At 39.9% G+C, this 120,000-nt stretch overlaps 6 protein-coding genes across 10 annotated transcripts in view; 1 reads left to right on the top strand and 5 right to left on the bottom strand.

Annotated features, from left to right (window-relative positions):
- Positions 1 to 1,962: 1,962 nt before the first annotated feature.
- Positions 1,963 to 5,975, bottom strand: cldn26 (claudin 26). The gene has a single exon (XM_062049619.1). It carries the CDS (start codon positions 3,044 to 3,046, stop codon positions 2,339 to 2,341), a length of 708 nt encoding a protein of 235 aa, XP_061905603.1. The 5' UTR covers positions 3,047 to 5,975; the 3' UTR covers positions 1,963 to 2,338.
- Positions 5,976 to 9,440: 3,465 nt separating this feature from the next.
- lztr1 (leucine zipper like post translational regulator 1) lies at positions 9,441 to 28,950 on the bottom strand. Of its 2 annotated transcripts, none has more exons than XM_062051226.1 (20): positions 28,772 to 28,950; positions 28,330 to 28,602; positions 26,298 to 26,360; positions 26,168 to 26,224; positions 26,010 to 26,089; positions 25,811 to 25,919; positions 24,237 to 24,320; positions 24,102 to 24,159; positions 23,880 to 24,019; positions 23,607 to 23,808; positions 21,658 to 21,768; positions 21,493 to 21,585; positions 21,307 to 21,402; positions 16,985 to 17,159; positions 16,739 to 16,908; positions 16,355 to 16,638; positions 15,933 to 16,082; positions 10,478 to 10,583; positions 10,291 to 10,371; positions 9,441 to 9,939 (listed from the first exon to the last, which is right to left on the bottom strand). In XM_062051226.1, the coding sequence occupies exons 2-20, from the start codon at positions 28,506 to 28,508 to the stop codon at positions 9,823 to 9,825; spliced, it is 2,355 nt and encodes a 784-aa protein (XP_061907210.1). In that variant the 5' UTR covers positions 28,509 to 28,602; positions 28,772 to 28,950; the 3' UTR covers positions 9,441 to 9,822. The 2 variants fall into 2 exon arrangements, with proteins under 2 accessions (XP_061907210.1, XP_061907211.1); XM_062051227.1 differs by having other exon boundaries at positions 28,907 to 28,925.
- Positions 28,951 to 39,017: 10,067 nt separating this feature from the next.
- On the bottom strand, positions 39,018 to 60,241 carry gal3st1a (galactose-3-O-sulfotransferase 1a). Its single transcript, XM_062051232.1, has 4 exons — positions 60,097 to 60,241; positions 59,944 to 60,001; positions 45,125 to 45,275; positions 39,018 to 42,286 (listed from the first exon to the last, which is right to left on the bottom strand). Exons 3-4 carry the CDS (start codon positions 45,250 to 45,252, stop codon positions 41,164 to 41,166), a joined length of 1,251 nt encoding a protein of 416 aa, XP_061907216.1. The 5' UTR covers positions 45,253 to 45,275; positions 59,944 to 60,001; positions 60,097 to 60,241; the 3' UTR covers positions 39,018 to 41,163.
- A 2,528-nt stretch (positions 60,242 to 62,769) lies between these two features.
- On the bottom strand, positions 62,770 to 75,969 carry pes (pescadillo). Its single transcript, XM_062051225.1, has 15 exons — positions 75,792 to 75,969; positions 75,507 to 75,586; positions 75,240 to 75,393; positions 71,352 to 71,461; positions 69,636 to 69,807; positions 68,473 to 68,562; positions 68,112 to 68,228; positions 67,909 to 67,986; positions 67,736 to 67,825; positions 67,284 to 67,414; positions 64,241 to 64,366; positions 63,854 to 64,038; positions 63,623 to 63,762; positions 63,373 to 63,540; positions 62,770 to 63,116 (listed from the first exon to the last, which is right to left on the bottom strand). Exons 1-15 carry the CDS (start codon positions 75,813 to 75,815, stop codon positions 63,042 to 63,044), a joined length of 1,740 nt encoding a protein of 579 aa, XP_061907209.1. The 5' UTR covers positions 75,816 to 75,969; the 3' UTR covers positions 62,770 to 63,041.
- Positions 75,970 to 80,663: 4,694 nt separating this feature from the next.
- LOC133652462 (uncharacterized) lies at positions 80,664 to 87,425 on the bottom strand. Of its 2 annotated transcripts, XM_062051234.1 has the most exons (11): positions 87,371 to 87,425; positions 84,008 to 84,085; positions 83,844 to 83,918; positions 83,403 to 83,536; positions 83,083 to 83,200; positions 82,838 to 82,929; positions 82,655 to 82,732; positions 82,491 to 82,565; positions 82,251 to 82,391; positions 81,977 to 82,047; positions 80,664 to 81,005 (listed from the first exon to the last, which is right to left on the bottom strand). In XM_062051234.1, exons 3-11 carry the CDS (start codon positions 83,897 to 83,899, stop codon positions 80,997 to 80,999), a joined length of 774 nt encoding a protein of 257 aa, XP_061907218.1. In that variant the 5' UTR covers positions 83,900 to 83,918; positions 84,008 to 84,085; positions 87,371 to 87,425; the 3' UTR covers positions 80,664 to 80,996. The 2 variants fall into 2 exon arrangements, with proteins under 2 accessions (XP_061907218.1, XP_061907217.1); XM_062051233.1 differs by lacking the exon at positions 80,664 to 81,005 and having other exon boundaries at positions 81,875 to 82,047.
- A 1,889-nt stretch (positions 87,426 to 89,314) lies between these two features.
- The window catches only part of LOC133652460 (NADPH oxidase activator 1-like), a 143,120-nt gene continuing 112,434 nt past the window's right edge, over positions 89,315 to 120,000 (top strand). For all 3 annotated transcript variants that reach the window (XM_062051229.1, XM_062051230.1, XM_062051231.1), the window contains exons 1-2: positions 89,315 to 89,418; positions 96,156 to 96,334. In XM_062051229.1, the coding sequence (XP_061907213.1) occupies positions 96,161 to 96,334 (174 nt within the window). In that variant the 5' untranslated portion in view covers positions 89,315 to 89,418; positions 96,156 to 96,160. The remainder of the gene's footprint in view (positions 89,419 to 96,155; positions 96,335 to 120,000) is intronic.

Here is a 120,000-nt window from a genome sequence, read left to right as displayed (position 1 = left end):
CATGATGCTGTCACCACCATGCGTCACTGTAGGGATGGTATTGGCCTGGTGATGAGCGGTGCCTGGTTTCCTCCAAATATGACGCCTGGCATTCATGACAAAGAGTTCAATCTTTGTCTCATCAGACCAGACAATTTAGTTTCTCATGGTCTGAGAGTATTTTAGGTGCATTTTGGTAAACTTTTTACTAAGAAATGGCTTCCGTCTGGTGACTATACCGTACAGGTCTGATTGGTGGGTTGTCCTTCTGGAAGGTTCTCCTCTCACCACAGAGGAATGCTGTAGCTCTGACAAAGTGACCATCGGGTTCTTGGTCACCTCCCTGACTAGACTAGGGAGGTGACCTGGATGAAAACCAACACTTCCCATCCAACCTGATGGAGCTTGAGAGGTGCTGCCAAGAGGAATGAGAGAAACTGCCCAAAGATAGGTGTGCCAAGCTTGTGGCATCGTATTCAAAAAGACTTGAGGCTGTAAATGCTGCCAAATGCGCATCAAAGTATTGAGCAAAGGTTCTGAATACTTAATGTACATGTGATTTTTTATGGCCCTGTGGTAAAAGTGTCCGCCCTGAGATCGGTAGGTCGTGCGTTCAAACCCTGGCCGAGTCATACCACAGACTATAAAAATGGGACCCTGCTTGGCACTCAGCATCAAGGGTTGGAATTGGGGTTTAAATCACCAAAATGATTCCCGAGTGCGGCCACCGCTGTTGCTCACTGCTCCCTTCTCCTTCCAGGGGGTGAACAAGGGGATGGGTCAAATGCACCACAAATGCTCCACTTTAACTTTAATTTTTAATAAATTTGTAGAGAAATTCTACATTTCTGTTTTTTTCTGCCAAGATGGGGTGCTGAGTGTACATTAATGAAAATTGAAATTAACTTTTTCGATGTTATTAAATAGCCGCAATGAAACAAAGAATGAACAATTTAAAGAAGTGTGAATACTTTCCCTACCTACTGTGTGTGTGTGTATATATATACACACATACATATATACAGTATATATACATACATATATATACACATACATATATATATATATACACATACATATATATATACACATACATATACATACATACATATATATATACACTGTATATATACACATGTATATACAGTGTATATATATCCATCCATCCATCAATTTTCTACCGCTTGTCCCTTTTGGGGTCGCGGGGGGTGCTGGAGCCTATCTCAGCTGCATTCGGGCGGAAGGCGGAGTACACCCTGGACAAGTCGCCACCTCATCACAGGGCCAACACAGATAGACAGACAACATTCACATACTAGGGCCAATTTAGTGTTGCCAATCAACCTACATGCACTAACCCCTGTGCCACTGTGCTGCCACATATATATATATATATATATATACACACACACACATATATATATAGTGTATATATACATATATATATATAGTGTATATATGCATATATATATATATATATATATATTCATTGCATCTCAATGGTTTAATGGCAGTTTAACTACTGGATGGATGGATATATATATATAAATATATATATAATATATATATATATATATATATATATATATATATATATATATATATATATATATATATATATATATATATATATATATATATATATACATATTCATTGCATCTCAATGGTTTAATGGCAGTTTAACTAATTTACGCTTATCAAAGCTCTGAATTATGCTTAGGATTTTCTGGCACCACCTGGTGTTTAAGGGCCGCAATTAGACCAAAACAATTATTATCCTGTTTTTCAATCGGCAAAAATTATATTCAGTTGGTTTTCATGGATAAAGCATAGTAATATACCAGGACTACAGGCTGTTAAAAAAAAGCAGCTATAATAAGAGTTAATTGGGCCGAAAGAGGTCTTAAGAGAAAGTGTGTATACTTTATTTGTATATCCTATTCTTACAACATTGTAATCAAAAACACAATGAAATTTTAAATCAGCAAAAATGATACCCGGGCGCGGCCACCGCTGCTGCTCACTGCTCCCCTTACCTCCCAGAGGATGATCAAGGGTGATGGGTCAAATGCAGAGAATAATTTCGCCACACCTAGTGGGTACTTTAACATAAGGAACACATGTAATGCCTGTTTTGGGCCCTAGGTGTGCACAAAGCTCTAGTACTACGTCATTTATTTTCACGTCAAGTGGTTAGGAAATCAAACATTTTAATGTGATTGGCTTGCAAATGACCAAAAGCAACACAATTATATGTCTATTTCACATAATTATAGAAACATATGTCATTCAGAAGTCACATTTTGGACTTGACACTAAAATAAGTGACAGGAGGGGAAAAAAATGGCAAAGAAACAATTACAAAACCTCAGTCTTGCGGTAGTGTTGTGTCCTGTGTGTTACGTGAGTGTTGTTGTTAGTCACACAATGTGCGTGCGTGTCGTAGTCCGCCATGCACACCGCTACAAAGAAAAGCGTTCCTCCAGTGATCAGCGCCAAGCCTCCAAACCATCCTGAAAACATGGCCTCTCCGTGCTCCCAGCGCGGCATCACGTCGGGAAAACCTCTGTCCCAGAACTCCACCACGGTGTTGTAAGCCACGATGGACACAGGAACCAGCGTGCTGAACCCTGACACCCAAGCCAGCACCCCGCCCAAGACCAGGAGCCGTCTCCTCTTTCCAGGCTGGTCCAAACACACGTGGACCCCGTCCAGTCCCGGCAGAGCTACCAGCAGCGCCAAAGCCCCGATGCATACTGACACTAACATGAGCACCCTGGCGATCTGCAGGTCCACAGGAAGTCCCAGCAAGGAGTCATAAGCCTTGCACTGGACCCCAACCTCCTCGGTGTAGAGACACATGTGCCACAGTCCAGAGTACCAGTTTTCGACCTCGTTCAGGTCCGAATTCATCGTCTTCCACAACGGGAGGAAGGTTGTGATCAAGGAGGTCACGAGACCCCCGAAGGTGATGAAGACCGCCGTCCTTTGCATGGTTTTAGCTGTGAGGAGAACCATCTCTTCCTTTCCAACCTGCTTCAAAGTGGAGAGATCCACAGGAGCCATAGTCCATCCCACCTGCCCACATTTGGGTCTTTCATTTAAAAAAAAAAAAAAAAAAAAAAAAATCGCAGTATATTGCCTGACAACTACTTTTTTTGTTCCAGTGCCCAATGCAAAGACAGTGAAGTCTGTTTTTTAGATGAAACCTTAGAGGTCTGATGGCATCCTGCACCGAGGACAGCAATGAAACATGAGCTCAAAAATGAAGAACTGGACTAGAATGGATTCTTTCTGTGCTGCCGTGTGGAACTCAGGTCAGCTCGTTCATTTGTTTTCATTAAAATGTGTCATTTGACAAGTGGCACTAATGACAATTTACTTCCTTTTTCTTAAGACATTGACGCTCAACATATTTAATTGCCTTTTGATCTTTTTTTAAATATATGTTTTAATATTTTTCCAAGATTTGAATTTTTTTAACTGATTGCATCATTCAACTGATACAAATATCATATAATAAACAAAGAACTTAAACTTGATACTTTGTAAAGCTGCTGGAAATGTGATTTTCTTTTGAAGAATAATAAAGTATATATTTATCTACGTTCTTTCAGCATTTTCTCCAACACAATTAAACTCAACTCAAGCTCCAATTGCAGTAATACCACATCAGTAGAAGAGGACAAAAAATAGAATACTAGCATCTTTTAGAGTGTGGACTTGTGTTATTACGACATGAATACTGTACCATTGCATTCAAGGGGATCTATGGTGTTTTTATTCTACATTTAAAACATGTCCTTGTGGTCTAGATCAGGGGTTCTTATCCTTTTTTAACTCGGGACCAAACTTTTCCACTGCAGAGGGGCCCCAGGCCCACTCAAAAACTAACACTGAATTGCTAATGTTACTCTTGATTTGAATCATATTCATGAAAATATCTAATAGGGCTGTGAATCTTTGGGTATCATACGATTCGATTCGATTGGGGGTAACGATTCGATTCAAAACGATTCTTGATTCAAGATCAATACTTTTTTTTAATAACATTGGGTGCCAGTTCTATGAATAATACACGCCTCCATAAAATAGATACCGGTAAGCAGCTCTGATGAATTTCTATATTATTTAAAAGAAAACTGATTGTGTTTTATAAAATTCTACCCAAACATTTAATAAAGTCAAACACAAATGAGGCAACTAGAGAAGTATCTAACACTTCCATCCATTTTCTACCGCTTGTCCCTTTTCGGGGTCGCTGGAGCCTATCTCAGCTGCATTCGGGCGGAAGGCGGGGCACACCCTGGACAAGTCGCCACCTCATCGCAGGGCTAACACAGATAGACAACATTCACACACTAGGGCCAATTTAGTGTTGCCAATCAACCTATCCCCAGGTGCATGTCTTTGGAGGTGGGAGGAAGCCGGAGTACCCGGAGGGAACCCACGCAGTCACGGGGAGAACATGCAAACTCCACACAGAAAGATCCCGAGCCCGGGATTGAACTCAGGACCTTCGTATTGTGAGGCAGACGCACTAACCCCTGTACCACCGTGCTGCCCCGTATCTAACACTTCTCTTTTCCAAAGTAAACATGTACAGCAGATATGATCATCTACATTAACAATATGATTTACCTGAATGGCTGGACAGGACTGACTAAAAAAAAAATATAGATTTTTGCCTTTTTTTAATCGATTAAGAATCGTTATAAATAAGAATCGAGATTATTCGAAAATCGATTTTGTTTGTTGTTGACAAACCTAATAACTTAAAAACCTAAAAACATACAGTTTATAACCTTGTCAAATGATTTGAAACCATTTGTTAATCATAAAGATTATTTGTTAATCATAAAGATTATCAAGGCTTAATCAAATACAGTATACTGCAAAAGAAAGGACTCAAAAAAACAGATGAACAATCAATTACTTACATGTACGCAGTGCTAAAATAAATAAATTCTAATTAAATAAATAATAATATATACTGTATGTTTCTGAAATAAACACAATACAATTTTAGACAATTTGATTAAGAAACGATTCTCAATTCAACACGATTCTCAATTCAATCCTCTCGATTTATTACAATAAAATATTTTTTTAAAAGACGTTACCAAAGCCTGTCTTGTTGCTGGTGTTAGGAAAAACAAATTCTTCAAATGAAAATCAATTCATGAAAATTATGAATCTATTCAAAATCTGAATAAATGACAATTTCCATTTGAATATGAATTAATTTTCTCCAGCCCCCCTAAAGTTTATTGTTGCAAAGATTGACCTAAAATATAGTCGATGTAAATTGGTTCCGGGCCTGGCAGTGATACATGTTTTTCCACAAAGTGGGATTATATTCATGACATATTTTTATAGCTAGAGCATAGAAAAACAGTTTACAGCCTTCTAAATAGTTATCATCATTAGAACCCCCTAGACATGAAATAACACTCAAAAAGTCACCTTTACACTCCTTTAATCCAATATATTTGGCATAAAAGAAAATAAGTCATATACTGTACTGACTTTAAAAGCATCACGCTTATGCACCCTTTTAGAAATTTTACACTTGAACATTTTCTCCATATTGTATTTCTTTGCATTGCTATATTGTTTTGTTATAATATATACTGTATTGGGATTACCCTGCCAATAGAGCTAAACATCATTTCAATGCTTCGTGTCCTGAGTTGACGATAAAATATGTCAACTCAATATGATGAAATATGATTTCCAGGATGTGGCGTGTAACATACAGAATATTCCTGGACTTACTATATTTATTAGTTAGTTCCAGAAATATTTGGACCTTGACTAATGAGTTATTTGCCTTTTTTATTATTTGATATTTAAGATATTGTTGTGCTTGTCCTCATTCGGGACATGGGCAAAATCCTAAAAACTCTTGTTACTGTCCAAATACTCCTGGACATAACATACATATGGATGTGTGCATCTAACTTGTATGTGTTCTTTATGGGTTAGTGACGCTACCAACAAATGCCAAATATAGATATATTATACATATATATATATATATATATATATATATATATATATATATATATATATATATATATATATATATATATATATATATATATATATATATATATATATATATATATATATATATATATACACATATATATACTGTGTGTATATATATATATACTGTATATATATATACTGTATATCAGTGGCGTGCGGTGAGGTTCATGTCAGGTGAGGCACTGACTTCATCAGTCAGATTTACAAACATATGAACCCTAAAGAGTATCTTATTCCCCATTTGATTGGCAGCAGTTAACGGGTTATGTTTAAAAGCTCATACCAGCATTCTTCCCTGCTTGGCACTCAGCATCAAGGGTTGGAATAGGGGGTTAAATCACCAAAAATTATTCCCAGGCACGGCGCCGCTGCTGCCCACTGCTCCCCTCACCTCCCAGGGGGTGATCAATCAACAATCAGCCTTTTCATATAAAGCCATAAAGGAATGGAACAACCTCACAACAAACTTGAAAAGTCTAAATATGACTCTTCATTCACAATTGAAGTTAAAAAGTGGCTTTGGAGCAATCAAAGCTGCTCACACGGTCACTAAGGTGGGCATTATGTTTGACACATCAACCTAATGTGTATTATATTTATCAATGAGAGCATTTTTATTGTAAATTGTGAGGTGTGTGTGTTAAAATCATGGTTGTTTTTACAAATGATGAGATGTGAACAAAAGCATGTATTGTCTTTGTGTGATGATGTAAATGAGGTGTGGTTGTATTGTATATTAAGTATGTGTACATGAAAGGGCATTTTATGACTTTTCTTAATTTAAAAACATGCTATAGTATGTTTTTATTGTCGTAACTTTATTGCATGATTTTTGTATCCCTTTAATTTAGGTAGCCAGGGACTGCAGATGGAAATGAACTATATTTAGCTATAATCTGGTACAGAACATATCTGTCTTTGAACTTAATGTTTCTGTGCATTGTCCCTTCAAATAAAGACTAAACTAAACTAAACAAGGGGATGGGTCAAATGCAGAGGACAAATTTCACCACACCTAGAAGTGTGTGTGTGACAATCATTGGTATACTTAACTTTGACTTTACACTTACAAACTGTAGTACACAAAAAAGCACATTTAATAAAAAGAAACGTTATTATGGTCTTACCTTTACTTATAAGTGCGGGAGCAGTGGTGTTCGTGTTGGAAGAGTAGTGAATGAATGAAATATGAAATCCGCGCTGTAGTCTGCAGGTGTACCTAATGTTGTGTCCCTGTTCACGGCTCCTCCGGCGCGCCGCACGAGCATTGTTGTTTTTGCACTTTTTGGCTTCTTGTTAAGTGACTTTTTTTGGGTGGATTCGGTCTTGCACGTGGGGGTTTGGGTGTGGGCTTTGGTTGGTGTGGCGCTCCCGTCGGGCGGTGCATTCTGCGGCGGAGATGCTTGGCACCAGGAGGCGGGGTTATGAGACGAGCCTCCAGTTTTATGATCGCTCAGCACAAGAAATACGTTACACACATACAGTTGTTGACAAAATACACTGTACATTATATACCTCAGCTAACTAAACTATGGACATGTATAATATAATTCATATAGCAATACGGTCTCACTGCACAGCAGGCCAGCAGTTAGCCGAGGCATTGCGCACAATCCATGGTGAGGCACAACGCAGTGACGTGCCTCAACTGGTTGCTGATCACCGCACCGTCTCTTCTCAGTATTTGAACGGCAAATGTGAAAATAAAAATAAAAACAATCTAAAACTGGTGAAGTTAAATGGAAAATAACTTTAGTATAATCACTGGATATGTATAACAATTTAATACATTTTTTTTCTTTTTACTTTTTTTTTCTTTCCATGATGGCAGGTGAGGCCGTGCCTCCCCTGCCTCTAGTGACGGCACGCCACTGCTGTATATATATATATATATATATATATATATATATATATATATATATATATATACTGTATATATATACATACAGTATATATATATATATATATATATATATATATATATATATATATATATATATATATATATATATATATATATAAATATATATATATATATACTGTATATATATACATACAGTATATATATATATATATATATATATATATATATATATATATATATATATATATATATATATATATATATATAAATAAATATATATATATACTGTATATATATACATACAGTGTATATATATATATATATATATATATATATATATATATATATATATATACTGTATGTATATATATATATATATATATATACTGTATGTATATATATATATATATATATATATATATTATATATATATACACATATATATATATATTTATATATATATATATATATATATATATATATATATATATATACATATATACATATATATACATACGGTATATATATATATATATAAATATATATATATATATACATATACATATATATATACATACATATATATACATATACATATATATATACATATATATATATACATATACATATATATATACATACATGTACATATACATATACATACATATATATATATGTAACACACATGGGTAAACACAGATGTGGCTAAATATACATTGCTAAACTGTCAGATAAACATGAATAAAGTATGCAAATGGTGCTTAACATTATTGGTGTCCTGATCCAGCTTTTCACTTCCGATACCGATATTAATCCAGTACAACAGGAATCATTCATACTTTTATTATGTTGTAGTGTGGAATGCTAGAAAAGGTTTGATCTAGTGAAATTACTCCAACAGAGAACAATTATAGGTATGAAAAACACTCACCTATTTTTTATTCACCGTCTGGAATGGACTTATCCATCCATTTTCTACCGCTTGTCCCTTACGGGGTCGCGGGGGGTGCTGGAGCCTATCTCAGCTGCACACGGGCGGAAGGCAGGGATTATGCTGTCTTTAATTTAATTTCACGGAGTGGTAATTGTTTATGGCGACGCCTCGTGGTCACAATAATGAGGTTTAGCACATGACTTATGATGCAGTAAATTGAATGATGCGGACACGCTTGTTTTGGATACTTTCTAATACGCTTCTTCCTTAGACTTTGTATGTGTAATATGGAACTAGATTTATTTAATACTTGTTTATATTGACACATGTGGTGTGTTTGACTGCAATATTGTTCAAATAAAGACACTTATTACAAGTGTATAGCTTGTGTGCTTAGCTGCTGTGTAGCTGCTAGCTTTTAGTAGCCTACAGCCTACCTTTTGTAAATGACTTGAACAAAATACAAGAAAAGACCAACATTGTGCGCTTATTGGAGGACAATTAGATGTTAAGTGGGTGTCCAGTTTTGCTGCAGGACTGCTTGTGTCAGAGATTTTAGATGCAAGTCGGTATTATCCGATGCTTGTTTTGTTTTTTTGGAGGGGGGGGGGGGGGGGGGGTGATATCGGCCCGATAGCTGATTTCAATATCAGATTGGGACACCCCAACCTAATATCCTAAATGTAGTGAGATAAGCATCGTTACTTATGATGTAATGTTTCATGTAAGTAATGATGTAGATCCAGCCAGTAACACCAGTTATGTAGTTTCATGGTAAAAGCAGAAAAGGGACATACGGATGCAAAATGTGCGGACAAAATAAATAACACTGTTATGCGGAATGAGGAACAGAGCGATCAAACGAAGGAGGTGTTAGGGAGTCTGAAACATGCAAATGAAAGAATAAAGGGAGGAATGGCGTGGAGACATTGTAAACAGGTTAAGGGAGAGGAGGGAGAAATTAACAAAAGAGCAGCTCTTGCCATCGTCCTAAATGTCGGAGCTCATCTCGGCACACTGCTTGTCTGATATATGTGACGCTAGAGACTCTATGATGTCCAACAGCAGCAACTGGCTGAGGGATCGCAGGTTGGGGAGCTTGGAAACCTTTGGAAGGGGAGGAGGAAAGCACAAATTAAAAAGGGAAAAAAATAAAATAAAATACAAGTCAAACAAGAGTCAAATAAAGCTGCACTCAATTTGCTCATGCTGAAAAATATGACGCAAGCATAACAAAAACATCAGTGACAAAGGGTTCTTGGGATAACAAACAGGAATACTAAGAGCGGTTATGCGAGGAGGTGCTTGTTCAGCCGGCCGCCCTGTAAACATGGAGGGCGCTCTGCTAGCGGGCCAATAGTGTCAAGTCTCCTGCAAAGATGACGTGACTACAAGGTTAGCTCAGCTGCAGCGAGTGGGCAGCAAAACCCTCAGGGCGCCGCACATGAGCCCACCCACCTTGATGAACTGGTGGACGATAATGTGGAGGCAGTGCTTCTTCATGTCCAGGGCCTGTGTCTTATCGGCCGCCTCCAGGATCTGCAATGAAGGAAAACATTGGGACTAAAAAAAGAAAGGAGACAAGTCTTTTGACCTATCAGGTCGCTGCACAAGGTGTAGACTCCTCCCATTAATACATAAATACCTGTAAGACATTCTCCACAGTCACATTCATCTCCAGGTTCTGTTTGCAGTAAGCCTGCAGCCTGTTGTTTGAAAAGCCATAGTAATACGGTGCAGCAAACAGATAACTGTTCAAAGGTCAAGGAAAACATACAGGAGTAATTCACTTGTGTGTCATTACATTTAAAATTATAATCCTTAGCACCTACCTACCTACCTACCTGTACAACTTTCATATCACATACTGTTTATCAATATATTACATTGAATAAAGGGAGCTATACTGCTGAATCAGCTCTTGTATTAAATCCCATGAGGAGCAGCTTGAGTGTGTTCTACAGTTCCAACAAACACCACTAGATAGCACTGTAGCCTAATTTTAGATCTTACTTCAGAATCCTCTGCTGAAGGTTTTTTTGCAGGCCAAGGACCACTAAACTAATGGAGTTATGAATGTATAAAATTGATGTTTTATATTAAAGTGGTCTTAAAAGTACCTCGTTATTCAAATAATACAGCTAATCGCTAGCTGGCAGGTAGTGCGCTAAAGGGCCCCTCTAATGCTGACTACATTAACACTAATTTAATAGTTCTGGACCTAAAAATTATGTCTACAGGTAAAATTACCCCCAAAATAGACACAGTACAATTTTTTGTGCTTGTTTTCTAACGAGTTTCAGCACATTTTGGAACACACACTTTGGGCTCCAAAAGGTGAGCAGAGCCTGCTGACGTCACCTACAGAAAACTGGAGGCAATTTCATATTGCGTAGTTTGTACTTTGGTAGCATCTTCATGCAGAATGTGAAGGAATTGTCAAATATGTCTGCCAGATGCATTGTTGCAGGTCGTAGCAATAAGACTAAAGAAAGGGTCCGCATGCATTCATTTCCAAATGATGGCAATATTAAAAGATATGAGGAAAGTATGGACCTATCCTGTGAAATTGACTCGGACAAAATGGGAGTGTAATTTGCAGCGAAGAAGGTTTTTGGTCTGAGTTTGGATGGAAAACATGTAAAAGACTCAAGGCAAAGGCGATCCTGAAAATCAGGACCATTCTTGATGGGAGAAAGAGCCTTTGGAGAAACTGAGAAAGAAGAGCAGAAAAAAAACAAGAGAAAATGAAAGTAAGCTACTCGTATTTTATTTTGCGTCCTCTTCTACTGTTGTTTTCTTCAACATGCTTGAGGGAATGCTGAAAGAGCATAAAGAAACACCGGCTTTGGAGTCTATAAAAGAGCAGGAAAGTCTAGGAATGCTGATTCTTTTAGATTTTGTTTTTGTTCATAATGTTAACCAAATCAGTTTAAAAGTACCGTATTTTTCGGACTATAAATCGCTCCGGAGTATAAGTCGCACCGGCCGAAAATGCATAATAAAGAAGGAAAAAACCATATATAAGTCGCACTGGAGTATAAGTCGCATTTCTTGGGGAAATTTATTTGATAAAACCCAACACCAAGAATAGACATTAGAAAGGCAATTTAAAATAAATAAAGAATAGTGAACAACAGGCTGAATAAGTGTACGTTATATGACGCATAAATAACCAACTGAGAACGTGCCTGGTATGTTAACGTAACATATTATGGTAAGAGTCATTCAAATAACTATAACATATAGAACATGCTATACGTTTACCAAACAATCTGTCACTCCTAATCGCTAAATCCCATGAAATCTTATACGTCTAGTCTCTTACGTGAATGAGCTAAATAATATTATTTGATATTTTACGGTAATGTGTTAATAATTTCACACATAAGTCGCTCCTGAGTATAAGTCGCACCCCCGGCCAAACTATGAAAAAAACTGCGACTTATAGTCCAAAAAGTACGGTAATCATTGACCAGGGCGACAAGAACATGCAATTAAGTGATCAAAATAATAAATAATAGATGACTTCACACCAAGAGGGGACAGCATATCGATTCTGAAGATGGAAGGGGTGGGGTGTGTTCCAAATACAGTTAGTTATCAACACAATACTCAAAAACTAATTGATATTGTGGGTAATGACTGCCAGATTCATTATCTATCAGTCATCTAGACAATATGGGTCCTTCTAGGGATGTAATGGTAAACGTTATAATGATAAAACACAGTACAATTTAAGACGGTTAGTAATACCGTTTATAATTTTAATTACAGAAATGTTTTTATTTATTAATGCATTTTAGGCAACACTGCTTACTTCCTGGAAACAGGCCCACAGCAGCGCCGGCGCTTGCGCACTAGCGTCCTTTGGCTTGAAACATGACGGAAAGCAACTACTCCGACTTTGCCCCGTAGAGTTAATCTCAAAGTAAATGGAGCCGAGCGCTTCATTTAACTTCATTTTCCCTCGCTTCATAGTCTCAGCGTGCGGTCAAGAGCGCACTGCTGCTATTAAATGACGACAGGTGTGGACAATATTGGAAACAAGCGCATTTGTCCCACGCTAAAAGTATACACTGGAGGAGAGAAATATTTGATGTTGCTTTTATTTTCTCAACACACCGTCCTGCTGCTGTGACTGATAGTTAATGAGGTGAGGAAACATGCAGCAGGCGATGTGTCGGGAACGTTGCCACAACTTGTTTATAAAGCCTTGCCGTTTGTTTACTGGGATGCTCACTCGTCCTTTATTTAGCTGCTAACTTTTTCAGTGTTCCGATAACATAAATACTAGCTAAATGTTTTGTAATCTCTTTGAATTAAACACAGGCTGTGAAGTTTGTGTATTAGATGTGAGAGGTATCACTCCTGTTAATTTTTGTTGGCCAAACTGATTTTATATTCATTAGTCAAACTGCTGTGTTTTATATTGATATCAAGAAGTAAACACAATGTTTTTACATTTTGTGGATGTGTTAATTTCACAAAAGTAATACTTTAAAAACCATTCATGTGACAGCATGTTGTAGTATTGTTTTATGGTGTATAGTTAATCCCTATACAACATATTTCTGCTCAAACTCTTAATGGATGTGTCCTGATACAGCATCTAGATGTACATACATTTAGTATATGTACATAACTTCAAAAAATACCTCTCTATCAAAATATAAAAATAGAGACAAAGGCATAATGTAATGAGAAAAAGCTGATATATTGATATTATTAATTAACAAAAAGACAAATATTTGTCTTTAAATAATTGGATACCGTTGATCTGTAGCCTTTTGATTAGACATTGCAAATTACATGATGGTGTCTCACGTTCACACTCCAACACTGTTTTACCTAACATAATGAATTGAATAATCCTGATTAATAATCTTGATTTCACTTTTAATAAAAAAATCATCTTAATTATTATTTAGACCATAATCGTGCAGCCCCATGTATAAGACTAGATCTCATAAATGAACATACTATTTTTGTTTACATGGACAAAAAGTGCAATTACGTCTTATGGCAATCAGGTGCCATCTTGCACAATTTTCACTTGTATTTTTACTTAATAATGTCATTAGTTCAGCGTTCCTCAAAGTGTGGGGCGCGCCCCACTGGTGGGGAATAGAGACATGACAGGTGGGGCGCGAGGAACGGGAGGAAATTTCACTTTGATCTTTTTTATTTTTTTATTATTATATTCTTTGATTTTTTTTTTACTATGCTTTCATTTTCTATACACACTGGAAATCACTTTGTGATTCTGTCTGTGAAATCCGCTATATAGATAAATGTAAATTACTTATTTTTCCTGTATGCTTTACATTTCTAGGTAGGAGCGAAAGTTTGACAGACAGCAACAGTAACTAATGGGGGCGGGGCTAAGCGGAAGCTTTGTGAATGGCGAGTCACTGTGCGAGGATTTGCTGTTTTGCAAATACATAAAAAATAGAGCCACTGCTGATGAGCTGTTCAAGATAATGGACAGTTTCCTCAAAGAACACGACCTTAAATGGGAAAACTGTGTGGGCTTTTGCGCTGATGGCGCGCATGGCAAAGTCAAGAAACGGGATGCAGGCTCTAATAAAGAGGGTTGCGCCAAATGCGCATTGGACACAATGTGTCATTCACCGGGAAGCACTCGCGTCAAGGCAGCTCAGCCCCGAATTCAATGAGGTTTTAACAGTGGCAGTGTCAAGCCTGCAACCCCGATTTGAAAAGCTGTGCAGTGCAAAACAGGCTCATTGCAGCCACTAATGCTGGAGTACTGTAAAACTCATGTTCACTTGCCCTGTCCTCCTTTTTTTGGCAAAGATTGCAAAGTGGCACTTTTATTTTCATTTATTATTGAACTTGATGCAAGTTATTTGATTTATTATTGAACTTGATGCAAGTTATAACACTTTTATTTGATTTATTATTGAACTTGGTGCAAGTTATAACACTTTTTTTGATTTATTATTGAACTTGATGCAAGTTATAACACTTTTGTTTTATTTATTATTGAACTTGATGCAAGTTATAACACTTTTATTTGATTTATTATTGAATTTGATGCAAGTTATAACACTTTTTTTGATTTATTATTGAACTTGATGCAAGTTATAATACTTTTGTTTTATTTATTATTGAACTTGATGCAAGTTATAACACTTTTGTTTGATTTATTATTGAACTTGATGCAAGTTATTTGATTTATTATTGAACTTGATGCAAGTTATAACACTTTTGTTTTATTTATTATTGAATTGATGCAAGTTATTTTATTTGATATTGAACTTGATGCAAGTTATACCACAGCTGCACAGTTATTTTATTTATTATTGAACTTGATTTTATTTTATGTTATTGAGTTTGAATGTATAAAACTTGATGTTACTTGCTGTTCGATAAATTTGAAAATGTTAAGCTTGGCATTAGCGTTCTGTTGGGGCGATAGGGGCAGGTGGGGCTTGAAAACTCCCCCTTGTCCAAAGTGGGGGATGACAAAAAAAGTTTGAGAACCACTGCATTAGTTTGTTTCTGCCATATTACTTTGTTTATAATGCTTGTGTTGTTTTCATATGCACATTCAATTTGTACTTGAGGTACAGTGTTCTTATCTACAATAATGTTTCTTCAAAGGAAATCATTTTGAATGTGTTGTTTTTTTTTAAATAAAACTTGATTAAAAGATTTCAGTACAAGTACTTTTTGAAAACTTTGAGCATATTTAAAAAATACTGTGATATAAATGATAACCGTGATAAATTTGGTCACAATAACTTTGGTAAGAAATTTCCCTACCATGACATCTCTAGGTCCATTAAAGTGTATTTAAAATACATTTAAATTTGTGGAAAAATACAGAGGAAATACAAAGACATTTATTAAAATAAAGTCTAATCAACCAAAAATGTTATGAACACCCTGCAGTACCTCTGCGGACCCCTAGAGATAGCGGTCCCCTGTTAAAGACTTGTGCTCTATGGTTTTAAACTATTAACTACATATGTAACTCATCCATGTGGAGGCTTTCTTCTAAATATGACTCTCTATCTTGACATAAAAGTGAAAGAATTAAAAGCAAACAAAGGGTTTGATTTTGACAAGGATACAGAGAATCCTCAGGAGGCATGTTGACATCTCCGTAGTAGATGTAGCGCAGCATGGATTCGAACGCCTGTTGACTTGGAACCATCTCTCCGATGGAGATGTTTACCTGGCCGTCCTCTGGCATGAAGGAGCGGAACATCGCCTCAAAGTAACTGAGGGGTCAAAGAGTGAGGTTAACAGTTGTGTTGACAAAAATAGACAGGATTAAGATGAATTATTGTCTATATTTAGTGTTCTCGTTTATTCCTTAAACGGACATTTCCAGAGCGAACATGCAGAAGAGACAAGGGTTCGATCAGTTGCCTCTCTAACAACTAGTTAAAATGTCCTATTGTCCACAATGGTATTCGAACAATAACCCATCTAAGACTGTGCTTCTTGTCCACATTAAAAGAACACCAGTGCCCCCTGCTGGGTTCAGTACCTTGAACGAGCTGCCAGGATGGCTTTATGAGCAGGTCTAGGGTGTCCATCTAACAGCAGAATTATGTCACAGAATTCCAAGCCGCCTCCCTCCAGGTAGGCCTTCATGTCCTGCACCAGGGAGGTGCCGATGTCCACCGGTTGGTCAGAGTACAACCTAGGAGGAGGCTGTTGCTTTCGTCGGACAATCTCCACGATTAGCTGCGTGGACAGACGTTCAAACTCCCTCGACATGATCACCTGGTTGAAGTGTGACTCTTTCACTACAAAGTTAAGGCAATGCTCCTGAAAGAAGATATAAGTTGTTGGGAGTGGAAGCAACTTCTTCATTTGCCCTCATTTTTCAATAGATCACCTTTACCACCAGAGGTCAGTAAAACAATACCTTGAGCTGGTCAAGTTGCAGCTTGTTGGCGTTTTCACAAACACTGAGAACGTTCTGCAGGTCGACAGAAGCCTCAATGTACTGCACACACAGCTGCTCCAAGCGGGAGAGCTTAAAACTGAGTGCCAGTTTGTAAACATCCATGATTAGCAGAACATCTTGAACATGACCTGAATACAGTCAGAAGAAACAACAATGACGTGACTGCTTGTGGATTTGGTCAAATATTCTAACTACTTCCGTTACCTCTGCGTGGGTACAGGATCTTGTCTGTGTAGAGGAATTGCATTAAGACTTCAAAAGGCTGGGCTTCTGCTTCCCTGATTGACACCTCCAGTAGTTGCCTTTGGCCACCTGGGACATGGCTTCCTCCTCCTGTGGCCCCCTCATCGTTCTCCACACTGCTCTCCTGTTTGGTCCTCTGAGACACATTTCGAGTGATCCACCCAGGACAGGTGCGGATAGAAAACGTGGATTTTAAGTATGTGCTGAGAATGTACACTCGCTCGCGGGCAACAACATTTGGTAAACCTGCGCAATCTAATAACATGTGAATTGTTCCTGTTTGCGGATGACTCGGCGCTGCTGGTATCCGGCAAGGACAAGTCACAGGTGGAGAAAATCCTCAGTGCTGAACTCTGCAGAATTTGCACCTGGCTCGCTGACAACAAGCTATCCATACACTTGGGTAAAACGGAATCCATCCTATTTGGGTCCAACATCAACCTTAAGAAAGTCAGTGACTTCACTATAAAAGTGGGTGACATTGTTTTCACCAGGAAAGATGATGTCACCTACCTAGGTTCCATTCTAGAGGCTAATCTTTCCTGTGATAAAATGGCAACAAAGGTAATCAAAAAGGTCAACCAACGAACAAGATTTCTCTACAGAATCTCCTCTCTGGTCAACAAAAGCACCATGAAGATTCTAGCGGGAACTCTCATTCAACCCTTTTTCGATTACGCATGCACCTCCTGGTACCCCAGCACCTCCAAAACCCTCAAATCTAGACTCCAAACATCCGAAAACAAGCTAGTCAGATTACTTCTAGACCTCCATCCCATATCACACCTCACTCCTACCCACTTCTCCAAAGTGGGCTGGCTCAGGGTGGAGGACAGAGTAAAACAACTTGCACTGAGCCTAGTCTATAAAATCCGCTACACCTCCCTGATACCGAAGTACATGTCAAACTACTTCCTTAACGTAAATGACCGCCATAACCACAACACCAGGGGGAGCTCCACTAACCACATTAAACCCAGATTCCGATCTAACAAAGGTCTTAACTCATTCTCCTTCTATGCCACATCAATATGGAATGCACTCCCAACAGGTGTAAAAGAAAGGGCATCTCTATCCTCCTTCAAAACTGCACTAAAAGAACACCTCCAGGCAACTTCAACCCTAAACTAACACCCTCCCCCTTCCACCTACCCGGATTGTAAATAATCAAATGTAGATACTTGTTCTTATGCTTTCTGATCTCTCTATGACCACTACTTGCTGTGCATATCGTACCAAGACAGTCCTACACTGTTTCAATGTCCATTTCTCTGATGATGCAATTGTTGATGACTGAAGTGTTGATATCAACCAAACTTAACCCCCCCCTCTCCACATCCCACACCCCAGATTGTAAATACTGTAAATAATTCAATGTATACACTCTGATGATTATCTTGTGTGATGACTGTATTATGATGATAGTATATATCTGTATCATGAATCGACTTAAACAAGTTGAAAAACTTATTCGGGTGTTACCATTTAGTGGTCAATTGTACGGAATATGTACTGCACTGTGCAATCTACTAATAAAAGTTTCAATCAATTAATCAATCCACAACAAGAATTGCTCAAGAAAATCCACCTTTACAAAGATTATAGTGCTAAGTTTTAAGAGGTATTACACTGTTTATTATTGTAATATTTTGCAGTGCTGTACAACTGCACTACAACATAATGTATTAAAGGGGTTTTTAATAAAGTGGTACCTCGAGATACGAGTTAATTGGTTCTGTGACGCAGCTCGTTCTTCAAAAAATTTGTATCGCGAAACAGCGTCGCCAATTAATACGAATTTAAATACATTTAATGTGTGCAAAGCAGCACTATTTTAACATGTAACATGCCTTTTAAAGGGGAACTGCACTTTTTTGGGAATGTTGCTCATCATTCACAATCATTATGAAAGACATGACGGAATGATTTTTTTTTTGTGCATTCTAAATATTAAATAAACATCCACTTACAGGGAAGCCAATGGGAGCTCCACTATTCCGCCCATAAAATCCCAAAAACCATTCAAAAAGCGCCAACGATACTCCATTTACATTTTGTGACTTGAAAATTAACCAAGTATTAGTGATATTTATATTATAAGCGCTAACACTGAAACTATTTAAAGCGGCGACGTAATCTCTTCCGTGTCTCCCTATGTTTACATCATCGAGTGGTCTGCTGTTTCCTCGCTTCCCTGCAAGTTTAATGTAGATCATAAATCATGCTTCTCACCTGTAAATGAGACATCTGAATAGGTAATCCGACAAGTTGGGACACTTTGACATCCATTTAGGACTTGGAATATATGCTTATTATGATCAAAATACGTAAATATTAAATGTTATCATAAATGTGCTCGTTACTACATTACATATACACTAACATCATGTATATAAAACCTCAATGGAGGTGTTTGGATGTTTTTAGGGGCTCTATAGGCAGAATTGAACGGCTCCCACACGCTCCATTGTAAGCAGACTTTTGATCGCATTTTTTTAATATTTAGAATGCATTTAAAAAAAAAACACATCTGTCGTCATGTCTTTCTAAATGATTCTGAACGATAGGCAAAATTTCAAAAATAGTGCAGTTCCCTTTAAAAAGAAAAACTCATTTCCAGATAAGACATTCTGTATAAAAACTATACAATAAAATGAACTACAAACAACAACAGTAGTTTTATAAGGTAATGTAATAATAATGTACAGCATTTACCTTGGAGAGTGGACTTCTGCTGTATTTCCTTCCAGCTGCTTCTTCGTCAAAAGCACCATCAGCAGCTTCTCCATATTTCAATATTAATAAAATCCAACGCTGGCTTTAGAGGGAACTGCACTTTTTTTTGGAATTTTCATTCACAATCCTTTATTTAAGACAAGAACACATATCCATCCATCCATTTCTACCGCTTGTCCCTCTCATGTTTTCCTTTTTTTATGCATTTTAAATAGTAAATAAATGCTATCAAAAGTCTGCTTATAATGGAGCTTATGGGAGTCGCTCAATTCTGCCTATAAACTCTAAAAAAACATCCAAACATCTCCATTAAGGTTTTATATACACTGTAAGTATATATCTAATGTAGTAACAGGCACATTTATAATAATATTTAATATTTACGTATTTTTCTCATTTTAAACATACGGGGCGCATTTATTTCAAAAACGCATCACGAAATGCGTTTTTTTTTTCAACATCACTGATTATTAAAGAATGCCTCATAATTCTTGCATTCTTGAGAGGGTGGGGTGACCAAAACGTCTTTTTGTGTGGTTCCCGCCATTGCTCTAAATTGGCTATCAAAGTGGACCAACATGTCGGATTACAAACTCTTCCTCCTACTATCCAGGTGAGAGGCATTATTTATGATCTACAATTAACTTCCACGAGCAGGGAAGCGAAGAACCAGCTTACCACTCGATGATGTAAACATAGGCACACACGCTAGTGCTCACGTCGACACTATAAATAGTTTGTCTGTGTTAGCGCTTATATTAACAATATCACCAATACTTGGCCCTTTTTAGATGTTTTTTTAATTGGGTTTTATGGGAGAAATAGAGGACCTTCCATTGGCTCCGCTGTAAGCGGACTTTTATTTACGTGTATTTACAAGTTAGAAGGCATTGATAAAATAAATACATTTGTCGTCATGTCTTTCATAATGATTGTGAATAGGCAAAATTCCTAAAAAAGTGCAGTTTCCCTTTAAGACTACCGTAATCCTGCTTCAGTACGGTGCAGACTAACAGTTTTGCCAAATCGGCATCAAGCTCGGACATGTTTTATTATGATTTATTTCTTTAATTTGATAAATATCATTAGCTTCTTTTTCCAAGCACTGCCCCTTCACACCTTCTTCTTTCCAATGGTTGGGAAAAACAAGGTTGTACAGGTCTATAAATTAATGCTAGCGAGTAAGACCAGATGATTTGCTGAAACCTTGTTCGGTCAACTGTGACATTTGTTACACCAACTAGCGGTCGGGAGGCTTGTGAGCCGAATTTTTGCCTGCAACCTAAAGCATAGCAATTAGTTGAGAGACAGCTACTATCCCAAAAACTCATAAGCTGGGGCATTCGTATCGCAAAGTAACAATGTATTAAATCATTAATAGTATATATTTTTAGTAAACAGCAAGTATTTTATAAATGGAAAAGTGTGCTTTCTGGTACAAAGGACACATCACAACCCAATCCTTAGTTACACCAGGCCATTTCATAAATGGTCAGCTCACTATAGCCATGTTGTGATGTGACTAATGTGTTTTCTCTGGTTCTGACCTGTCTTTGTCTATCCCGAGCCTGCAGGATTTTCTTGCGCAGCCACTGGCATCTCGCTGTCACAATGGCAATGTGTCCTAAAACTCTCTCCTCCCGCTGTAAAAAAAAAAAAAAAAGAAAAGAAAAAATAAATTATCACTAATAAATATGTAAACGAGTGCATAACTATTGCAGAGTGAAACCCACCTCTCCTAGGATAAACTCCACATCACAGAACTGACGGTTCTCCCATAGTTTGCCATAATCTTCATGGAGAGTACACTTTGGATAGCAGGAAAACTACCAGAAGAAGAAAGTGATTACCTGTAATATTAGTACTGTCTAATAAAATACAACATCAACAATGCCAACCTGGAATCTGTACATCTCTCCGCTGCGAACATTGTTGTCCACAGTCCCTCCAAAGATGTACATTGCATCCTGGATCACAGCAGCTGCATGGAAGAGCCTCCCACTGGGCATCTGAGGAGGCAGGGCAAATCTGAATTTAAAATTAATAACAAAGTGGACGCTACAAAGTCAAATAACCATAACATTTTCTGGAAAAACATTTCTTCAAAAAGTCAAACTGCTGTCAACCATAAAGACTTCAGCTTAGCAAGCAACTAAAAGATTATATCGCCACATAGGTTATTTTCAGCGTGATGATATCGAATGTCACGCAAGTTAATATTTTCCAGTTTTGTTGTAAAGCAACTCAATTCAATTTAATTTTGAATTGAATTGGCCCAAATGTGTGAATGTTGTCTGTCTGTCTGTGTTGGCCCTGCGATGAGGTGGCAACTTGTCCAGGGTGTACCCCGCCTTCCACCCGAATGCAGCTGGGATAGGCATCAGCCACCCCCGCAACCCCAAGAGGGACAAGCGGTAAAAAATGGATGGATGTATGAATTGAATTGTCAAACAAGTAAATATTTTCCAGTTTTGTTGTACAGCAGTTAAATTCTTTCTACACTTGAATGCCAGCTAAAAATATTGAAATATATTGGCAACGCATCGTCCCTACTTTCCTATAGATCTGTCATTCCTCAACAAAGGTTATTTTAGTGTTTTATTATTCCACTATATTCTTCTACTATATTGGTCTACTTCATTTATATTTTGCCTGTAGTTACAAAAAAGCTTTTACGATGTTGACAGAGTTATTTTTTAAATGATCTTCTATTGAAACTTATTTTTGTAAAAGCAAATACACAGTGGTATCTCTTTTTCTATACACCCCACTTTATCAAAAAATGCTGCCAAAAGTTTGCTTTGGTTTTTGGATGCTATTGTATAGCCAAACTTTGTGCGTAACAAACTACTACTACTGCTACCCAGTTTTCCTGCGTATCAATTCACAGAATCAAATGCCCAAATAAAGAATTCCACGCGCTTGTGAATCCGACTTCAAAAGTTGGGACTTTACAGCCAAGGAATAATTTAATCATCTTTATTATATTTGTGGTTTATTTGTTCATAGAATGCACACGCAACAATGCACAACTCTGTGTCTGTCTCATTTCTTCTTATGGGAGCAGGATCAATCAAGCACTCAATGCAGAGTTCATACGATAAGGCGTTTAAGCGTACTGCGTAATTCTCAGTGTTAGGCAAATATGCTTTTGGACGGTCTCTGTGCTTCTTTTTTTATTGATAATAGCTGCAAATTAATCCACCTTGGGGCCACAGAAATTTAGAAGTGCCAGCACTTTGATAAAGGTGAGAATTACTTTAAATTCAAGAAAAAACTGGCCGCTTATCGTCTGTCTTCATCAAAGAGTCAAAGGTAAAGGTGATGTTAGATTTTCAAGAATTTGTTTTGTCATTTAAACAGGTATGTATTTAACATTGTTTTCTGCATGTAAAAGTATACTTCTTTCCTATATGTGTTTTGTATTAATACTGTGGGTGTTTGAAACAGATTAATTGTAGTTACATTATATCTTATTGGAAAAATGTATTTGGTTTTATGAGAGTTTGGTTTATTTTGCAACCAATTACAGTGGAACCTCGATTTACGAACCACAGGCCGAATTAAAATATGGTTTACTGTGCGAACGTTTCATCCACCCATTGTGTGCCTCACAGCGCAGCCATATTCTGCCCAGCAGCACATCCATTGTGAGCGGGCTAATTGATCTCCGATGTTCATCTAGTCAGCACAGCAATGCTGTCGTTAGCTACTGTGCTAATTGCTACTTTGAGTGTATTTAGCCTTTTTTACAGCATTTTTGTTGTCAATATGAGTCCAAAGAAGGCAACGGACAAGCGATGTGTGGTTTGAAACGTTCAGAAAGTATCCAGAGCGCCTTTTATACCTCGCTGTCCAGGCTAGGATGGATCACCTCCCAGGTCTGAGAGTCCACATCATAGCAATGCAGCTCATTGGGTAGAGTGTTGTCAGCAGCACCTCCAAATACATACAGGTGACGGTCGAAGGCAACCATTGTGTGGCCATAACGCCGCTGGGGAGGCGGTGGAGATCCTCGTAGTAAATGTTCAGTGGGAATGCGGGTCCACCTGCAAGGAATGAGAATCTAGCGTTAGCAGCTCTCAAATAACTCTCACACTGTAGCCTAGCTTTTTCTCACATGTGGCCGTTGAACTCAAATTGGAAGAGGTTGTTGGTGATTTTGGCCCCACTCTGGCCGGAAAATACAAACATCGTGTCCCTGCATACAGCGACGGGGAAGTTGCAGCAAGATGGAGGTATCTCACCGCTCTGGTCGATCTAATTGAGACACAGGATTTTGGGTGTCAGCACATGAAAGTATTTGTGAGGTCGTTACTGTCAATCAAACTGATATACTAGCCTCTTCCCAACACGCATGCTCTCTGTCCTGCAGACTGATGGTCCACATGTCATTCAGCCTAAGTGGGAGGAGAATATACCTTGTGACTTTGCACACATGGCTGTTATCAAACATATTCTGTGTTATCAAACATACCTTGCATTCCCGTCATAACCTGCAAATATCCACAGCTTATCACTGTAAACCGTGGCGCCGTGTGCGGACCGAGCCACTGGCAAGCTATAACAGGAAGAATAGAGCAATAGTAAGTCAAATAACTTATATCAATTGAATGTATTAATACTTACTAAGTAAAATATTATAAAAAGGTAAAATAATATAAATAAGTAAAATATTATAAATAAGTAAAAAGTGGAGTGATACAGTTTGAAAATGGGCTTTAAAATAAGCAAATACTTATTGAAATATTCAGAATTTGGGGTTTTATCTTATTTTTTTCTTAATTACATAATATAGTGGGAAATATACAGTGGCCTTTGACAAGTTAAAAAAATCATATATTTTTTTATATGAATACTTCAGTCTGAAGTTCTGCTAAAAGATTGCCTTGTTTAAATTAGGTAAAACATATTTTATTTTTTTTAGCAATTTAGGGGATTAATAAAGTATTTCTGATTCTGATTTTGCCATTTTTCGTGATTTGGGGTCAAATTTTAAGTGTATTTGAGGGACCTCTTAAAGGAAAACTGTATTTTTGGGGTAATTTTGTCCATCATTCACAATCCCTATGTTAGACAAAATGCACATATATTTTCCCTTTCTGTGCGTTCTGATTAGTGAAAAACTGCTAGTATGAGGCGGCTAAAAATGCGGGTAATTAGGATTAATCAATACCACCTTTAAAAAACAAACAAACATCTAATAACGCCAACAACGCTCTATTTATACTGCGGTGAACTGCATATGGCAACATAGGTATTGTAAGAACTAACACGGAAGAACTACTTTTTTGGCGTAGTGAGACATCGCCTTGCTCACACTGCTCCTCTGACCATTAGCTCTTGGATGTTAGCTACTTGATATTATATGGTTCTCAACTTGGTTCTCAACAAATGGAACTTAGCATAACATCATTGCAACGTTGCTAGGAAGAATTTATTTTTTTAAATAACAGTTCCCCTTTAAAGGGGTTCATATTATGATTTTTCTACATTTAAAACACTTCCTTGTGGTTTACATAACATGTAATGGTGGTCCTTTGGTCAAAATGTTGCATATATAATGTTTTACAGACCATTTTCAAGCCACTGTCTGACCGTCTCCTCAGGATGCTCTGTTTTATATGGTATAAATTTACCCAAGGTGCTTTGCGTGAGTCTGCCATTGTAGTTTGCGCTGTAATCAATTAGCTCCTTCTTTTTCACTATCCTCTTGTTGTGAGGCAGACTGGCTCGTACATGGATGTGCAACCTCCACTGTTGCCATTTCTAATACAAATTAGTTTATAGTTTGAACTTAATCTGTCAGTAGACTCGCTAAAAACTACAACAAAGATGGTGGGGAGAAGACGCTGGTGAATTGGAGCCATGCAAATAAGAACGCCACCAAAATGGTGCATCCTGAAGAGACAGACAGAAAGCAGTTTGAAAAGATTTTGACAAACACACCACCATTACATGTTATGTAGACCACACGGAAGTGTTTTAAATGTAGAAAAACATCATAATATGACCCCTTTAAGGGTTTTAAACATAATCACAATATATTACCTCCCATCCACTTTCCATTCAGTCCACTGCCCCGTGGCAAACTTGTACTCAAAAAGATCATTTTTGTTTTTAAGGTTGGAATTGGAGTATATATCTCCAGTGTAGCCCCCTGGAATACATTTAGAAGATATGCATCAAATCTGCATATATTTAAAATGTGAAAGTATTAGATGTAATTAGAAAGAGCGATAAGAGGTACCAAAAACAAACATGCTGCTGCTGTAAACAACAGCTGAATGGTGGTAGCGGGGAGCAGGTGGAGTTCCTGTGGTGAAGGCTCTGTAGAAGATAATATATTTAAGTACACAACCACAGCATACATTCATACTGTACATTATATATTTTTTAAATTATTACCGACACCATGAGCAGTCCTTCACGTCAAAGCGGAGCAAATCATTCAACATATTCTTTCTGGTGGGTGATGATAGACAATTTTAACATAATTTATGTTGCAAAAAAATAACAATTTAATAACAGTACTTACCCATTGTCTCCCCCAAACACGTATATAGCATCTCTGTATGCCACAACTGTGTGTTTGCTGCGCCTGTGAGAAGGTCAAAGTGAATTACATACACATTTGTATGGAGGTTAATTCGTGTCTTTATTAGAAATATTTTTTTGGACACTAAATTTATGTAAATGAATTAGTTTTGTTTAAATTCTGTGAACTGTTTTTATAATTTATTTTTTACATCAAATTATGCAGACAATTTCATTGAATAAATAATTGTGAGCAGATGTTTTGTTTAAATATTCATGCAGTCAAAATACAGTGTTTTAAAAGCCTACTGAAACTCACTACTACCGACCACGCAGTCTGATAGTTTACATATCAATGATGAAATCTTAACATTGCAACACATGCCAATACGGCCGGGTTAACTTATAAAGTGCAATTTTAAATTTCCCGCTAAACTTCCGGTTGGAAACGTCTTTGGATGATGCGTATGCGCGTGACGTCACGACGGCAACGGAAGTATTCGTACCCAATGCGTCACCGTACAAACTGCTCTGTTTTCATCTAACAATTCCACAGTATTCTGGACATCTGTGTTGGTGAATCTTTTGCAATTTGTTTAATGAACAATGAAGACTGCAAAGAAGAAAGTTGTAGGTGGGATCGGTGTATTAGCGGCTGGCTGTAGCAACACAACCAGGAGGACTTTGACTTGGATAGCAGACGCGCTAGCTGACGCTAGCCGCCGACCGCACGGATGATCGGGTGAAGTCCTTCGTCCTTCCATCGATCGCTGGAACGCAGGTGAGCACGGGTGTTGATGAGCAGATGAGGGCTGGCGGGCGTAGGTGGAGCGCTAAGGTTTTTATCATAGCTCTGTGAGGTCCCGTTGCTAAGTTAGCTTCAATGGCGTCGTTAGCAACAGCATTGTTAAGCTTCGCCAAGCTGGTAATTATTAACCGTGTATTTACATGTCCATGGTTTAATAGTATTATTGATCTTCTGTCTATCCTTCCAGTCAGGGATTTATTTATTTTGTTTCTATCTGCATTTAAGCCCGATGCTATCACGTTAGCTCAGTAGCTAAAGAGCTTCGCCGATGTATTGCCGTGGAGATAAAAGTCACTGTGAATGTCCATTTCGCGTTCTCGAGTCTCATTTTCAAGAGGATATAGTATACGAGGTGGTTTAAAATACAAATCCGTGATCCACAATAGAAAAAGGAGAAAGTGTAGAATCCAATGAACCCTTGTACCTAAGTTACGGTCAGAGCGAAAAAAAGATACGTCCTGCACTGCACTGTAGTCCTTCACTCTCACTTTCCTCATCCACAAATATTTCATCCTCGCTCAAATTAATGGGGTAATCGTCCCTTCCTCGGTCCGAATCTCTCTCGCTGCATTGTAAACAATGGGAAAATGTGAGGAGTCCTTCCTCCGGTGACGTCACGCTACTTCCGGTATAGGCAAGGCTTTTTTTTTATCAGCGACCAAAAGTTGCGACCTTTATCGTCATTGTTCTCTACTAAATCCTTTCAGCAAAAATATGCCAATATCGCGAAATGATCAAGTATGACACATAGAATGGATCTGCTATCCCCGTTTAAATAAAAAAAAATCATTTCAGTAGGCCTTTAAAATTCAGTGTAAAAAAAATATCTGCGGAAAAATTCAGTGCAGAAAAATTTTGTGCATATGTTTTTCAGTGTAAAAAAAATTCAGTGCAGAAATATTTGTTTCTTCAAAACTCCAGTAAGTTAAGATTTTTTTTTAACGGGAAGCGAGTGTTGAATTTCGAAATAGCGACTATTTCTGCACTGAATTTTTATACAATAGTTTTTTTACCACTAAATTTAAAACACTGTATTTTAAAAAGTGAATATATAAACACACATGTTGCCCACATATTTTCATTCAATTAAACTGTCAGCATAATTTTATGTAAAAAATTAAAATTCTGTTACATATATTCAGTGTCAAAAAAGATTTTATAATAAAGACACAAATTAACCTCCATGCGTTTGACCATTTTCAATCTGATGCTCTCAACAAGTTACCTTGCTCCAACAAACTCATCACACGGAGGGAGTCTTCTCCAACGGTGAACAGTTTCATAAGGACCAAAATTAAGCGTCAGGTATTCCACGCTGTCCGAACAACTGTGGTCGAAGTCAACACTGGGGGCCACTTTGGTTGATTTACACGACATTTTGCCCCAATCATCAAAACTGAGCATGTGTGATTATCAGGGCCACTCATCTGCTGCTAATGTCATCGTTGATGTCAAATCTCCAGTCAAAACTCCTTTTCAGCTGTCAGGCATTATATTGCTGGCAAAGAAACAGTAAATACTAAAAATAGTTTAAAAAAAAGACTAAAACTAAAGGGTCTAAAACTAGCTTCCGGTTAGCTACTGGCAATGCTAAAAACAACAGCTAGCTACAGAGCTAATGCTAATATGCATAACAGCGGCGAAACACTACAGAAATGTCAAAATACCTTGACGGAAACCACTCGATAATATTGGAATTTTTTTAGCTCTATCAGTTGGTGGACTTAAACGAGCGCACACTTATTCTACTAAAGATAAAAGTAGGACGAGAGCGCTGTCATAGAAGCACACAGTCTTCTTACTCCGAGATGACGTCACAGCTCATGACTGCCTGTCGACTCGAGGCGGGAATACTTCCGGTGTTGCAGAGAGACAGTGGAGAGGGTGAGACAGCACTTTTTACTATTATTAGTACATCACTACTGTATTTTGTTTGTTTATTTGATAATATTGATTGGACTAGTAAATTTAATTATTTAAAAATATTTTTTTACATATAGTTTCACTTATAATAACTATTATTTTTTACATTAAACATTAACATACTTGTTGATACAACCAGGAGACAACTACAGCATATATATTGTAACGACCTGCTGAAGTTGATGTTGTGTTCTTGAGTGAGTGAGATTTAGAATTCCCATTGTTGTGAACGTAGCACGCCTGTAAGATGATTGGCGAAGAAGGAAGAAGGTTGTTGTTGTGGAAATGAGGAAGAGGATAGACGTGTGTGTGGGAGGAACAAGATAAGTTGAGCTGTGTTATTATATGTTGCTCAATAAAAGATAAAAAGAGCGTCAGGCTTGGTGTACACTTCTTCTGGACGCTACAATTGGTGTCAGAAGTAAAACTTTGCGCATACTGAGCTGCTTGTGTGCTCAGCCTGCTACGTCATCAGGAGGTACGTGCCACGATGTTTCCTGGCGACTTTGTCAAGATGGAACGGGAGGGGAAGGACATTGAGTGGGGGCTTAAGGTGCCGGCAGCTACTGCAGATGTATGTGTGAATCCCGGACGTGAGGAGCTTGCCACAAAGAGAGAGAGAGAGGGAGGAATGAGAGCGGCAGCATCTGCAGGTGCGGCGCATGCTGTTTGGCATGGGGGAATTCCGCCCTCAATGAAGACTCCCAGGTTTGATGGCAAGGCGAGCTGGGAGGCATTTCATGCCCAATTTGAACTGTTAGCACAGGCTGGAAGATGGTCTTCAGAAGAAATGTCCCTCCAGCTTGCAATGTGCCTCACTGGTGATGCCTTGTCAAGCCTGCTGCTACTGAGCCCAGCAGAGAGAAGTGATTATGGAGCTCTTGTTGGGGCCCTGAAGAGGAGATTTGGACTGTGCTCAGCAGATAGCCTATTACGCTCAGAGCTCTGCAGTCGTCAGCGGCGGCCAGGAGAGTCACTAAGGGACCTGGCTAACGACATCGAGGGACTGGTCCACCGCACCTATGCTCACATGCCTGCAGCCATCCAGGGGGAGCTAGCCTGCGATCACTTCCTCCAGGCCCTTCTACCAGCTGACTTGCATGTTCAGACACTCCTGGCCCACCCCACTTCCCTCCAGGCAGCCCTTGAGCTGGCTACAGAGAGAGAGATGCTGTGCACCAGTGCTCAAAGGGTTGTGCTTGGTGATACACCTCGGGTGAAAGAACAAAAGGGACCAGACCTGGTGCCGGGGGACCCAGCGTGGATGGAGTCGCTGACCCAGTTGGTTCGGGCAGCCACCCTACGTGACGACCGACGCTCAAGACAGCGTGTTAAGACATGTTGGAGCTGTGGGGAGGCTGGACACTTTGTCCGTGATTGCCCACATACCCCAGTCAATAAGGGAAACGGGGCAGGGGCCGTATAGATGGGACAATACTGGCCCCTAAGAATATGTCCCAACGTCACCCCAAGGAGGACACAGTACAGGTTGTTCAAGAGAGGGGGGTACAGGCAGTGGGCGGAAAAGATCGCCAGCCAGAACACCTCGTGGTAATTGGACAAACCTGGGTAGGGAACTGTTGGTACGCTCCTATGACTGTGGGGGGGATGCGTTGCACGGCATTAGTGGACACAGGGTCCTCAGCAACAATAATAAAGCCAGGGGTGGTGCCAAGAGGGGTTGCCATTTTGCCCACCTTAGTAAAGCTTCAGACAGTCACCGGAGAGAAGACTCCAATGGTCGGGGAAGTTGCGGTGACTCTGGGGGTGGGGAACACATCTGTTCAGCACCCGGTGTGGGTTGCTAATCTAGAAGACTGCATTCTTGGGGTGGATCTGCTTGGAGCACTGGACTGTGTCATCGACGCCAAGAGGGGTACCCTCACCTTCCCAGATGGGCATGTTATCCAGATGTGCAGACAGCCCCCTCATTCAAGCTGTTCTGTTAGCCACAGCGTCACATTAGCGGCCAAAAAGACAGTTAACCCGGTTGTCGATCCTGCTACTTTTCCACAGATGGCTATGCTGCAGACCCCCGTTATGGATGCTGTACCACCCGACAATGGGGAAAGAATTGCGGTTGTGAGAGAGGTCTGGAGGAAAAACTGTGATGGATTGACTCCGAGTGAACAACAACAGCTGTGGCAACTCTTGCTAGATTACAAGCACTGTTTTTCGCTCTCTGAAGATGATGTCGGCCAGATGGACCTCATCCATCACAATATCGACACAGGGGACGCCCACCCAATCAGGATGAGACCTAGACGGCTTCCACTGGCCCGTCAGGCCACAGCTGATAAGGTCCTACAAGAGATGCAACGTGCTGGACTTATTGAGCCCTCTACGAGTCCCTGGGCATCGCCGGTTGTAATGGTCCCAAAGAAGGGGGTGAATGAGTGGCGCTTCTGTGTCGACTTCAGACCCTTGAACAAGGTGACGAAAAAAGACTCCTACCCCCTTCCTCGTATCGACGAGGCCTTGGATGTGGTGGCCGAGTCCTCCTGGTTTTCATCCCTCGACCTGCGCAGTGGCTATTGGCAAGTCCCCCTTACCCTCGACGCCAGACCCAAGACAGCTTTCATTACCACGACGGGCCTGTGGCAGTTTAGGGTGCTTCCGTTTGGTCTTTGCAACGCACCTGCCACGTTCGAGAGACTTATGGACAAGGTACTCGCTGGCATTTCCCGCAAGAGTGTGTTGTGTACCTTGATGACATCTTGGTTCATGGTGGGTCCTTTAAAGCAGCCATGACAGGTCTCAAGCGTGTGCTGGAGCGGATGAAGGCAGCAGGCTTAAAACTACACCCCCATAAGTGCTGCTTTTTGAGACGGGAGGTCACGTTCCTGGGACACAGAGTTGGAGGAGGCGGGGTGGGCACCGTACCTGAGAAGGTGCGCGCTGTGGAGGAGTGGCCCACTCCGAGGTCGGTGCATGAGCTGAAGAGTTTACTGGGCTTGGCGTCATATTACAGGCGGTTTGTGAAAGGGTTCTCCTGCATCGCTGCTAGCCTGTTCCGGTTGCTACAAAAGGGCAAATCGTTTACCTGGACTGAAGAGTGTCAGACAGCATTCAGCTCGCTGCAGCGAGCTCTTGTGGAGGCTCCCATCCTCTCCCCACCTAACTCCAGTCTCCCCTTTGTATTGGACACTGATGCCAGCAATGTTGGCTCCGGAGCGGTGCTATCACAGGTGACACCTGAAGGCGAGAAGGTGATCGCCTACCATAGCAGGACATTTAACAAGGCCGAACGACGCTATTGTGTGACCCGGCGGGAGCTACTTGCGGTAGTCACTGCTGTCCGCCACTTCAAATATTACCTGGGCGGACTTAATTTTACAGTCAGAACTGACCACACTGCTTTACAGTGGCTTATGTCCTTCAAAGAGCCTGAAGGCCAGCTGGCGCGCTGGATTGAAGAGCTACAGGCATACGACTTCACCGTGGCCCATAGGCCAGGAGCACAACATGGCAATGCTGATGCACTCTCTCGCCGGCCCTGCTACGTAACTAACTGCCAATATTGTGAGAAAAAGGACACACTGGAGGGGCTCCATCCAAATGTGTTGTGTGCGGTGGTGGATGCAAGGGGGCCAACTGGTGGACAGCTGCAGCCACCCATCACGGCAGTGGAGTGGGAACTTGGACAAGAGGAGGACAGTGACATTAGGCCCCTTCGCGCATGGGTGGCTAGTGAGCGGCGACCACAGTGGGAGGAGATTGCCATGCTCTCACACGCTACAAAAGGCCTCTGGTCAATGTTTGACACCCTGCGTCTGTCAGATGGTGTGCTACAAAGAGGCTGGAGAGAACCAGCCACAGGGGAGACCCGCTGGCAAGTGGTGGTGCCAAAAACTTTGAGAGAGTCGGTCCTACAAGCGGTGCACGGGGCCCCGGGATCTGGGCACTTTGGTATCTCCAAGACCCTAAGCCGCCTCCGCCAAGCCTTTTATTGGGGTCAACACAGAAGAGATGTGGTTGACTATTGCGAGCATTGTGACAGCTGTGTGGCAAAGAAGGGCCCTGCTGGTAGATCACATGCACAGCTACAGCAATTCCCTGCGGGCTGTCCTATGGAGAGGGTGGGGATAGATGTCCTCGGGCCCTTCCCTCGCACAGAAAGAGGAAACCGCTACATCCTCACAGTAATGGACTACTTTACAAAGTGGCCTGAAGCATACAGCCTGCCCGACCAAGAAGCTGAAACTATTGCAGACGCGCTGTTGGAGGGGATGTTCAGCAGGTTCGGTGCTCCAGAGATCATCCACACCGATCAAGGCAGAAATTTTGAGTCAAGGCTTTTTGTAACGTTGTGCGAGAAACTTGGCTCTCGGAAGACCCGGACCACACCCCTGCACCCACAGAGTGACGGGCTTGTGGAGAGGTTTAACCGCACCTTGGGACAACAGTTAGCAATTGTCACGGCTAAACATCAGCGGGACTGGGATTGCCATGTTCCCCTTGTGTTAATGGCATACAGGTCAGTAGTTCAAGACTCCACTTCTTGCTCCCCGGCCCTTTTAATGCTGGGCCGAGAGATCCGCACGCCTGCCGAAATGATGATGGGTAGACCTCCGGATGCGCCGGTTGGTACACCAGGAGTGGAGTACGCTAAGAGACTACAAGACCGGCTGGATTCAGCTCATGAGTTTGCCAGGAACCAGCTGCGTAATGCTGGCCGTAGACAAAAGAGGAATTACGACGTGCACGAAAAAGGGCGACATTTTGCCGCTGATGAGTTGGTGTGGGTGTACAACCCCCAACGGAAAAAGGGAAGATGCCCGAAGCTGGACAACGACTGGATGGGGCCTTGTAGAGTGTTGGAAAGACTCGGGGAAGTTGTGTACCGGGTCCAACTCCCACCCCGTGGCAGAAAAGTTGTCCTGCACCGTGACCGGCTAGCACCGTACCGGGGCACGGGCACTCCTGCAGGACTAGGAGTGGAGTTACCGGGGAGAATGGGCCTTAGCCCAGGGGCTGGAGAGTCTTGTTCTTCCGTTCCGTGGACCTCGTCCTGGCCTTCACAAGATGTAACACTTCCTGTGACTTCCTCCCCACGAAGGGGGAACACTGTTACTCCGACAAGACCCCGGAGGCTGAGGCGGCGACCAGCCCACTTGAGAGATTTTGTTGAGTGAGATTTAGAATTCTCATTGTTGTGAACGTAGCACGCCTGTAAGATGATTGGCGAAGAAGGAGGAAGGTTGTTGTTGCGGAAATGAGGAAGAGGATAGACGTGTGTGTGGGAGGAACAAGATAAGTTGAGCTGTGTTATTATATGTTGCTCAATAAAAGATAAAAAAGAGCGTCAGACTTGGTGTACACTTCTTCTGGACGCTACAATATGTATGTGTATATATATATATATATATATATATATATATATATATATATATATATATATATATATATATATATATATATATATATATATATATATAGAAGCACATTAATATCCATCCATCCATCCATGAATTGATTAACGTGGACCCCGACTTAAACAAGTTGAAAAACTTATTCGAGTGTTACCATTTAGTGGTCAATTGTACGGAATATGTACTGTGCAATCTACTAATAAAAGTTTCAATCAATCAATCCATTTTCTACCGCTTGTCCCTTTCGGGGTCGAGGGGGTGCTGGAGCCTTTCTCAGCTGCATTTGGGCGGTAGGCGGGGTACACCCTGGACAAGTCGCCACCTCATCGCAGGGCCAACACAGATAGACATCTGTCTATCTGTGTTGGTGTGAATGTTGTCTAGACAACATTCACACTCATAATGTATATTATATTATACATTATATATTACATTTCAGTTCCTCCTGCGTTGAAAGCACAGCAGTTTACTGTGAGGTGGATAAATCATTGTGCAATGCTTGCATTACACAATGCAAGCATTTTTTAGTTGATTAAGATGAATCCATATCCTTTCTGGGCTTTAAATATTCTAACAGTGACTGGAATGATTTAAATATCAAGGATATATATGCACTGTAAACTCAGTATTTGCCTGATTTGCATACATATATAATTTCTGGTATTTTACATATCCTCTGAATCGGACCTGCATTGTTGTTTCACCTTGTCCCGTAATATGTACTGTAAGTAACAAATAAAAACAATCTCATTTATAGTCGTAGTGGAAGTTATTTTTATTAAGCCTGTATTTATGTATACAACTTATTTCATTCATCCAAAATTAGGAACAAGGAGTATAAAAGACAAAAAAAAGTTATAGTTATACAATATTCAACCCTCATTGTACAATTGACCTTTTTGCAAAGTTACAGTAAACGTGCAGTAGATTGCAAAAAACATTTGTCACATTTTACCTGACACATGAAACATGACAAATTGGAGGGGTACACTATTCACTTTAGCTGGAAGTTGAATGTTGAATATATTGAAATGTGTTTTTTTGGGCAATTCTAACTTTGACCACAGCATCAGTTGCTATATAGAATGGAGCTTTCCATCATTTTCAGCAGAGTGCATTGCAATATGATTAACCACCACTCTTCCTCTCATGTGAGGTCCACCCAGGAATGAGGTCATATGATTCCCTTTCCTACTGTGCCCACATAACAAAATTGTATCAAATATCTCAACACATCCCATATAGTGCTTGTCAGGGGTGTCACCACCTCCAAAGTTATGATACTTCCATATACTAAAGTAATGTCCGATCATTACCTTATAAAATTTGAAGTTTTGACTCATTGTCAACAAGCTAATAATAATAATAACTGCTATAGCGGCCGCAACTTTAATGCTGCCACAACGATGACTCTTGCTGACCTACTGCCTTCGGTAATGGCACCATTCCCAAATTATGTCGGCTCTATTGATAACCTCACTAACAACTTTGACGATGCCCTGCGCGAAACCATTGATAGTATAGCACCGCTAAAGCAGAAAAGGGCCCCTAAAAGGCGCACCCCATGGTTTACAGAAGAAATTAGAGCTCATAAATTATCATGTAGAAAGCTGGAACGCAAATGGCGCTGGACTAAACTTGAGGTTTTCCATCAAGCATGGAGTGATAGTTTAATAACTTATAAACGCATGCTTACCTTAGCTAAAGCTAAATATTACTCAAATCTCATGCGCCTCAACAAAAACAATCCTAAATTTCTGTTTAGTACAGTAGCATCGCTAACACAACAAGGGACTCCTCCCAGTAGCTCCACCCACTCGGCAGATGACTTTATGAATTTCTTTAATAAGAAAATTGAACTCATTAGAAAGGAGATTAAAGACAACGCATCCCAGCTACAACTGGGTTCTATTAACACAAATACGACTGTATATACGACGGATACCGCCCTCCAAAATAGTCTCTCTATTTTTGATGAAATAACATTAGAGGAATTATTACGGCGTGTAAGTGGGATAAAACAAACAACATGTTTACTTGACCCACTTCCTGGGAAACTTATCAAGGAACTGTTTGTATTATTAGGTCCATCAGTGTTAAATATTATAAACTTATCACTTTCCTGTGGCACTGTTCCCCTAGCATTCAAAAAAGCGGTTATTCATCCTCTGCTCAAAAGACCTAACCTCGATCCTGACCTCATGGTAAACTACAGACCGGTCTCCCACCTTCCGTTTATTTCGAAAATTCTCGAAAAAAAATTGTTGCACAGCAGCTAAATGAACACTTAGTGACTAACAATCTCTGTGAACCTTTTCAATCCGGTTTCAGGGCAAATCACTCTACGGAGACAGCCCTCACAAAAATGACTAATGATCTATTGCTAACGATGGATTCTGATGCGTCATCTATGTTGCTGCTTCTTGATCTTAGCTCCGCTTTCGATACCGTCGATCATAATATTTTATTAGAGCGTATCAAAACACGTGTTGGTATGTCAGACTTAGCCTTGTCTTGGTTTAACTCTTATCTTACTGACAGGATGCAGTGTGTCTCCCATAACAATGTGACCTCGGACTATGTCAAGGTAACGTGCGGAGTTCCCCTGGGTTCGGTTCTTGGCCCTGCACTCTTTAGTATTTACATGCTGCCGCTAGGTGACATCATACGCAAATACGGTGTTAGCTTTCACTGTTATGCTGATGACACCCAACTCTACATGCCCCTAAAGCTGACCAACACACCGGATTGTAGTCAGCTGGAGGCGTGTCTTAATGAAATTAAACAATGGATGTCCGCTAACTTTTTGCAACTCAATGCTAAGAAAACGGAAATGCTGATTATCGGTCCTGCTAGACACCGACATCTATTTAATAATACCACCTTAACATTTGACAACCAAACAATTACACAAGGCGACTCGGTAAATAATCTGGGTATTATCTTCGACCCAACTCTCTCGTTTGAGTCACACATTAAGTGTGTTACTAAAACGGCCTTCTTTCATCTCCGTAATATCGCTAAAATTCGTTCCATCTTGTCCACTAGCGACGCTGAGATCATTATTCATGCGTTCGTTACGTCTCGTCTCGATTACTGTAACGTATTATTTTCGTGTCTCCCTATGTCTAGCATTAAAAGATTACAGTTGGTACAAAATGCGGCTGCTAAACTTTTGACAAAAACAAGAAAGTTTGATCATACTACGCCTATACTGGCTCACCTGCACTGGCTTCCTGTGCACTTTAAGGTTTTACTACTTACGTACAAAATACTACACGGTCTAGCTCCAGCCTATCTTGCCGATTGTATTGTACCATATGTCCCGGCAAGAAATCTGCGTTCAAAGAACTCCGGCTTATTAGTGATTCCCAGAGCCCAAAAAAAGTCTGCAGGCTATAGAGTGTTTTCTATTCGGGCTCCAGTACTATGGAATGCCCTCCCGGTAACCGTTAGAGATGCTACCTCAGTAGAAGCATTTAAGTCCCATCTTAAAACTCATTTGTATACTCTAGCCTTTAAATAGACCCCCTTTTTAGACCAGTTGATCTGCCGTTTCTTTTCTTCTCTCCTCTGCTCCCCTCTCCCTTGGGGAGGGGGAGTTGCACAGGTCCGGTGGCCATGGATGAAGAGCTGGCTGTCCAGAGTCGGGACCCCGGGTGGACCACTAGCCTGTGCATCGGTTGGGGACATCTCTGCGCTGCTGACCCGTCTCCACTCGGGATGGGTTCCTGCTGGCCCCACTATGGACTGGACTCTCGCTGATGTGTTGGATCTACTGTGGACTGGACTTTCACAATATTATGTCAGACCCACTCGACATCCATTGCTTTTGGTCTCCCCTAGAGGGGGGGGGGGGGGGGGGTTACCCACATATGCGGTCTTTCCAAGGTTTCTCATAGTCATTCACATCGACGTCCCACTGGGGTGAGTTTTTCCTTGCCCGTATGTGGGCTCTGTACCAAGGATGTCGTTGTGGCTTGTGCAGCCCTTTGAGACACTTGTGATTTAGGGCTATATAAATAAACATTGATTGAAACATTGATTGATATGACATAAGCATTTCACATTCTTTTAATTGGCCATAAATTAAAGGTTGGTACATTTTAAAATTGTAGGTATTGATATGTAGGTGTTGTATAATTTATTGTATAATAAAAAAAAAAAGGTAATGCATGATGAACACTAAGTGTATGTAACACGAGTATATACATAACATATATGAAACATAAGAGCGACAAGCAGTAGAAAATGGATGGATATTTATAACTGTGTGTGGTGGTTAATCCATTTGGTTACTGTCAAGTGGCACATAGCCAGGAAATATAAATTAAATTACACATAAAATATTCACACATTCCTGTGGCAATTATCTATAGTGTATGCAATGTATAATATTTACTTATATTACTTATAGTATTGTTTAATGTGAAAAACATTTTGTCATAACACAAATAAAACACAGTATAATGGAAAAAAAATGACAAGTGAAAACTGTACCCACCTTGAATCATGGCTGTTTTTGCCATCCTTTTGCAAAACTTTTTCATATCCATGTGCTCTCATTTTATCACATTTATACAAACACACAAACGTTTGAAGATAATGTGGTCTTTATTCTGTTATTGATTCCTCCAGAACAATATTATTTTACTATCTGAATTACAGACTGACAAACAGGAACAGTACTACAACTTGTGGAGTATTTGTAGATTGTGAAATATTTATTTAGAGCACCCATTAAGTCATAACAGTGCAACACTAAATGTAAAGCAAGAAGTATCATATTTAAACAATGCAGGTCACTTACTATAATAACCAGTGAAGTGCGGCGGGATTCGAGGCACTTTTGAGTTGAGTTTCATATGCTCTTACTAACGTTAATACAGGCTACTTTTTAAGAGAATAACAAGAAGATAATGAAAAAGTTATCAAATACGCCTTAGTCACATGTGTTTACTTTTATAAAAATTAAAAAAACATTTGTGGTTATACCTTTTTATTTGTATGTGGAAAAGTTTCCACACAATAATTGGATGATAAAAGTTTGATCACATTCCGTTTGGTCTAAAAGTTGACTTTAGAGACGTTTTTCCGCTTGTATATGTAATCCTCCATATTGGTAGTCTCATTCATTCATTCAGCAAAGCATCTAAATACATTTCTTGTATTTTGTTTTGTTAGGTTTTTTTTTGCGAGAAAATATTGTGTGGTACCCAATAAGCGCCTGCTAGCCCACGTACGCCGCCCCAATGTTATGCTGACTCAGTGTATGTGTAGACTAAGGGTACTACAGCACTTTTACATGGAGGACGTTGCTGACAAACAGAAAATTTGATATGTTGTACTTAAATTTTGAAATCAGTGTACACCACATGTAATAAAATGATAAAACAAACTTACAGAAAACTATCAAAGATATTCTGATGACTTCAATTGAGACACTTAGAAATAGTCATTGAAATGAAGATAAAAGGACCATAATGCCACTCTGTATTAACTATCAAAAATAAGACTGGTCGCGCGTATAGCTGGCATGTTTGGACACTGGTGCTCAAATATGTTCAATGCATACACATTGATATAGACCTATGTGACCATTTAATAGAAAATACATATGTAGTAGTGTCTATCAATTGATTTTCAAACTGTCAGCTAGCTGTCACTCTCCAGATTGCATGCACACACAAACACAGTTGTACATGCAAGCTCCACTGATGCCTCAAACCTTTTGTGCCAAACAGAACTCTTAGTATCCCAAATAACCCTCAAGGTAGTTATATTAAGTAATCAAAGTTCCAGCCAGGAAGAAGACGCTGTTGTAGCGTGCATACACACACTATATCACCCCAGCGACACACTTGAGCAAGGCTTGGATTGATACGGCCTTTTATAATTTAAAATTGTTTTCTACATTTACAACACTTTCCTTGTGGTCTACATAACATGTGATGGTGGTTCTTTGGTCAAAATCGTGCAAAGATTACGTTTTACAGATCATCTTCAAGCCACTTTTTGAGACCGTTTTGTGGGTGGTTTTATTTTTAAATGCCTCCACTTCGACTTCCATAGCGAGTCGACTGACAGATATAAGTTGGAACTATACGCTGCTTTGTATTAGAAATTGCAACAGTGGAAGATGCATGTGCATGTGCATGACCTTATTGACACTCGCTTAAAGCTCTTCGGGTAAATTTCTACCATGAATGGAGTTATCCGCTAACATAACACTTGGGAAAAAAGTCACAATTGGGGCAAATTCCAAACGGCTTGTTTGGAGGAAGAAATGGGAAGGCAAGATTGTTTTATAAATATCTACACCAATGTCCATGGTTTGATTTCAAATTTTTAGGATTTAAGCAGATCTCAAATACACAAAAACAGGTACCAATAGGTAAAAACAGTTGATTTTGCATACTAGGTTCCCTTTTAAGTGTTTTCTTTTTCATGTATTACAGTGACATTCAAAGAGTTGATAAAACTCCATAATCTACAATTTTCACAGAACCAAGAAAAAAGGTTCCCACCTAATTTAGAGATTTTTACTTAAGAAAAAGATTCTTAAAAAATAGTAATCATACAGAAAACACATTTAATGAAAAAATATTCATCTGATGAATTATTTGTTTTGAAATCTTTCATCAAAACAAAGTGAAGTTCTGCCTCACCTGCCTACTTTGACCACACCCCCGGTAAATAAGATGTGACAGAACTGTGAAGCCCTTCAGTCACTACCTGTCCCTGCCATTTGTTGTCATGCCCCATCACCAGTTGATGATGGACCTGATGTGTCCCCACAGCTTGGTGACCCACAGGTTGACGCCGAACTCAGTCAAGTACTGAAGCTCTGGCATCAACATCTTACGGCACAGCTTCATCTGGGCCTCTTCTATGTTCTTCTTCAGGTTGTATCCCATGATGGATTTCTCTCCGATAGGCTGCCAGGGCTGCATGTCCGTCTCCTGGATGCTGCCGGCATCGACAGCGTGACCTTCCTCGATGCATGTGTCCGCCATCTCCGCGTTCCTCCGCCTGAGCTCCGCCACATCCTCCGCCATGCGCCCCCGTCCGTACGCGTCTACTTTCTCCCAGAAGGTCTCGTTGAAGTGCTGGTACAATTTCCAGTCGAGAGCGTTCCACTGCAGGGCCCTGGCTCTCAGGTATGGCGTCAGTTTGGACACGGTTGAGCTGTTGCGGGCGTTGAGCTTGAAGAAGAGGAGGTCCTCCATCTCCCAACAGAGCGCGTCTTTGAGAAGAATGAGAGATTCCTCAAAGTGTTCCCTCAACATGACCAACTGGAAACGCTCTGAGATGGATCGGATCCCCTCGTCTACGCGTGGATCATCGAGCTCCAGCATATTTTCCTGTCCAAAGTCAAAGAACAGCAGGTTCTTGAGGTAGAATGCGTTAAAGCCTTCCGGGTGAAAGTAGTAATGGGGGTCACGGAGGAACTCGGCCAGCTTGTCCCCTCCTGGCATCCTCCAAGTGAAGGGCACCACCCGACTGAAGTAGTGGAAGGAGGACTCAAAAAGCTCTGCGGGGTCTCTGAGGATGGTGATGTAGGACGTGTCAACAGGCAACAGCTTGGCCACCTCGTCCGCATTGAAGCGCATGTGGTTACAGATGATGTTGAAGCACATTCCCGGTTTGTAGTCTTTAACGTGGGAACGCTGGAAAAAGGCGGGGTAGAAGAAGTCGTTCCTGCTGTCAGGGAAGGCGAACCTCAGGTGATGTTTCTGTCCAAAGCGGAACAGGATGTTGAGTAAGGTGCTGCTCGCCGCTTTGTGAGTCTTCATGAACATGATGTCCACTTTGGGGGTGCACGTCCTTTCTGATGTGCTGGACGGCTGGGATGGGCGATGGGCACAGGAGTAAGACACTGGAACTCTGCAGGGATCACAGACAATCAAATACACTCTCATACTTACACAACACTCACTCAAATTAAACTATTTTACAGCAAAACTGTCTCAAGGATGAAAAGTGACGTCACTAGGGCACGTTTGCTTATGAGTGATATCGTCCGATAATAATACCGATCACATGTATTAACTCAATTTTTCCATACATTTAAGGTGAATGCTATTGGCAGTGTAACAAGATTGTAGTGGATTGTCCGAAGCTTAAACAGCAACAAAAGTGAGTTTAGTACAAAAAGTTTATTTACCCTTAGTCAAAAGTGCAAGTCGGATTGAGCTGTCCCTGCAGACAAACAAAACGTCCTCCGGAGGACACACAAAAAAGCAATCTCTCTAGAGTCCTGGTCTCCTGGCCATTTTATCTGTTTCTTCGTGCGTCAATCTGTTTTCCTCGTGCGTCACAGTCTTGTGGTTTTCGACATGTTTGTTTTGCAACATCCTTGAATCCCTTAATCATACTTAGACAATCAAAACATTTTGTAGACAGGTTGGCACGACTTCATATTCAACTTTGGCCAGAATAGAAGAGAAATGAAATGAGCGTACATTCTTGACAGACATGAAATATAGTTCAAAGGTCAGAAATTCTACTACAAGATCAACACAATATTTAAACTAGTTTATCATTCTCTTTCAATACCTATAATTCAGTAGTACACATTAAACATTTTGGGAGAAATTGCGTGTAAATGTTGATATGTGCAAGCCGAACTAAAATGCTACCACGTTTTATGACTTCTGAGTCCAAATTATTTTTATTAGCAAAATTGGCTTGAAAAATGTTGGGTTAAAGTTAGGGCTCGACAATTATTCAAATTTTAATTTCAGTTATGGCTTCTCACGATTATGAAAATATAATAATCGAAAAAAAAAAGATTAATGGGCCGCGCAACGTGCAAGCAAAAAACTAAATGTCGAGACGGTCACGTGAAACAGCGACTAAACTACAAAGCTGAAACTAGCAATAACAATCCATACACCCACAACACATCTCATCTGCTTGTGTTGTTGTGAACGACATCATTGATGTAACAATGTACAAACAGTGGTCGCAACTTGGGAGGCGCTCTCCTTTTGTTTGTTTTTTTAACAGCCTCAAGTGAGTCGACTCTTTGCTCATCAAGTTGAGCAACAGCACACTTCCCCTTTCACAATAATAGCTCGGTGCGCCACATCCAGTCTGACTGCTCTAACAAAATAAAGGTTTAAGAAAAAAGTACCTTGTACAAGCATATTGTTCTTAAAAGCACTTATTTATACATTTACAAAATGATTATGTTTTGACCTAAACTACTGGTCAAAATTGTCCAAAGATGTATTGCACCAATAAATGTGAGGATTTTTGTTACACAAAAAGCACACACTCTATGGTGGTAAAATAAATGTAAAAGGTAAAAAAAACTTAATTAAAAACAATTAAAACGGAAAAACTGAAATGTTTTGTTTTTTAGATCGCTATTTTATTTTTATTTTTTATTGTTTCGATATTAATATTTTACTTGTGGTTTATTCGTTATTAATTTATATCCAGGTTTTTGTTCTTTTTTAACTATATTTAAAGTTAAGTTTTGGTGGTAGAATATTGACTCACGTTTTCAAATTAATAAATAATCGTATAATTCAACGTGATTATTATTTTTGCCATAATCGTCCAGCCCTAATTAAAGTATTAACATTTTGACTTTGGAACAGTTGAAATCCGTTGAAAAACATGGAAGTTTTAACACTTTTGAATAGAAAGTAAGTGCTATGGAAAAGTGGAAAACTGGGAACGTGACCCAATTGCCCTGAATGAGCTGCATGAGTTGGTGGTTTAACGACTGAAATTGGTTGAACAATGCAAGGAAAGTAGTCGTAAGAAAAAAGGGAATTGAAACTGAAATGCAGGAATTTTGGTGAAACCGGAAATATTTTTGTATGCGGGGAAAATTGTTGGTTTGAATGTCCATGATAAGTGGAGTGCAATAGTAGACAATAACTAAACAAAAGCAAAAACTACTATCGACTACTCATTTTTTGCCCCAAATCCTCCTGTGTCCAGGGAATTATTGCTGGAGTTTGTAAACATTACCCAAAATAACAAAAATTATTTTGAGAAAGTAAAAATATTGACCTAATCAGTCTGGTATCGTTCATATACTGATACCACCCTTGGTGCCAACACCACCAATTTATAGATGGATCCACCCTCCTTTCACGTGTCGTGTACTGACTGTTTAACATTTGCTGTTAAACTATCCTCTCTCTAAACTCGTATTAATCTACTTATTCATTTCCTGGTAATATCTGCTTACTTTCTGTTGTAACATGGTTCAATCTACACTTCTTAAACTTTACTCTACTTTGTGGTTAGCATAGCTATTAGCATGCCTGCTCCCAACTTGCGCTCGGTGTGTAACATGTGATAATGACACCTGATAATGATAGGCCAACTTAAGATGCTAAAAAATGCAGTTAATTTAAAGTACAAGAGGTTATTAATATTAGCTTAGGGGAGCAGCTCCACACTGTGTATGGAGACACATAATTAGCTGCTAGGGGACTAAAAATATATACAGTGTCAGCCATTAATGGCGATCACGTACTTTTCACAAACATCGGCCGATCGATCGGCACATCCCTGGTGTGCACCCATTTAATTCATTACATATTGACTTTATTGTCTATCAAAGTAGTTGTACAGTAGTGTTAGTTTGGGAAGGTGTACCTAATGAAGTGTACACAAACAAGGATGCAAGAGTGGTGCTATGAAATACAATTGTCCCACATGTATATGCATGCTTATAGGTTGAAGGGAAGTGCATACTCAGGCATGTTCAGAGGCACCTGCAGCATGGACAGAGAGTAAAGCAGCATCATGCAGGAGGTCATTAAAATACCAAGAACCAGACTTTTGCAGATGGACCTCCAGTGCCGTCTTTGCTTGCCTGCCATTGTGCAGCACAGTCAAGGGTTACCTAAAAAAACAAAAACACATTCAGTGTGCATTGAAAAAGGGGCATGCATGCTTTGCAATAAGAGGTGATTAGTTTGCTCCTAAAGTCCAGAATTAGCTCCTTCGTCTTGTCTATGTTCACAACTAAGGCATTGTCCTCTCTGTAGACAGGGACTTTGTGGACCAGCTCCATGTAAAATGTTATTGTCCTGGGGGAAGATGCAGTCATGTGTGTACAGGGAGAAAAGTTTAGGGCTGAGGCAGCGCCCTGTGGGGTTCCTGTGCTGATTGTGAGCTCAGCAGAGGCCTTTGTTCCCATTCTCACCACCTGTGGTCTGTCTTTAAGGAAGTCCAGGTGGGTGTCGGTACTCCAAGGTCTATCAGCTTCCCAAATAGCTTCGTTGGACGAATGGTGTTGAAGGCGGAGCTGTAATCCAAAACTAGTAGGCGTCTGTACGTGTTGTTGATGCCCAGATCTCATTGCATTCAATCGATCGCAACTGGACTGTTTGGTTTGTTTTAAAAGACGTTTCGCCGCTCATCCGAGTAGACTTAGATAGGTCAGATCTAGTTTGATTGACTGCCCCTTTAATGCTCCCTCAAATCCTCTTTTTTATGGGTACAATCTTCTGAAGCTTACAGAGTGCAACAGATTCCACAGTGCTTGTATTACGTATAACGTAGTATATGAATTAAATTCTAGACTGCCAGCTCATCCCAGTGACCACTAATTCTCATAGACAGAACACTAGAAGTAAACCTTTATTAAGAGGGGAAAAAAATGGTCATCTAAAGTGTACAAGCTTTAGTATAGCCTGCAGAGCAGGGGTCCCCAAACTTTTTGACTCGGGGGCCGCATTGGGTTAAAACAATTTGGCCGGGGGCCGGGCTGTATATATATATATATATATATATATATATATATATATATATATATATATATATATATATATATATATATATATATATTGTATATATATACTGTATATATATATATATATATATATATAAAAAAGATATACATAGCGCACTTTCCGCACGCGCGATGATGTCACGTTATCGATGAGAAAATGCATTTTTAGACAATATAATTTGCCTGAGCGGCTAGGAGACACCGTGAGTAGCAAGCGGTACAAAGTGGATAAGAAAAGATAGAAAAAATAATAATAATAATTTTATTTATTTATTTTTTTTATATACTTGGGGACTTCCCGCGGGCCTGATTTTGGACGCTGGCGGGCCGGGTCCGGCCCACGGGCCGTAGTTTGGGGACCCCTGCTGTAGAGGCTCGATGATCTGGAATGAGATTGATAGCTCTATAAAAGAATCACATTCTTTAAACATTTTTAAAAAGCGTTTTAAGCTAAATTTATTGCGACGTTATGCTTAGTACATTTAGCACATCCCTTATGGTTGAGGAATTCACATCAGTCGCATAATTTTGGTCTTGACCTCTGTATATATGATGAGATTATCACAGATCTTCAAGATGCAACATTTTAATCAAATTTGAATAATAGCATATAGAGACTAATTTGGTGGATTTAAAGATTCCTTTTTTATTTATAAATGAAATTGTAAATGGGTATTTGGTGGGTAGATTTAGAAACGTATTGTATAGTATTTTGTATATTATACAATGATGTATATTTTAACTTTGAGTCCCTGTCCATAAGCTGTGTGCTTCTGGGGATGACCTTTTTGCAGAACGGACTCTGATATTAACAAAATAAACAATAATGAAATACAAAACTATGTTTGTCTGTAAATAAATAAATTAATTAATTAATAAAAAATAAATAAATAAATATGTGATGGCCAAGCCAGGTTTTATTGGTGAAATGGAGTCAAACGTCACTAGTGCTTAATGCAGTGGTTCTTAACCTGGGTTCAATCAAACCCTAGGAGTTCGGTGAGTCGGCCTCAGGGGTTCGGCGGAGGTCAAAACACACCCGACTCATCGTGTAAACCAGGGGTCCCCAAACTACGGATCCGGCCCGCCAGCGTCCAAAATCAGGCCCGCGGGAAGTCCCAAGTATTAAAAAAATGTTTTTAATTTTTTTAAATTTTTTTATTATTTTTTTTCTTATCTACTTTGTACCGCTTGCTACTCACGGTGTCTCCTAGCCGCTCAGGCAAATCATATTGTCTAAAAATGCATTTTCTCATCGATAACGTGACATCATCGCGCGCGGAAAGTGTGCTATATATATCTAATATATATATATATATCTATATATATATATATTATATATATATATATCTAATATATATATATGTATATATATATATATATATATATATATATATATATATATATATATATATATATATATATATATATATATATATATGTATATATATATATATTAGATATATATATATATATATAGATATATATATATATTAGATATATACATATACATATACATCTATACATATACATATATATATATATATATATATATATATATATATATATATATATATATATATATATATATATATATATATATATATATATATACAGCTTGGCCCCCGGCCAAATTGTTTTAACCCAATGCGGCCCCCGAGTCAAAAAGTTTGGGGACCCCTGGTGTAAACACAAACTTCTCCCTATCGGCGTATTACGGATACGGCAACAGCTGACTGATTTGCAGGTGTGTAATTTGTTGTGAGTTTATGCACTGTGTTGGTTTTGTTGTTTGAACAAGGTGATGTTCATGCACGGTTCATTTTATGCACCAGTAAAAAAACATGGTAACACTTTAGTATGGGGAACATATTCACCATTAATTACTTGCTTTTTAACATGCAAATTAGTAACATATTGGCTCTTAACTAGTTATTATTAAGTACTTATTAATGCCTTATTCGGCATGGCCTTATTATAACCCTGACCCTAACCCTAACCAAATAACTCTAAATTAAGTCTTTATTACTTAGAATATGTTCTCCTAGTGTCCAAATAACTCTAAATTAAGTATTTGTTACTTAGAATATGTTCCCCATACTAAAGTGTTACCAAAGACATATAACTTTGTCTTGAATTAGAAAAAAAAAATGTTTTTTTATTTTTTACTTAAGAAGGGTTCGGTGAATGCGCATATGAAACTGGTGGGGTTCGGTACCTCCAACAAGGTTAAGAACCACTGGCTTAATGGATTGGTGAAACTGGTGTGGCAGACAATGCCTGCTGGAAAAAGTCTTTAACAAGCCAAAATAAGATGTCTTTGCAAGCAATAGTCAATAGATCAGGGGTCACCAACCTTTTTGAAACCAAGGGCTACTTCTTGGGTACTGATTACTGCGAAGGGCTACCAGTTAGATACACACTTAAATAAATTGCCAGAAGTAGCCAATTTGCTCAATTTACCTTTAACTCTGTTATTATTAATAATTAATGATATTTATCTTTATGGAAACACTGATCATCTTAATGATTTCTCACAATAAATATATATAGAAACAGATAAATATCAATATGCAACACTTTATTTTTATATTTTCTCTAAGTGCACATTTTTCAAATTGAACATTTTCAAATGATCACTTCCAAGACAGTCTTGTGAAATCACAATATCCCATTTTAACTAGCTAGCCACTAACATTTTTTTAACAAATCATGAATTACTTTGCACCATGTTTGTACAAATAATAACTCATGTAAAATACAAAAGTAAACTCTCAAATTTTTAAATCATGTCACACTTTGAACTGGACACCAAATCTGTTATCTGTTTCTTTGTCAGTTAGTGGGAAGCCTGGCATTGCATGCTGTTAACTAGTGTGTTGTACTCTGGTGTGTAACTTGACACTGCAACTCTGAGTGAGTCTTGCAGATGTGCATCAGTGAGGCGTGTTCTGTGTTTGTTCTTGATGAAGTTCATGTCAGAAAAGGCCGATTCACAAAGATAAGATTTTTCCTCATTGTTTGCGGAACCTTCTTAATCTTTTGGACATATTTTCACAGCAATCTGGCCTTAAGCTTAATTATGATAAATGTAAAATGTTAAGGATCGGAAATCTAAAGGGAACGTCCTTTCAAATGGAATGCAAAGTGCCTGTTTTGTGGACAGATGGACCAGTTAACATACTTGGTGTTGTTGTCCCAGAAAATCTGGAAGATCTAGGCTCACTAAATTATGATAATCGACTAAGAAAGCTGGACAAAATTATGCAATTATGGAAAGGGAAATCCCTAACCTTGTATGGTAAAATGTCTATTGCCAACTCGTTAATTATTCCTCAATTTATTTATTTGTTTTTGTCATTACCAGCTCCATCACAAAACTTTTTTAAGATTTATGAGCGGAGGGTCTTCGATTTTGTCTGGAACGGCAAACCAGAAAAGATTAAAAGAAAGGTTTTGTACAAAGAGTATGAATATGGGGGCCTGAAACTTCTCAACCTTGAAGCTATGTGTCTGTCTTTAAAAGCATCAATTGTTTCAAAGATGTATTTAAACATTTAGTGGTACACAAATGTCCTGTTGGACAAAGAACATGTACTGTATCAAAAGAAATTGTATCCTTTTTTACAAGTGATCCCCTCCCAGAGAGTCTGCTGGGAAACATGGCGGGGTTCATAAAGGAAACAATCCACTCATAGTGGTGTTTTCAATTTTATGTGCCAGAAAAAAGAGACAATATTTTGCAGCAGTTAATATGGATGAACTCTAATATTGTAATAGATGGAAAGCCTTTCTTTTGGAAAAATATGTTTGAAAGAGGAATCATTTTTGTCAATGATATTATCAATGAGAATGGTAAAATTATGAAGTATGATGAATTTAGAGCTATGTATGGTGATGCTTGCTCAAGCTTTTCATTTGATCAACTAACTGGAGTAATTGGGAAAAGATGGAAACAAATAATTAATTATGGAACTACTAAATTATTAGTTTGTAAACCTCTAATAAGAAATTCTAGTTGGCAAAAAGGAACTAAAATAAATAGAAAAATATATAATTTTTATTTAATAAAGAAATCTTAGAAGGCTGCCTCATACAACACAAATGGAAAATGGGAGGACTTTTTTGACTGCCCGTTGCCATGGGATGCCATATTCAAACTAATCTATAAAACCACTATCGATGTGCAAAATCGTTATTTTCAAATTAAAATTATTTATAACTTCTTACCCACAGGGAAAATGTTAAAATTATGGAATATGACAGAGTCAGATGATTGCCGATTTTGTTGTCAGGAGCCTGAATCCACCCTGCATTTGTTTTGGTATTGTCATATTGTGTCTTTGTTTTGGGTGGAAGTTGAAAAAATGTGTTTAAGGATTGGTTTGTTTATGAAGCTTAATGTGGTTTCTGTTATTTTAGGAGAGTTCATTGACAATCATGATTTAGTCAATTTAATTATAGTACTCTGTAAAATGTTTATTTTTAAGGCCAAAAACAGATATTCACTTAGTATTACTTTCTTTAAAACATTTATTCAGTATTTTCTAACTTTAGAAAGTTACATGGTTGAAAACGATAATGATGCCAAAAAACATTAAAAAAAAGATGAGAAGTCCTCAAAGGCTTATTTTGAAAGTATAATTATGTTTATAGATTATATGATATCTGTTGTTGTGTTCCCTAATTTGAGTGACCTGGACATAATCTGGACTGTACATAAATGCTTATTTTGAAAATTTAATTTTGTTTATAAATTATATGCAATCTGTTGTGTTCCCTAATTTTTTTCTGTGTACATGAATGAAGGTGTGTGTTGCTGAGTCCGACTTGGACATTATCTGGACTGGGCCTGGTTTAAAAAACCCTTTAAACAAATCTAATTTCATTGACAACCTGGTCTGTTGAAGATAAGGCCCTTTTTTAAAAAATAAAATAAAATAAGATAAATAAATAAAAAACATTTTCTTGGATACAAAAGAAAGTAAAACAATATAAAAATAATTACATAAAAAATAATAATTAATGAAAATGTTAGTGGACCAGCAGCCTATACAATCACGTGTGCTTCAGGGACTGTGTCCCTTGCAGATGTGTTGTCTATGTTGTGGGAACCAGAATATTGGTAGCAGAAAGAAATAACCCCTTTTGTGTGAGTGGGTTTGGATGAGTGTGCAAGGGGGAGGTTGTTTGGGTTGATGCACTGATTGAAAGTGTATCTTGTGTTTTTTTCTATGTAGATTTAATTTAAAAAAAAAAAAAAAAATTAAATTTTTCTTTTTTCTTTTTTTAGAACAGGCCCGCGGGCGACTCATCTGGTCCTTACGGGCGACCTGGTGCCCGCGGGCACCGCGTTGGTGACCCCTGCAATAGATTATGAATAAATATAATAACGATATCAATCAATGAGCAATATAGTATTCTATGTAACGGAGTAAAAGCGTTTCTTCTTCACAAAACACTCGAGTAAAAGTAGAAAGTATATTGCATTAAAAGTACTCTGACAAGTACAATTTAAAAAAGTTACTTAATTAAATGTAACAAAGTAAATGTTGCATATTACTAGCAATAATTTTTTCGATTAGTCGACTAGTCATACGATTATTGCTTATGATCTGCTGTACACATTTGCGCTCGAGTCCCCAACTTGATTTCCACTCATGTTTAAAACCTATTTTAGTCAATTTAATTGTAACAAAATAAACATACATTTCTGACAAACACATGAATTGAATTTATTACGCAAAGGGCCTGATTTAATCAAATCTAAATGCCACGCGGTAAACAGCGTGTGCAATCTAAAAAAATTGCGTGTTGCGTAGAATCTACTAGCACTGCGTGTGCAATTGAAAAGTGGTGCAAATGAGGATTTTGCGTGGACTATACAGGGCTTCACCAAGGAGACACATTCATGTTATGATCCTTTCTACCCGTGGCATTTTGCTATGTTTTCAAACAAGCAGAAGACATGTACCACTGTATGGGCATTTTGAAGCAGTCGTGCAGTGCACCTACATTGACACAACTTTTATTTTTAACCGCTGAAAGTGCATGGGGGGGAGGTTGCACTTACTCCAAGATGCAAAAGAATGCATATTTAAAGAGGTTTTTTTCATATAAGAAATATTTCAGTAATATATTCTGTGAAAAAACAAATGTCATTAAAAAATACTCAAGGACGCCAAAACGCATCAATAATTTGTTTTAATCAGCCCCTTAAGTTCTCGAGCAGCTACAGTGGGTATGAAAAATATTCAGACCCCTTTACATTTTTCACTCTTTGTTTCATTGCAGCCATTTGCAGTCTTTTTTTTCCCATTAATGTACACTAAGCACCCAATCTTGTCAGAAAAAAACAAAAATGTAGAAATGTTTGCTAATTTATTACAAATAAAAGACTCAAAAATTACATTTGCATAATTATACAGACCCTTTGCTCACGGTACATTGCTGCATTTATTTTTCCCTCTATCCTGACTAGTCTCCCAGTTACTGCCGCTGAAAAACAACCCCACAGCATGATGCTGCCACCACCGTGCTTCACTGTAGGGATGGCATTGGCCTGGTGATGAGTGGTGCCTGGTTTCCTCCAAACATGACTGCTGGCATTCACACCAAAGACTTCAATCTTTTTCTCATCAGACAGACAATTTTGTTTCTCATGGTGTGAGAGACTTTTAAGTGGATTTTGGCAAACTTTTTACCAAGAAATGGCTTCTGTCTGGCTACTATAGCAAACAGGCCTGATTGGTAGATTGCTGCAGAGATGGTTGTCCTTCTGGAAGGTTCTCTCTTTAGAGGAATGCTGTAGCTCTGACAGAGTGACAATCTGGTTTTTGGTCACCTCCCTGACTAGACCTAGATGAATGCAGCAAAGACATCCTGGATGAAAACCAACACTTCCCATCCAATCTGATGGAGCTTGAGAGGTGCTGCAAAGAGGAACGGGCAAAACTGCCCAAAGATAGGTGTGCCAAGCTTGTGGCATCATATTCAAAAAGACTTGAGGCTGTAATTGCTGCCAAAGGTCAACAAAGTATTGAGCAAAGGGTCAGAGTACATGTGATTTTTTTTATTTTTAATCCATTTGCAAAAATTTCTACATTTCTTTTTTTTCTTTCTTTCAAGATGGGGTGCTGTGTGTACATTAATGAGAAATAAAATTAAATGTTCTGATTTTAGCAAATGGCTGCAATAAAACAAAGTGATTTGAATACTTTCTGTAACCCCTGTATAAAATTATAAAATGATGTTGCTGAATAGACAATATTTTTTTATTCCTGTCAGTCCAACATGTTGACACGCAGGACAGAGGGTTCTCGTCTTTCCATCACTGATCCCGCAACTGTGTGTGGAACGGTCAGTTTGCACGTCTTTTTGACACGTGCTAAATAAAACGCAAAAACGTGCTAGCAAAACGCTGATGAGTGTTGATAAATTACTTTGCGCATGCTAAATCATTATATTTGCATGTTCTCCTCCCAATATTGTGGGCGTTTTGATGATCAGCATATATCTTGCATGTTCATTAAGACAGACGCAAAATGGATTGCACACCTTATTCTACTTTCCGGTACTTAAAGGCCTACTGAAACCCACTACTACCGACCACACAGTCTGATAGTTTATATATCAATGATGAAATCTTAACATTGCAACACACGCCAATACGGCCGGGTTAACTTATAAAGTGCAATTATAAATTTCCCGGGAAACTTCCGGTTGAAAACGTCTAGGTATGATGACGTTAATGGTTGAAACGGAAGTATTCGGACATATTGTATCCCAATACAAACTAGCTCTGTTTTCATCGCAAAATTCCACAGTATTCTGGACATCTGTGTTGGTGAATCTTTTACAATTTGTTTAATGAACAATGGAGACTGCAAGGAAGAAAGCTGTAGGTGGGATCGGTGTATTAGCGGCGGCTACAGCAACACAACTAGGAAGACTTTGAGTTGGATAGCAGACGCGCTATCCGACGCTAGCCGCCGACCGCATCGATGATCGGGTAAAGTCCTTCGTCGCGCCGTCGATCGCTGGAACGCTGGTGAGCACGGGTGTTGATGAGCAGATGAGGCCTGCGTAGGTGGATAGCTAATGTTTTTAGCATAGCTCTGTGGAGGTCCCGTAGCTAAGTTAGCTTCAATGGCGTCGTTAGCAACAGCATTGCTAGGCTTCGCCAGGCTGGAAAGCATTAACCGTGTCGTTACAGGTCCAGTGTTTGGTAGTATTGTTGCTCTTCTGTCTATCCTTCCAGTCAGGGGCTTATTTCTTTTGTTTCTATCTGCATTTAAGCACGATGCTATCACGTTAGCTCCGTAACTAAAGTGCTTCGCCGATGTATTGTCGTGGAGATAAAAGTCACTGTGAATGTCCATTTTGTGTTCTCGACTCTCATTTTCAAGAGGATATAGTATCCGTAAAAAAGATACGTCCTGCACTGTAGTCTAATCCTTCACTCTCACGTTCCTCATCCACGAATCTTTCATCCTCGTTCAAATTAATGGGGTAATCGTCGCTTTCTCGGTCCGAATCGCTCTCGCTGCTGGTGTAAACAATGGGGAAATGTGAGGAGCCCTTCAACCTGCGACGTCACGCTACTTCCGGTACAGGCAAGGCTTTTTTTATCAGCGACCAAAAGTTGCAAACTTGATCGTCGATGTTCTCTACTAAATCCTTTCAGCAAAAAATATGGCAATATCGCGAAATGATCAAGTATGACACATAGAATGGATCTGCTATCCCCGTTTGAATAAGAAAATGTCATTTCAGTAGGCCTTTAACAGACGCAATACACTTTGTGCATGTTTAGGAGATCAGCTTTGCATCTGCTATCAATTTTGCACGTGTTTTAGTACACGCAAACCTCGAGTAAATCAGGCCCAAATTGTAAAGTATATATAGGAAAGATAAAGAGATTTAAAATGCTGGAAACATGACATTCAGTGCAAAAATTGTTGTAATCGTTGCAGTTTAGACTTCTCTGTACTTCTTTCTCAGTTGTCCCATAAAATAAATAATGCATCCCTGAGAAAAATGATACGTTGTAATTGGAAGCACCTGCAAAATCAGCACCGTGTTTCACTTGAGCCGTGCTGTTTTCCAAACAAGAATGAAAGAAGAATGTTTTCAGCAGATACTGATCTGCGGTCATGTGCTATCAAACGTGTTCTCAGCTGACTTCCAGGAAACAGGAAACACTGCATTACACTCAGTTTTTTCACATGAACTTACACCGTCATTGTTGTTTACGATTGTAAATAAATCATGTAAAACACAACACATAGAGTCAGGATTTATGCAAAAACATGTTAGACAAAGATCCTGTAGTAGATCAGCTTTGTCTGCCGTGCTGGTTTATAAGTGCTGGTTAGGTAAAACATGTCTGATATTATCAGTGGACCAGCAAACCATAAGCTGCACGTGCCATTCCTTCAGTCATTTAATATTCTAGTCCAGGAGCCAGCAATCTTTTATCATCAAAAGAGCCATTTTACCACCACTTTTATGTAACCAAAAAAGTCTAGTGCCACAAAACACAATACACCTTTAAAAGGTGTAATATTGTGTTTACTTTTCAGACAGGAATCAGTCCATGCAGAATTAAATTATACTTTATTGCTATTTTTGTGGGGATTTACAGTGATACCTTAACTTAAGAGTGCCCCAACAAGCGTGTTTTGAGATAAGAGCTGTCTCTCGGCTAATTGTTAGAAAAAAACATTTTAGTTAGAAGCATCCTAGCCATTAGTTTGCTTAGTAAATGTCACAGTGAACCCTGTAAATTCAGACTTAACCATCTAATGTCTTACACGCTAGAAGAAATGGTCATAACTTTGTTTTCCAACCATGGGAAGGAAAAGGTTAGTGTAAAGCAGTGCTGAGAAGAAGAAGTAGATGATATTTATTGAATTAAACAAATTAATCATCAAAAACATGACATAGTGTGTAGCAAACTTGGCGAAGCAATTTGAACGTATCACTGCTGGTCTGCACCATACTGAAGCAGAATGAGTGTAATGCCAGCCAATAATTTTTTTATAATATCCAAATGGCATGAAAATATAGAAAAGCTGCTGATGGTGTGTTTGACCAGATAAAGACACTCTGATAGAAAAACAAATGTGAGAGGTATACTAATTTTGTCACATTCTGTATCCAATTGTCAATATCAGGGGTGCCCAAAGATGGCCAGGGGGCCAAATTTGGCGCGTTGAGGTTTGGAGATCATGATGATAACTTGGTGAAGCAGTTGGAGCATATCACTGCTTATCTACACCACACAAAAGCAGAAAGAGTTTAACACCAGCCAACAATGTTAAAATAACATCTTAACGGCGGACATTTATTCAGTAACATATCAATCAATCAATCAATCAATGTTTATTTATATAGCCCTAAATCACAAGTGTCTCAAAGGGCTGTACAAGCCACAACGACATCCTCGGTATGCTACTGATGGTGTGTTTGACAGAGAAACAGCTGAAGGAGATAACGTAGAAGTCCACTCTCCAAGGTAAATACTGTACATTATTATTAGATTGTCAAAACTACTGTAGTTGATAGTAATTTATATGTATTTATACAATATTTCTTGTTTAAAAGTTTACATTTTTAAAAGGCATGTTACATGTTAAAATGGGTCCGCTAAGCTGAAGACAATCGATCCAGCCATCGAAAAAGCCCAGAAATGATGGTAAGTAACATTTGTCCAGCCCAGGAATTGTGAGAACTTCAAACACGGGTCGACAAATCCCCACTGGTTTAGAGTTATTTGGGCAGGGTCAACGAGCTAAAATGTCTAAAAGTCAACTCATTGTCCAACACAGCTCTTAAGGCGCTGGGAAGTGACGTTTACACAACACAGTGTCGCACAAACACACCAACTGGCATTCGTTACACGTTAACACACACACACACACATACATACGTACGTGCGTGCGTGTATATATATATATATATATATATATATATATATATATATATATATATATATATATATATATATATATACACACACACATACCCCCATACATACTTACATACCACACATAGATACCCACACACACACACGTATATATACATACACACTTCGCTGGTTTTGGGTTTTGTACATATACTGTACGTATATACATAGTATATACGTATACTTGTATACATATACGTATATACATATACAGTATGTATATACAGTATGTATATACACATACTGTATATACAGTATGTATATACACATACTGTATATACATACTGTATATGTATACGTATATGTATACAAGTATACGTATATACTATGTATATACGTACAGTATATGTACAAAACCCAAAACCAGCGAAGTTGGTATGTATATACAGTATGTATATACACATACTGTATATACAGTATGTATATACACATACTGTATATACATACTGTATATGTATATACGTATATGTATACAAGTATACGTATATACTATGTATATACGTACAGTATATGTACAAAACCCAAAACCAGCGAAGTTGGTACGCTGTGTAAATCGTAAATAAAAACAGAATACAATGATTTGCAAATCCTTTTCAACTTACATTGAATTGAATATACTGCAAAGACAAGATATTCAATGTTCGAACTGAGAAACGTATTTTTTTTTTGCAAATAATCATTAACTTGGAATTTAATGGCAGCAAAATATTGCTAAAAAGTTGGCACAGGGGCATTTTTACCACTGTGCTACATGGCCTTTCCTTTTAACAACACTCAGTAAACGTTTGGGAACTGAGGTTACCAATTTTTGAAGCTTTTCAGGTGGAATTATTTCCTATTCTTGCTTGATGTACAGCTTAAGTTGTTCAACAGTCCGTGGTCTCTGTTGTCGTATATTAGGCTTCATATAGCACCACACATTTTCAATGAGAGACAGGTCTGGACTACAGGCAGGCCAGTCTAGTACCCGCACTCTTTTACTATGAAGTCACGCTGTTGTAACACGTGGCTTGGCATTGTCTTGCGGAAATAAGCAGGGGCGTCCATGATAACGTTGCTTGGATGGCAACATATGTTGCTCCAAAACCTGTATGTACCTTTCAGCATTAATGGTGCCTTCACAGATGTGTAAGTTACCCATGGCTTGGGCACTAATACACCCCCATACCATCACAGATGCTGGCTTTTGAACTTTGCACTTATAACAATCCGGATGGTTCTTTTCCTCTTTGTTCTGGAGGACACAGCATCCACAGTTTCCAAAACTAATTTGAAATGTGGACTCGTCAGACCACAGAACACTTTTCCACTTTGCATCAGTCCATCCAGCGAAGCCGGCGGCGTTTCTGGGTGTTGTTGATGAATGGCTTTTGCTTTGCATAGTAGAGTTTTAACTTGCACTTACAGATGTAGCGACAAACTGTAGTTACTGATAGTGGTTTTCTGAAGTGTTTCTGAGCCAATGTGGTGATATCCTTTACACACTGATGTCGCTTTTTGATGCAGTACCACCTGAGGGATAGAAGGTCCGTTATATCATCGCTTACATGCAGTGATTTCTCCAGATTCTCTTAACTTTTTGATATTACCGACCGTAGATGGTGAAATCCCTTGCAACAGCTCGTTGAGAAATATTGTTCTTAAACTGTTTGACAATTTGCTCACGCATTTGTTGACAAAGTGGTGACCCTCGCCCCATCCTTGTTTGTGAATGACTCAACATTTCATGAAAGCTGCTTTTATACCCAATCATGGCACCCACCTGTTCCCAATTATCCTGTTCACCTGTGGGATGTTCCAAATAAGTGTTTGATGAGCATTTCTCAACTTTCTCAATCTTTTTTGTCACCTGTGCCAGCTTTTTTGAAACATGTTGCAGGCATCAAATTCCAAATGAGCTGATATTTGCAAAAAATAAAGTTTTCCAGTTCAAACGTTATATATCTTGTCTTTGCAGTCTATTCAATTGAATATAGGTTGAAAAGGATTTGCAAATCATTGTATTCTGTTTTTATTCATGATTTACACAACGCGCAAACTTCACTGGTTTTGGGTTTTGTATATACGTATATACATGTACGTATATACGTATATACATGTACGTATATACATGTACGTATATACATGTACGTATATAGTAACGGACCTATATACATATATACATGTACGTATATACATGTACCTATATATATGTATATGTGTATATACGTATGTATATATATATATATACATATATGTTAGCAAATAAAACCAGATGTTTCGGGTGGATCTACCTGAGTTCACTGTGACATTTGCTACGCCAACTAATGGCGGGGATGCTTGTAAATCTAATTTCTGATTGCAACTTGAAGCATAATTAGTCGAGAAATAGCTCTTACCTCAAAACACTTAGGTACCACAATACCTTCTGCAACGTAGGGCCACAGACTATAGTTATTTTCATATCTAAATTCATTCAGAATATACTGTATGTGTACCCAATGAATGAAAGTCCAAAATATAAATATTGTGGTTAAAGGAAATGCAATGCTATTATTATTATTGGGCCCATTTAACGTAAACATGCTATACAAACAAAGCATATACACGAGTAGTATTTTTAAGCGCAGTTGTGACAACAAAGGCCCTTATGTAGTCTGTATAACTATAAGAGCTTTTTATGACGGCTCTATTTTAAACCATTCAATTGTTGCTAGAGTAAACAACTGGTATTAACTGATGTTATGCACACTATACTACTAAGCATACTTACTCAGTGTTCATCAACAGCAGTGGAAAAGAGGAAAACAAAGACTGGCGAGTTCTTACCTTCATACATTAGTCCAACTTGGAAAGTCTGGTTGCAGTCTTTCCTTTCGTACTCCACCTGTCAAAAACAAGTTGCTCAGCTCCCACACAAGTTCTTAAATCTGATCGTCACACAGAGATATGAGAGGCAGCAAAGTCCAATGCAGATCTCACCTTATCACATGTCCACATAAGAGATCTCCCACATCTTCTCCAGTTTCAAGCTGCCTATAAAAACACACCTGAGCCCTCAGCCCGCCTCCTGCGCCTAACTTTCTGATGCAAAAGCCATCTCCCTGAACGAAGCATTGCAGGGAGGCTCTGGTCCCTGCTGCATCAGGGACTCTGTCAGGGGATGAGCACTTGTCAGAGAGACAAACAGACACACACACGAGAGAGGGATGGATCGAGGGAGGAGAGGATTGCATAGTCCCTGTTCTGTGTCACCATACAGACGGGCCATTGATTGCACACACTGCAAGCTGATAGGAGGGGCGGAAGGGACGTAAAACAAATTCAGCAAGCTAAAGAACAAAGACATTATTTGTACTACATGATCAAGACTTCTCTATACAGTCTTTGAAATCCTTCACCATACATGCGGAATGTGCATGGAGCAGATAGTTTATATTGCCACAATGCTTGGGCCTTTACAGAGTGGCTTCTATATGCCAACTTTAGGTATAAACTGCACAGCAGTCAGAGATCCACAAGGGCTACATTAAACATTCAACATTTATCAAGGTTGCATTTTGGAATAGATGCCATCAGTTTGCAATGTTCTGGTTCTGTCAGACAACTACCCGTTGTAGTTGTTGTAGGGTAAATTCAATCTGAATATGCATTGATACCAGTGATTGTGACTGGGCTTTGAATAACTGAGGAGAAGAACACAATGTTTTAACAGAGCAACAGGCAGACCAAGGGGGTGGATGTCGATGTCAAAGCGGCACCTGTCAAAATCATTAAGTCTACAAAAAATTAAAATAAAAGGTGGCTTTAATTATTCAGAGAAGCACTCTGAAAAAAATTAAAAGTCTACATCAATGAGCATCGGACAAAACGCAAAAATTGCCAAGAAAGCATGCAAGTTAAAGGAGGAGAAAATGCAAGGCCCTTTGAGCAAAAAACTGTCAAACACTGTATTACTGTAAATGGAGGACGGGAGAAAGCCAAAATCAGACTCATGAAGTTTATCAACAAAAAAATAAGGTGACTTTGTTGATTCAGAGAAGCAATGTGAAAAAAAAAAAGTCTACATTGATTATCTGACAAAACACAAGGCAGGCATTGACAAGCATGTGACTTAAGGAAGCAGGAGAAAAGTTAATGACTGAGTAGAAAACTGTCAAATATGTTCCAATAAAATGGAGGATCAGACAAAGTCGGAGTCAAAGTCATGACATTTATTAATTAAAAAATTAGGTGGCTTTGCAGATTCAGAAAAAACATCTGAAAGGAACTAATAGTCTGCATGAATGAGTGTCTAACAAAACAACAGAGACCTCGCCAAGAATCACGAGAAAATGCAAGTCTCTTTGAGCAGCAAACTGTCAAACATTAAAAGGAGGAAGCCAAAATAATGACTATGATCACGGAAGACACGTTATCAACTCTAACAGTAATATTTGTATTTATTTTGATACCTTAACACGGCACAAACCATGTTCTTTTTTTCTCAAACTCCTATTTGTTTGATATTTTGATCACCTTTCCTTCTTTTTACACAGGAATGACAAAAATGCAAGCAAACAAAAATGTTGTACGTGTTAACGTGTCACGGATCTTCCTTAATAAAATGTATGATGCATGGTTGAAAAAAACCATACCACAGAAAACACATCTCTAATGACATTGAATACTGAACTTTGTAAAGACTTTTTGATATGCTCTTGCTATGGACATCTTATGGTCAAACAGTAGTTACTGCCATAGTTGTTATATTTGGGCCCCTGTGACCAAGTCTGTCCTATTGTGGGTAAACGTTCCAGCCCAAAGACACACAATAACTCTTCTGCACATCTCGGCTTGACACTGTTGCTTTTGTTGAGCACCCATAGTTTGCTCCTTCAGGCACTCCAAGTGCCAGGCTGAGACCCGAACTGGGTGGGCATGCATGGAATGAGGGTCAGGGTGAAAGGGGTGGGCTCCAAATTGAATGAAGTTATTGAGGAAAACCCACCAGGACCACAACAGCCTCTCAATAGGGGAGCGGGGCTTGCAGAGCTCGGGCGTCACGAACATCCTCTGTGAAAGGTTTAGCCAATCAGGTTTGTTGTACCAACTGTAGTACGTTGACCTCCACCCCTGCAGACATGGGCCACATTTTCAAACTTTGAGTCTCTTCTCTTCCAGTCAGCCATGGGTATTAATATATAAGAAAATTGTCAATACCTTTAGTAACCCATAGGTCTGTCATGCTTAACATTAGGTGAACGTTTATCCTCCAAAGGACCCAAAATGGACCTGCTTGCAAAGAGTCAATATTTTAAGAGTAGTTTTAAAGTTAAACGTTAAAGTTAAAGTACCAATGGTTGACCACTTTGGGTAACAAGATGACTTCAAAAAGTTTAGGTTTATGAATGCAGTCATAAGGATAAAAGGTGTTTGAAACTGCCTCCTCCCAGTTAGTAAACAGTGAATATGTTTTGGGTTTTTTGGAATTGGAAGATGAGGTACTTTACTGTTGCTCCCCTGCATGAATAGAGTCAAAGACATGTCAATCTTGCAAAGTGTTAGTTTGTCAAGCTCACCATTGGTAGATTTTTCCTGACAATTGCTGTATAAATCTGCTACAACATTATTGCTCGGAGGTGTGTGACGAAACAAGCAGGACCTGAGCAGCTATCATCTAGAATTACATTTATTAATGGTTGCTTGATCATACGAAACAATTGTTGCAACATTCTAGCAAAGAGAAGGTACAAGAAAACGCAGACAAGCAAGCTACATGTTCGTCAATAATTACACAATCAGCATATATTACCTTGCAGATATTGATGTACCCACAACATCAGTTATGTGACACTCACTAAGAGGACCTTAAATGCACTAAATGGGCTTTAGAACATGTCAGCCAAACTCTTGAAGTTGAATAGTCTTAAAAGAAATATCACAATTCATTTTTTGGCCTTTTTCTTCTTTGCCTTTTCAGCGTCATCATACGCTTTCCTCTTCTGTGTGAGCTTGTTAGCCTGTGAGAGGAACAAAAGAAACTGATAAGCAAAAACTTAACTTGGGTCAAACAGTTTATTCACCAGTCAGTGAAATCATCACATGACCAGCACATTCTTTAGGAGGCACGTATGTCATATTGTTTAACATTCCAAGCCGCGAAAAGAGGGCCAACACTGGGTATAATGAAATCTATGTTAAAAATGTGAAGTCTAACCACTGCAAACAGACTGGACCATTGAAATCCATACCAAACAAACAAGAAAATGGACTGACCTCTCTGACTTTTCTCCTCTTTCCAAACATGATCTTGTCGTAGAGATACTTCTCTTTTTTCTTCATCATCATGACGGCCAGGCGTTTCTCCTCAGCTTTTTCTTCCTGCTCCTGTTTAGCTCGGTTCTCTACCTTCACTTTTCCAGGTGTCACTTTGACCTGTAGAAACTAAAAAAGAAATGAGTGTGAATTAAAAGTTGTATTGCAGCAGCTAAGGGATGGCAAAAAAGATGGATCATGTGTCACTAACTTTGCCCTGGGCTCTTTGCTCCTCCATCTTCTGCAGGTTTTTCTCTTCCTCCTCGTCCTCTTCCTCCTCAGCATTGTCCTCTTCTTCTTCTTCTTCCGCGTCCTCTTCTTCTTCTTCACTCTCCTCTTCCTCATTTTTCGCTGATATTAAATAAATTAAGTGTATTGAGTATAAAATAATTTGCCTCATTTTAAATAGTTTCAAGAACTAAAGCCTAAGCCCAAATCCTACCAGGTTTCTCTCCTCTTAGCAAAGCCAACATCTTTAGTTTCTCTGGAGGCACATAATCTCCATCCTTCTCCTCTACGAAGGGAGACAGGTGGGGTGGAAGAGTGACTCCGAGGAAGTAGTCCTCCACAGGGAGGAGTAGTTTGGCATTGATGCAGTCATATACCCACTGAGGCTGGATGTAGTACCTAAAACAAATGGAATCACAAAAAAAATATTGAGACAACTTTTACAGGTTATGTACAAGTAATACTGGTTGGTATAAATAGGCAGTTATGTGATCCAACAATGAGCCAAAGGGGAAAACAGCAACAATTTCCCAGAACCTCACTTCACACTAACCATAGATTTCAATAATACTAAAAGACAAAACACATGATTTTCCTTTACCGGTTAATATAAGGTTTGTCAATGCTGGGTCTGTCGACAATGTGATGTGTGATTGTCTCATCGGTAACGTCGTATGTGCTCCCAATGCAGACAGACTTCTCCCATGACACCTCGCCACCAAAACACCTGGAAATGTTAACAGCAATTGAGGAAAGTTAGTGTTGCCATTTGGACACTGAGAATGGTCATCAGTTAAAACGGAGGACTTTCACATTTGTGTCAAGTGTTTGGAGTAGCGAAACAATGGTAGGCCAAATGGTCTGTTCTCATTTTGCGATTATAACTCTTCTCCAGTAAACCTTACATTTGCTGTATTGCCACCATTTTAGCGGCATTCCATTAGAACTAGGGCTGTTAATTTTAACGCGTCAACACATGCGATTATTGAAAATAATAAATCGCATTAATCATAAATGAATTAAAATTAATCGCACTATTTGTTTTTATCACACCTTGATCCGAAAGGTGGCACGCATTGTTACACGGGCAGTGATCAGGCCACACGCCAGTGCCAAGATGAGTGAGTAGAGTCCCAGCGGTTCTCTGCGGCAAATTTCGCTTTAAAACGCTCTCAGAGGGAACTATTGATAAAAATAAGGTAGTTTCTACATATTGCAGTGACAAACTTTATCATCGTAGTACATCAAGTTTAAAATATCATCTCAAAGCAAAACACATAATTGAAGATGCTGCTAGCAAGAATGCTAGCACAAATGCTACAAAAAAAGGACGGCAAACAACACTGGCCGGGTGACTCCTCGTACCAACTACCTTCGAGGGGAACAATTACAACAAGGATGAACGAACTGTACTGCACACACAAAAGCAGCAAGTTAATACTATTGGCTGATGTTGAATTTATATCGCTTACCGGAGACCATTGGACCTTGTAAGTAGTCACAGCTACCTTGGAGTAACTGCGCATCTAATAGATAACTAAAATCCTTTGCTTTGGGTGTTTTAAAAACTGAGGAAAGACATTTTGCTGGAGCATGCACAAGTCAGTTCCTTCAAGTTGCTAAGGACTGGAATATTACTGAGAAGGTCAGTACATTAGGGACAGACAACGCTCACAACATGGTTGCTGCTGTAAGAGGTTTACCATGTACAGAGACTTATCACTATGACTTTGTGTGATGGTGGATTTTAATGTGCCTTTAGTGAAATTCCACAAAATTGTGGGACATTTCAAGCACAGCCCTGCTAATACATCGGAGTTGAAAGCACAACAAGTAGCACATGGCATGAAGGAGGATGTGCCTACATGCTACTTTCTACACACTATACACCTACATTTGGTAAAAAAAATACTTATCTGCCCCTGCTTCCTCTGTACCCTGTGAAATACTTGTTTAATTGGCAGGTCACATTGTACAAAAAAAAAGATCAGCACTGTTCATCTGAAAATGTAAATCGGCTTGTTTGTTGAAACAACTGGCTAAAAGAAATGAAAATGCAGATGTAAATGGTGCACTACAGTATGTTGAGTTGTTAATGGGTGTGTTTACTACATTACCTATTAGTGTCCATGTGTACCTTGTTGTTTGCTATATTATTGCAAATTATTGCCAAATGTGCATTTAATTCTTACTCTACCGTCACCAGGTTTTGAGCAAATCAATGACTTGCAGTTAGGCAAAACATTTTAAAATGTTTGTATACAACTTTGAGAATAAAAATTAATTTGTGTCAAAACAGTGTCTTTTAAAAGTCCATTTAAATTCTGCAAGTAAATATTTTCACTGCGATTAATGAAAATTCAAAAGTGTGATTAATCGTGATTAAAAAATGTATCGTTTGACAGCACTAATTATAACATACATCAACTTCTAAACACACAGTGCCACACCATTCAAAATGCATGGTGGGATAAGATGCAAGGGCAAGCAATGATTGTTAGGGATAGACAAATCAACATTTTTGGACTCCGATCCCAATCCAATTTTTTGGCCGCTGATTTAATCTTATTTCGATGCTTTGTTGTTATGATTTACACACAGTGTTTTAGTCTTAGTATCTTATCTGTTTTAATGGCTAAGATTTTGTTTTAAATATTGTTTTGTACTGTAGCTTTTTAAGATTTATTTAAAAATGAAACGTGCATAACAAATAAGTGTATTGTAATTCATTATTATTTCTGACGGGCGTTGTAGTGTCCTATTCTGTTTAGCAGTCCTTGAACGCACTGTAAAAAAAACCTGTTTAGAACAATCACTACGTTCTACATTCGCACAGCTTGTATGTGCACAACTGAATATCTTAGTTCCTCAAACAGCAAAGTGTTTATATCAGTTTATATTGGGGTATCTTTCCTAATAGGGAAAGACATTGTCTCTTGTTTTCAAGTTAGAATTTAAGCTACAGAGCTGGCGCCAGTTAGTCCGGGAGTTTATCAAAGTGCAGTTATCGTTTATGGTTTTTCAATAATATTATTTTAAAACAGTATTACTAACCATCTGGAGTTTTTCCGCGGTTATCCTTAGTACATCCCTAGTATCAACATCAAGATCGATCACTCCTACTTTACATTGAAGCTTTAGCGATTAGCTTTTTGTATCATACTGTTTGGTGCGTGTGTCTAGGATTCTTAGCCGTTCATTTTCCTCTAGTCCTCCAGTGATAACTACAGTTGGGAGAAACTGTTTATTTTCCGCTATGGTGGTGAAGATTAGTAACATATAAGCAGCTTCTATACGATGAGCTCATTACAGCTTGCTCCCAAATTCGACAGTTATGTATGGCAAGACACGCCTTCCTGGAATTCACTCAGACACACCTTCTGCATGTCTGTAAAGCAGATAACAGCCCTGATCCCGGGGTCTAGACATCTCTAGTGGTTGCACACATACTTAGTTTTTCTTTACAAACGATCATCATGAAATACGGGCCAGGCATGCACAGTACAGTGTTTTCGTTGTATTTACAGTTCCATGTAAATTGGATTGTTTTCAAAAACCCAAAAGGACAAGAAAACTTTCTTGCATTTTTACTGGGTTGTCATGAAAAAGACTTTATCATAACCATGGCTGAGTATCTTTCTCACCTAATAACAAAAGCCAGAGACTCTCTGGGAACTTCTCTGTTTAGGAAGAACTTCAAGCCCTCAAATATCTTTGTGTGGGCTTCCTGTTGCTTCTGTTCTTTTTCTCTTGCTTCCATCTTTTCCATGTCCTCCTGAGGGTTAAATTTATAATCACATCCTTTAAAACAATCATACATTTCTGATACAATATTAAAGTTAGGTCACCTTCACACATGATTTAGGTTTTGATTGTTTTGAGTGAAAACACTTCAGTCATGGCAACCAATCACACAACAATATTCCCCAGTTTCACACCTCCAAAAGCTTTGGGGTATTTGACCTCTCTCACCTTTGTCCCCAGAGACCAATTATTTTATTTTTATTCATATCTAAATAGTAGAGATAATGATAGCAATGAGATTTCTCTACACATTAGAAGCAGCAAATCTAGTTTTAGGCTATTTTGTTTGTACCTCATCAACAGGAAAGTGGTCCAGTTGAGTCTCCTCTTCATCCGCAGCAGAAACAGCCCGGGCCAGACTGGCACTCAAAGCAGAAAGTTTCTGCATGCAATATAATCCACAATTAAAAATGTATCTGCCAGCATACAAAATGGTCTAGTGATACGGTTCGCCAAAATGTTCACCTCCAAGTAGCTTTCTGAATTCATGGCATAGTCCTCCTCATCCTTACACTTTGGTTCTTGATCCGTTTTACCGCCAAGCTGCAAAACAAAATACAATAAACAAATAATAGCACAATAAAACATGTTTGGAAAACATTTACGTGAGATTTTACTGTATTTTTTTCATTTTGTAGCCTGAAATAGAGCATTTTACTAATTTATACCTTTGGTGGGTAAACAAGGTTGAGGGAATGGTAGAGTCGGAAGTTGATGAAACCCAAGAGAGTTGTGTACAACTCTGTGAAAGTTGCCATGACTCTGTAGTCAACATCTGTTGGATGCTGTAAGAACAAAACAGTTAATCCATCACATTTTGACTTCATTAAAACAGAACGACACAGGTAAAAGTTATTTTTTGGGGATGACATCAATGAGAGCATTTTATCGCTGAGACGTTCAAATTTCTATAACAGCTTAATCATATGTAGGCAGTTTGCGGAATTACATGCTGACAAAGCTGCAAGAAGGCCTGTCTGCTCACTAATTGCTAAATAGATGTGCTTTCCTTCATCACTGTGTACTTACATCATGGGAGAATTGATAGGGCACCAGCCATGTAATTATCTGCCCCATCACCTCAGCTTGATAATATATTCCCTTGATGGAGATGAAAACCTACAGAGAACAGTTAAATGATGATTGCCTTTGAACAAGAGTCCTTCCTAAAGGGGAACTATGATGATTTTTGTCTTTTTGACTTATAAATGTTGTTGTACAGTAATATTGGATACTCTTGTTAAACAATTTCAAAGTGTCAAATCATAAAGGTCATGCATTTGGATGTGAGCTTGCAGAAGTTTTGGATGCCTCTGAACACTGTTTGAACAGTCAATCAATCAATGTTTATTTATATAGCCCTAAATCACAAGTGTCTCAAAGGGCTGTGGGCCATTGTGATGACGGGACGTACTTATGTGAACATTTCAGTGTATGCTGTCTGCCAACCTCCTCCCCCCTACTCTATCTTGTACCGAGACTGTTGGCTACAGCCTCCCATGTCAAGCCTCCTTGACTCATGCAGACCTGCCAGTAAAATCCATACTTTTGTGTTTGTTGACAATATTTTACACTTGACTGTTTTGCCAACATGGGCCAGTACAAAGTTTGATTAGCTGCTAAACTGATAAAAAAATGGTCGCCATTGCGACATTTCTACTTGGCTTGAGATACCACAAGAGAAGGTAGAATTAAGTAATATTTTCATCTAATCGTGGTATGTGCATAGTAAAACAAACATGCATTGCAAAAATGCAGCTTTTTTAGATGCTGCATTGTGCACCACAAAAGGTATACCTAATGTTGTGACGGGTAAATCTATGAAGTTTTTTTTTCCTGAAAAAAAAAAGAAAAGAAAAAAGAAAAGATAAAAAAGTCGCTTCGATGTTTCTCTTAAAGATACAAATTTAACAGTGCACATTTTCACAAGACAAATTCTAAAACTTTTTGAAAAGGCGGCATGTGTAGCGTTTCATTTGCAATCTAAAAGGATATGCTTAAGAAACAGATAGTATGCTAATAAACTCAAAAAGTGGTTGAAAACGTGACTGTGGAGCAAAAACACCTAAGAATATCCAATACATATTATCTAGACCACAAGGAAGTGTGTTAAATGCTAAATTATTAGAATAATCATAGAACCCCTTTAATAATTGACAATAAGACTTTTTTACTGGTTCGCAAGCTGGTACCTTTCTGAGGGCACGAGAGGCAACCACGTAGTTCATCCACTCTACAGTGAGGCGTCGACACAGCTGTATGGTTTGTACGTGGCATTTTCCTGTTCGAGCAAACGTGGAGAAGAGGAAGCACATGCAGAGTGCATCATCGATATCACGCAGAGCATCAATGAAGGTGGGATACCTGCAATGCAGAGGTAAAATACCATGTTAGATATGATAATTGGTTAGATGTACTTTAATAATCCCATTAGGGCAGACCTGGGCATATACATTTTAAAAAGTATCTATCTCGAGTGTGCAATACAACGGTGCTGCTTTTGTTTTGAAAAGCGTTATTTGTATTACTTCCGTGTGGACGTATGCTCGTGCGCGCAGCGGCAATCACAAATTACAAAATAAATTTAAAAAAATCATCTATGTCGTGCGTGCAATACAACTGTGCTGCTTTTATTTTGAAAAGTGTTATTTATGGGCGTTTGTCCTGTGAGGGAAGGCGCTAAAAAGAGAAATGTTGATGACGAATGGCGTGTTTTAAAAAAGACATGGACTGCCAAGTAAAGGTAAAGCCGTGTGCTTAATTTGTGGTACACATGTTGCAGTGTTTAAAGAATATAGTGTAACGACCTGCTGAAGTTGATGTTGTGTTCTTGAGTTGCGGAAGGAGTGAGGATAGTCGACGTGCGTGTGGAAGGAACGAGATAAGTTGAGCTCTGTTAATATAGGTTGCTCAATAAAAATTTCAAAAGAGCGTCAGACTTGGTGGGCACTTCTTTTGGACGCTACAATTGGTGTCAGAAGTAAATCTTTGTGCATACTGCGCTGCTTAATTGTGTGCTCAGCCTGCTGCGTCACCGAGAGGTACGTGCCACCATGTTTCCTGGCGACTTTGTCAAGATGGAACGGGAGGGAAAGGACATTGAGTGGGGACTTATGGTGCCAGCAGCACTGCAGATGTATGTGTGAATCCAGGACGTGAGGAGCTCGCCGCAAAGAGAGAGAGAAAGGGAGGAAGGACAGAGGCAGCGTCTACAGGTGCAGCGCACGCTGCTTGGCATGGAAGAATTCCGCCCTAAATGAAGACTCCCAGGTTTGATGGCAACTGGGAGGCATTTCATCCCACTTTTGACTCCAATTGTAGCGTCCAGAAGAAGTGCACACCAAGTCTGATGCTCTTTTTAAACTTTTATTGAGCAACCTATACTAACACAGCTCAACTTATCTCGTTCTTTCCACACGCACGTCTATCCTCACTCCTCATTTCCGCAACGCTTCCTCCTTCTTCGCCAATCACCTTGCAGGCGTGCTACGTTCACAACAAAGAGGATGCAGGATAAAGTGACAGAAATTTAAATTTTTGCATGGTATTACACATCAGGAAGCGTTGTGAAAGAAAGTGTTCAAAATAAAACCATCAAAAGCCATCTGCTTTTTAATAAAGATAAGTTAGGTTAAATGAAAATATTATTATTATTATTATTTATCTTACGGTATATCAAAAATAATTTGAGCAAAATTTAATTGAAATATTGTCGGTGTGGCCCTCCAGCAGTGCTCGGGTTGCTCATGCGGCCCCCCGTAAAAATGAATTGCCCACCCCTGCATTAGGGAGTACATTTGTTTTGTTTTTATAAGGATCCATTATAACATGAACCTTAATAAAACAAAAAAGTATTCTACATTTTAATCTACAAACTACAAATTACTAACCTTAACTATGTGCCTTACCTTTCTTTGACAATGTGATCCAATTTATAGGTTGGCTTGTTGTCCTTTAGCCTTTGCACTGCAGAATATTCGGTCTTTCCATAAGCTCTCTTGAGTTTGCGAACAAATACCTTTTCAAATGGGGAAAAATACATTTATTGTTTATGCTATACAAAACTACACAATGATCAACAATGACTTCAAATCACACAAAAATTAATTGCTTGTATTACGACACGTGACTTATTTCCGGAAGTGAAAACCAGTGGTGGTCTACCAAGCTAAGATGGCTGTTGAACAGCAAGCAGCGCGCGAACTATCTGAGTACAGAAAAGGCTTAAATCTTCCTGCAAAAAGTAGATACGAGCAAAAAAAAATTGTAACTTTCCAATGGAAAAGATGCCTTTACTTGATCAAAAAAAGATTTGTCGAGTGATAAAGAACTATATGTCGGTTGCGTTTCCAGAAATATTGAACTATTGCGATCCAGATGCCATTCTACACAACAGATGAAAACTTGGAAAAGCATGGAGGTCTACAACTTCTTTGTGTGGCTGGGTCCAGGAAATTGGTATTAAGGCTGTCCCGAAGAAATATATCGTTTTTGCTTGCGTAAGGTTGCATTTCATGATTTAACTTTGCGTCTACTAATGTTTGTTGCTGTTGCACGCGCTTTTTACGAATAGTGTGTTTTTCCCCAGTCTTTATCAAAATATAACTATAGCTCTTAATGTTTTGTACGTGCTGAAAGCTTCATTTATGATTGCAGTCTTTGGTAAAAACCTAACTATTTAAGGTTTTGCTCAAATGTGCTTACTTTTATTTCGACACGCCAAGCTTTTTCAAAACAATCGTAGCAATCATAGGTTTAAAAAATACAAATAAGATAATACATAAATGGGAAATAACTGTTAAAAGTATTTTAAACTAGGTCTGGGCGATATGGCCTTTTTTTAATATCGCGATATTTTAAGGTCATATCGCGATACACGATATACATCTCGATATTTTGCCTTAACCTTGAATGAACACTTGATGCATATAATCACAGCAGTATGATGATTCTATGTGTCTACATTAAAACATTCTTCTTCATACTGCATTAATATATGCTACTTTTAAACTTTCATGCAGAGAAGGAAATCACAACTAAAAAAATCACTATTTTTTTCATACGGTGTTGATCTGGAAATGTTTGTCTCTGCATTTTGATGGTGTGGACGTGTGGCACCAAATGGAGATGTTGACGTGCGGAGTAAGCACTCTTCATTGTCTAGCGGGTGACTTTTCAAATGATGCCACATATTAGCAGTGTAGCCGAGTGTCCTGGGTTCGCCTATACAGTGTACTTATCTAATAAAATAATAAACGGGAGACAGAGCAGGTTCGGTAGCCACCGCTTCTTTAAATGTCAACATCACACACCTCCTTCCACAACCACACACACCCTACGTCACAGCCCTACGGCAACAACTCTGGAGGGACAAAACTCCTCCTTACCTAACACACTCCGGTAACTTGGGACACCCTGAACTGTTTGTTACAGCAGTAATGCTACTTTTTATAGCAACGCTTTTGCCCCACACTTGACATATTACTGTCTGTTCGACATATTCCCATTTGAAGCCAAACCACCGCCAGACGATGGACCCCCTGCTGTTTTTGGGGGGAATTAATTATTCCTTCATATGTTACCAGATTCGCACCTTCTTTCTCTTGTATTAGCGCTCGCACCACTCTGCTAGCATCACAGCTAACGTTAGCCATGCTGCTACCTCTCTGCTCAAGGAGGGCGTATATGTATGTGACGTATGACGTGACAGTATGTGACGTGTGTAGAAGCTGCGCTTGGTCTGTGAGGAGACCGGAAAGAGCGAGGAGAGCCTGTGGTGTAATGCCCGCAGCTAAAAGCAACTACGTGAGAACGCATACTCGATATCACGAGTCATTTTCTATATCGCACAAAGACAAACCCGCGATATATCGCGTATATCGATATATCGCCCAGCCCTATATCAAACAAACCTTTAACGAAGTGATCATTGTAAACTCATGTATTCTACGACTCTGCTCACTTGGACTAGAGTGTGACTTGCATTTCTCGTCGTCGTTTTGTAAAATCTTGCACTCTTCCGCCCTTATTGATTACCTCTCGGGGAACTCTGGAGAAATGTTTATCCTTTTCGCAATTTAAACGATTCGTAGAGCCAAAAACAACACAAGCCTAGGGCATTTTGTCTTCGAGAAAAGCTAAATGGCGTCTCGTACCCACTGAGAACATCACTAGCTTGACCATCACACATATTTAATGGGCGGCATGTGAGCCGGACGTGACGTCAGTAAAATCCAAGCATTTCAGGGCTGGGCTATTAAACTAAACTGTTCCGGGGCCACCTTTTTTGACAGCTAAGCACCCGGAGCCTCATGTCAATGGAAGACTATTGACAATTTAGTCAGAAACAAAAGTCATAAAATGTTATTAAAAAGAAGCAGTGTCAATGTCAAAGATGCTTATACAGTATGACAGGAGGGCTCTGCGTTTTTTTGTAGAGCAATTGATAAAACGCTAGTTAAAAATAATCTGAGTTAAAAATAATCCATATTACATGAACACACTGCTGCTTCTAAAAAGGACCTATTGCCAAAATGCTAGTCAAAGTTAGTCTAGATCAGGCTATCGATGATTGTGTGATTGTAGCTGAGATAGGCTCCAGCGCCCCCCACAACCTCGAAAGGGACAAGCGGTAGAAAATGGATGGATTGTGGAGCTTAAAAGAGATCAGTTTGAATATGTATTTCCATTTTGAAAGCCACCCTTTTTGCGCATCAAGGAAAACGACTAAACGGGCCACATTTGGCCTGCTGGCCCCACTTTAGGAACCGCTGCTGTAGATAACAGAAGCGGTTTACTGTGCGTAGGAATTTGCTGCAAAATATGCTTGTTTCAAAGTTTTGAACTGGACTGTGGCTGGTTTGATTTCCTTCACAGCCAAATATTGCCTGCAAGTAGTACTGTGCAATATAGACAAAAATATATACCGGTATCCCAGTATAGGTAATTTTATATCCAGATGACAAGATATAGATATATGAAATAAATTAAAACCATATATCAGGGATGTGAGCACCCTTTGAGGCAAAAAAGAGGACATTTGAGGGGGAAAAAGAAGAAAAGTTCTAATAAGACGTGAAAATTAATGTTTGAAAATTCGTATTTCCGTGTTTTCACAAACATTTGACATGCGTGATATTTTGAGGCAACGTTAGTACTTGGTCACATTTAAACGGCGTCTCTGTGCCGTGTCTTTAGGGGAAGAAAAGATTACACGTTAACTAGCAACGACTCGTTGGCAGAATGTTTTGCAAATTGTCTTTGCTCGGTCGGCGTGACTTTTTTAATCTAAGCCAAAGCCAAACAACGGAGTTCCTCTTCCGTCTTTTTTTGGCACTAATTCATTTTTTGTTGTTTTAGCTTTCTGTGTGCTATTCTTCTAAATCAGTGGTTCAATCGAACCCTAGGGGTTCGGTGAGTCGGCCTCAGGGGTTCGGCGTAGCCTCCGCCGCGGAGGCCAAGACACACCGACCCATCGCGTAAATAAAAACTTCTCCCTATCGGCGTATTATGGATACCCCCAAAAATGTTCCCTCTAATTTTCCATCTGATTTGCAGGTGTGTAATTTCTTGTGAGTTCTTGCACTGTGTTGGTTTTGTTCTTTGAACAAGGTGATGGTCATGCACGGTTCATTTTGTGCACGAGTAGAAAAAACATAACTTTGTCTTGAATTTGAAAAACAAACTACATTTTCACTAAAGAAGGGTTCGGTGAATGCGCATATGAAACTGGTGGGGTTCGGTACCTCCAACAAGGTTAAGAACCACTGCTCTAAATATTTATAAACGAGCAGTACCTTATAGTCCCTGAACCTCCCCACTATGGGCTCATGCAGAAGAAAGCGAATGTCTTTGAGCAGGTAGAAGGTCCTTGGGGCTGTGGAGCCCTTGTTTACTTTCTTCTTGTGTCTGGGTTCGTGAGGGTAAATGCCTTTGAGGATGCACAGTCGCCTGCAAGCACAACATAGAATTCGTTAAAAAATAAAAGCTGTGTGAGGATCAACATTACAGGTAAATGTCAACAGTCGCCACCTAATAATCAAACAAAAACAAAGTAAACTCACCTGAAATCTGGGAGGCTCAGTTGCAATTTCTTGCGGGCTTTGTTTCTGGTGATATAATTTGTGGCGGCGCCACTCTCATACTGCAAACAAAAGCACAGAAACGCATTTATTTAAAATCGCACACTTTGACTACATAGTCAAGTCGTGTGGACACAAGAACAAAAACATGATTTAGCAAGACCACCATGGAAGAAAAATACACGGTTAGCACCACTAGCTTGGGTAGCTAGCTACCATCGTGTTAGCACTGTAACAACTTGACAAGTACCCCAAGCCGACACTTACCTTCTTTTTTTGCAGTCCCCCCATTTTAAATCAATGTGTGATGACTCAGAAATAATTGTAATTGTTTAATAGTCTAAAAAAATAAAGCTGAAGAGGCGGACACCACGTAGCACGAAGACCCGCAGTCCAGACACGTGCAATTGACATGCGCGGAGGAAGAGCAGAATTTAGGACCCCGGGTTGCCCACTTATCTGCCTGTTTACAAAGTTTAACATTTTGAAACAAAAATGTTTATCGAACATGCTTTCTTCAAAAAAAAAAAGCTACTCTTGCAATAATGATCACGAAGTACTCATGTAATAACACAGTTGTAAGAACTAAGTTGTGACTAGTGATTAGATGTGTAATTTCGTGGTACATAATTTGGAGTATGTGTATAATACAGTATATTACAGTGTTTTTCAACCTTTTTTAAGCCAAGGCACATTTTTTGCGTTGAAGCCAGCAGAAATCATTACAAAACAAAACTCAGTTGACTGTAAAAAGTTGTTGTCGCAATTGTTGGGTACAGTGGCGTGCAGTCACTAGAGGCAGGGGAGGCACGGCCTCATGGAAAGAAAAAAAAAATTAATTAAATTGTTATATGTATCCAGTGATTATACTAAAGTTATTTTCCATTTAACTTCACCAGTTTTAGATTATTTTTATTTTTATTTTCACATTTGCCGTTCAAATACTGAGAAGAGACGGTGCGGTGATCAGCAGCCAGTTGAGGCACGTCACTGCGTTGCGCCTCAACATGGATTGTGCACAATGACTCGGCTAACTGCTGGCCTGCTGTGCAGTGAGACTGTATTGCTATATGAATTATATTATACATTTCCATAGTTTAGTTAGCTGAGGTATATAATGTACAGTGTATTTTGTCAACAACTGTATGTGTGTAACATATTTCTTGTGCTGAGCAATCATAAAACTGGAGGCTCGTCTCATAACCCCGCCTCCTGGTGCCAAGCATCTGCGCCGCAGAATGCACCGCCCGACGGGAGCGCCACACCAACCAAAGCCCACACCCAAACCCTCCATGTGCAAGACCGAATCCACCCAAAAAAAGTCACTTAACAAGAAGCCAAAAAGTGCAAAAACAACAATGCTCGTGCGGCGCAACGGAGGAGCCGTGAACAGGGCCACAACATTAGGTACACCTGCAGACTGAAGCGCGGATTTCATATTTCATTCATTCACGACTCTTCCAACACGAACACCACTGCTCTCGCACTTATAAGTAAAGGTAAGACCATAATAACGTTTTTTTTTATTAAATGTGCTTTTTTGTGTGCTACAGTTTGTAAGTGTAAAGTTAAAGTTAAGTATACCAATGATCAGGGGCGCCGAAAAGGGGGGGTAAAGGAGATGGATTCTAGGGGCCCATGATGGAGGGGGGCCCAGAGAGGCCCCTAATGATGATGAAATTATAATACAGAAAAAATAATGACACTAAGTTATTAACTAACATATAATCACACATGTTTTATTTTCCATGTCCTGGTAACAATACCTTTATTTGTTTTGGAAGCATCAACACCTGCAGGGCCCTCCCTTCCCCCCCTCTATTTACGTAAAATGGTTCAGTCCGACTGGATCAGCTGCAGGTAGAGCACCGGTGTTGTGCCTGAAAACACACCCCTGCCATAGAATGCACCCCCTGACGCGGGAGCGCGCTTACGTCACTCGTCTCGAAAAGTATATCTAAACTCGGCTGTAATCACCGAAGTGGCTGAAATCGCCTCTTTTAAATCGCCTCTTTCGGCATAAAAAAGTACATAAAGTGAAATAATCCAAGTTTTCTTTACTTTTGGATGGATTAAAAATTGTGAGCCTTTAATGATTTCGCCGTCATTCAAGTGGCTGAAATCGCCTCTTTCGGCATAAAAAAGTACGTAAAGTGAAATAATCCATGTATTCTTTACTTGTGGATAGATTAAAAATTGTGAGCCTTTAATGATTTCGCCGTCATTAGATCAAAAGTACATAAAGTGAAATAATCCAAGTTTTCTTTACTTTTGGATGGATTAAAAATTGTGAGCCTTTAATGATTTCCCCGTCATTCAAGTGGCTGAAATCGCCTCTTTCGGCATAAAAAAATACATAAAGTGAAATAATCCACGTATTCTTTACTTGTGGATGGATTAAAAATTGTGAGCCTTTAATGATTTCGCCGTCATTAGATCAGATAAGGCGAAAACAATAACCAATTAATATTGGAATATTTGCTGTCCCGAAAATGTAGTATTAATTGTCTACCTTGACAGCTTACTGTAAAGAATATATACACCAAAGTAAACCTCACTATGTACTTTTTTAGAGACATCAAGGAGAACGAATGTTTGCTGCTTCATTCGACGTGTTGTCGTGATCCAATACTCGTATTTTAAAAAATATGACATTTTCTTTAACTTTAAGAAGCTCATGGGTGGATGGATGAATAAATAAATGAATGCATCTGATATCTACGATTGATTTGGTTTCAAGAAGTTTCAAATTGAACATTCACAAATAACGTTAAGTACCCGAAAAACCAGAGGTGGAGTTATGATGGGGGTGCATTTTCCACGGCTGCCTGAGAATGCACCCCCTATTTATCTCTGGCTAGGAAGGTCATAGAGACTTGGCACTCTCCCTGGTGACTCATCATAGCCCCCTCAGTGTACAGTGAAAACCATGTGAAAATTGGACCACCAGAGGTAGAGTTATGGTGGGGGTGCATTTTCAGGCAGGACGTTCAGGCCTGCTGCCTGAGAATGCACCCCCTATCTATCTCTGGCTAGGAAGGTCATAGAGACTTGGCACTCACCCTGGTGACTCATCATAGCCCCCTCAGTGCACAGTGAAAACCATGTGAAAATTGGACTACCAGAAGTGGAGTTAGGGTGGGGGTGCATTTTCAGGCAGGACGTTCAGGCCTGCTGCCTGAGAATGCACCCCCTATCTATCTCTGGCTAGGAAGGTCATAGAGACTTGGCACTCACCCTGGTGACTCATCATAGCCCCCTCAGTGCACAGTGAAAACCATGTGAAAATTGGACTACCAGAAGTGGAGTTAGGGTGGGGGTGCATTTTCAGGCAGGACGTTCAGGCCTGCTGCTTGAGAATGCACCCCCTATCTATCTCTGGCTAGGAAGGTCATAGAGACTTGGCACTTACCCTGGTGACTCATCATAGCCCCCTCAGTGTACAGTGAAAACCATGTGATGATCGGACTACCAGAAGTGGAGTTAGGGTGGGGGTGCATTTTCAGGCAGGACGTTCAGGCCTGCTGCCTGAGAATGCACCCTCTATCTATCTCTGGCTAGGAAGGTCATAGAGACATGACACTCACCCTGGTGACTCATAATAGCCCTTTCCTTGCAGTGGGGGGTGCATTATATATATTTATATATATATATATATATATATATTACACACACGCGCACACACACACACTCACACACTCACACACTCACACACACTGCTGTGTCAATCCAAAACACACAACTTATTGGTCTCTTAACATGTTTCCAGAAGAAAAGAAAATGATGGTTTCAAAGTTGGTTCCTTTTGGATGTTCCAATTCAGAAAAAGTGCAGTGTTATTTCTATGTAACACAAAATAAATAAAAATCTATACCAATATTACTGCGTTTGTTTTTATTTGCCAGTGATTTTGATAGGAAGCCATATTACCTTCTCACAATTTACGTTTTCTTTTCTCGATTAAACTCTAGAGTAAATTTGAATAAACTAATCATAGTTGATTTTACCTTATTGTGTATCAATGTATGTTGAATTGCAACAATATCATTTAAGCAAGCCGTAATGTTTGTAGGTGTACTTTATGCATCAGGCGTAACTGTTTTAACATTGTCCACCATAGTGCGTGTTGACGTCAGAGTTCCGTCTTGTACAAAACCGTCGCAATTATTCTTCACCAGGACACTTCACTGCTTTTAGAGCATCATGGTGTTGACTCAAAGCTAGTCAAAAGTCCAAAGTTGTTTTTTTAATTATGTGAATGCTAAAAACTACTTATTTTTGAATCGCGGAGCAACTTTTTCACCTTCGTGAACTTACTGTAAAATTGTGTTTCAAACGTCATTTTTAGTCCACCCATGTTTGTGTCGTTTTGTCATAGTATTTTATTTTTGTGGTAATTTATATCAGTTATTGATACGTTATTTGGTTTGGTGCATGTGTACATTTGATGAGTATATTTGTTACAAACAGATAACCATGGATCACAATGGAGCCCCTGAAGGTCCTGGACCCAAAAGAGGTCTTGCCGACAATATTGGGACCGCCGTCGGAACTAAAATCCGACATAATGACAGACAAGATAAGGCAACTACTATCCACCTCGTCAGTGATCCAGGATTTAACTGTAGCAAACGACTTGGAAGCTCGTCTGTAAAAAAGTTGGGGTTGCCAGCTAGCCTCCCACACAGCAAAAACACTCCGCGGCGGATCCCCCGCGCAGGTATCGCGCTTTCCGGAACGGAACCGCGAAACGGAACCGCGAAACGGACCAGCATCGGCGTCCATTTGCACTCAGGAACGTATCCGCCACGGCGGCAGGTAGCGGATCCGCCGTGGCGGCGCGCTGAATGCGCTCCGCACCCATGATCAAAGCCTTATTTCCGCGGAGGGTGCGCCGTGACGGCGCGCTGCATCCGCTCCGCACCCAAGATCAAAGCCTAACCTCCCGCCACGGACCAGCAATGGACTCATAAAAACCCTGGCTCATCTGGCCGTTTTGGACCCCTTTATCTTATTTTCAAAATCCCTTCTGTTCTTGCTGTAGGATAAAATAGGAAACTAAAAAATTCACTAAGCCCTACTACAGCAATATAGGCTTACATATGCATTGCCTTGTATTTTTAAACTAACAATATTGTCAATAGGCAGAAACAGAAAATGGTCAATTCACTCTATAAAGTAAATATATATAATATATATTTAAAAAGTAAATATACATATTTAATCTATTAGGCTACAACTTCAAGGAAACGCTGCTCCATGCACAGCTAACATATCAGAAAATGAATAACTGGTGAATGACAAGAAGTCCAATAAAAGGTTGTTTATTTATACATATACATCTCTATTCCTCCTGAGGAGGTGGAAGCGGGACTCGTCTCCTCGTTGCCCGATCCCCCGCCAAGTTGAACCACCTGATGGCGTGTTTGGTGACCTCAGCGTCCGTGGCTGACCTTGTCAACACATTTTTACTCACAGCACCTGTAATCAAACACGATTACAAGACAGATACGTTTATGTTTATGGTAGGAAGCATCCAAAGCCAAGTATGCTTACACAATACAAAATATGTGATAGGTATTAAGGAGATTACATTTGAAAAAAAAAACATGACTTAAAGTTACTGGAGGTGGTTAAAATAAGGTGCGTAAACTATGAATTTGTGATCAGGGTATAGGTGTGCAAGACATCCAAAATGCTTAAACAATATCGTTATTTGGTTCCTTGATCAGAGTACTTGTTTGGCTCTGTTGGATGACGGCGGCGGGGGTTTGGGGGTGGGGGGCATAAATAAATATCCATAACCCAACTTTGGGAGGTTGACATTGTTTTCTTATTATATTTGTACTATCATTCTATGTTTGTATTCGTGTAGGCCAGGGGTGTCCAAAGTGCGGCCCGGGGGCCATTTGCGGCCTGCAGGTCATTTTTTAACGGCCCCAGGGCACATTTTTAAAAAATACGATCGAAATAAATAAAAAACATTAAAAGTGGTATTTATAATAATGATAAATGGGTTATACTTGTATAGCGCTTTTCTACCTTCAAGGTACTCAAAGCGCTTTGACAGTATTTCCACATTTACCCATTCACACACACATTCACACACTGATGGCGGGAGCTGCCATGCAAGGCGCTAACCAGCAGCCATCAGAGGCAAAGGGTGAAGTGTCTTGCCCAAGGACACAACGGACGTGACTGGGAAGGTAGAAGGTGGGAGTTGAACCCCAGTAACCAGCAACACTCAGACTACTGGCACAGCCACTCTACCAACTTCGCCACGCCGTCCCATTTAAAGAGCAAACAGGTGAAATGTAACAAGAAAATGTAGCAATGTTTACTCTAATCACACAAAGCTGCCATGTAGGCTGTTTCTTTCTTTAAAAAATAATAATGAATCAAAATCAATGTCATTATGAAATATTGACCTATTCAAGGCTTAAGAAGTTTACCTTCGCAATCAGCTGGTCTTGGTTGTGCTTAATAGTTTCCAGCAGGCTAAGGATGTGGATTACCTCAGGCGCTGTTGACAAACAGCAGTATAAAATTAACATGTTTCAGTGTTTATCCTCATTACTCATAATCCTGACATTAGCTATTGACCTTAGTTAATGACAAAAGTTATTGACAAAGTTTGAAGAAAATATGTGATTGCTTGTGAATTTGAATTTTTTCCAAAATTTGTGGCACAGAATGACCATCCGGTATTTGTCAGTTATTGCTCACCAGAGCAGGAAATGTTGTCGGCCATTCTTCCCCCTCGCCATGTTGGCCTGTAGGCCAGGCTGGATCCAGGCTCCTCTGTCTGCCACATGTTGAGGGCTGCAGGTGAGGGGGGTGGAGGGAGTCGAGGAGGGACTGCCGTTCCTAGTGAGGTGGGCATTGTGAGAGAGCCATCAGTTAACCATGACTGGTAATACCCAAGGGGCCTATCTATACACTAATATTTCAGAGATCAGTCCCTACCTTGTGTAACTCTCTGCATGTTTAAAGCAGGTGCTGGTGAAGGCATATGAATGCGTCCTTCCCCATGGTGAGGTGCTAAGGGAGATAAATTGGTATTAAATGGTTGTGATCTGTTAACCATGGTTACTGGATGCTGAGACATTATTTCAGAGATCAATCTTTACCTAGAAAGTTATCTCCAGTTGAGGAGTCGAGTTGACAAGTACTCATGACTCTTGCTGGCACTCGGCGAGACGGTGCAGCTGGGAGAAGGGATACAAGGAGAGGGGAATATCTTTAGCACTAAGAATGTCAACCATATCTTTTGGTGGTTTTGTTGTTTTCGATGTTAAGAGATTATTCCTTACTCTGCCTGTGCAATTGGCTTGTCAACCCCAGAGATGTGAGGTCACTATTTCCCGGGTCTTCTTCGCTATCATCTGAGTCCCCGAGACGATGGCTGTTGGGTAACCATATCATTAGGATTATTGCAATACCAAAATTGCCAAATATACATATAGTACAAGCATCTCTGGTCTATTTTTGAATGCTACCGGAAATAACCTTCCTATTACTGTAGAAACATGACAAAAACAAGACGGAACACACTTACACTGGCTTCCTGTTCCTTTTTTCTGGCAGCTCCTCGTTCTCTGCCTCAGATTGCAGGTCTGAGGTGTCGCAGCCCTTTCCATATTGTTGCATTATTTTTAATGCGTCTTTGTAGTTGTCTAAAATTTAATATGTTAAAATGAACATGAGTTTCAAATTAGCTGTAGAGCTGAACAGAATATTATTATTATTGATGATGATAAATCAGGTCTCTCTCTTACAAGAGACCTGGTCAGAACATAGACACAATAGGTTATTCCAAGCATAAAGAGAAGCAACTATGACGTTATTTTTAAACAAGAAGATTATGAATTTGCATACCACAAGTTCGGACAACAGAAACGTCAAATCTTGGCCAGTTTGGCTCATGCTGCTCCTCATTTAAAGCTGCCCTTTCAATTCTGTCTGTGTTTTTATAGCTGGGCCAGAAAACCATCCTATCATCATACCATCCACTTGGGACAACCGCAATGTCCCTGTTCATTATACATTTTATCAGATGAAAAGGCACCCTTAATGTAGAAAGAAAGAAAAGGGGTATTTATTCATCGTCAAAGGAACAACGTGGACAAAAGCATGCACAGGTGTTAGTGTATACAAATAAGCAAGTAGGATGAGCTGAGATTTTACCTGAATGGTGCCCCAAGGTGGTAAGAACTATAAGAAAGGTAAACGTACAGGTCATAATAGTCAGAACTTCAGCTCAATCGTAAAGTAGGGTTTGAAATTATGGGTGTAGTGTATACAGAGATCAGTCCCTACCTTGTGTAACTCTCTGCATGTTTAATGCATGTGCTGGTGAAGGCATATGAATACATCCTTCCCCATGGTGAGGTGCTAAGGGAGATAAATTGGTATTAAATGGTTGTGATCTGTTAACCATGGTTACTGGATGCTGAGATATTATTTTGGAGATCAGTCTTTACCTAGAAAGTTATCTCCAGTTGAGGAGTCGAGTTGACAAGTACTCATGACTCTTGCTGGCACTCGGCGAGACGGTGGAGCTGGGAGAAGGGATACAAGGAGAGGGGAATATCTTTAGCACTAAGAATGTTAACCATATCTTTAAAGGCCTACTGAAACCCACTACTACCGACCACGCAGTCTGATAGTTTATATATCAATGATGAAATCTTAACATTATAACACATGCCAATACGGCCGGGTTAACTTATAAAGTGACATTTTAAATTTGCCGCTAAACTTCCGGTTCGAAACGCCTCTGAGGATGACGTATGTGCGTGACGTAGCCCGGGGAACACGGGTATGCCTTCCACATTGAAGCCAATACGAAAAAGCTCTGTTTTCATTTCATAATTCCACAGTATTCTGGACATCTGTGTTCGTGAATCTGTTGCAATCATGTTCATTGCATTATGGAGAAAGAAGCTGAGCAAGCAAAGAAGAAAGTTGTCGGTGCGAAATGGACGTATTTTTCGAACGTAGTCAGCAACAACAGTACACAGCCGGCGCTTCTTTGTTTACATTCCCGAAAGATGCAGTCAAGATGGAAGAACTCGGATAACAGAGACTCTAACCAGGAGGACTTTTGACTTCGATACACAGACGCCTGTAGAGAACTGGGACAACACAGACTCTTACCAGGATTACTTTGATTTGGATGACAAAGACACAGACGTGCTACTGTGAGTATGCAGCTTTGGCTTCTAAACATTTGATCGCTTGACCGTATGTGCGCAACTTTTTTTTGCGTATGTACGTAACTTTTTTAAAAATATATAAGCTTTATGAACCTTGGGTTAGGTGAACGGTCTTTTGGGCTGAGTGATTGTGTGTGTTGATCAGGTGTTTGAATTGTATTGGCGTGTTCTATGGAGCTAGGAGCTAGCAGAGGAGCTAGGAGTTAGCAGAGGAGCTAGGAGTTAGCATAACAAAGACGTAGGTGTTTTTATGCAGGATTAATTTGTGTCGTATTAAATATAAGCCTGGTTGTGTTGTGGCTAATAGAAGTAAATATATGTCTTGTGTTTATTTACTGTTTTAGTCATTCCCAGCTGAATACCAGGTACCGTGAGTATGCAGCCTTGGCTGCTAAACATTTGATAGCTTGACCGTACGTGCGCGTCACGTACGTAACTTTTTAAAAATATATGAGCTTTATGAACCTTGGGTTAGGTGAACGGTCTTTTGGGCTGAGTGATTGTGTGTGTTGATCAGGTGTTTGAATTGTATTGGCGTGTTCTATGGAGCTAGGAGCTAGCATAGGAGCTAGGAGCTAGCATAACAAACACGCAGGTGTTTTTATGCAGGATTAATTTGTGGCATATTAAATATAAGCCTGGTTGTGTTGTGGCTAATAGAGTATATATATGTCTTGTGTCTATTTACTGTTGTAGTCATTCCCAGCTGAATATCAGGTACCGTGAGTATGCAGCCTTGGCTGCTAAACATTTGATAGCTTGACCGTATGTGCGCGTCACGTACGTAACTTTTTAAAAATATATAAGCTTTATGAACCTTGGGTTAGGTGAACGGTCTTTTGGGCTGAGTGATTGTTTGTGTTGATCAGGTGTTTGAATTGTATTGGCGTGTTCTATGGAGCTAGGAGCTAGCAGAGGAGCTAGCATAACAAACACGTAGGTGTTTTTATGCAGGATTAATTTGTGGCATATTAAATATAAGCCTGGTTGTGTTGTGGCTAATAGAGTATATATATGTCTTGTGTCTATTTACTGTTGTAGTCATTCCCAGCTGAATATCAGGTCACCCCCGGCTCTCACAGCATCTTCCCTATCTGAATAGCTTCAACTCCCCACTAGTCCTTCACTTGCACTTTACTCATCCACAAATCTTTCATCCTCGCTCAAATTAATGGGGAAATTGTCGCTTTCTCGGTCCGAATCTCTCTCACTTCATGCGGCCATCATTGTAAACAATAGGGAACTTTGCGTATATGTTCAACTGACTACATCACGCTACTTCCGGTAGGGGCAAGCCTTTTTTTTATCAGATACCAAAAGTTGCAATCTTTATCGTCGTTGTTCTATACTAAATCCTTTCAGCAAAAATATGGCAATATCGTGAAATGATCCAGTATGACACATAGAATAGATCTGCTATCCCCGTTTAAATAAAAAAAATTCATTTCAGTAGGCCTTTAATATTAATGTGGTGGTTTCGTCTACAACGCTAAATATATCCTGTGGTGTACCTCAGGGATCAATATAGGACCTAAATGATTCAATGTCTAGATAAATGACATTTGTAAAGTTACAAAAGATTTAAAGTTAGTATTATTTGCGGATGATACAACAGCGTTTTGTTCAGGAGAGAACACACAGAAGATAATACAAATAATAACAGAAGAAATTAACAAATTAAAAAGCTGGTTTGACAAAAACAGACTATCTTTGAATCTCAGTAAAACTAAAATAATGCTATTTGGTAACAGTAGAAGAGAAAGTCAAACACAAATACAAATAGACGGAATAGAAATTGAAAGAGCAAATGAAACCAAATTTCTAGGTATAATGATTGATGATAAATTGAACTGGAAATCTCAAGTAAAAAATATACAACATAAAGTAGCAAGAAACACGTCAATAATGAATAAAGCAAAACATGTTCTAGACAAAAAATCACTTCATATTCTCTACTGTTCACTAGTGTTACATATCTGAGTTATTGTGTAGAAATATGGAGAAATAATTACAAAAGTACACTTCATTCATTAACGGTGTTACAAAAAAGATCAGTTAGAATAATATATAATGTTGGATATAGAGAACACACAAATCCTTTATTTATTGAATCAAAGATACTGAAATTCCACGACATAGTGAATTTGCAAACAGCTAAAATTATAAACAAAGCAAACTATAACCTGCTACCCAAGAATATACAACAATTCTTCTCAAAAAAAGAGGAGAAAAATAATCTTAGAGAGAAATGTAATTTAAAACATTTGTACGCACGTACAACACTTAAGACTTTCAGTATATCAGTATGTGGAATTAAATTATGGAATGCATTAAGCAAAGCAATCAAACAATGTACTAATATGATCAATTATTTATGCTTACATGTGGAAATAATAATAATAATAGTAAATAAAATAATAATAATAAAAAAAGGTAAATAAAGCATAAAATAGTCTCTAATAAATTAATTAAATAAAAAACAGCATATAAAATATATACATCAGCAAATAACAAAAATATAGATCAAGAAAAAGGATTCTTAATATGTGCAGCAATTTTTCCCACTCACATCACCTCATTTTATATTTTTTTCTACAATTAACTATGCCAAAAAACACATAGACATACCTTTTTTTTTGTAATGGAAACAAAAACAACATGGCGTCACACACAGCTAGTCCACAGTAAACAGGATCTCGAGCTCCACTAAAGAACAAAGAAAGAAATAATACACACTCATATTAATAGCAAAGAACGGCTGTTTCCACTCTGTTAATGTTACGTTGTTATAACGAAGTAATAGCGACCTGGGCCTAAACAACACTGACAATAAAGTAATACGCTTTCGTTTCAACCAGTTGGAAATATGTGGAATATCGTAGCATGTAACCTACACACATTCACAGCGTCTAACAAAAGATAGCCTAAGTTAACTGTATTGAACGATACCCACCGGCTTCACAAAACACAGATAAAAGACAATTTTACAATAGCACGGCGAAAAAATGGCCGCCGTTGTGTGGGTTTTTTGACGAATAACACTCTTTTCCACTTTTCTTCGCTCGGGCCTCACCTCCCGCGTGCAGCCATTTCGAATTTTCTGAATACGTGACGTCAGACGCACGTCCCCATGCAAAGCATTCTGGGAGGCGGCGCTGGAAATAAAAGCCTTTTTTTACAGAATATAAAGTTTTACTGCTAGTCCTAATATCAAACAACGTCATTACAATCATACATAAATGATGATGGAAACACAAAGGCCGATCTTTACTGCAAATGTAGCAACATATCAATAAATCTATACTTACGTTCGTGTTCCAGCAAAGAAAGTCCAGAGATCTTGGCTCATGCACGTACACGCTAGTAGGCGCGTCCACGTCTGCGGGTGCAGACATTGGTCGGCTCAGCGCGCGTAGGCGGAGCCTATAACTCTAGGCGGCGCGCGCCGGTTTAGTTTGTCGCGTCCGCATATGCGAATCAGACACGAGTCCGCTCAGGATCAGCTGTCTGACCGTACAATTTTCAGAGGCGGAGCTGTATCCTCTAGGCAGAGCCAAAACGAATGTGACAGTAACGCGGGTTGGGCGACTTGAAGGCGGATCCGTATAGCAGTCTTCTGCTGTGTGGGTGTCTACTCAAGACTTAGAAAAACTTGTACATGCCTTTATTACCAGTAGGCTAGACTATTGTAATGGTCTCCTTGCAGGTCTTCCCAAAAAAACTGTCAGGCAGCTACAGCTTGTTCAGAACGCTCCTGCTAGAGTTCTAACAGACCAAAAAATGTGAGCATATTACACCAATTCTTAAATCCTTACATTGGCTCCCTGTACATCAGAGAATTGATTTCAAAATCCTCCTGCTCACATATAAATCACTACATGGTCTAGGGCCGAAGTATATCACCGATATGCTCCCACTATATAAGCCCTCTAGATCACTAAGATCTTCTGAGACCAATCTGTTAGCGGTTCCCAGAGTAAACTCAAATCAAGAGAGAGCATCATTCAGTCACTATGCAACAAATAGCTGGAATAAACTTCCTGAAGATGTCAGCCTTTCCCCAACTCTGACTACTTTTAAAACTAGACGGAAAACTTTTATGTTCACCTTAGCTTCCAGCTAAATCTTTTAATCTTTTAACTTTTAATGTCCGCACTGTTTTTATCATTTTTAATTGTCTGCATTTTAATTTTAATTTTAATTTAGCTTTTATTTTCTTTCATTTCACTTTGTTGTCCCACATGTTGTGCTGTGAAGCACTTTGAGTCTGCCTTGTGTATGAAAAGTGCTATACAAATAAAGTTGCCTTGCCTTGCCTAAATATAAATAAAGTAACACACACACTTATAGAATTGTAACCTCCTTGGAGGAGGTACCAAACAATAACACTGATCAGATTGCAGATTTTCAAGATGAACAGGTCCACTGTTTTGTGCAGCTGGAGTATTTGCAATTGTCTTTGTTACGAATCACGTGGACAGGTGAATTATAGAGCCTTTTCCTCTCCAGGTGCTCTTTGAGGAATGTGGTTCAGTAACTTCCTTGTAGCTGTTGGGTGGAGATTCCGAAATGTAAACCTTTATCAGTGAATTTCCTATCTCTGTTTGGACACACAAGGACATCAGGAGGCAGCAAGGCTGTGTTTACTGCAGAAGCTAAACTTTTCACACTAGAAGGTAAAACGTCTTAATTTTGATGATTAATAATATAGTCTTAATGTGTTTAGTTTGTCAACTGATTATCAAACAGGTTGTTAAACAATGACCACATTTTACAGGCGTGGTCCTCACAGATTACCATGCTGACATGTTCATATACTGTATACACAGATTTATAACTGTTTCTATGATTTTATGTTGCAAACTGTATCACAATATCTAATCCATACTGTTACTAGGAGTCAAACTTGGCTGGTTTACATTTATAGTGATTAGTTCAAAATAATGTAAGTAGAGTATTGATTTGTGTCAAGTTTATGTGGCTTTCTGTTTGGCCCTATGTCAGTGCGCTGTTTCTTTAAAAAAATGTTGTACGCAAAGGTGAAGAGGAGAGTTAATAAGTGATTAGACACATGGTTTTCTCACAGCATGTAAAGACTGAACTATCTTGCCGAAACACTGATTCCTGTGGAAGGCAATTACTTTTTCAAGTTTTCATTACCAAAATCTGTGTGATCTTAAACAAATGGTTTTAAACCAAATTTAAGGGGGTTCTGTTCATGCCAAATCCATGTTCCCATTTATATTTTAGAAAGTCAATAATAATTTGTGTCAAAGGCTGTGCTATGATCTCACAGGACCAGTACGACACAAAAAGCCTTTGAAAGGAACCTTCACATTAATGTTGTCTCAGTAGTTGAAGGGGCCTGGCTTGAAACATAGTTGTTAGATCAAGATCAGCTTTTTAAGAGGTTTTTAGGTCACTTTTAATGGCTACATCAGCTTCATATTTAGACATGCAGGTAAAGACTGGATCCAACAAGTTACACCGGAAAAGCTAGTACTGTAGTGAATAACTAATTGTGTCCGTAAGTAAAATGTGGAACATTGAAATTTAAATTGAATCGAGTGAACTTAGCTGTACCGTCCACAAACTCATCAGTCGTCTTGTGGCATAATTGTCTGTAAAATTAATAGTGTACATGGCCTTCAGTTGAAAATTGGATCAATCGACTCCCTCCAGTGATAGAGTTGTCTCAAGCTTGTATAAATGAGGATTTGCATCAGGAAGGACATTAGGCGTAACATTTAAGCCAAACAAATCATGCAATTGACTTGCTGTGGGGCCAGAAAGGCTGCAGTTTTGGCTCCAGAGCCCGGAGGCCTCCCACCCTCCGCACCCCCTTTAAAGTTTTGTGGTTACTTTGTCGTAACGTGTATATGTGCTTATTGTGGCTATCAAGTTTTTTTCCCCTTGCCCCCAGACTGGCCCCCCAACCCTAACAGCCCAAACTGAGATCAACTATTTTTTACTCACCAACCATCTGGTGTACTGGGCGTCGTTTCCTGGCCGTACAATAATAACGGTTATGTTCATATGTGAATGAATCTGAATCAAAACAAAGACACAAGTTATACAATATTATGGTTTTAATCATTTCAATAACCCCCTTGGCCCTTTCTGAAAAAAGGGTTTGGTTCACACCAATGTTCCTGTGCAATTGTGCATTGGTCCCTTGTTCGCCGTAAACGGAAAACCAAATCCAACTTAAACTCTAAACAAAATAAACACATAAATTATTACGTAAAAATTTCAAAAAGTGGTCACAACAGATACAACAATGACGACGTCAGCCGAGACGTTTTAAGGAGGAGAAGGCGGTGCAGTGCATCAACAATCATTTTATTGTGCGTGGCTGAATACTGTCGGCCATAACTACAAGATCAGCAAGAAAAGTACTATCTTAAAAAACTGGTCACTTTCTGCTGCAGAAATTGACAGCAACCGCTTTCTCTCTTTCATTTGCATCAAAGGACCAAAAGACCCTCACGTTTGGCTCAGCCAGTAATGGCTACAAAAACAGTCGGATAACTTTTCAGTAATTTGACACATTAAACTTCTACTGAGTAATTAATAATTATATAAACAGAGTAAATATTACCAATATTACCAGGTAGCTGTATAATACCTATGTTGGATGCTTATAATGAATAATTATGAGCTTCTGATGTAGGTCAGTTACATTATCATGATGTAACGTAGTCAATGTAGTCATGTAAATTGTGGTATTAGTGGGACATTTATTAGATTTAGGCTATTGCCTAATTACAAAAAAAGTTGGATATTCAAAGATTTGTTGTTATTGTTATTTGTTTTCATAGCAATACTAAATAAAAGACACAATAATAGCTGACAACAACAAAGTAAAAAGACTATTTAGAATTTTGGACAGTTTATACTGACTTTTGAACGGTTTAGAAATATTTTTTGTCTGGGAGAGTGAAGCTCTCCACCTAGAGCTATGGTGCTGGAAGCCTATTTAGATTGTGTCAATGCTCTGCAGTGGCTGCTTGATCTGAGTTTGACTCCATAGCAAACGCTCACTCCCAGCAGTCCAATGATTTTTGGACACACCTTTTTTGTGTGTCTATGTATCCATCCATCCATTTTTTACCGCTTGTCCCTCTCTGGTTTGCGGGGCTGCTGGAGCCTATCCCAGCTGAACACACCCTGGACTAGTCGCCAGCTCATTGCAGGGCCAACACAGATAGACAGGCAACATTCACACAGTGGGGTCAATTTAGTGTTGCCAATCAACCTATCCCCAGGTGCATGTTTTTGGAGATGGGAGGAAGCCGGAGTACCCGAAGGGAACCCACGCAGTCACGGGGAGAACATGCAAACCCCACACAGAAAGACCCAAGCCCGGGGATTGAACCCAGGACCTTCTCATTGTGACGCACACGCACTAACCCCTGTCCCACCCTGCTGCAATATATATATATATATATATATATATATATATATATATATATATATATATATATATATATATATATATATATATATATATATATATATATATATATATATATACTGTATATAGAAATAAAATCCCCTAAAGAGCAGGGAATCCTGCGAAACAGGCTTGTAGGGATGAAATAGCGTCCGTGTTTTTTCCTGACCTAACGAATATTCCGCTCTAACCCAGTATTAAGCACTTTCAAACGGATAAACCACAGTAGTCTCGGCTATATATATATATATTATATATATATATATATATATATATATATATATATATATATATATATATATATATATATATATATATATATTCAGTGTTTCCCCCAGAACATTTTTTAGTTCAGGTGGTGTCGCCCGGGGAAGGGGCTGGGTGGGTGTAAGGATTAGTTTGTTTAATTTGGCCTGTCGCCACCAGACTACAGACTGTGGTGACTACAGACTGTGGCTTCGTCGCGTGAAGAAGCCTACACTTTTTGGTTGTGTTTTCCGCTCCGTATGCTGAATGGCAATATACGATATATATGAAGCCTCTTTCTTTGCGCTGTCCTCCATATCTAAACATCAGACATGGAAATGATCAGCTGGACTCTCGACGCAATTGACAAAATCTTTTTGATGAGGAAAAGAGGTTCGGGGGAGCCTGGCTGCCCTGATGGAACCATTGCTGCGGGGTACGTGAGAGATTCCTGGGATAAATGGAGATTCATGTGCCTCTCAGTCCTTTCCATCGAGGACGTGGCATCTACCTATTTGGAACCGTGATCGCGGGGCACCTGCTGATTGGGCTGGGCATTGCTCTAGTGTATCGTCAAATTCGTAAGACGATGGCAGCCACTCAAGGAGTCCAAAGGCTGTTCATCGCAATGGAAGGTTTGGGCAGGGCTGTGGGATCACAGACTGTGGCGTTTTCTGAACTGAATCGCAAGATGGATCACATCATGGAGAAGCTTGCTGAAAAGGAAAAATTGAATATGAGGGCCAGCATGGACGAATAGAACAGACAAGTCATTGTGATGTCTGCTCGCGGAAAACAAACATCCTAATCTACGATTTGACTCCCTCGAATGGCCTTGACGCTGTGAACAACAGGAACAGGCTGTTCTGAAAACACCCCCGAGGACACCTCAATGATAGACGCTTTTGACCTCCCTCCCTCCTCAATGACACCTGGAGTCGAACTTTAGCTTGCATGCAGAACGGCCCCAGCCTATGAACATTACATCATCACACCCAAGACAATGGGCACATACACACACCCCCCTCCCCCACCCCTCGCCTTCACCACCGCTTGTTTAACCTCGGGGTGATGGACGGCTGGCAGCGCTTCATAGCAGCAGTCGCCCTCCCGGGCCCCAACTCCCGCCCTTCTGTTGCGAGTTGTCGTGATTAAATGTAACATGTTTATGTGTGGCATGGAGGTTTTTTCCCACTCCAGACTAGGCCCTCTTAGGAGCCCAGTCTAGATTGTATTTTTTTACTCATCTTCTTCCCCAGCGTTTTACCTTTTTCTTATCTTTTACGGGGCGCCTTTGGCGACCCATCAGCGTTCCTGTTCTGTAACCCTGTACACTGTTTGTTTGTCTAATCTTGAACGGGTTTGTGCTGAAAACATAGTTTTGTTGTACTTGTGCAATGACAATAAAGTCCTATCCTATATATCTCGATATTTTTTACGTAACGTAAAAACAAAAAACAAAACACAAAACAGTCCTAGTTACCTAGTTACTTAGTCACTATTTTGACTTAGTAAATATTGGCTTACTAAGACAAAATAATGACTTAGTCATTATTTTGACTTAGTAAATATTGGCTTACTAAGACAAAATAATGACTAAGTGAAGTGAAGTGAATTATATTTATATAGCACTTTTTCTCTGGTGACTTAAAGCGCTTTACATTAAGTTACATTTAAACCAGTGTGGGTGGCACTGGGAGCAGCTGGGTAAAGTGTCTTGCCCAAGGACACAACGGCAGTGACTAGGATGGCAGAAGCGGGGATCGAACCTGTAACCCTCAAATTGCTGGCACGGCCGCTCTACCAACCGAGCTATACCACCCCAAGTCAAATTAATGACTTACTGTAAATAAGCGTTTGCAATAAGCGTTTGAAAAAAATAGTTAAAAGTGGGGCCACCTGCTGACATATGCTCAACTCATCATGCTTAATTTATTACAGCATTTGGGAAGCCTGTAGTTGATTTTTATTATGTAAATGTTAGTAGGGACCTTGCCATTCAAAAACTAAGCTGCTCCATTACTAATGATTACTGTAACTATAGCTGAAAAAATAGTACAATAGCAATAGGAGAGACTATTCATCCCTGAACACTATGGAGTTCATGTAGGCTTTATGATGCAGTTACATTATTATATCAACTATCAGAGACAGAAAATCTTCATTTAACATAATGTCCTTTTTTGCTGCTTCAACACAGAAAAAGGTAAAGTGAAATAACTTAGTTGTTAACTGTAGGTCAATAATGCTTGTCTTTCTCTCAGACAGACAGGGCTTTGCTGTCCGTAACACACACATGCATGCACGCATGCACACACTGCAAAATGAGCTAACGTTATGCTAAAAGATAATTAGCTTTCACCTCAAGGACTGCGCTGCCGCTTATATTTCTAGAACGTCAACTGGCTCATAGTGATGTTACTAGTAGTTGACTGGGAGGTGTTTATTATAATTTGGGGAGTGTCCGCTGCATTATGCTCACCTGCTAAACACCTTTCTGCTAACTCGCACCGTCTCTCCTCTCTGCCTGCCTCTGCCGTGAGCACTGACTCCATGCCAGAAGCTGGACTGGACCAAAAAAAAAAAAGTTGTATTTTTTATTTTTTTTAAGACTTTAGTTTAGGCGGTGGCTCTTTGTTGTTAAGGCGACTGCCTTAACAACAAGCACTGCGGGAAACCCTGTGTATATATATATATATATATATATATATATATATATATATATATATATATACATATATATATATATATATATATATATATATATATATATATATATATATATCCATCCATCCATCCATTTTCTACTGCGCTGGAGCCTATCTCAGCTACAATCGGGCGGAAGGCGGGGTACACCCTGGACAATATACTATATATATATATATATATATATATATATATATATATATATATATATATATATATATATATATATATATATATATATATATATATATATATATATATATATATATATATATATATATATATATATATATATATATATATATATATGTCCCCATTCCCTCCTGGCCCCTTTTGAATATCTCCCGAATTCTGAGGTCTCAGGGTTGTCAAGTATGTTTATTAGGTGATATATTTTGAATATATATAGTTCCCTTTTCTCATATTTAAATTCATTTTTTAAATTATAATTAATTTGAGGTAGAAATTAAATGCTAAATCAAAATTTTGAATCCAAAAGTTCAATCTAAATTCAAATGTTAACATTTAGATTTATATTTAGATTCAACATTTAGATTTACTTTTTATTTTTTACCTCAAAAGTGAAGAAAATTAAATCAAGGTGAGAAATGGAGGTAAATATGAGAAAAGTAATCTAATTGTTGGGAAAGTGAGTTAAATGTTTCACATATGTCAGCCAGAAAAGTGTGATTTGATTTTTGCATTCGACACTCCAAACAACTTTGGGTTCATTGTCTTGCCCAGGGATACTTTTGATATAGTCATAAGAAGTACTAAAGAACAAACCACACAACCATTAGTTTGGGGGACGAGTCATCTATCAAGACACCCCTATGCCCTTGACAAATAATTGAAGTCACTCACTATGCTGATGGGTTGTGAGTTATGTGCCTGTTGTACATTTCTGAGAGGTGGGCAAAGGGGCACCAATGAGCTTACTTAATAATTAAAAATTGGAGGACTATATGAATTAATTATAATATATATTTTTTTTGCTCTCAACAGTCATCATGCTTTACACAGATTTACTGCAGCTTTGGAATGAGTCAGTGCAGGCAATGGATAGCAAGGACTGGCAAGGAGCTCTGGCAAAGATGGACCAGATTACAGAACCTACATCTTGGACACTCTTCAATGCTGCCTCAGCACACATCTGTATGGGACATCTGGATTCTGCCCTCAAGGTTTGCATGCTTTGGGTTACAAGGGATTGTAAGTGGAAACCCAAAACACATTTTTTTATGTGTTCAGTTTAATTTTGCTACTGACATAAATGGTATGGGGCTTTTCAGAGGGCAGACGTAATATCTTTATTGCTATACTTGTGTGCACTGACTACTACAAAGTCCCCTTGTTACCATTTTCAGTAAATGTATTTATCAGGAATGACCAGGGATTGAAGCATTGATGCCATGTAAATTAACAGATGATATTGGGTATGTGCAAGTGGTAAAATACAAAGTCAGTAATAAACAACATCCATCCATCCATCCATTTTCTACCGCTTATTCCCTTCGGGGTTGCGGGGGGCGCTGGAGCCTATCTCAGCTACATATGACCCTCAAAACAAGTGAGCCTGAAATTTTCAAAATAAACAAAATACAAAAAAAATTACTGCAGCACTAATGTTTCATGGCCAATTGTCTGGACGAGCCTGTCCACGGTGTCAAGGACACCTAAAAAGCCGCCCTGTTGCCATCATGACGGTTAGGTAAGAATAGAAGGGAGGAGACTTTTTCTCCTACACGTGTTAGTTTGATCTATAATAAAGCTCACAGAGTCCTTGTTAATTTTCATTTTAGATTTATTTTACACTGTGATTAATTGAAAAAGCACATTTCGAAAAGGAGACAATCTCAGCAAAACAAACCAAGCACTCCATCAGCAAGAAGAAGTCTGGTCGCTCTCATTCTCTGTACCTCTCATGTAGTCCGAAGCAAGTATTGATCAGCAAGGGTTCATTTGTGATCGCCCAACCTCGAAGGTCCTTATCTTTATACCATTTGGCTCTGTCTTGTAGCACTTCCTCAGACTGTCATGGTATCTCCAGTGTGCTATTCGTTGATCTTTGTATGTTCTGGTTGGCTTGTGTATTGGCTCAACCTTCCTGCCAACCATGAGTCTGTAACTCTGACCCAAAGTTTACCATGAGGCTATTTTCATTTCAAAGGATTTAGTCTGACACAAAGAATCATGTGGCCCCTGTTAAAGGAATGATGAGGGCTCCAGGGAGGACACTTAACAAACGTTATTCATATATCATCTATAATGTCTCAATATCTAGTAATACTACATACATGCACAATACACATACACCCATAATCACATACTTGCCAACCGTCTCGGATTTTCCGGGAGACTCCCGAAATTCAGCGCCTCTTCCGAAAACCTCCCGGGACAAATTTTCTCCCGAAAATCTCCCGAAATTCAGGCGGAGCTGGAAGCCACGCCCCCTCCAGCTCCATGCGGACCTGAGTGAGGACAGCCTGTTTTCATGTCCGCTTTCCCACAATATAAACAGCGTGCCTGCCCAATCACGTTATAACTGTAGAATGACCGAGGGCTAGTTCTTGGTTTCTTATGTGGGTTTATTGTTAGGCAGTTCCATTAACGTCCTCCCAGCGTGGTAACAACACACAACAACAGCAGTCACGTTTTGGTCTACCGTAAAGCAGTTCATCTGCCGTAAACAGCAATGTTGTGACACTCTTAAACAGGACAATATACTGCCATCTACTGTACATGCATATGTGACAATAACATCTACGGCTTTTAGAGAGTGCACAACTGCGCACACAACAAGGAGACGAAGCAGAAGAACGAGGAAGATACAGCTGTGGGGACGCCGACGATGAGTAAGATTAAGAAATACGCTTGTAAGTTCCAAGCCGCAGCTGCGATTGGACCTGGATAGCCTCCTGCAAGATGTAGTGGAGTACGAAGTGCTTGGCAGTGAAGATCTTCCTCAGGAAGCAAAGATTGACCGGTTTTGGGCCATGCTAGGGAGAGATGGAAGATTCCAGACTCTAGTGCATTTGATGAAAGCACTTTTGTGCGTGCCACACAGCAATGCATCATCAGAGATGGTGTTCAGCATGGTTAATAAAATAGTGACAGAGAATAGAACAAGGATGGACAATTCAACCCTTAACTCAACAATGAGTAGATGAGTGTTATGTGTAAGTTAATGAACACTGAAATTCAAGTATTTCTTTTACTTATATATATATATATATATATATATATATATATATATATATATATATATATATATATATATATATATATATATATATATATATATATATATATATATATAATAAAATTAATATATATATATATAGCTAGAATTCACTGAAAGTCAAGTATTTCTTTTACTTACTATATATATATATATATATATATATATATATATATATATATATATATATATATATATATATATATATATATATATATATATATATATATATATATATATATATATATATATATATATATATATATATATATGAAATACTTGACATGGTGAATTCTAGCTGTAAATATACTCCTCCCCTCTTAACCACGCCCCCAACCACACCCCCGCCCTCCGCCCCACCCCGACCACGCCACTCACCCCCCCCCTCCCGAAATCGGAGGTCTCAAGGTTGGCAAGTATGCATAATCATATTACACATGTATGTATACATGTATACACAAATGTATGTGTTTATATGTATACATCCACATGCACACACTATATATACAACCATAACTGCATTCTACTATATATATTATATTTAACATTGCTAATCTAACTACAAAACCCAAAACCAGAAAAGTTGGCATGTTGTGTAATTCGTAAATAAAAACAGAATACAATGATTGGCAAATCCTTTTCAACTTATATTCAATTGAATAGACTGCAAAGACAAGATATTTAATGTTCGAACTGAGAAACTTATTTTTTTTTTTTGCAAAAAATCATTAACTTAACAGCAACGCATTGCAAAAAAATTGTCACACGGGCATTTTTACCACTGTGTTACATGGCCTTTCCTTTTAATAACACTCAGTTAACGTTTGGGAACTGAGGAGACCATTTTTGAAGCTTTTCAGGTGGAATTCTTTTCCATTTAAGTCTCATCTTAAAACTCATTTGTATACTCTAGCCTTTAAATAGACCCCCTTTTTAGACCAGTTTATCTGCCGTTTCTTTTCTTTTCTCCTCTGCCCCCTCTCCCTTATGGAAGTGCTGGCTGTCCAGAGTCGGGACCCGGGGTGGATAGCTCGCCTGTGCATCGGTTGGGGACATCTCTGCGCCGCTGACCCGTCTCCGCTTGGGATGGTCTCCTGCTGGCTCCACTATGGACTGGACTCTCACTATTATGTTAGATCCACTATGGACTAGACTTTCACAACATTATGTCAGACCCACTCGACGTCCATTGCACCCGGTCTCCCCTAGAGGGGGTGGGGGGGTTACCCACATTTGCGGTCCTCTCCAAGGTTTCTCATAGTCATTTTCATCGACGTCCCACTGGGTTGTGAGTTTTTCTTTGCCCTTATGTGGGCGCTGAACCGCGGATGTCGTTGTGGCTTGTGCAGCCCTTTGAGACACTTGTGATTTAGGGCTATATAAATAAATATTGACTGATTGATTGATTGATTGACATTCTTGCTTGATGTGCAGCTTAAGTTGTTCAACAGTCCGGGTCTGTTGTCGTATTTTTTGCTTCATAATGCGCCACACATTTTCAATGGGAGACAGGTCTGAACTACAGGCAGGCCAGTCTAGTACCCGCACTCTTTTACTACGAAGCCACGCTGTTTTAACATGTGGCTTGGCATTGTCTTGCTGAAATAAGCAGGGGCGTCCATGATAATGTTGCTTCGATGGCAACATATGTTGCTCCAAAACCTGTATGTACCTTTCAGCAATAATGGTGGCTTCACAGATGTGTAAGTTACCCATGCTTTGGGCACTAATACACTCCTGTACCATCACAGATGCTGGCTTTTGAACTTTGCGCCTATAACAATCCGGATGGTTCTTTTCCTTTTTGTTCCGGAGGACACGACGTCCATAGTTTCCAAAAATAATTTGAAATGTGGACTCGGCAGACCACAGAACACGTTTCCACTTTGCATCAGTCCATCTTAGATGAGCTCAGGCCCAGCGAAGCCGGTGGTGTTTCTGGGTGTTGTTGATAAATGTATTTCGCTTTGCATAGTAGAGTCTTAACTTGCACTTGCAGATGTAGTGACAAACTGTAGTTACTGACAGTGGTTTTCTGAAGTGTTCTTGAGCCCATGTAATGATATCCTTTACACATTGATGTCGCTTTTTGATGCAGTACCGCCTGAGGGATCAAAGGTCCGTAATATCATCGCTTACATGCGGTGATTTCTCCAGATTCCCTGAACATTTTGATGATATTACGGACCATAAATGGTGAAATCCCTAAATTCCTTGCAATAGCTCGTTGAGAAATGTTGTTCTTAAACTGTTCGACAATTTGCTCATGCATTTGTTCACAAAGTGGTGACCCTTGCCCCATCCTTGTTTGTGAATGACTGAGCATTTAATGGAAACAGCTTTTATACCCAATCATGGCACTCACCTGTTCCCAATTAGCCTGTTCACCTGTGGGATGTTCCAGATAAGTGTTTGATGAACATTCCTCAGCTTTCTCAGTCTTTTTTGCCACGTGTGCCAGCTTTTTTGAAACATGTTGCAGGCATCAAATTCCAAATGAGCTAATATTTGCAAAATACTACGTTTTCCAGTTCGAACATTAAGTATCTTGTCTTTGCAGTCTATTCAATTGAATACAGGTTGAAAAGGTTTTGCAAATTATTGTATTTTGTTTTTATTTATGATTTACACAACGTGCCAACTTCACTGGTTTTGGGGTTTGTACATACACTTACATGCACAATAGACATACACCCATCATCATATTACATATGTATGTATACATTTTAAACACAATTGTATGTGTTTATATGTATACATCCACATGCACACACTATATATACAACCATAACTGCATTCTACTATTTATATTATATTTAACATTGCTAATCTAACTAATTAATTATTTTGGTCCCTAATTTCACACTACCTGAGTAGTGTAAACAATAACTAAACCCTTCCTAATGGGTTTACTTTGGTATGAAGGCAAACCCTCACTGGCAGATAACTTTATTATGAGGTGAATGTTATTTTGTGAATAAAAATCCTTCATGGTTCCGCTGTCCCGGTGACCGCAGTTCTGGCACCTCTGTGAACCCAGAAGACCTTAGAACACTAATACACATCAAATCAGTGGCAGATGGAGCTCTTGGCAAATAAATGAGTATTAATTCTGCTTTTCAGCTGAGTCCTGAAACATCTTAGGCCCAATTTCCAACAAACGACGTGCACATGGAATGATACAGCAACCAACAAATGAGAATACAAGCATAGTTATGCCCATAGATATGATTGTAGCCCTTCAGGAGCCAAATATTTTTTCTCTCCATGCTAAAATTGTGTCATTTATGCCAGAGTTTTCAGCCAGTTAATCAGCTAGAGCAGTGGTTCTCAAATGGGGGTACGCGTACCCCTGGGGGTACTTGAAGGTATGCCAAGGGGTACGTGAGATTTTTTTAAAATATTCTAAAAATAGCAACAATTCAAAAATCCTTTATAAATATATTTATTGAATACTACTTCAACAAAATATGAATGTAAGTTCATAATCTCAGTGAAGCACAAGCTCAGGTTTCTCACTAAAATGTCTGTCAAAAAGAACTGTGAAAAGAAATGCAACAATGCAATATTCAGTGTTGACAGATAGATTTTTTGTGGACATGTTCCATAAATATTGATGTTAAAGATTTATTTTTTTTGTGAAGAAATGTTTAGAATTAAGTTCATGAATCCAAATGGATATCTATTACAATCCCCAAAGAGGACACTTTAAGTTGATGATTACTTCTATGTGTAGAAATCTTTATTTATAATTGAATCACTTGTTTGTTTTTAAACAAGTTTTTAGTTATTTTTATATCTTTTTTTCCAAATAGTTCAAGAAAGACTGCTACAAATGAGCAATATTTTGCACTGCTATACAATTTAATAAATCAGAAACTGATGACATAGTGCTGTATATTACTTCTTTATCTCTTTTTTTTTTGGGGCGGTATAGCTCGGTTGGTAGAGTGGCCGTGCCAGCAACTTAAGGGTTCCAGGTTCGATCCCCGCTTCCGCCATCCTAGTCACTGCCGTTGTGTCCTTGGGCAAGACACATTACCCACCTGCTCCCAGTGCCACCCACACTGGTTTAAATGTAACTTAGATATTGGGTTTCACTATGTAAAGCGCTTTGAGTCACTAGAGAAAAGCGCTATATAAATATAATTCACTTCACTTCACTTTTTTTCAACCAAAAATGCTTTGCTCTGATTAGGGGGTACTTGAATTAAAAAAATGTTCACAGGGGGTACATCACTGAAAAAAGGTTGAGAACCACTGAGCTAGAGTGTTAAGGCCCTGTAGTGCTCCGTTACAGAGCCATCAGGTGCAGTATTATTAGGGATGAACAAGATGAGCCAAACATTTTACAGACCCCACCATCCTTGGACAATAGCATGTCTAATGCCATCCTATTTTGCCATGCCATAGTGGAAGTTGCAACCAACTGTTCAGCAAGGCCTTTAACGGCATCGCGTGTATAATTAACAAAGCGTTGTTGGTTGTTCGTAGATACATTTAATTCAATCATAATTGTCCTTATGTGGGCTCTTTACCGAGGATGTTGTTGTGGCTTGTGCAGCCCTTAGAGACACTTGTGATTTAGGGCTATATAAATAAACATTAATTGATTGATTGAATCAACATTCTTGTTGGTTGTCACCCACCAGAAGAAGACAGATTCAAAGCCAGAAGCTACCTGATTACGTGCTTTAAATTTTTCAGGACACCTCTAAGTACCCCAATAGCATCAATGTAGACCTGACTATCAAAAGACCCTCCTTGAATGTCCCTTATGGGCCTATGAAGCTGAGAAATTTGAGTTTGTAACTCCGAGAATTGAGTGGTTGAAGTGAGCGGGATGACTAGAAATGGCATTACTAATTCGATGGGCTTCCCAACTTTGGGGCAGAATCTGTTTGAGGTGTCATACCACCACACCAACACCAGATGCCCATCCTCGGGACTATCTATGCATTATTGGAAGAAGCATTTATTGGAATGATTTGTGCATGTTCTTATCACACCTAACTGCACTGGATTCTGGGATCTAAATTTAGCAAAGCAAGTGAAGTTCCCATCAAGTGATGTAAAAAAAGGAGGTGTTGTCTTAGGAGACACAGGATAGCTCGAAAATAAAGAATCACAATCAGTTGATGCAAAGTTTACACTTCCAACAAACTTTGAAATTAGTTAAGGGGGTTTGTTCCTGGTTTGTTCCCTAAAATGGGACAGGGCACTGAACAAGCTATGCAGTTAGTTTTATAAAACCCAAAACCAGTGAAGTTGGCACGTTGTGTAATTCGTAAATAAAAACAGAATACAATGATTTGAAAATCCCTTTCAACTTATATTCAATTGAATAGACTGCAAAGACAATATATTTAATGTTTGAAATGAGAAACATATTATTTTTTTTGCAAATAATCATTAACTTAGAATGTAATGGCAGCATCACTGTTATGTACAGAGAAGGGAAGGAGGCGACAACCAGGGCACAACTGCAGTTCACAAGGTTTATTTAAACCTTTGATGATTACGTGGCGTGTGTATGCTACTCTAAGTGAATGAGTGTAGACTATGGGTAATATTAATAGTGTAAATGTTACCAGGGGTTGTTTTCTGTGAGTGTTGGTTGTATCCTTCGTCGAATCCAGAGGGGCAAGACGAAGAGGCAGTTCGTGAACAGGCAAGAGGTCGAGGGCAGGAGCGAGGCAGCGTGGTCTGGGTCCGAGCAGGGAGGTCGTGGATCGAGGAAGGCAGTCAGGAATCCGGATGGATGTCAAGAGGCAAGGTACGATCACGGAAGACAGGGGAGTCACTGCGGAAGACACAAGGGACATGAACAAGGGAGACACGGAGAGAGCAAAGCACAGCGTAGGGAATGCCAGACGTGATGCTTACTGGGAAGATTAGCGACGTTCTGGCAAAGGTTCCTCGGGTCCGCTGATCTTTATGCCGCTCCCCCTCGTCAAGCCCAGGTGCGCAGATCAGTGATTGTCTGCAGGCTTGTTGCTGTGTGGGCGTGTTGCGCTCAGCAAGAGCAGGGGCGTGTCTGAGCGCGCTGCCAGTGGAGGTGCCTGCAGCTCCAGCTGCAGAGGAAACGGGGGTTCGACTCCGCGTCATGACAGTACCCCCCATCCCCTTATGCGAGGCCCCCGAAGAGCGCCGGGGAGCATCACGATTGGCACGGTAGAAATCCTCCAGAAGAGAGGGATCGGCAGGATAGGAGGCAGGAACCCAAGATCTGTCTTCTGGCCCATATCCCTCCCAGTCGACCAGATAAACGAGCCCCCTACCTTGTCGACGGACCCTGAGGATTTCCTTGACCGTCCAAACCTGAGCTCCGTTCGGCAAGAACCTCGAGGGTGGGGGGCAGGGGCAGGAGGGGACAGAGCGCTCTTTGCTACCGGTTTAATCTGGGACACATGGACCACTGTGTGCCGCTTGACCGAGGGTGGAAGAGCCAATTTGACAGATACAGGATTTATGATGGACAAGATGGCAAAAGGACCAACGTGACGTGGTGCCAATTTTCTAGATGGTACCTGGAGGCTGAGGTCCTTCGTGAGTAGCATAACTTGTTGTCCTGGCCGATAGGACGGGGCTGGAATGCGATGACGGTTGGCGTTGCGGCACATCCTCTCGGAGGCCCTCTCTAAGACCGCACGAGCGGCTCTCCACACCCTCTGACACCGCCTAATATGAGCCCTAGTCGAGGCTACAGCGATTTCCAGTTCCTGTTGGGGAAACAAGGGGGGTTGATAACCCAACGAGCACTCAAATGGGAACATTTGAGTGCTTCAAGGAGTTATAGGAAAACTCCACCCAAGGCAAAAACTTGCTCCAGGACGTGGGTTGACGACTGGCGACACAGCGTAGCATGGTCTCCAAGCTTTGGTTTCGCCCTCTCAGCCTGCCTGTTGCTCTGGGGATGGTATCCCGATGTGAGGCTGACCGAGGCCCCGATTCCCTTGCAGAAGGCTCTCCATATTTGTGACGTAAACTGAGGCCCTCGGTCAGATACGATGTCCACCGGGATACCATGTTGCTTGACGACGTGTAGTGTGAGAAGATCAGACGTCTCTGAGGCAGAAGGTAACTTGCGCAGCGGAATGAAGTGGGCTGCCTTGGAGAAACGGTCAACAATAGTTAGAATGGTGGTGTTACCTCTGGAGGCTGGGAGTCCCGTGACGAAATCCAGGGCGATGTGTGACCAAGGACGGGCAGGAATGGAGAAAGGGCGAAGGAGACCAGCAGGAGGCCTGTGTGACGTCTTACTACGGGCACAAGTAGAACAAGCAGCGATGAACTCACGAGTATCCTTGGCCATGGATGGCCACCAAAAACGTCTTCACAGCAGCGATAGGGATCGTTGAAAGTCTGGATGGCAAAAGAACAGGCTGGGATGCCCCCAATCCAGGACCCTGGGTCGTAGCTCCCGATGGACATAAAGCTTGTTGGGGGATCCACCTCTCGGTCCTGGATTGGAGCGCAGCGCAGACTTGACCAGGTCCTCCACCTTCCAAGTCACCATCCCAACGATGCGAGTGGGAGGGAGGATGGGCTGCGCCACTGACGGACAGGTGGTCTCTTTCACGAATAACCGGGATAGTGCGTCAGCCTTAAAGGCCTACTGAAACCCACTACTACCGACCACGCAGTCTGATAGTTTATATATCAATGATGAAATCTTAACATTGCAACACATGCCAATACGGCCGGGTAACTTATAAAGTGCAATTTTAAATTTCCCGCTAAACTTCCGGTTGAAAACGTCTATGTATGATGACGTATGCGCGTGACGCCTATCGTTGAACCGGAAGTATTGGTATCCCATTGAATCCAATACAAAAAAGCTCTGTTTTCATCTCAAAATTCCACAGTATTCTGGACATCTGTGTTGGTGAATCTTTTGCAATTTGTTTAATGAACAATGAAGACTGCAAAGAAGAAAGTTGTAGGTGGGATCGGTGTATTAGCAGCTGGCTGTAGCAACACAACCAGGAGGACTTACTTGGATAGCAGACGCGCTAGCCGACGCTAGCCGCCAACCGCACGGATGATCGGGTGAAGTCCTTCGTCCTTCCGTCGATCGCTGGAACGCAGGTGAGCATGGGTGTTGATGAGCAGATGAGGGCTGGCGTAGGTGGATAGCTAATGTTTTTATCATAGCTCTGTGAGGTCCCGTTGCTAAGTTAGCTTCAATGGCGTCGTTAGCAACAGCATTGTTAAGCTTTGCCAGGCTGGTAATTATTAACCGTGTAGTTACATGTACATAGTTTAATAGTATTGTTGATCTTCTGTCTATCCTTCCAGTCAGGGATTTATTTATTCTGTTTCTATCTGCATTTGAGCCCGATGCTATCACGTTAGCTCAGTAGCTAAAGAGCTTTGCCGATGTATTGTCGTGGAGATAAAGGTCACTGTGAATGTCCATTTCGCGTTCTCGACTCTCATTTTCAAGAGGATATAGTATCCGAGGTGGTTTAAAATACAAATCCGTGATCCACAATAGAAAAAGGAGAAAGTGTGGAATCCAATGAACCCTTGTACCTAAGTTACGGTCAGAGCGAAAAAAGATACGTCCTGCACTGCCTCTCTAGTCCTTCACTCTCACTTTCCTCATCCACAAATCTTTCAACCTCGCTCAAATTAATGGGGTAATCGTTGCTTTCTCGGTCCGAATCTCTTTCGCTGCATTGTAAACAATGGTAAAATGTGAGGAGTCCTTCCTCCGGTGACGTCACACTACTTCCGGTATAGGCAAGGCTTTTTTTTATCAGCGACCAAAAGTTGCGACCCTTATCGTCGTTGTTCTCTACTAAATCCTTTCATCAAAAATATGGCAATATCGCGAAATGATCAAGTATGACACATAGAATGGATCTGCTATCCCCGTTTAAATTAAAAAACATAATTTCAGTAGGCCTTTAGTGTTCTTAGACCCAGGCCTGAAAGAGAGCACGTAATTGAAGCGGGAGAAAAACTGCTGCCACCTTTCCTGGCGGTTGTTGAGTCTTTTGGCAGCTCGGATGTGCAGAAGGTTGCTGTGATCGGTCAGGATCTGGAACTGGTGTCTAGCTCCTTCCAGCCAATGTCTCCATTCAGCCAGGGCCTCGTGGACCGCCAATAATTCCCTATTCCCAGCGTCATAGTTCTGCTCGGCCTGGGTCAGGCGCCTAGAGAAAAAGGCCACAGGGTGAATCAAATTGTTACTTTTGGACCGTTGTGAGAGAATAGCCCCAATCCCAGAGTCTGAGGCGTCCACCTCCACCAGGAATGCACTGTCTAAGTCGGAGTGGATGAGAATGGGGGCTGAAACGAAACGCTCTTTTAAGTCCTCAAAGGCCTTTCTAGCCAAAATAATCCACACAAATGGCACGTTAGTTGACGTGAGGGAGTGGAGCGGTGCCGCAACCCTACTGAAGTCCCGAATGAATCGCCGGTAGAAGCCGGCGAAGCCGAGGAACCTCCAAGTTCCGTCCTAGTAGTAGGTGGAGGCCACTGTACTACGGCCTTCACATTCTTCGGGTCGGGTCTTATGTGCCCCTTTTCGAACTACAAATCCCAGGAACTCCACTGGACGAGTGGAAGCTGCATTTCTCCGCCTTCACGAATAGACGATTCTCCAGGAGACGTTGCAGGACACGCCGGACATGTTGCTGGTGGTCAGAGTGGTTACGAGAGAAAATCAGACAGTCGTCAAGGTATACTACCACAAATTGGTCCAACATGTCCCGGAGGATGTCGTTGACAAATTTTTGGAAAACTGCAGGTGCGTTGGTAAGACCAAAAGGCATTACCCGGCTCATAATGTCTCATATGGGTGTTTAAGGCTGTTTTCCACTCGTCCCCCTCTCTGATCCGTACCAATCACCAGATCCAGTTTGGTGAAGACGGTAACAGGTGCCAAGGACTCGAAAGAAGAGTTGAGTAGCGGAAGAGGGTACTTGTTCTTGATGGTGATGTTGTTTAGGTGACGGTAATCAATGCAGGGCGGAAGGGACCCGTCCTTTTAGGCCACGAAAAACAATCCTGCCGCCAATGGAGACTTGGAGGGGGTGATGATGCCCGAGGCGAGGCAAGACCCTCCGTAATGTATTTCCTCAAAGCCTCCTTCTCTGGAAGAGACAGATTGTAAAGGCGGCTAGAAGGCAGGGTAGCATCAGGGAGTTACTCAATGGCACAGTCGTAGGGTCTATGAGGGGGTAGTCCCTGTGCACGTACCTTGCTATAGACATCGGCTAAGTCATAGTAGCAAGCAGGGACCAGGGATAGATCGGCCGGGGGAGTCGTGGTAGAGGAGTGGTGCACCGGAAGGGACGCTGACCTGAGACAGTTGGCCATGCAGGGTGTGCTCCAAGCCAGGATTCTGCCGGAAGTCCAAGAGATATGGGGGTTGTGGAGACGAAGCCAAGATCTTCAAAGAACAAGTGGGGCTACTGGAGCATCCAGCACCCAAAGGCTGATGGTCTCCCTGTGGTTACCGGAAATGGTCATGGAGAGGGGCTCCGTGCGGTACTTGATGGGGCCCAACGTCCGTCCATCCAGGGCTTGTACAGGCAGTGTTATGTCCAAGGAGATCAGGGGAATGCCCATCTGCCGGGCAAACTCGTAGTCCAAAAGACTCTCGTCTGCTCCAGAGTCCACAAATGCCTCCACTTGTACGCTCCTCTTCCCAGGCCAAAGTAGCGGGTAGCAGGATGTCGGGGTTTTCTTCCTTACGGGGGAATAAAGTATGGCTCACCAGGATCCCCTCCGCCTTGGAAGTGGGAAGAGGTTGGCTTCTAGAGGCAGTTCTCTGGCCTCGCTCTGCTGCATGCTCACAAAGTTTTAGGTCAAATTGGAGGGCCAATTCGATGAGGTTTTTGCAGGAAGCAGGTCTGTCTCTCAGCAGACCGTCCTTAATCTCCTCAGAGAGGCCGCGATGGAACGTGCTTTGGAGCGCCCGGTTATCCCAACCACTGTACGCCGCCAGGGTCCGGAATTCCAGGGTGTAGGCTGCCACGAAGCGTGAGCCTGTAAGATGGAGTGCAGACGTCCGGCCACGTCTCCCCCATCCTTGGGGTGATCAAACACGGCCCGAAATTAAGCACGGAAAGCAGAGTAGTCGGAGTTGAGACCCACGGTCCTGTCGACGGCGGCCGTAGCCCACTTGGGTGCCGGTCCGGAAAGCAAGGCAAAAATGAAGGCAATCTTGGCTCCATCGGTGGAATAGCGGGAGAGCTGATGACGAAAAATGAGGTCACACTGTACAAGAAAACCCCTACATAGCTCAAAGTCTCCCTCAAAGGGTCTCGGACTGGCAATCCTGGGTTCCCGTTCCAGACTGCAGTGTTCAGGTCCCTGGACTTGGGACGCATGTGGGTGTACCAGGGTCCCGGGACTGGCCCCAGGGTATAGGCTGTCCAACCTAGTATACATTCGGGAAAACGCTCTATCCAGATTGTCCTCAAGGGCAAAAAAACGAACCTGATGTTCGCTCACGACGGAGCTAAGGATAGCCAGGTCAGAAGTCCTGGATGGCCGGGCCTGGGGCTTGACGTTGTCGCCTGGTTCCGACATGTTGTGGCCAGAACGTACTGTTATGTACAGAGAAGGGAAGGAGGCGACAACCAGGGCACAACTGCAGTTCACAAGGTTTATTTATACCTTTGATGATTACGTGGCGTGTGTATGCTACTCTAAGTGAAAGAGTGTAGACTATGTGTAATATTAATAGTGTAAATGTTACCAGGGGTTGTTGTCTGTGAGTGTTGGTTGTATCCTTCGTCGAATCCAGAGGGGCAAGACGAAGAGGCAGTTCGTGAACAGGCAAGAGGTCGAGGGCAGGAGCGAGGCAGCGTGGTCTGGATCCGAGCAGGGAGGTCGTGGATCGAGGAAGGCAGTCAGGAATCCGGATGGATGTCAAGAGGCAAGGTACGATCACGGAAGACAGGGGAGTCACTGCGGAAGACACAAGGGACATGAACAAGGGAGACACGGAGAGAGCAAAGCACAGCGTAGGGAATGCCAGACGTGATGCTTACTGGGAAGATTAGCGACGTTCTGGCAAAGGTTTCTCGGGTCCGCTGGTCTTTATGCCGCTCCCCCTCGTCAAGTCCAGGTGCGCAGATGCCTTGGGCACTAATACACCCCCATACCATCACAGATGCTGGCTTTTGAACTTTGCGCCTATAACAATCCGGATGGTTCTTTTCCACTTTTGTCACAACGTCCACAGTTTTCAAAAACAATTTTAAATATGGACTCGCCAGAACACTTTTCCACTTTGCATCTTAGATGAGCTCTGGCCCAGTGAAGCGGGCGGCGTTTCTGGGTGTTGTTGATAAATGGCTTTCGCTTTGCATAGCCACTTGCACTTACAGATGTAGCGACGAACTGTAGTTACTGACAGTGGTTTTCTAAAGTGTTCCTGAGCCCATGTGATGATATCCTTTACACACTGATGTCGCTTTTTGATGCAGTACCGCCTGAGGGATCGAAGGTCACGGGCATTCAATGTTGGTTTTCAGCCTTGCTGCTCAAGTGCAGTGATTTATTCAGATTCTTTGAACCTTTTGATGATATTACTGACCGTAGATGGTGAAATCCCTAAATTCCTTGCAATAGTAGAGAAATGTTATTCTTAAACTGTTCGACAATTTGCTCAGGCATTTGTTCACAAAGTGGTGACCCTCGCCCCATCCTTGTTTGTGAATGACTGACCATTTCATGGAAGCTGCTTTAATACCCAATCATGGCACTCACCTGTTCCCAGTTAGCCTGTTCCACCTGTGGAATGTTCCAAATAAGTGTTTGATGAGCATTCCTCAACTTTATCAGTCTTTTTTGCCACTTGTGCTAGCTTTTTTGAAACTTGTTGCAGGCATCAAATTCCAAATGAGCTAATATTTGCAAAAAATAACAAAGTTTTCCAGTTCGAACGTTAAGTATCTTGTCTTTGCAGTCAATTCAATTGAATATAGGTTGAAAAGGATGAGCAAATCATTGTATTCTGTTTTTATTTACGATTTACACAACTGCCAACTTCACTGGTTTGGGGTTTTGTATTTAGACTTTAAGTTGTAAACAACATCCAATCAAACCATTCGTTTCTAATTTATATTTCTGTCTCTATTGCATATGTGTCTTGGATACTTTTTGGTGTTAATTTTATAGTTTCTACATTAGAGGTCGGACCGTTGATTCCTGTATCTGTTCTTGGCAATATGGTAATTAGTATGTACTTTTAGATGTCTTTTCCAGCTTGATATGAGCCGATTATATAATTCCTGCATCATTTAGTTCTAGTATATGCAAGGTTATTAAGGGGTTACTTGTATTTTTAGGGTTTGGCTAGATTTGCTTAGACTAATTCTCCCCTTCAAGGTTCCTGGAGGTGAATACCCCCAGTCTGTCTCAACAGTGTTGGTGTAAACCAGGCGTCTCAGACACGCGGCCCGCGGGCCAATTGAGACGTTATTTTGCGGCCCCCACCTTAATATTAAAGTTTAATGTTAGTGCGGCCCTCGAGTATACTTGACAACCCTCCAGATTTTCCCGGGAGACTCCCGAATTTCAGTGCCCCTCCCAAAAACCTCCCTTTGATTTAGTTTTATTTACAATTTAGAATGCATAAATACTTTTTTTTTTTTTTTAATCCATCCATCGTCGTGTCTTTCATAATGATTGTGAATGACAGGCACAATTCCAAAAAAAGTGCATCCCCTTTAAAGACAATCACTTATTTTAAGACTGTGTGAATGCAATTATTTCAAAAATGATAGTATTAAACTACTTTCTATTTCATTTTGTCACTACAGAATTTGGGCAATGACTGTTTCGGTAGTGACAATTCTGGCTAATTTTGACCATAACTAAATAATGCCAGCAAGCACGTGGATAGCAAACACATGTTTGAAGACTTGTACATTTATAAAAACATGATATTTTACATAACAGCTGAAAAAGTTTACATAATTGAAGACAGTATGTGTTTGGTAATGACAATTGTTAAAGATACACACTGACTTTGGAGCACATTTATTTAAAAACTATGGGATTAAGTTAATTACCATGGAACCATGGGGGACAGAGATGCGATGTCACTTCCTGGTCAAAAATACAGGGGTATGGCTTAAATCTAAAATCAGCCACACCTGTAAAACTCCTGGTAGTGACATAAAAACTAGGCACATTATTTTTTGAGCACAGTTTTTAATGAAAAAATTAAACCCACAATACATCTATGTATTTCAACGTCTGTTTAAACCTATTTATAAAGATATTGTAAATTACACTATCCATCCATCCATTTTCAACCGCTTATTATTGGAAAAAAATTGAAAGAATTGTTTTGAGCGGTATATTCATACATTTAATTTTAGGAATCAAGATCGAGGATAGCTACTTCTTAATAGAAAGTACCCTATAAATGATGATTTTGTTTTTATCTTATCACTATTTCAATTAATGTCCTCTACACGGTGGCCCTGTGCTGAGGCCTCACAATGAAAAGGTCCTGGGTTGGACCGCGTGAGTTCCCTCCGGGTACATACCAAAGACTATAAAAATGGGACCCATTACCTCCCTGCTTGGCACTCAGCATCAAGGGTTGGAATTGGGGGTTAAATAACCAAAAATGATTCCCGGGCGCGGCCACCACTGCTGCTCACTGCTCCCCTCATCTCCCAGGGGGTGATCAAGGGTGATGGGTCAAATGCAGAGAATAATTTCGCCACACCTCGTGTGTGTGTGACAATCATTGGTACTTATGTACTTACTTGTCCAGGGTGTACCCCGCCTTCCGCCCGAAGTAGGATAGGCTCCAGCCACCCCGCGACCCCGAGGATGCAAAATTATTCAGTGAATTATAATCAATTCATTTACTTTTTTTTTTTCTTTTTCTAACCATCTAGTGTTACTGTGAAATAAATATTGCATACTGGACACTGGGGGTGAAGTTTTCTATATTTATGTTATTTGTAAGGGAATTATTTATAAATTAATTATGGATACAAACAAGCAAGTAAACAACAATTAATGGTCAATGCATTGTCATCTCATTTGAATAAAGTGCAACCAGCACTTTAAGTCGAATTAATAAGAGGAAACCTTTGCTGTTCACATTTTCAACAATAAAGCAATTTTCAACAAAACTACAACAATCAACCTTTTAACAGTAGATTTACCTGCTAAATAAAGTCCCCAGTATCTGTTCTCCGCCCTGGCTGAGAACAGATGTGTTTCTGATAAAATGACTTCTTCTTGTGTTCCGGAAGTCGGTGTGTTGTCTTAACTTGCTCCGCTGTCAGTCCTGTTGTGTCGGTCGCGCCTTTTTTGGCTTAAAATTGTGTTGTGTCGTATGTCTTTGCTGTGGCTTTTGCAATGATGCTGTAACTGAACATTTTGTAGTGGTAATTAATTATATTTTCTTGTCCTGTTTGCATTTGTTATGACCTTTCTTAGGCTGATCATACATCCTCTTTTCCCCGGGCATGTCCTCTTTTGCGGGGGTGTCCGGCCGGGGTTTCTTAAATGCCTCAAATGTCCGGCATTTTGAGTTAGGGTTGCGTGTATTTTCAATGCACGTCCAGAGTTAAGAAGGGGTTAAACAAAACAAACTGTGGAGGGGTGCGTGTAGCACGAGTGGGAAATAAGCAGTGTTGGGTTAGTTACTGAAAACCAGTAACTAGTTACAGTTACTAGTTACTTTAGTTACTAACTCAGTTACTTACACCAAAAAGTAATGCGTTACTGTGAAAAGTAACTATTTAGTTACTTCTTCTACTTTTTTTTTTTTTAAAGCTCCCATTAATGCCCTTTTAGCCTTCATTTCAATACTGTTATTGCACTGGAGAATAATACAATGTGTTGATTAACTTAACATGCATTTGCATCACTGAATTCTGCAAAGCAATGTGGTCTACATACAACACACAAAGACAAAGATATGTTTCAAAGGGCCAATTCATTTCAGGCCAGAACAAATTGACAAAACCATTTTAAATAGCTGCAACATAACATACATAAGTAACAAACAGCATAATAACACTAACACTAACACTAACACTAACCACGTTAAACCCAGATTCCGAACTAACAAAGGTCTTAACTCATTCTCTTTCTATGCCACATCAATATGGAATGCACTCTCAACAGGTGTAAAATAAAGGGCATCTCTATCCTCCTTCAAAACCGCACTAAAAGAACACCTCCAGGCAACTACAACCCTAAACTAACACCCTCCCTTCCACATAATGCCTCTTCGGATTGTAAATAATCAAATGTAGACACTTTTTCTCATAATTTCTGATCTCTCTCTCTGTGTCCACTACTTGTTGTACATATCCTACCGAGTCAGTCCTACACTGTTTCAATATCCATTTCTCTGATGATGCAATTGTTGATGCTGATTGTTGATGACTGAAGTGTTGATACCAACCAAACCTAATGCCCCCCATATCCCACACCCCGGATTGTAAATAATGTAAATAATTCAATGTATATACTCTGATGATTATCTTGTGTGATGACTGTATTATGATGTTAGTATACTGTATATTTGATGATATATATCTGTATCATGAATCAACTTAAGTGGACCCCGACTTAAACAAGTTGAAAAACTTATTCGGGTGTTACCATTTAGTGGTCAATTGTACGGAATATGTACTGTACTGTGCAATCTACTAATAAAAGTTTCAATCAATCAATCAATCAATCAACAACATAGCTGTAAACCTGGGGCCGTATTTATGAAGCTTCTTAGAATTACTCCTAGGAAGTCTGCTAAGAGTTGACTTAAGAGTAAATAAATTATTCGCTGAAAGCTGAACTTAAAAGTTAGTTATCAAGCGTCTTACTCACACTTTCAGCGAAGTGTAGGACTGAATCTTAAGTGTCACACTCAGAGCTGAATTACGACATTACTATGTGCCGTAAACGGAATTTTAGGTGACGTCATTTCTGTGTCCATAGAAATGACCAATCACGGAAGGGAATCCCTTGTCTAAGAATAAAGAAATATCTTAGAAATATTTAAGTGGACAATGGGAGTGTATATTTTGACAATAAACTACAAAATAATACAAAACAAACTAGTCCCCGCCCGCACTCACGCTACCGCTCCCTCTCTTCTCTCGCCCACACATTCACTGACGTCACTCACCTCACACATACGCTACTCTCATAACATTTTCTTTCCAATTCATTAATTAGGCAACTAATTTGAAACTGGTGTGGGTGGCTCTATATATACTAGCCCACTGCAGCCACATGCAGAAATCAACAAGGAATCGAAAATTATTAAATCTGTGACAAAAATAATACCCGCTCTGCCTAAACGATACCGTTTGATCAGCTGCTCGTCATCAAACAAAGACAGGACATCCTTCCGCTCCCTGAACATTCGCACACGTCTCTCTCGCCTCAGTGCCATCCCCTGCTGGGAACTCCTAACCACTTAAGACACCTCTGAAGGTCTCTTAAATATCGTGGAGAGTAGGAGTGATTCTTAGACTTAGGAAAGTTGATAAATAGCTTTTATTCTTAAGTTTGAGAGTAGGACTAAATTTTGCAAATTCTCAGGACTTAAGTGTAAAATGGCACTCTAAGACGCTTGATAAATACGGCCCCTGGCTTCACCTAAGGAAGGCACACGTGACATACACAAAACCTAACCAGGCAGATTTGAATTGTTGTTTTGGGCAGTAAACGGGATCTTTGATCCAAGACACAACTTACATTTAACTAAAATGTTATTTTCTTTGTGCTCGACAAAAGAAAAGAAGTGAGAATATCTCATACTTGCCAACCCTCCCGAATTTCAGTGCCTTTCATACTTGCCATTCTCCCCAATTTCTCCCGGACTTAAGGCACGCCCCCTCCAGGTCCGTGCAGACCTGAGTGAGGACAGCCTGTCGTCACATCCGCTTGGCCAACCAAAAAGTTTTTGGTTGTATTGCGCACCCCCCTCCCTTCTCCTCCCCTCCCCTCCCCTCCCCACCCACACACAGAGCGCAGAGGAAGAATCAGAAGCACGTCACAGCAGCGCTGCAATAAAAGACACTCAGATCTTCTGTTTCTAGCCAATACTACATAAAAAACAACGTAAAATAACGCAGTAATGCATCATGTAGTAACGGTAACTGGGTTACTGTATATAAAAAATAACGCGTTAGATTACTAGTTACCGCCGAAACTAACGGCGTTACAGTAACGCGTTAGTCCCAACACTGGAAATAAGACATATTTCCTCTCATGGCATTCCCTCATATTACCTGCGCCCTTTCCACGTTTAATCTCGCGAGTTTAACACACACACTCACGTGATCCGCTGCAGCCTATCACGCGACCCGCTACAGCCTATCACGTGACCCGCTGCAGCCTATCACGTGACCCGCTGCAGCCTATCACGTGACCCGCTGCAGCCTATCGCGCTCTATATGATCCACCGTCCCAAGATGGCTGCCATGTCCGGTGGCTAAGCCTGGGGACATCTGAAGCCGTTATGTTTTAAAGTTGTCGTTTGCCTGCATATCGTAAAAACAACCGTCCGACATTTTACAACTAATTGTAAACTTATAGGTGCCGACCATCAGAGCCCAGTTGCGACGAGAGAGTGTGTCGATGTTAGCAGTATTATTGCTAATAATGATGATAATAATAAGTGTAACTTATTTATTGAAGGTCGAACGATAGATGACTTAATGTTGATGTTTATGTGCGCACATTGATTGAACTCCGGGTCCTGTGTTTACGTAGGCCAGGGGCCGTACTTATCAAGCTTCTTAGAATTACTCCTAAGAAGTCTGCTAAGAGCTGACTTAAGAGTAAATAAATTCTTCGCTGAAAGCTGCACTTAAAAGTTAGTTATCAAGCGTCTTACTCACACTTTCAGCGAAGTGTAGGACTGAATCTTAAGTGTCACACTCAGAGCTGAATTACGACATTACTATGTGCCGTAAACGGAATTTTAGGTGAGGTCATTTCTGTGTCCATAGAAATGACCAATCACGGAAGGGAATCCGTTGTCTAAGAATAAAGAAATATCTTGGTAATATTTAAGTGGACAATGGGAGTGTATATTTTGACAATAAACTACAAAATAATACAAAACAAACTAGTCCCCGCCGGCACTCACGCTACCGCTCCCTCTCTTCTATCGCCCACACACTCACTGACGTCACTCACCTCACGGCCACACACATACGATAAAAAGCTTTTATTCTTAAGTTTGAGAGTAGGACTAAATTTCGCAAATTCTCAGGACTTAGTCTAAAATGGCACTCTAAGAAGCTTGATAAGTACGGCCCCAGGTCCCTAAGTCTTGGATGGCGAGCTGTAGATAGGCCTTGAGCCCGAGCCCAAGGATCTCCACCTCTCAACCCCTGAACTCCATCTGCTCTGGTCGGGCCGGTAGGCGGCTTATAGCCAAACCCCTTGCCTCGCACCTCATTACTCTGCGGCCCTTTGCACTACCTTATACACACCCTGCCCATAAACTGAACTCTTACTACAAACTGCCATATCCACAACCCCAACCCGTGTGGCCGTATGAACTGTGAATGCGCATATGGACTGCGATCAGTCTCATATGACTCCTATGAACTTTAAGAACTTTTGATACTACCTTGTATGAATTACCTGAACTCTTAATCAATGAACTAAACCAACATTGTTTGTTGAGATTCCTTTCCGTTTTTTTCTTTTGTTTTGAATGGCCATTCCTATCAATGTCTGTCCACTATTTGTTGCACTGTACATATTTAAATAACACCAGTATAATTTAAAGCATTTAATTGTATCTGTCCTACTCTCTCCGAGTCGTAATCTAGACTTCTGATTAGCCCAATATTGAGAACTTCTACTATACTAGCTAAAGTACCTGTTACACATGCACGCAGAAACATTCGTGAGGGAGGGACAGAGACAGAACGAGAGAGCAAGTGAGTGGAGAGACAGACATGAAAACAAGAAATGCCGAAACGTAAATGCAACTTCACGGATGATTTGCGGAAAAAGTATTCTTGTTTTGGTCCTGCCCGTGACACATGCACTGTGTGCAAAGCAGGAACGTATGTATCTGTGGCAAATAAAGATCTACAAGCCCTACAAAGCAGCTGTGCAGGGCGAGAGCTCGTCTGCTAAATTGACAGAGTACTTTGTGCAACCTGGAAAAGGAGAAGACATTGTAAACGCAGCAGAGGGTGTTTTAGCATTCCACACAGTTACAGAATATAAGTGTGACTTATTTTGTTATACTGTCAAGCAGTGTTGGCGTTACCGCACTTTTTGTCTTTTTAAGCATTGAAATCAGAAAGGACTTTTTTTTCTTTTTTTGCTCGTTTTTTTATTGTCTCGATTATTGCTTTCCGCCAGTGTTGTTTTGTTAATTTGCCAGATCACATTTCCATCCCCGTGTATTGCTTTTTTATTGGTCTTAAATTTTGATTGGCCGAAAGGTTTGTCAATGACAAACACTTCCTCAGTTTGCACTGGGACAAGTTTAGCGCAGGTGCTGTCAAAAGAAAGACTTGATGGTAAACAATAAGGTGAGTGTAAAGTCAATCTTATTAACTTCATCCTGTGCCAAGTTTCCAGTAAATGTCTTGTTTTAGTCTTTGTGAGTCCATGGAAACTTCACTTTTATCTCCCGCTGGATCCACATTGTTCCAGGATGGAGACAGGCTACCTGTTAGCTTCAAGCTAACTAGCACCCGATCAGACTCCTCCACCCCAAAAACATACTTTTTAAAATTAGTTTTCCATCCATCCATCCATTTTCTACTTCTTTTTTTATTTATTTTTTTAATGAATGAAGTAACGTTTATGACAACCTTTTTCCAAAACACAATATAGAATGTGAGATATAACAGAATAATGCATCCATTTATCTGTTTTCAAAATGCTTACAAAAAAGTGGGACCCCAAAATTTTACTGTGGTAACCCATTTTTATTACTTGATGGGGTCCCTGGGACCCCATTTTGAAAATTCCTAGTGCCAACACTGCTGTCAACAGAGGAGAAAAATGCTTTATTTAAATAAATATATTATTTATAAAGCAAGTTCGAGTATCATTGGCAAATTTTCACCTAGTCCCCGCCTTGGCACGCACATATGTCCTCTTTTTGGGATTTCAGAATATGGTCAGCCTACCTTTCTTCACCACCGTAGCTATCCGCCATTTTTGTTTTGTTGACATCGCAGACGGGTCAATAGACTTAACATTTAAGGTCCTTAAGGTCATTCTATTATTTTTTCTAATTTATTAAGGACAAGTGGTAGAAAATGAGTTATTAATCTACTTGTTCATTTACTGTTCATATCTGCTTACTTTCTCTTTTAACATGTTCTATCTACACTTCTGTTAAAATGTAATAATCACTTATTCTTCAATCAATCAATCAATCAATGTTTATTTATATAGCCCTAAATCACAAGTGTCTCAAAGGGCTGCACAAGCCACAACGACATCCTCGGTACAGAGCCCACATACGGGCAAGGAAAACTCCCCCCAGTGGGACGTCAATGTGAATGACTATGAGAAACCTTGGAGAGGACCGCATATGTGGGTAACCCCCCCTCTAGGGGAGACCGAAAGCAATGGATGTCGAGTGGGTTTGACATAATATTGTGA

This window comes from Entelurus aequoreus, linkage group LG06, assembly GCF_033978785.1.
Source record: "Entelurus aequoreus isolate RoL-2023_Sb linkage group LG06, RoL_Eaeq_v1.1, whole genome shotgun sequence".
Taxonomy (NCBI): domain Eukaryota; kingdom Metazoa; phylum Chordata; class Actinopteri; order Syngnathiformes; family Syngnathidae; genus Entelurus; species Entelurus aequoreus.
The sequence above is the reverse complement of the archived record's forward strand: the minus strand, read 5'-3'. Positions and strand labels throughout refer to the sequence as shown.

What these genes read in the sequence shown, in the direction of transcription:
- cldn26 (XM_062049619.1), bottom strand. Translation starts at nt 3,046, where the DNA reads ATGGCTCCTGTGGATCTCTCCACTTTGAAGCAGGTTGGAAAGGAAGAG.
- lztr1 (XM_062051226.1), bottom strand. Translation starts at nt 28,508, where the DNA reads ATGCTCAGTTTTGATGATTGGGGCAAAATGTCGTGTAAATCAACCAAA. An exon ending in TGGAGTTTATCCTAGGAGAG is followed by an intron (nt 21,403 to 21,492) that starts GTGGGTTTCACT and finishes TTTTTTTTACAG; the next exon opens with CGGGAGGAGAGAGTTTTAGG. An exon ending in CTGTGGAGAATGTCTTACAG is followed by an intron (nt 10,372 to 10,477) that starts GTATTTATGTAT and finishes CCTTCATTGCAG; the next exon opens with ATCCTGGAGGCGGCCGATAA.
- gal3st1a (XM_062051232.1), bottom strand. Translation starts at nt 45,252, where the DNA reads ATGGCAGGCAAGCAAAGACGGCACTGGAGGTCCATCTGCAAAAGTCTG. An exon ending in GTGCCTCTGAACATGCCTGA is followed by an intron (nt 42,287 to 45,124) that starts GTATGCACTTCC and finishes TGATCCCTGCAG; the next exon opens with AGTTCCAGTGTCTTACTCCT.
- pes (XM_062051225.1), bottom strand. Translation starts at nt 75,815, where the DNA reads ATGGGGGGACTGCAAAAAAAGAAG. An exon ending in GGAGGTTCAGGGACTATAAG is followed by an intron (nt 71,462 to 75,239) that starts GTACTGCTCGTT and finishes CCATTTGAAAAG; the next exon opens with GTATTTGTTCGCAAACTCAA. An exon ending in ATTCAGAAAGCTACTTGGAG is followed by an intron (nt 67,826 to 67,908) that starts GTGAACATTTTG and finishes TATTGCATGCAG; the next exon opens with AAACTTTCTGCTTTGAGTGC.
- LOC133652462 (XM_062051233.1), bottom strand. Translation starts at nt 83,899, where the DNA reads ATGTATTCATATGCCTTCACCAGCACATGCATTAAACATGCAGAGAGT. An exon ending in TTCTGTTGTCCGAACTTGTG is followed by an intron (nt 83,201 to 83,402) that starts GTATGCAAATTC and finishes ATTAAATTTTAG; the next exon opens with ACAACTACAAAGACGCATTA. An exon ending in AAAAGGAACAGGAAGCCAGT is followed by an intron (nt 82,930 to 83,082) that starts GTAAGTGTGTTC and finishes GTTACCCAACAG; the next exon opens with CCATCGTCTCGGGGACTCAG.